The sequence below is a fragment of the Antechinus flavipes genome, chromosome 5 (assembly GCF_016432865.1).
Source record: "Antechinus flavipes isolate AdamAnt ecotype Samford, QLD, Australia chromosome 5, AdamAnt_v2, whole genome shotgun sequence".
Taxonomy (NCBI): Eukaryota; Metazoa; Chordata; class Mammalia; order Dasyuromorphia; family Dasyuridae; genus Antechinus; species Antechinus flavipes.
In genome coordinates, this window is record NC_067402.1 from 264151933 (window position 1) to 264296111 (window position 144179).

General features: G+C 33.6%; 1 protein-coding gene across 2 annotated transcripts; it reads right to left on the reverse strand.

The window, feature by feature from the left end:
* Positions 1-15741: 15741 nt before the first annotated feature.
* On the reverse strand, positions 15742-66067 carry DCN (decorin). Of its 2 annotated transcripts, none has more exons than XM_051962807.1 (8): positions 65654-66067; positions 56909-57156; positions 40503-40615; positions 31160-31373; positions 29304-29417; positions 26048-26141; positions 21812-21950; positions 15742-16610 (listed from the first exon to the last, which is right to left on the reverse strand). In XM_051962807.1, exons 2-8 carry the CDS (start codon positions 57120-57122, stop codon positions 16416-16418), a joined length of 1083 nt encoding a protein of 360 aa, XP_051818767.1. In that variant the 5' UTR covers positions 57123-57156; positions 65654-66067; the 3' UTR covers positions 15742-16415. The 2 variants fall into 2 exon arrangements, with proteins under 2 accessions (XP_051818767.1, XP_051818768.1); XM_051962808.1 differs by lacking the exon at positions 65654-66067 and adding an exon at positions 65334-65413.
* Positions 66068-144179: the final 78112 nt, after the last annotated feature.

Genomic DNA, 144179 nt, shown 5'->3' on the forward strand with positions numbered 1-144179 from the left:
CATTTCTCTGCTTAGGGAATTTCCTATGAGTGCTTTCTATGCACATATGCTGATCCTCATTATCTCTGTTTCTCTGTCTTTCTATGTCTCAACTAAAATCCCATTTCTATAGGAAGCTTTCTAAACTCTTTTAATCATACTTCTTTCTGTTAATTAGTAGCTATTTATTCTATTTTTAGGTTATTTGTACAAACTTATTTACACAAATTTATTTGCTTCTTGTCTCTCCCATTAGATTAAAATTAGGGAACTTTTAATTCCTTTGCACCTGCCATTTTAGCATAGTGTCTAACACAATATAGGGACTTACTGCTTTGGGGCTAACACAGTAGATAAAGCACTAGATCGGGGGTCAGGAAGGCTCATCTTTGTAAGTTCAAATTCAGCCTCAGATACTTCTTAGCTGTGTAATCTTGGGCAAATCACTTAGAACTGTTTGCCTCATGACTAAGATGACAGGAAAAGATCATGATGAATGTTGGAGAGGATGTGTAAAACATGCATTGTTGGTGGAACTGTAAATGGATCCAGCCTTTTTGGACAGCAATTTGGAACTATGTCCAAAGGACTATCAAACTATGTATACCCTTTGATCCAGCACGGTTTCTACTGGGCTTTTATCCCAAAGAGATCTTAAAGGAAGCAAAGGGACTCACATGTCCAAAAAGGTTTGTGACAACCCTTTTTGTTGTGGCAAGAAACTGGAAACTGAGTGGATACTCATCAATTGGAGAATGGCTGAATAAGTTATGGTATATGAATGTTATGGAATATTTCTATAAGAAACGATCAGCAGGATGATTTTAGAGAGGCTTGGAGAGACTTAAATGAAATGAGCAGAACCAGGAGACCATTATACACAGCAACTACAAGTCTATACAATGATCACTTCTGATGAACGTGACTCTTCTCAACAGTGAGATGATTCAGACAAGTTCCAATGATCTTGTAATGGAGAGAGCCATCTATACCCAGAGAGAGAACAGTGGGAACTGAGTGTGGATCACAACATAGCATTCTTACTTCTTTTGTTGTTATTTACTTGCATTTTCTTTTCTCATTTTTTTTATTTGATTTTTCCTGTGCAGCAAGATAATTGTATAAATATGGATGTAAATATTGGATTTAACAAATATTTTGACCATATTTAACCTATATTGGATTACTTGCCATTTAGAGGAGGGCATGGGGGGGAACAGAAGTAATTGGAACACAAGGTTTTTCAAGGGTTAATTTGAACAATTATTCATGTATATGTTTTGAAAACAAAAAGCTTCAATAAAAAAAATACACAAAGAAACCGAAAACCCACTGTTTGCCTCAGTTTCGTCATAAATAAAATGAGCTGGAAAAGGAGACAGAAACTATGCAAATATCTTTGCCAAGGAAACACCAAACAGGATCATGAAAAATTTCACACAACTGAAAAATGATTAAACATCAACAACAAAAAAAAGTGCTTATTGACTGAATGACTGGAACTTACTCTTTCCCAGAAACTGTAAATCTTTAGACAACCACAGAGCAACCCCTGGTGTCAAAGACCATATATTTTATTGGAAGGACCTAGGTTGTAGAAAAAGGGAATGTTAACTTGGTGAAAGAAAAACTTAGAAGAAAAATTATCACTGTCTTCAAACATTTGAAGGATGATCTTGTGAAAGAAAATCTAGACAGATTCTGCTGCCTCACTCTACTAAGCACACAGTTGGGAATAAAGGGTTGAAGTTAGGGCCCATTGCTTTTTCAGCTAGTTCTAATTGTCACAAAGTCCTTTTTGCAACAATTAGAACTAGCTGAAAAAGCAGTGGACATCTTTGGCAGACATTGAATGCCCTGTCACTGGGTGTCCAAGCATAGTCTAAATAATAATTTTCCACAAAATACTGTTGAAAAGATTTATAGTCTAGGTAAGAATTGAACAACATGTTTTCTACATCCCTTTACACTTTGAGATTCTATGATGGTATATCAGAGTATCAGAGGAAACTTAATTTATCCATTTGCTATCCCATAATTTAATTTAACTGATGGTTTCTAATTGAAGAGAGGCAATGAGGCAAAATAGATAAAGAGCTGGCCTCAGAGATAAGAAAATATGGGTTCAAGGCCAATTTTCAAATGTTACTTGCTATGTGATAAAAAAAGATACCTTACAGTCTCAATGCTTCTTAACTCCAATATAACTGTCCAACTAGCACAAAAGGTACTAACCTACATTAGTAGATAGTAGAAATTATTAATTATTGTGCTGCCTTCGTCACAGAGGTGTGAGAAAAGTACTTGAAAAACTTTAAATAACTGTATAATGTAAATTATCATTTATATTTGATGATATCATTAGAAGTTCCCTATACTAAGAAAATTAGAGTTTCAGCCAATTTTTTAAAATGAAAATATTTTAATATTTTATTCAGTCAGTTAAATGGCATTTGTTAAATATTTATTATGTGTCAAATACTGTGCTCTACACTGCAGATGAAAATATAAGAAAGGCAATTTTTGATCTGATGTAGTTATATCCTATTGGAAGAAGGTTAAAAAATAAAAAGGAGCTGAATTGTGGAGTAGAGAGAAGGACAGAGAAAGTACCCACTCCAGAGAATGGTAGCAAAATTCAGAGGTATGGAATCAAAGCTGAGAAAATAATGTAGGTACATACTTTCTCCTTTGAGAATTTTATAATTATAAACTGATGTGATCTTTTCTCTAGTATACCCCTTTGTACATGTAGGAACCACCTGACATTAGCCAAATGAGATAGTCAGGATATTTTATTGAGTAACATATTTTACTGAACCAATTTTGGCAGACACGTTTGGCAGCAACCCTGTGATTTCTAAGAGAAATAAGCTGTAAGTAATTACAAAGCCCCCACTGGTACTCCTCTCATCAAAGTTCTGTCAGCAATTCCAAAACAAAGTCTATGTGAAAATGTCTACTTAAAGAAGAAAAGGAGGAGGGAAAGGGAAAAAATAAAGGAAAGACAGAAGAGGAAGAAGAAGGATGAAAAGAAGGAGGAATAAGAGGAAGAAGAGAAGGAAAAGGAGAAAGAAAAAAAGAAGGCAGGAAGGAAGGAAGGAAGGAAGGAAGGAAGGAAGGAAGGAAGGAAGGAAGGAAGGAAGGAAGGAAAGAAGGAAGGAAGGAAGGAAGGAAGGAAAGAAGGAAGGAAGGAAGGAAGGAAGGAAGGAAGGAAGGAAGGAAGGAAGGAAGGAAGGAAGGAAGGAAGGAAGGAAGGACAAGGCAAAGGAAGTGGAGGAGGAGGAAAGCATATTACAATTCAGAAAATTGTTTTTTTCCTGTGTTTAAAGAAAAAGATAAACCATTAATTAATGTTGTTTTTTCAGTGGTTTATTCAGTGAACATAAAGGAAAATTATTTTTAATTCATTCATTTATTCAAAATATAGCTCTAAAGATGGCTTGATAATTGGTTGTCAATTAGTTGGTGATTCAATAGTTGCAAAAAGACAGTTCTGTATGGACAGAGTACAGAGCAACTAAAATAGTACCAATGACGTTTTGCTGAAAGATTTAAGCAGAACTCTTGGGGACATGACTGAAAAGATGGTCGGTCAAAAGAGCCCTAAATTGGACTCTAAATAATGTTCTAAGATGTTCATAGGCTTCACAAAACTGATAAAAGAGTCCAGAACCCACAAAAATGGTGAAAATCCCTATCTTTAGGCAAAGTCATAATGATAGTAAGAATCCAGACTTTATCCCATCTTAGTAAATTTAGTAAGCACTGCTCAGATTTTTTTTTTAGGGGGGAGCTGCTTCTTTTTCAGTGCACTTAAATTAATCAATCAATAAACATTTTAAACTTCTTTTATGTAATACTTTTGTAAATATTATCTCATTTAGTCCTTACAACACTCCTGAGGCAAGTGCTATTATCTTACAATTAAGGAACCTGAGATAGAGATTAAGTGACCTGACCACAATTGTAAGACTGAAGAGAGCCTGAAGCTGCATTTGAACTCAGGACTCCTGATTCCAGGACCAGCTTTGTATCTACTGAACCACCTTGACTGAGGCAACATAATAGAGTGCTCAAAGTATTGACCTTGGAGCTAGAAATGTCTTCAGATTTTATCTATGTGATTTTACCTAACTCTCCTTATCTGTAAAATGAGGAGATGATTATTTCTAAGCTCTTTTCCAGCTCTACGTCTGTGATCTTATGACTTGGAAAAGCCTCAATTTAAGTATGTTTTCTTCTTCAACTGGAGGGAATCAGGTAGACAGTCTCAAAGTATATGTCCCCAGAGTGTAATATATGAGATGTTCAGGGAGGACTAGAGCCTCTAGTGTATGAGCTTTTCAGGTTTTCTACTTTTCTACTTTTTCAGGACTAACTAACCCATCTTTGGTGTCCACTGTCATCCAACTCTCCCCTGTGGCTCCAAGGAGCTGTAACATGAATAGCAGTCGAAGTACAACCATCTTGGGAGGCAGGCTGAAGTATGCTTATAGTTTAGCTCAAAATCTCTATAACAGGACTTCTGAATGACCCTTTGATATGTCATAGAGTCCTTTGGACGCATGGTTACACTATAAATCCCTATTTAGAAACATGTAAACTCAATAAGTAAAATACAAAGCAGAGCCATTATTTTGAAATGTTGTCAACTATTTTAAAAAATAGGAGTTAAAAACTATTACTAAAATGTGTTGTTTAATAAGAGTAATATTCATCATGACTTAGCAGATAAAGTTTTGACTTAGAAACCAGAAAGTTCTGCATTCAAATGCCATCTGAAACATAATAGCTATGTGACCATAGGTAAAATCACTTAAGTCACCTTCCCAAGATAGAAAAGTATTCCCTTAATGAGTATTCTTGGATCACTGAGATCACAGGTCTAGTCTATATTTTTCAAAGGAGTAAAGAAGTGACTTAAGATGAGAAATCCATTTCCCCAGTCTCCTTTGGTCCACATAGTGTTCTTCAATTCTATATCCCCAAATGGAGGTTTTGATCAGGATGAAAGCTTCTCTGATGATGGAGGGTCTGTGTATGATCTTTTGGGCACTATGAGACAGTGCTTGCAAAATCACTAAGGAAAAAATACTACTTTACTCTATAAACACAAAACAAACCATGTATATCTCCTCTTAATTATCCCAATGTGCACATGTGTGAGAGATGATGGCTTTTGAACTTGAGAGGTTGCCTCTATAAAACTTTAAAAATGCACAAAAGGCAATATCTAAGAGAGCTTAGGGAGGAAATAAAAAGGAGAAGGAAAATACCACTAGAATTAATAAAAAAATGAAAATCATAATGTAAAAGAAATTTCCTGTGGCTGTCCCCAAATATGAGAAAACATCTGGAGTGCTACAAGTAATGAGACCATTCCTACACTTCAGAGGACAAAGCACTTTCTTGTACATCAGACAACATTAAATAAAAGGTTTATGCAGCCAGATGTTACTCTCTGCATTCAACCATTCTTCCCACATCCTGGTCTGAACAGGTGGAACTTTGTTTTCTTTGAGGATACTTGTCCAAAGTCCAGGAAGGGTCACTGATGAATAGACAGAGCTTTGTTTGTTGGAAGATACAATTGACTTGACAAAGAAAGACTTTTCTGACTGGGGAGCATTGAGAGAATTAATGCTGCAATCCCTAATCACAGTACTTACAATCAACCCTGAGAGTGGGGTGTCTACAAAGTAATAATTAAGACCATGTTTAAAGTCAAGTACTGGGTCCAACAGCACTCCTGTTGTCTCAAAAACAGCTAACACCCACTTCCTGCCTAATTCCTCAGAGGGGAAGTTTTATTTAAGAACTAGGTTGTGAACCTAGAAATCTAGAAAATAATAAGGACCCACTAAATTAAAGGTTCTTTTTAAAATTAATTTTTTTTCATTCACAAATAGTATTCTCTCTCATTTCCTCTTTCCCATTGAAAAATAGAAAAAAGACAGGAAGAAAAAGAAATCAAAATCCTTATAATAAAGACATATATATAGTCAAACAAAACAAGTTTTCAATTTGTCCAGGTTCAAAAATTATGTCCCAATCTATATGCATCTATATGCTGCACTATCTACCTACCTTTCAATAAAGAGATTTTGAACTCAGTCTAGGCATTTGTAAACCGAGTCCTTAAATCTTTTAAATGATGCTATTATTGTATAAATTGTTCCTCTGGTTCTGTTTATTTCACTGTGCCTAACTTCATAGGACCAAGCAAGAAATAATCTTTTTTTGTATTGTGGAACCCTCTGAAAGTTTAATAAAGCTTATGAAGTCTTTGTTTTTAAATGCATAAAAAACTTTGTATCACAAAGAAAATCAATCATATTGAAATACAATTTTCAGTTGTATACATCTATGTCTAATTATCTACCCATCATTATCTATCTATCCATCTACTTATGTGGGTCTATCTATTTATCTATCTATCTAAACTCTATTTCTCTATCTGTTGATCGATCTTGTCTATTTAGCTAGCTAGCTCTATCTATTTATTTATCTATATTTCTGAAAGTTCAGACTCTTAGTTCAAAAACTCTTGCTTTACATTCCCTCTTGGCTTTGATAGTACTTGCTTATTCCTGTAGCTCAAGTAATTGGCTAACTATTACTAGTCTCTGTTCTTTCGAGTAAGAATAAGATTCATCCTGACTTAGCAGATAAAGAACTGATTTAGAAACCAGAAAAATCTGCATTCAAATCCCACCTGAAACATAATGACCATGGGACCATAGGTAAGACACTGAAGTCACCTCCCTAAGAGTAGATAGAAAAGAATTCCCTTAATGGGTGTACTTGGACCACTGAAATCGCAGGTCTAGTCTCTAAATTTTTCAAAAGAATAAAAAGGTAACTAAAGGTGAGATAGCCATCCCCCCAGTCTCCTTTGGTCCACACAATGTTCTTCAATTCTATCTCCCCAAATAGTGGTTTGATCCCCATTTTATATGAGTCTTTCTTATACTTAGATATACAATAATGTTTATTTATTTTATTGTTATTTATTTTTATTATATTTATTTAAAATTTGTTTTTTTTAATTTCTAAAATAACTATCATATTACCATCATTTGTCCCTTTGCATGGCATGTTTGTGTGTCTCATTATCTATTCTGGTCAATCTCCACCTGTTCAAAACAGTCCCTGAAATGTGGCATAAACACAAAGCTCTGGTTTTGGTCTGACCAGGGCAGAAATTTGGAAAAAACATTGACATTGGAGTTAAAAGATTTAAGTTTAAATTCCACTCCTGATGGCACCTTGGCCAAGTCAATTAACCTTTGTGGGCCTCAACCACCTCCTTTGTAAAATGAAGAAGTTAAACTATAAAGTCTCTGAAGAACTTTTAATGAACTGAAATCTATGAATCTTTTCCTCCTTTTCTCCCCTTTTCCCTAAGCACTATGCCTCTTTTAATGAAGGCTATGATTTCATTAATGCAGATTTTCCCTAGAAACTTGCAAAGCATTAGGCATGGACCCACACTTAACACCATATACCAAGATAAGATCAAAATGGGTCTATGACCTAGGCATAAAGAACGAGATTATAAATAAATTAGAGGAACATAGAATAGTTCATCTCTCAGACTTGTGGAGGAGAAAGAAATTTGTGACCAAAGATGAACTAGAGACCATTACTGATCACAAAATAGAAAATTTCGATTACATCAAATTAAAAAGCCTTTGTACAAATAAAACTAATGCAAACAAGATTAGAAGGGAAGCAACAAACTGGGAAAACATTTTCACAGTTAAAGGTTCTGATAAAGGCCTCATTTCCAAAATATATAGAGAACTGACTCAAATTTATAAGAAATCAAGCCATTCTCCAATTGATAAATGGTCAAAGGATATGAACAGACAATTTTCAGAGGATGAAATTGAAACTATTACCACTCATATGAAAGAGTTCCAAATCATTATTGATCAGAGAAATGCAAATTAAGACAACGCTGAGATACCACTACACACCTGTCAGATTGGCTAAGATGACAGGAAAAAATAATGATGAATGTTGGAGGGGATGCGGGAAAACTGGGACACTATTGCATTGTTGGTGGAGTTGTGAACGAATCCAACCATTCTGGAGAGCAATCTGGAATTATGCCCAAAAAATTATCAAATTGTGCATACCCTTTGATCCAGCAGTGTTTCTATTGGGCTTATATCCCAAAGAAATACTAAAGAAGGGAAATGGACCTGTATGTGCCAAAATGTTTGTAGCAGCCCTGTTTGTAGTGGCTAGAAACTGGAAAATGAATGGATGCCCATCAATTGGAGAATGGCTGAGTAAATTGTGGTATATGAATGTTATGGAATATTATTATTCTGTAAGAAATGACCAGCAGGGTAAATACAGAGAGGCTTGGAGAGACTTACATGAACTGATGCTAAGTGAAATGAGCAGAACCAGGAGACCATTATACACTTCGACAACGATATTGTATGAGGACATATTTTGATGGATTTCTTTGACAAAGAGACCTGAGTTTCAATTGATAAATGACGGACAAAAGCAGCTACACCCAAAGAAAGAACACTGGGAAACGAATGTGAACTATCTGCATTTTTGTTTTTCTTCCCGGGTTATTTATACCCTCTGAATCCAATTCTCCCTATGCAACAAGAGAACTGTTCGGTTCTGCAAACATATATTGTATCTAGGATATACTGCAACATATCCAACATATAAAGGACTGCTTGCCATCTAGGGGAGGGGGTGGAGGGAGGGAGGGAAAAAAAATTGGAACAGAAACGAGTGTCAATATAAAGTAATTATTAAATAAAAATTTAAAAAAAAAAGAAAGAGAAAAAAAAAAAAAGAAACTTGCAAAGCACTGAATCCCCAAAATTTCTTCTATATGCTTTGCCGTCTGTGTATATATTCCATTGTTTGACACAAATTCAGTTGATTTATTTTTAAACCAACTGTAGAATTTTACATTTTATCCCTATTAATTTTTTCATTTCATCATGCTAACCTGAACAGCTTTTTAACACTGAATTTGCCTTTAACATATTATAGTTAGGACTTCCAAATTTGTGCCTCCTAATTAATTCACTTAAATTCAAAAATCTTGTCTCTAAATCTATATAATCCATTACTCCTACTTGAGGCTTGTGATTCTAGTTTATTTTTTTAGAAATCCCAATAACCTAGAAATGGACCTGTATGTGCCAAAATGTTTGTAGCAGCCCTGTTTGTAGTGGCTAGAAACTGGAAAATGAATGGATGCCCATCAATTGGAGAATGGCTGAGTAAATTGTGGTATATGAATGTTATGGAATATTATTATTCTGTAAGAAATGACCAGCAGGGTAAATACAGAGAGGCTTGGAGAGACTTACATGAACTGATGCTAAGTGAAATGAGCAGAACCAGGAGACCATTATACACTTCGACAACGATATTGTATGAGGACATATTTTGATGGATTTCTTTGACAAAGAGACCTGAGTTTCAATTGATAAATGACGGACAAAAGCAGCTACACCCAAAGAAAGAACACTGGGAAACGAATGTGAACTATCTGCATTTTTGTTTTTCTTCCCGGGTTATTTATACCCTCTGAATCCAATTCTCCCTATGCAACAAGAGAACTGTTCGGTTCTGCAAACATATATTGTATCTAGGATATACTGCAACATATCCAACATATAAAGGACTGCTTGCCATCTAGGGGAGGGGGTGGAGGGAGGGAGGGAAAAAAAATTGGAACAGAAACGAGTGTCAATATAAAGTAATTATTAAATAAAAATTTAAAAAAAAAAAAGAAAGAGAAAAAAAAAAAAAGAAACTTGCAAAGCACTGAATCCCCAAAATTTCTTCTATATGCTTTGCCGTCTGTGTATATATTCCATTGTTTGACACAAATTCAGTTGATTTATTTTTAAACCAACTGTAGAATTTTACATTTTATCCCTATTAATTTTTTCATTTCATCATGCTAACCTGAACAGCTTTTTAACACTGAATTTGCCTTTAACATATTATAGTTAGGACTTCCAAATTTGTGCCTCCTAATTAATTCACTTAAATTCAAAAATCTTGTCTCTAAATCTATATAATCCATTACTCCTACTTGAGGCTTGTGATTCTAGTTTATTTTTTTAGAAATCCCAATAACCTAGCACTGTACTTTTTATATAGTAGGCATTTAATAAATGTTCACTGAGTTGGGTAAACAAGTAACATGTAAATCAAAACAAAATTTAATAAGGAGCATGGCTAATAGGGACCTCTCCTTAGTGTATTCATAATAATCTCTGTCAACTGCCAATCTATGGGTGGCTTATTTCTGGAAATGTAAGGGCAAAGACCTTTCTCCTCCCTTATTAAGGCATCTGTAAGTATCTTCTGATTCCTGTTGATTCTCCAATGTTGGAAAGACATTTGTCTATTGAACTTTATAAAACTAAATATCAATATCTTTCTTTCCTATGGTGAAAAAAATTTTGCAAGGAAAAATTTTAGGAGGTCTACGCAGCTAATTCTTTTCTAGGCTGGTCTACTGATACATCCAGCTCCGCTTGGCGAGGGGACCACAAAACTCTTACTAGACCTTTCAATCAATATGTGAAGTCAGAAACCAAATTGAAAATTGAGAAATGAGTTGTAAAGGGATAGAAATGGTATCATAAAGAGGTGAAAATGACTGAAAACAATAAAAGAATTCTATAAGGAAATATGGGTAAGCAGGATAAAATAAACCTCTCCATTAAAAAAAAAAAACAACTTTACAAGATTTTATCATCTTTACCCTTTGAGAATGTTTACCACTCTTCACAAATTTTCAGAGTTCATCAATTGCTAGCTCAGCAACCATCTGGATGTTTATTAGTATAAAATGTAGTTTGTCTGGGTCTCATAATTTGAACTTATTGAGAGAAGTTAGTTACTCTTTTGCCATCTCATTTCATATTTTGGATTCTAGTAACTACCTTAATTATTCCTGTTCTAGTATCTTTCCATAATACCTAATGTGAACAGTAATTTCCCTTGGCTGTTATATATAAAACAAACCAAAAACTCCCCAACAATTTCCAGTCATAGATCATCTCTTTTTTCTTATATTCAAGTATTTATTTATAGGAATCAAGAAGAATCAGAATCCCTCATGCAAAGGCAGGAAACCTTTCTTTAAGTGAAAGAGTTGGTGTCCCTATTCTAATATCTTTCTATTAATGTCCTAATGTAAACAGTAATTTACTTTAGCTATTATATGTAAAACAAACAAACAAAAACAAGTTCTAGTCAGAGATCATCTCTTTTTGTATTATACAATTGTTTATTTATAGGAATCAAAAAGAATCAGAGTCCCTCAAGTTAAGGCAGGAAACCTTTCTTTACTCTTAGGTGTCCCTAAGATTCTCCAACTTAGATCAGAAGAAAAACATTTGAAGGTAGCGCTCTATTGAACAAACCCTTTGTTAAACCTGGAAAATCAAGGGATTGCAATATGTAGAGATATTTTGTAAATAATACTAGCAGTATGGATTCTTATACAGGACAATAACCCATGAATCTGGAAACTTGCATTTGAAACCTACCTCCATAATTTTCCAGCTGTGTGATTTGTTGGGATTCCGTGTTTTTCTCTGTGCTCTTCTTTCCTCATCTGTAACATACTGGGAGCTAAGTTCTCAGAGTCTAAACTTCCTTCTGGTTCTTAGAACTTATTCCTCTCTTGATCTATGCTCACATACTCTGTTTTTAGGACTCTGAAAACATTTGTCTGATACCATAAATGGTATGAGAAATTTTAGGTAGCCTAGGGTAACCTGGTGATGAATATTAAAGCAATCTACAGGAAGTTTCACCCTGGTTTGTAATTGTCTGCTTATTTAAGGGCTATACATAAACACACACACACATACATTCATACTAACATATATGAGATATGTATATATATATATATATATATATATATATACACACACACATACACAATACATAAACACATGTGTTGTTGTATAAGTGCATTTATGCATACATTTGATATATTTTAAGTGGGAAACTTTTCAGATGATAATTTTGTACTTTAGTAAGAAAGACATTTGGATAGTAGAAAGGTTACAAAAATACAAAAAAACAAAGAACCACGACTTGGAATAAAGACTTGAGTTAAAAATTCAGAATTTACCAGCAAGGTCCTCATTACTGTTGGTTTATTTAATAAGTGGAAGTAATGGAAAATTTCTGTGGAAAATTTCAAGAACTTTCTGGAAAACATGTGGGAGAAATGAATGGTTTTTCATAGTGCAAATGATTCACTTTGACAAAATGTAGGAGGAGGGGGAAGGAAGAAGGTTATAAATCATGGCCAAATCAGAATAATTTAAATATTTTAGACAAACTTTTTTCTAAAAATTCCATCCATCAAAGCAGAAAACTTGGGAGAAATTTTATATCCAATGGCTCTGATAAAGCCCTTTTCTTATATATATTCTAAAATATACAAGGCATTTTCCAATTGATAAATGGTCAAAGGATATGAACATACAATTTTCAGATGAAGAAATTAAAGTCATTTCTAGTTATATGAAAACATTCTCTAAATCACCATTGATTAAAGAAATGCAGACTAAGACAGCTCTGAGGTACCACTATACACCTCTCAGATTGGCTAAAGTGATAGAAAAAGATAATGATAAATATTGAAAAAGGTGTGGGAAAACTGGGACACTAATGCATTGCTGGTGGAGTTGTGAACTGATCCAACTATTCTGGAGAGTAATTTGAAACTATGCCCAAAGAACTATGAAACTGTGTATACCCTTTGATCCAGCAGTGTCTCTATCCCTTTATCCCAAAGAGATCATAAAAAAGGGAAAAGGACCCACATTTGCAAAAATATTTGTAACATCCTTTTTGTAATGGCAAAGAACTGGAAACTAAATGGATGCCCATCAGTTGGGGAATGATTGAATAAGTTATGGTATATGAAAGTTATGGAATATTATTGTTCTGTGAGAAATGACCAGCAGGAAGATTTCAGAAAGACCTGGAGAAGCTTACATGAACTGATGCTAAGGGAAGTGAGCAGAACCAGGGGAACATTGTACACAGCAACAAGAAGATTATGTGTTGATCAATTCTAATGGACTTGGCTCTTTTCACCAATGAGACGATTCAAGGCAGTTGCAATAGACTTGTGGTGGAGAGAGCCATTTGCATCCAGAAAAAATGAAAAAGTAGCAAAGTAATACTTTACAGGATTGAATGTAGATCACAACATAATATTTTTACCTTTAAAAAATTCATTCATATAAAATTTTCTTCTTTTTAAAAAGGCAATATCACAATACTTTTTTTAAAAAGATTACTTTGGCAAATACAAAGTTATTAGCATTTTTGTGTCATTTGTTAAAATTATAGAATTTATGACATTTCAGTCGATTGATAAACATTTATTAAGCCCCTAATGGATGTCTGGTACTGTGTTAAGCCCCAGAAATACAAAACAAAAAAGACAAACTACTCTCAAAAAACTTAGAATTTAATGGAAGAGATAATATTCAAACATATATAGACAGAGAGAGAGAAGAAAGACAAAGAGAGGGATACAGATAGACAAACAGATGTTTAGCTATATATAATATTTATAATAACATATATCAGCATACACATATTTATACAAAACACACATGTATACACATATATGCATACATATATGTGTCAAACACTGTGTGTGTGTGTGTGTGTTAACATATGGAAGGCAATGGAATTAAGAAGTGTTGGGAAACACTTTGTGTAGAAGTAGAATTTTAGTTTGACTTAAAGGACACCTAGGAAGTCAGTAGGTGTAATTGAATGGGGAGAGCATTCCAGGCATGGAGCCAGACATTTATTAATAAATACTCCAACAGTCCCTGAATATCAAGATATTCTCTCTGTGCAATTCATTTTATTTTATCTTGCTTCAGGGTTCAACTCAATTCAGATTTCATCTTCTCTGAAAAGCCTTACTGGATCATATCCTTCCTTCCTTCCTTCTTCCCTCTAGACCCCAATAAAAGTTACTTAATTCCATCCTCTCCTAAAATTGCCTTTATTTTCCTTCACTTCACATATTCAATCGAATCTACTTCCAACCCATTTTGGGGGATTTTTGCTCTACTCACATGGCCACAAGTGCGATAGTTCAGGGTCTCATCACCTCTTTCATTTGTATTATTGCAATATATTCCTTAATGATGTCTCTGCTTCTGGTTTACTTACTAAAAAGCAAAGTAAATCCCTTTTCCCCTTAAATTCTAAACTCTAACAAGAAAAAAAATTTATATGATTTTTCTAGGAATCTATTGTTCCTATGTTCTGATTCCAGTAAGTGCTTTATATCACAAACATGATACATTAATATCAAACAGCAGCAGCGATTAGAAGAGTGCATATACATTTACACTCTTAGTCCCAAAGTAAATTTGAGTAGCATGGTATTTGAGAAATAGTATCAGAGGATCAGGAGATCATAGATTTGGAGATTGGAGCGCTTTAGTAAGAAAGAAATTTGAAGTGTAGAGGGGCTAATATTGGAGAGGTTGCAATAATTTAAAAAAAAGTTAAAGTAGAATAAAGATTTGGGTTAAATCATTAATTAAAATTTTCATTAATTAATGATTCATTAAATCATTAATAGAAATTCACAATTTACCAGAAAGGTCATTTAGTCATTTTATAGTTGAGGACACTAAACAATTTATAGCAATAGACCAGGAATTTGAATCAAGGTAGCTTTTGGTACCCACGTGTATATCTCATTACCTTCGTCATTAGGTTTGAGCTCACCTGCTTGGTTACCATATATGTGTGCATGTATTTTTAAAGGAAAAGTATACCTTCTAATATGAGGAAATTGGATTACTTTGTAACTGCTGTTCTTACAATATGATGTAACACATATATGATGAACACATATAGACTACATAAATGAGGATGATAAGCTTGGAACTGAATGATAGAGACCAATAATTAGCAGGGGTCCTCAAACTTTTTAAATAGGGGGCCAGTGCACTGTCCCTCACACTGTTGGAGGGCGGACTATAGTAAAACAAAAACTTTGTTTTGTGGGCCTTTAAATAAAGAAACTTCATAGCCCTGGGTGAAGGGGATAAATGTCCTCAGCTGCTGCATATGGCCCTTGGGCCATAATCTGAGGACTCCTGAATTAAGGTATCAAATCCATCAAAAACACATTTAGATGCACAATATACTCTTGAGACTGTGCTAGGTGCTTGAATGAGCTATAAATATAAAAAATGAAGCAGTCCTTGCCCTCAAGGAGCCTATGGAGGTGCTAGATGGTGAATGGGAGGTGATGCAAAATGTTCTGTTCTTCAGGTGTTTTGCAGTCATGTTTGACAAATTTTTGACCCATTTTTGTTTGTTTATTTTTGGCAAATATACTAGAGTGGTTTGCCATTTCCTCTCCAATTATCTATGTGTATAGTTATAACCATGTGAAGCCATTTTGGAAGCTTGGGGGTCCAAGGGGCAAAGTATTCTAAGTATGGTAGACAGTCTATGCAATATCTGTTACTGGGGCAGTCAACCTACATCATAGAGTTGTTGATACTCTTGACACTTGGGTATGAAAGTATTATTTTTCCCATTGTACCAATTCTCTACATGGAACCAACCAATAATATGGATTCTATTGTACATTGTACCTTTAAAAAACCCTAATTCATCCATCAATTATATGTTACCCATCCATCCAAAGTATAAAGTAGAAGACACAGATTAAAATGCCTGGAACTTGAATTGATTTATTATTTTGGTAGCCAAAGTGAGTTGTGCTTTCTTTAAAAATTCTATTCAGGGAAGGTTTGTAAACCAACACTTTAAAAAATGTAAATATGAATACATTATGATTTTTTGTGTGCCAAAACAATAATGATAGCGCTTTTTACATAGCCTATGTAAATAGATACATTCACAATTATGCTTACAATATGATAGTGGATATTAATTAGTAAACCTCCAGGGTTTGAATCAAAGCCAAAGACAATGATTGCTTCAGAAGTTAGCAAAAATAGAAAAAAATAAAAACAAAAATTCCCTTTTAAACTCAATCCATTCTCAAGATTTCAAAAGTTTAAGTTTAATGATCAAATGTTAGACAAACGTCTAGTCCAAATCTCAATATACAACAATTTGTGGAAATTGGGAGGAACTCAAAAGATGTTTTAGAAATTAGATTGAACATTGCAGGCAAAATATTATTATTATTATTTTTAAATTGTGGTAGGCAATTATTTCAACTGCATATTTGGTCTAAATGCATAGTGAATTAATTGTAAAGGGAAAGTCCACTTGACAATTAGATTTCCACTGTCTAGCTTTATACTAACAGGCCTTTGCCACATTATTTTTAGCTGTTACACAATTGAACCCCCTCTTTCCTTACACTCTTTTTAGATCTATTTATAATTCCCCAGCTGGATGGCAGAGCGTTCATAGACACAACGGAAAGTGGAAGGCTGGATTTCCCAGTACCGTACTGGGTTGCTGAAGAGGCTTACGCCTGAGTAAGAAGCCTTTTTGGTGTTGTACCCAGGAGGGCAGAAGTCATTGGTTCCCACAGTGGAAATGTTGTTGTTGTGGAGGTAGACCACCTGTAACATAGAAATATGGGAAATGGGTAAAGGATCTCAAAATTCATTCAAAGTAACAAATTTGCTTTAAAACAACTTTCTTTTTAAAACTGTAAATCATTTTCTTTAAAAAGAAATTGATTTTACTCAATATATCCTTTTTACCTGGTTTTTCATTCATGTCACTTGAATAAGCTCTTATTTCACAAAGGAAGAGTCAAGGATTGTTTTAGAGAAGTCAGAATAAAGACAGTTTCTGTTTGTAACACCTCTACATTGACAGTGTTTTACACATAATAAAGCTCTAATAAGTGTCTTTTTTAATTCATTCAAAAAACAGGTAAGTAATGAAAGATAAGTTGGAACCACTTAAAGTTAAAGCAACTTTAATTGTCCAACAGAGGAATTTATATTTTATCCTATGGGCAACAGGGAACAATTGCAGCTTCTTGAGCAGTTGAGTGACTGCTTTTCCCATTACATAATATGTAGCTTAACTATGTGGAAACAATCATAAGTTCTGGTTTTTTAATATTTAAATACTGGATAAAGACCACAGATTACATTAATGTGAGTCAAAAACTCACATTATGTATGTATGTAAACTGCTGTTTAACATTTACATTAGTCATTATTGAATATTGTGCAATTTTTATTGGTAACAGTCACAGCCAATCATATGGTAGAAGGATGGGTGGTAAGGCATTATTATATAACAAAGAAAAAAAAGAAAATGTGCATAATATGAAGAATCACAAAGTCTTTCAATTCCTGAAAAAAAAATTGCTCTGAATTACAAGGTTGGGATAAATATCCCAAGAAAACGATGGAATTATCAAATGATATAGTGAAAGGAATGTACTACTTGTCGTCAAAAAGACCTGTGTTCAAATCCTGTCTCACATACTAGCTATGTAACTCTAGGCAAGTTCCATAATCTCCCTCAGCTTCTGTTTCCTTATAATGCTTTCATGGGAAGCAAAACAACAAAAAAAAATGTAATATGTTTTATATACAAAGCTAATAGATTATAATAAATATAAATAAAAATGTATATAATATAAGGATTTATATATACATACATATGCATATATATAAAAAATGTTTCGAACCTTAAGGCATGGAATTAGGTATTTGCTTTTATTATAACAATAAAGTTTCAATATATTACTAATGAAAAACTATAATAATACCACATTTATTTAGGGTTCTAAGATTTTCAAAGTACTTTAAAGATATTATCTCATTTCATCCTCCTGACAGCCCTGAGAGGAAGGTGCTATTATTCTCTAAACTTTATAGATGCGGAAATTGAGATTCTGAACCCAACTTTGAGACAGAGAAGTTGCACTTTTGGCTCTGAGATAGTTTATCTTAATGCAAAATATAAAACCATGCAATCTGTTTATTCTTTTTGGAACATTTCACTCTAAAGTTAGGTAATGTTTCACAAAGTGGTGTTTATTTTAGTTTCAGATTTCTTTCTTTTTTTCTTTGAAAATTCATGCTTTTATATCCTCCTCCCCTTATCTCTGGGGGAGAAAAAAAAAACAAACATAGTCATGTGAGATTGATCAATGATTATCATATATCTGTTAATGTAAATGATATTTTATGGAGTTTTGTGGTTAAACAAATAACTTTACACTCACTATCTCATGTCATTTTCTTGGTTAAAATGACCAAAAAAACAAAAAGAACTTTAAAAAATGTTGGTCTAACCAGGTGGACTTGTTTCAACTTTAATATGGAAACAAGTATGTCCAACCACACAGCTGTCTCTAGAGGAAGCATGGAACAATGATCAGAAAGATATGGATTCAAATCCTGCCTCAAATACTTTTTAGCTGCATGACTCTGGAAAAGTCACTTCATATTTTTGTGAATCAGTCCCTTCCATCTCTATACCTATGATGTTTTGCTCCATGTGATATGATTGTTTCTTGGACTCCACTGAATTTGCAAAGAATAGTTTTATAATAAGGTTTCAATTTTTAGGCAGTCTGAGGGCATAGATGCTAAGACAGAAATATTCTAATGATTGACTACTAAAATGAATTCATGCTACTTTAAAAGCTAAAATTAGACTTTATGATAATTTTGCATAATAGAGAAATTTTTTTTACTGGACCACTTATAAATCTCTGTGCACAGACCTTAGAAGAATAGATTAAGAGCTGAAAGAAACTTAAGAGATCATACAATCCAACTATGACATTTTACTTTTAATTATTCCATTCTGATTTTTTGAGAAGCATGGTTCCCAGTTAATGGTAGAAGGATGGGTGGTAAGGCATTATTATATAACAAAGAAAAAAAAGAAAATGTGCATAATATGAAGAATCACAAAGTCTTTCAATTCCTGAAAAAAAAATTGCTCTGAATTACAAGGTTGGGATAAATATCCCAAGAAAACGATGGAATTATCAAATGATATAGTGAAAGGAATGTACTACTTGTCGTCAAAAAGACCTGTGTTCAAATCCTGTCTCACATACTAGCTATGTAACTCTAGGCAAGTTCCGTAATCTCCCTCAGCTTCTGTTTCCTTATAATGCTTTCATGGGAAGCAAAACAACAACAAAAAATGTAATATGTTTTATATATAAAGCTAATAGATTATAATAAATATAAATAAAAATGTATATAATATAAGGATTTATATATACATACATATGCATATATATAAAAAATGTTTCGAACCTTAAGGCATGGAATTAGGTATTTGCTTTTATTATAACAATAAAGTTTCAATATATTACTAATGAAAAACTATAATAATACCACATTTATTTAGGGTTCTAAGATTTTCAAAGTACTTTAAAGATATTATCTCATTTCATCCTCCTGACAGCCCTGAGAGGAAGGTGCTATTATTCTCTAAACTTTATAGATGCGGAAATTGAGATTCTGAACCCAACTTTGAGACAGAGAAGTTGCACTTTTGGCTCTGAGATAGTTTATCTTAATGCAAAATATAAAACCATGCAATCTGTTTATTCTTTTTGGAACATTTCACTCTAAAGTTAGGTAATGTTTCACAAAGTGGTGTTTATTTTAGTTTCAGATTTCTTTCTTTTTTTCTTTGAAAATTCATGCTTTTATATCCTCCTCCCCTTATCTCTGGGGGAGAAAAAAAAAACAAACATAGTCATGTGAGATTGATCAATGATTATCATATATCTGTTAATGTAAATGATATTTTATGGAGTTTTGTGGTTAAACAAATAACTTTACACTCACTATCTCATGTAATTTTCTTGGTTAAAATGACCAAAAAAACAAAAAGAACTTTAAAAAATGTTGGTCCAACCAGATGGACTTGTTTCAACTTTAATATGGAAACAAGTATGTCCAACCACACAGCTGTCTCTAGAGGAAGCATGGAACAATGATCAGAAAGATATGGATTGAAATCCTGCCTCAAATACTTTTTAGCTGCATGACTCTGGAAAAGTCACTTCATATTTTTGTGAATCAGTCCCTTCCATCTCTATACCTATGATGTTTTGCTCCATGTGATATGATTGTTTCTTGGACTCCACTGAATTTGCAAAGAATAGTTTTATAATAAGGTTTCAATTTTTAGGCAGTCTGAGGGCATAGATGCTAAGACAGAAATATTCTAATGATTGACTACTAAATGAATTTATGCTACTTTAAAAGCTAAAATTAGACTTTATGATAATTTTGCATAATAGAGAAATTTTTTTACTGGACCACTTATAAATCTCTGTGCACAGACCTTAGAAGAATAGATTAAGAGCTGAAAGAAACTTAAGAGATCATACAATCCAACTTTGACATTTTACTTTTAATTATTCCATTCTGATTTTTTGAGAGGCATGGTTCCTAGTTAATGTTAGAATCATAGTGTTGAGAATAAACAGAACAAGACTGGTTTTCTAATCAGTTCTCCAGTTCCACTGTGATCATAGACTTAGAACTGAAACTTTGAGGTCATCTAGGCTAAATCCTTCATTTTACAATTGTGGAAATTGAGGCCCAAGGAAGGGAATTCAAGGTCATATGAATAATAAGTGACAGAACCATCATTGTCTACTAAATTCCTTAACTCCAAATCCAGTTTACATTTCACTCATTTTCTTACTCTGTTCCAATACCATTGAATCACTTAAATTGTGTCTTCCCATAATTTTTGACAAGTACAACTTGAATTTACAGTAACGAAGCTGGTTATGTTATTCTATTCATATTAGTCTCCTTCTAATTCAGCAATTTGCTTCATAGCTGTCAAATGCTGGAGAAATTAAAAGTATTCATTGATATTATGTTCCAAGGTTCATTTATGTCATTAGTGACCTGACTTTTCACTTAAAACTAACCTACAATTCATGAGCTTTCAGGGATATACTTAAAACCTACTCAAATTGGCTAATGGGAACCACTTGTTACTAGTCCCTTCTTCCCAGGCCTTTTGTGAAGATCAAATGAAATATTTGTAAAGTACTTAGCATAGTGACTCACCGCCCCAAAAAAATCTTAATAAATGCTTTTTTTAAAAAAGCATTATGAACACTTATACTCCTGAAAATGGCAAATGCTGCAAATCAAGGCTTGATTTATTGTTTTGTTGATGTCTATATACAAGAAGGTAATGGAAGAAATGTTAATAATGCTGATTAAATTTAAATTATGTCATGTAGTTTTTTCTCGTTATTACAACTTTTATAAGCCTCCCCTCTCCCAACTCCTCAACTTTAAGTCTCCAAGCAGGATTATGAGAGTAAATTTCATATTTAAGATTTATTACTTAGAAGATTTTTAATATACTTTTTGTTAATTGTGATATGTTTTATGTTATATGTATGTCTCTGTATGTAGACTGGCTCAGACCTACAAAACCAGTGATTTTATTAGTAGGGAGAAATCTCACTGATACTCACTGACAACTTTGGGGTAATTTATGACCTTAAAGGATTACCCAGAACATAAAATGTAATGAAACTTTCCCATTGTCACATAACAAAGATGTCTCAGAGTTAGGACTTGAATAAAGGTATGCTTTGATTCCAAAGTTAGCTCATTGTACACTATGATGATCTGTCTCTCAAATCTTTTTTTATTCCTCTTCAATATACCTTCTACCAAAAAAATATTGAATTAAATGCCTTTAACTATAAGGATTGTCCTATACAATCTTTCATAAGGATTTATCTGCAAGTACACTATACACCTGAATCCAGGTGTAATCACATTACCTGAATATATTTATGCTCTGCCAGGCCTCCAGGCACTTTGAGGAGCTTGTTATTGTCCAAGTGAAGCTCTCTCAGGCGGGGTGTATTGGCCAAAGATCCATTGTCCACTGCTGAGATGCTGTTGAAACTAAGACCCAATCTGCAAAAGAAAATGATAGTGAATGAATAATAAACGTCAGTGCTTTTCTCATAGTTATAGCTTGCTCAGTCAAATTTGTATGGATGAAAAGAATAGTTTTTTAAAGATATAATTCAATCGGTAAATAACTCAAGAAGCATCTCATTCTTTCATTGATTGCTTCTATCTCTGTAAATCAGCTTGATATATTTACTTTAGCATTATATCTAGAGGAGGAAAAATGAGAGCCAATGTTCTAATGTAGCAAGAGTTAGGAGAGTGAGCATACGTGTGCAAAGGACAATCTTCATGGAACTTCATCTATTTACAGACAGACAGCCTTTTACTTTTCTTTCCTAATGCTTTTTTTTCTTAATTATCTAGAACAAAGACCCTCCCCTCTTTTGATTCAACTTCCAATCTAGGAAGGAATTCTTAACCTATTGAGATTTTCTCTGAATAATATCTTTAAATGCATAAAATAAAGTACATAGGATTATAAAGGAAGCCTATTAAATTAGTCTAAAAAGGGATTTTTTTTCTCATCCAAATTCAAAGATCTTCTCAAATATTTTTGCAGACTCTGCTAGTATACATGGACCACAGATTAAGAAGCCCTAATGGGATATAATAGTGGGATAGTGGTAAAAACAAACAAAAAACAAAAAAAAAAAAACTGAATTTTTTAGCCCAGAAGATCTGAGATCAAATCCTAGCTCTGCTCTTTGGGTTGTATGATTTTAGACATATCACTCCCCTGCAATTTCCTCATCAGTAAAATATGAGTCCATTTCAACTCTGAACCTTATAATGTATGTCTCTGATTTTCCCTAAGAAAAGCATATCTCTTGCTTCTTCAACACATTGCTTATTTCTGCCATCCCTCATGCTTCACTTCAATGTAATCCAACTTTCCTCTTCCTTAGTTGCCTTTTCATTAAAAATAAATGTTTTGACTCTTCTAATTCTAGGGTTGTGAGATCCCTGTGCCTCAGTTTCTTTATTTAGAAACTTGGGGATTTGGAATAATGGAGACAGAGGTGTCAATTTCTCAATTTATATCCTCTCTGAGACTCTGTAAGATGAGAGAGTAATATGCTATCTGACATCTCTTTGAAGTTTAGAGCTATAAATTCTCCCTGCTTCTTCCTTATTTCTAAAGTATGGAGGCATGGTGGCTTAAATAGCTTCCAATGTCCCTTCTCTCTTTAAATGAAGAGTTCTTCATCTTTTTACATTCCAATACAGTACAATCTCCTTAAAAGTATCACTATCTTTTGCCTCCTTTTGTATCCCCAGTACTTGACACACTACCAGTTACAGTGGTTCCCAAAGTATGGTCTAGAGAATCCTGGGGACCCCTGAAACCCTTTTAGAGGTCTACAAATTCGAAAACAGTTTTTATTTCCAATATGATAAATGTCTATAAATATAACCCAGATAAACAAAAATGCTTTGGAGAGATCCTCAATAACTTTTAATAGGATAAAGATACTGAAAACAAAAGTTTGAGAACCACTGAGAACATAGTAGGTGATTAATAAATGTTAATTGACTTAACCTTTTGGCAGTGTAATGAAGCCTACAAAACCCTTCTCAGAAAGAAAAAAAAAAGGTTTTAAATGCACAAAATCAAATATTTAGGATCACAAAAGAAAACAATTCTATTGAAGTAGTTATAAATATATTATAGAATACACATGTGCATACATATATACATAAATGCAATATATATATGCATGTGAATCTATATATTCATGGATCACAGCTTAAGAACTCCTACTCTAGAGCTACTTGCATCCTTTATTTTACAAATTAGGAGCACCAAAATGTTGAATGCAGTTGCTCTGGACCACACAATTAGGGGCAGTATTATTACAATTCAGCAAATGGAATTCAAGTATCTAATTAGAGAACATGTAGGATCAAGGCATTTCTTTGAGCTCTTACCCTCCTCACTAATTTTATTTATCCATTTCTGGCTTATTTATTGAACATAATCAATACTCAAGAGTAAATCTTAAAAACAAATTAAAAAACCCTCTATATTAAGTAATTTGAGAGATAAGAAACATTTATTTCTTTTGTTATTATGAACTTAATATTTAACCAAAATCAATGTTAAAGTAACTACTTTTGAAGAAGCTATAGTCATGTCATGTATAATTTTACCCTGTTGGAAACTATGTAATTTATTATTATTTGTTCTCTTAAGGATAATTCTATGAAAACTAAATAGACTCGGCTCAACTGCCTGCTTTTTTCCACAGCTAGAGGGACCTAGTCAGCAAGGAAAAGTTAGCAAAACAGATTGGTTCTGAAAAATAATTTTTGTGTATACTCAGAATAGTACAAGAATAGGTTTGGAGAACCAGTGCCCCTAGTGGACAAGACCATCATCACAACATGTGATGAGGTATGGAGATCTATTCTCCATCAGCTACTGAGTCATTTGCTGTTGATTCTTGATAGCCAAGTAGCAGAAACTTCAGAGTTTACCCAGCTTATCTGAAGCATGTTCCTCGAAGATTGGCACATGCTTCAAAGCTCTTTAGCTCTCTTAAGATTTATATACTGAAGAGGAAGACAGAGCTAATTTCGTGTAATATACTTTTTTTTTCTCTTTGGAGAATTTTTAGTAGAATCCTTGAAGGATCAGAGGGTACTATTTGAATGCAATTCAAACAGGATTTTTTGTCATTTTCCCATAATTAGTTTATTTTTATCAGATTCCAATGTTATAAGAGCATTTGCCCCTCATGAAATGTCTATTGACATTTTAAATACCAGGAGCTTCCCCCCAAAGTCTTTATACTACTGTTTTTTTTGTTTTTTGTTTTTTTACTAATTTACTAAAATAATGCTATTTTTTCCCATTCTTGTTCCCTATGGATTCTCATTCTGATTTTTAAAAATCTATTTTTAAGACCTTCAATTTGGGTTCAGAATGCAATAAATATGTGAAATGCATTACCTCACTATCTTTTTCTATGCTCTACATATATTCACCACACTTTAGAGGTAGAAAAAGGCAATTAGATGGTGTGGTGGATAAAGTGCCAGGCTTAGAATCTGGAAGACTCATCTTTCTGATTTCAAAATCTGGTCTCATATACATCCTAGCTGTGTGAATCTGCGCAGATCACTAAACCCTTTTGCCTCAGTTTCCTCATCAGTAAAATGAGCAGTAGTAAAAAAATGTCAAACTGCTTCAGTGTCTTTGACATGAAAAACCCAAATGGGATCACAAAGAGTCAGATGTAACTGAACAAGTCACACAAAATCAGAGTTAGAAGGGAGCCATCAAATCAAACCCATGTATGGAAAAATAAATAAAAGGTATTCCCATGCAACATAATAAACAAATGCTTGAAGTGTTTTCTTTTTGAAATATTTTGAAGTTGTTTGTTTTAGTAAATTAGTAGTACATCAAAGGTTTATAGATTCATAGCTTCTTAGAGTTGGAAAAGACAAGAGGGATGATATAGTCTATTTTTACAGATGGGCAAAATGAGGCCTATGGAGAATAAATGACTTTTCTGAACTCACACAGATAGCAGACAATGCAAATCCTCTGAATCCTACTTGTGTACCCTTTCTCTACTTGGATACAAAATAGATTTACCCAAATGTTGATCTTTTTTTAGAAATTAATACATGCTTCGTTATATTCTTCCAATAAATAGTTTCCTCTTGTTTAGATTTTTTAAAAACGCAAAAAAGATTAGATACTTAGAATCATAGTTCTTGAACTAGAAAAGGCATTGGAGGTTTTTTAATTCAATCTTTTTATTTTACAGTTGAGATAACTGAGGCTCAAGAAAATTAAATGTTCATAGTTTAAGAGCTGTGATCTTAATCACGATCCTTTCACTCTGGGCTTTTACAATCTTCTACAATATTTTAAATACTTCAAAATGTTTTTTTGTAATTCACAAATTGATATATTTATATATACACATGTGTATATAATATATATGCATGTGTATGCATATGTTTATATGGGTTTGTACCTATATATATTCATGTGTATATATAATATACATGCATATAATATATATGTACATGTATATGTACACACATTGCACTTATAAGAAGTAAACAATAATTATTATTACTTAGTCAAGCTGTTGAGTCCTTTTAGACTAGCTGCTTCGACTTTTGTGATTTTGTTGCCATCAAGATGGAGTTCAGTGAGAGAGACTGGAAGACCTGAAAAATGAAAACAGAGGATACGAAAATAGCAGATAAACATTCTAATTATAAATGGACAGACATAATGAAGAGGTTTGCTGCCAATTTTCTGAAATGTATGGTTGTCTAGAATTTACATGGAAAATATTGTAATAGATGTGGGCTTTAATCTTCCCCTCTTCATTCTCCCCATCTCTAATTGAAGCTTTGCTGATTTGGAGCACAGCTTTTCTTCTCAGTACTTTCCCCTGGAATTGACTGTTAGTAAAATCAAGAACCTATGTTTATGGTGTCGTTGACTCTTGTCCTGGAAATTATTACAGAACTACACACACACAACAGAGACACAAGCCTGAATTGACTAATAGCCTGAGCCATGGTCGCTTGGCTCATTGAGGTTACTCTTTGGAAAAAGAAGAAAACCACTAAAAATGTTCAGCCATAGTGAGCCCATAGTTTAAGAATGATTTTTGAGGCAAATTATTGCTTTGCTGATGCGTTCACCAATTTTACAAAATGGAGAAGATTCATTGAGGAAAATAATTAATTACTAACAAGGATATATTTCACCAACGTTGACTTTGACTGTGTCTAAAAAGTGGAATATTTCTGAGATATGGACACATGGAAAGCAGTTCAACCAATAATTTTCCTAGGATATATTAAAACTTGCTGGGTACTGGGAACATAAATATGAAAATATTACATTGTAAGTTTGAGAGTTGCCATTGATTATGACATTCTTTGTATTTATTTATATAATCCAGAACCTAACACATAATAGACACTTAATGGAGCAGCTAGTTGGTGCAGTGGATAGAGCACCAGCCCCAAAGTCAGGAGAACCTGCATTCAAATCTGATCTCAGACACTTAACACTTCCTAACTGTGTGACTCTGGGTAAATCACTTAACCTCAATTTCTTCAGCAAAAAAAAAAAAAAAAAAAAAAAGATAATAGTTAATAATTGATTGTTGATTGATTGAGATATTCCTACCCTTCAGGGAGCTTATATCTTACTATAGTCTTGGGATATGCAAAGCTCAGTAGACATAGCTGAATATATATATTATATATATATATATATATATATATACACAAAGATAAGTGTATACAATATGATATATACCTATATATGTATACATAAATACATATCTTTTATATGTGTCTATATATATATGTTTATATATATATTTTTTAAACAGAAAATAATATCAGGATTATTATCAGGTTTATTATTAAAATCAAAATTAGGTCATGTGTAAGAGATTATATGAGAGTTGAGCTTTAAGTGTCACAGAAAATTGAAGTGGTAAAGGTAAATAGAAAATATCCCAAGTATGAGGGACAAAGACATTGAAGGTATTAAATGAAATGTTAAAGACCAATGATTAGGCCATTTTGGTTGAAACAAAAGATGTACAGGGAGCATCATACGTAATGAGTTTAATACATATCAGGAATGCTTACATTAATGAGAAATTTTCTTCTTAAAGAAAAATTTAGGGCCATTTATTTAAGTTACCTGCCATATGTAGCTCTCATGGGAAGGTTAATTTAAATATAACCAAGGATATGTTCACAAAAATAATACAAATTTGAAGGTTATTGCTTTTATTTTCTTTGCCCATCTGAAAGCACTGTTCTTTCATCCTCATATTGTTCCAGTTACTCTAATAACATCAGCTAGAAAGGAAATAGTTGGTAAGTTACACTACACAAGTAACACCCTGATTGGCTCAAGCTTTTGTTTAGCCACTGTCCATAAAAGTTCAAAATTGGAAAATTGCAAGATTGCTTTGGTCTGGAAACTTTATTAAATTGCATCAACTCCTGTCAATCTGTCTGTAGTCAATGTGACCACTTGGTACCAAGATGATTTCAGAGGTTTTTAGTTGCTTCTGGAAATTCTTAATTTGCATCTAATAATACCTTTTTGCTTGAGTTTGGCAACTTTTTGGATGACTTTTGAACCCCACCACTACTTTAATAGTTTTTTTTGGTTCATTCATAGGGATAAACATATGAAAGAGATGCTAGTACATACTTTGTTTCCTCCAATATACATTTTTTTTGGGGGGGGAACTCTACAATGCAAGTAGAGTTGATAATAATCACTACAAAGAAGGACCTTATCCCACATAGTGTCTCATTTTTTGAAGACATTTCCAAATTGACAAATGGGGACAAGAGATAGATAATGGATCTGTAAATAAGGAAATTCCTTTTCTCAGTACAGGTCAGCACTTTCTAAATTAGAATTAATTAAAACACTGATATATTAAATGACTTGCTTCAGGTCTCATAGATAGCATGTTCAGCTGGAAGGACTTTAATTTGGATCGTTATGTCTCTGAACATGTGATAGAGATATGTAAGTTCAGGGGCTATCTCAAGAGAAGGAACTGGGTTTTTTTTGTTTTTTTTTTTTTGGTCTTTGTTTCTAATACATAGCACAGAGTATGGCATGAAATAGACATAGAATGAATGTTGATTGATTGAGTTTGATAGTTTATAAGTGACCTTGAGCTGTCAATGTAGGTTTTATCACTGAATCAGCTACACCCAGCGAAAGAACTCTGGGAGATGACTAAGAACCATTATATTGAATTCCCAACCCCTATGTTTTTGCCTGCCTACATTTTTTATTTCCTTCACAGGCTAATTGTACAATATCTCAGAGTCCGATTCTTTTTGTACAACAAAATAATAGTTTGGTCAGGTAAACTTATTTTGTATTTAATTTATACTTTAATATATTTAACATGTATTGGTCATCCTGCCATCTAGGGGAGGGGGTGGGGGAAAGGAGGAGAAAAATTGGAACAAAAGGTTTGCAATTGTCAATGCTGTAAAATTACCCATGCATGTAACTTGTAAATAAAAAGCTATTTTAAAAAATGTAGGTTCTATCAAGCTGAAAAGACTTGGGTTGAGTGATGAACCTTCTATTTATAGGAATCAAACATTCCTGTCACCAAGTTTGCTCGTGGAGACCAGCCCCTAATTTATTATTGTTTATCTTTTTTTTTTTCCTTTAATTTATCAAGGGGTTGAGATCTTTATTACTTGAAGTAGGACCCAACCCACTGAACTTACATATCCTTCTATTATCAGAGATCTCATAAATTCTACAATTCTCAAAACATTCTAGTCAGTTATGTACTTTGAAATTCTTACCTCGAGGGATAGAAGTTATATTTGTATCTGAAATTCTGATATAGGAGAGTTTCTTCATTCCACCAAAGGTGCCAGGATCTATTCCTGTACTCTTGAGAGGATTGGTGCCCAGTTCTGTGAAAATAACACAGAAGATTTTGGTAGATGTTTTGTGGATATTAAATGGCAAAACTTCCTATATTTAAAAATCCCAAGGAGAATGAACTCAAAATTCCTCTCACCAATTTCTAGTTGACCAAAACAAATGAGAGACTTAGAAAGTTGCCAGTTATTTCTCCTCCTCCCTGGAGTAGTCAAATAAAACAACTGGAATTCTCTGCACTTGGCAATCCATGCTCATGGACCTCCCAGGAAATTCTCTAAGGCTTTGCCCACAGGAGGCAAGTGTTGTCCAAGCACACCTTATGGTACGGCCAAATTGAATTAACATTTGTATAATTTGGCAGCTTTCCCATGATGTTAGAGTTTACAATCTCATTAACAATTTGGGAAGTGAGTATCAAAGGCCATTAAAATAATATAAGGCTTCATAGAAATTGACTCAAAGATTAATCAGGGCTAGGAAAGGGGAGTTTGCTCAAAAAGCCCCCTACACCATAGCCAAGGAGGCTAGCTTTAAGCAAATATCTAACACAAGAATTTTATAGTGCACCAAATCAGCCCCATGTTAAACAAATAATGTCACCTCTGTATATGACTGAATTCCTTTCTTAGATGTTGCTAAAATACAGCCTTGACCTCAGAATTTCTCCAACTCAGATTCCCATGAAAACAGAAAAGAAAAAAGAAATTGTTGCCCTTTTCTTTCCCTGAGGACTGACTAATTTTTTGGAAGCCCACAGACCAATGGATCATAGCCCTTTTTCATGTTTCTAGCCTATGTTCAGAAGTAGCATAAAGGAGAGGATGGTGGCTACAGAATCACAGATTGGGTTTAAACCCTGTCTTTGTTGTTAATGACTTCTCGTATGAGAGCAACTCACTTCACATCACTGGAGTTGTTTTTCTCAGATGTAAAATGAGCCAATGAAATCAAATAATCCTTTTTCATCCTAGAGACATGATTGTCTCTTGCTCTTGCTCTCACTCTCTTTCTCTACTCTCTTGCTTTCGTTCTCCCTAGCTTTCTCTCTCTCTTTTTGTCTTCCCTTCTTTCTTTGTTTTTCTTTCTTTCTTTCTTTGCTTCTTTCTCTCTCTCTCTCTTTCTCTTCTCTTCTCTTCTCTTCTCTTCTCTTCTCTTCTCTTCTCTTCTCTCTCTCTCTCTCCTTTCTCTCCTTTCTCTCTGTCTCTGTTCCTTTCTTGTTCTAATTCTCTTTTCTTTTCTCTGTCTATCTCTGTGTGTGTTTTTCTCTGTCTGACTGTCTGTCTCTATCTCTTCTTTTTCTTTTTGTTTCCATCTCTGTCCCTGTCTGTCTCGCTGTCTCTATCATTATCTCTATGTCTCTCTTTTTTCTGTCTCTCTGTCTCTGTCTCTTTCTCTTCTTCCTATATAACACATCAGAGTTTACAAAGCATTTTCTTAAGCCTTTGAAGAAAACAATGCAAATATTATCCCTATTTTCCAGGTAAAGAATCCAAGACTGCTTGAGGAAGCAATTTGATTGCCACCATATAGCCAGAATAATTGTCAGAACCAGAATCTAAAACACAGATACTTTTATTCCAACCACCCAGTCTCTAGACAAAGACCCTAATGCATTTTCTCATGTTATGCTTATAGAGCTGAAAGAAGCCCAGTTCCACAGGATTCAGGGATCCTAGAAATCATATAGACCACTATTCACCATCCCAAATATTTCACAGATAAGGAGACTGAAGGGCGAAAGGATAGGTTATGGTGACTGTATCTCCAGTACCTATAACAATCATCTGGTTGAGCCCATTAAAGACAGCTGGCTTCAGTTTAGTGATCTCATTCTCATGGGCCCGCAGCTCCTGGAGACTCTTGGGCATGTTGATGGGCAGTTCCTTTAGCTGATTCTTGGACAGGTACAGTCTCTCCAGTTTTCCCAGAGGAGCAAAGGCTCCAGGGCTGATTTTGCTGATTTTGTTGTTAACCAGAATCAAAGCCTGTAAAAAAAAAAATCAATATCATCTCCAAGGTTATCCACACCCCCTTGAGCAGTAATGTAGTTTTATTTTGTTCAATTCCACAAGCATTTATCAAGTGCCCATTACCAATAAGTGCCAGGTAAGAGGTTATTGTTGTTGTTGAGTTGTTTCATTATGTCTAACTCTCCATGATTTGATTAAGGGTTTTCTTGGCAAAGTTTAGGTTACCATTGCTTTCTCCAATTCATTTTAAAGAAGAAAAAACAGGCAAAAAGAGCTAAGTGATTTGCTCTGGATCACACATCTAGTAAAGTATCTGAGGGTGGATTTGAACTCAAATTCTACTGACTTAGAGCCACAGTGCTCTATCTGCTGTGACAACAAGCTGCCTAGGCAAGAAGTAATGTCATATGAATGTAAAGAACTGATCCAGGACTAAGAAAAATTTAAGTTAAAGTCCTGCATTTCACACATACTGGTTCCATAATCCTGAGCAAGTGACCCTTTGAGACAATTCTCTAAAGTGACCGTGTGCCCAACAGATGCCAATAATTCTGGGAAGGAAGGAAGGAAAGAAAGAAGGAAGGGAGAGAGAAAAGGAGGGAGGGAGGGAGGGAGAGAGGAAGGAAGGAAGAAAGGAAGGAAGGAAGGAAGAAAGGAAGGAAGGAGGGAGGAAGGAAGGAAGGAAGGAAGGAAGGAAGGAAGGAAGGAAGGAAGGAAGGAAGGAAGGAAGGAAGAAGGAAGGAAGGAAGGAAGGAAGGAAGGAAGGAGGAAGGAAGGAAGGAAGGAGAGAAGGAAGGAAGGAAGGAAGGAAGGAAGGAAGGAAGGAAGGAAGGAAGGAAGGAAGGAAAGAAGAAAAGGAGGAAAGGAGGGAGGTAGGGAGGAAGAAAAAGAGAAAAAGAGGAAGGGAGGGAAGAAGGAGAGAGAAAGGAAGGGAACAAGGAAAAGGAAGGGAAGGAAGGAGGGAGTGGAGAGAGGCCACATAGTTAATAATATTCTGTGGCAAGTTTTGAAACCATGCTTTCTCACTTCACATACAGAGCACTATCCATTATAAATCCCTGCCTCAGATATCTCAGGTCCCCAAAAGAAAATGTAATTATTAAAGTTTCAACCCCTAGTTGCACAACTAGCAAGTGCCCAGTGCAAGGGCTCCAAATTTGACCCCATCCCTTCTCTGCCTGCCTTTAAGTCTGTATATCACAAGTCAAATCAAATGTCATCTTCATTTTTCTGTTGAAGAAATAGTCCCAGGGAAGATAAATAACTTATTCAAGATCAAGGTAGAAAGATTCAGAAATGAGATTTGAACTCAGGACTCCTGACTCCACTGCCACTCATACTCATTTTTAAAATTATTCATTATGGTCAAAATATTTTATTGTTTTGTTTTGGTTGGTTTCTTGTTTTTCCTCTTGACCCATTAAATCATCAGCAGCAGATCATACTATTTAGAGCTTCAAAGGAGCTAAATTTCTTCCACTACACACACAGATATATGCATATCTAATTTTACAGATGAGAAAATTGAGGCCCTGATTAAGTGACTTTCCCCAAATCCACACAGATGCTTGTAGGAGTTGGATTCAAATCCTAAACTTTCTTGAAAGCATTTTTTCTAGATATCTCCCTCTTTTTTTATCACACTCCTTGAATCATAATCTTGTTTTCACTACTTGTAATCTTAGACAAAGTTAATCTTTTTTGGACCTCATTCCTTTCACCTATAAAATGAGTAGGGCCTCTAGAATCCCTTTCAACTTTTAATTTTTGAATCTATAAAATTAATTCCTGTATACCACCTTCTTTAAATTAGATTTTAATCTCCTTGAGGGTAGGAAGTCTGCCTATTTCATCTCTACATAACTGAAAAAAAATATGCTATCTAAAAGATGCCTGAAAAATGCGGTTCTCTTGCCCAAACTATCTACAACTCCTCATTTTTAAGGTAAAATACTAACTCCTCACTTTGGCATCTGAACTCTCAAAAACCTAACTCTGCTGTACCTTCAGAGACTTAATGAACAGCATATGTCTTTAGGGATTCGTTTTTCAAGCCAAATTGATCTATTTATCCCTCAAAGTTTACGCTCAGTCACCCACTTCATAGAATATGATCTTTTCTCAACTATTATATAGTTATGCAGTTTTTTATAATTTTGAAGTTTTCATGTGTATTTTCCTAAAGGAAATTTTTCTTTATTATTATTATTTAATATTTTCCCTGGTTACATTCAAAACAAAAACATTTACATTTGTTTTCAAAATTTTTGAGTTCTAGGTTCTCTCCAATTTCCACACCCACAATTAAGAAAACACTTATGAAGTTATGCAAAACAAAGAAGTATTTCTTGATCATGTTAGCTGTTAGAATCTTATCTTTCCTATTGTGGGTATCATGTATATACTTAATTCTTTATATGCCAAATACTCATACTCACTAGAACCAGTGACTATTTCCCTTTGTCTTTATAGCTTCTTTACTTAGTACAGTTTCTTTAACTAAATAAATTTGAAATAAATTAATAAATAAAATAAAGTTTATTGAAATGGTTTCAATTGGATCGGATTGGTGATTTCAACATAAAACTACAAAGATGTCAAATGAACCTTTTAATGACTTATAAACTAGTCCCTTTACTACAAAGCTTCTTAAACTTTTTCCATTCACAGTCCCTTTAAGTTAAGAAATTTTTTATTTTACCTTGGGTATATAGGTATGTGCAATAGGTATAAGAACCAAACATTTACTAATAATAAATCATAATTTTATAATCTTGACTTTCAGTTATGTGACCATATGCGGTTTCAACACAATTTAAAAGGTTTTGCTTAACTAGAATATATATTACATTCATTAAATGATTTTTTAAACTAGGGTCCTCTTTTTTCTTTTTTGCATCTATTCAAATTGGGGTTTTTGCAGCTAAAACTATGGAACACATTTGTGTAGTCACTATGGCGGATGGGTCAATGAATGAAAGAGCTGCTACCCACTTTATGAATGGTTAAAAAACTTAACAATCCTCTTTTTTTTCTGATAGATACTTTGAAGTACCAAGAAAAAAGGCTAGATCACAGAGATGATAGCTGCTAAAAACAAACAAAAAAGCTATTTAAAAGCATGCTTGGAAATGAAAAGAACATGTCATTAGGGACTCCCACTTTAAAGAGAACAGCAAGCAAGTGGGATAACCCTCATATTATAAAATTGGATGTATGCAATTTAAACAAATTATTCAAATTATACTTAAACATAAAAACCTGGTATTAAGGAAAGAGCATTTTCCACCCATTAAAAAGTTGCTATAGCAAGAAACTTAGGGAAAATGTATCATGTTTTTCAGCATTTTGAGGTTGCTACATTTCACAGATTTAGGGACAAAGGAACCTCTAAGACCATCTAGTCCAATCTCCTCATTTTATAATAAAAAGGAAACTGAGGCACAAAATTGGCTAAAGTCTCTTAACTAAAGTCATAAGAATAGCAAATGACAGAATTCAAGGTCCTCTGATACCAAATCCAATGTTCTTTTTACTGCTCTATAAAGGGGATATTAGAATGAAAAAGGACCATTTTGCAATACATAAGTGGCAGAGGTAAAATGCAAAGTCAAGTAACTGACAAATAATCAGAGGATTTGAAAGTTGGAAGAAGCCTAAACAATCAAGTTCACCAAAAGGAATCCTCATTACATGTCTCAGATGTTATCTCACAATCTCCAAGGAAAGATATTCCCAGTCTCTCAAGGCAGGTCATTCATTGCAGAGAGTTCTAATTGTTAAGAAATCTTTCCTTCTTTTCTTTCTCTCCTTCTTTTTTTCCCTTTCTTTCTTTTATTCTTTCTCTCTCTATTTCTATCTCCTTCCTTCTTTCCTTCTCTCCTTTCTTTCTTTCTTGCTTGCTTGCATTCTTGTTTGCTTGCTTTCTTTTTTCTTTCTTGCTTTCCTTCTTTCTCTCATTGTCTTCTTTTTTTTCTCTATTCTTTCATTTTCTTCTTCTTCCTCCTCCTTTTGTTTTTCTTCCTCTTCTTCTTGTTCTCATTCTTCTTCTTGTTGTTGTTCTTCTTCCTCCTCCTCTTCTTGATCTTGTTCTTTCCCCCCCTCCTCCTCCAAATTGACTTTTTTTTAAATTTCCATTCACTCTGGATCTGCCATTTGAGGCCAAACCAAAAAAGTCTGATTCTTTGTCTATGTCAGCCTCTCAGACACTTGGAAAGAATTATTACAGCTCCTCTGAATCCTTTCTTCTCTGAGACACATGTAGTTTTTTCATTCATTCCTAATAGACTTAATGTCCCTCACCATCAGAAGGCAACATAGTATAGCTGGAAGCCAGAAAAAAACAAGCTTTGTCACAGATATTTGCTAGCTCTTTAACCTTGAATAAGTTATTTGATGTAAATGTAAAATTCCTCAAATGTAAAATGAAACATTTAGACAACCTTTAAAGTTCTTTCCAAGTATTGATTATCTTCCTGGATCCCCTCCTTTGGTCACATATTCATAACTCATTAAAAAGAAGTCTAGTGAGAATAGAATGAGTGGGACTTTCACTTCCTTATTCTTGTAAATGGTTCCTTTTTTAATGTAACCCATCCATTTGTTGGTATAGCTGTTGGTTTTGCTTGTCAGATCATATCATGTTAAGTTTGCAATCCACTAAAAACCCCAACTATTTCTCAGAACTGCTGTCCAACTGTACCTTCCTTGGCCTGGATTTGTGAAGTTCTTTTTTATCTACAGGACATAATGCACCCATCCTTATTAAGTGTCATCTTATTGGATTTATCCTAATTGCTCTTGTCTGCCAAGATTCCTTTTAGATCCTGATTCTGTCACCCAGGAAGTTCCCTCCTAGATCTGTGTAATCTGCAAGTTTGATGTCCATGTCATGCAATAGTTTTTCTGTTTTCTTATCAGAAACAGATAAGATGTTAAATAATCTAATTAAAGTCAATAGGGAGAAAGGCAAAGCAAGAACTCAACTGTATAGACTTATGAGACCATAAGAGTATAGATCTAGAACTAGAAGAGATTTCAGAGGGCATTTGGTGCAATTCGTTCATTTTAAACTGGGGGAAACGACTGTGCGAACTGAGTGTGAATCACAACATAGCATTTTCATCTTTTGTTGTTGTTATTTGATTGCTTGTTTTTTCTACTCATTTTTAATCTGATTTTTCTTGTGCAACATGATAAATGTAGAAATATGCTTAGAAGAAAAAAGAGATCAGAAGACCATAGATTTTAAACTAGAAGGGAGTTCAGAGACATTCTCATCCAGTCCTTTCATTTTATAAAGGACATAAAAGAGGCCCAGATAAGTTATATGTTTTGTCCAAGGTCACACAGAAAATGAGTATCAGAGGCGGGATTTAAACATAACTCCTCTGTTTGCAGCATCAAGTAGTCAATTCAGTTGGACATACTAAAACCACTGAACAACAGACTTGTTGCATTTTTTTGTATATGTTGGTATCAATAGGTGATATACTTAAAGTCATAATGACAGGTTCAAATTTTGACTTTGACATTTTCTAGGTATGTGACTCTTGTCAAGTTACTTTATCCTTTTGTGTCTTTCAATTTTCATCTGAAAAGAAGAAGTGGTCAATTTTTATGATCTTCAAAGTATCTTCCAGTTAAATCCAGAAAGTTAGAGAAACAGAGAGAGAGAGAAGAAGGAGAAGGAGAAAGAAGAGGAAGAGGAGAAAAAGGAGGAGAAGGAGGAGGAGGAGGAGGAGGAGGAGGAGGAGGAGGACGAGGAGGAGGAAGAGGAAGAAGAAGAGAAGGAGGAGGAGGAGGAGAGGAGGAGGAGGAGGAGGAGGAGGATTAAGAAGAGGAAAAGAGGAAAAGAAATGAGAGGAGAGGCGAGGACAAGAGAGAAATGGAGGAAGGAGGAAAGGGGAAAATAAGTAGAGACAGAAAAATAGGGAGAGATACATATTCAGAGAGAAAGTTTAGAAATTATTTCATTTTTTTTGTCTTTGTATTCCCAGTGCCTGACACATAGTTTTTGATTAGCAAATGCTTGTTCAACAATTAGATGGAAGATTATTGAAATGAAATGTGTCTATTCTTTAAGCAGACCACAAATTTCAAGTTCATAAGGTCATAAATATGGAAATGGAAAGGAAATTAGAATTCATTAAGCATAATTTCCCCTCCTAAAATATGACTGCCACAGAAACTAGTTAATTCTGATTTTTGTTAGAAATTTAGGTTAAAAGCAAAATGAGGCTGTTATTCAATTTTAGAATGAGGTATGGGATAATTGCCTATTGATTTAAATTATCCAGGCTCTTTGTTGTTCTTCCATTAGACAAATAAATAAGAATTATAGATCTCTGCAGAATGTCCAGGAAAGAACCCTATGGAGAACATAATTGGATCTTTCAAATGAGATATAAACATTCTGACATCCTTTTTAAAAAGATTACAAGATTAAAATCAACAAACGTTTACTGAACATCACTCTCAACATTTAAGCAGACTATTGAAAAATAGGAGAATTCCAAAACACAAGAAGTCTATAACTTATTTAGGGAGATAATTCAAAAAGAAAGGACAAGATAAATAAGGTTATAAGTGCTATTGGGTTTTGCTGGAAATTGGGGTGTGAGCTGGGATGGTTAGAAAAACCTTTGTAGATTATATGGAACTTCACCTTAACCTTGAAATTTAGCTAGGTTAAGTTTTTGATTTGAAAAAAGGTGAAGAAGGTGGGAATGATGCGAAAAAAAAAAGATATAGAAAAACATAAAATATGTTTTAGCACTAGAAATTAAGTCAAGATTGGAGAAAGATTAAACTTGAGGTATCATAGGAGATTAGACTGAAAATAGTAGGTTGAAAGGATGGGGATAGTTAGGACAGGAAGTCCTAAATCCAACTCAAATATGGCCTCAGATACTTCTTAGCTATGTGACTTTGGGCAAGTCATTTATCCCTGTTTGCCTCAGTTTCCAAAGCAAATAGTGAACCTTGTTTATTTTTTATTTATTTATTTATTTTTTTGCCAAGAAAACACCAAATGAGGTCACAAAGCTAAGACATGAAACAAATTAGGAACAACAACAATAACAATAATAGACTGTTGTGTGAATGGGGAAGGCCATTTAAATGAGAATAAGGAGTTTGGGCTTTATTTAGATAATAATTGTTGAGAGAAGCAAAATAGCAGTATGCATTGAGAACAGGCTTCAAATGTAATTAAAGACTTGGGTGCAAATCTCACTTCTGACACATACTGTGACCCTGAGAAGATCCCCTTAACTTCTCAGTGCCTTAGACAACTCTTTAAAATTAGAAGTTTCAAGAAAGAGACCAACCTGCATGAACTGAGGGATTTTGCTCACCCAAGAATTCCCTAGATTAATCAAATTATATGTCCAGGCCTATCCCTATAGGTATTTAGCAATTTAGGAAGGTATAGGGGAAAGAGACTTGAATTAAAAATCTCCATGTTCCAAAGAATTTATTGTTTCTTTCAAAACAGTTGTGATCCATTATGAAGAAGAGCATGTCAAAAACCAAATATGTAATAGCCACATTCACAGAAGAAAGAGTAGAAGAATCATTAAATTTTGTCATAAGATCATAGAGTTGGGGCTGAAAGGGAGTTTAAATACAATCTCATCCAACATTCTTTTTTACAGATAAGAAAACTCGGATCTAGAGAGAAATTCCTTGTCCAAGACCCTATTAGTATTATCACAGCTGAAAGTCAAGAGCCTGAGTCTTTTGGCTCTAATATCTCTTTATCTCACACCCCATTTTTCCTCTCCTAAATTCTTCCCAAAATTAAGGTGGTCAGCATGCGAAAATGAATCTGTGTTTCTTATCTTTCATTAAATGGCTGAATACCAGAGGAAACAAACTCACTTCCAAGACTATAAAAATGTCAGAAAGCTCTTCAACAAGCCATTATCCTTGGAAATATAAAGGCAAGACACATATAATGTATAATGAAGTTGACAGGTATTTTTACATCTTTGAAATTTTGTCATTATCCATGGCAACAGAAATGATGCAAAATGCAAGTTAATCTAATGGTTTCTAAACATTTTCCTTATTCGTTTTTTTTTTTTTTTTTTTTTTTTAAGGGAGAAAAAGAGATCTGTGTAGGTTAAGATCTCTCAGTTAGCATGCTGCTTATTTAATATGTATAGTCTAATTTTTAATTATCTGAAATGACTGAGAGGAAAAGGGAGCTGTCTAAGGTCATACTTCCAGAATGAGACAGAGGCAGGACTTAGATCCAGTACTTTCTGAATCCAAGACTGGGTTTGGTACCATATTTCCTGTTTCATGTGAAAAAAATGGGAAGTAATTATATTCATTATATGAGGGGGCAAGCAAAAATCTTGGAAGACTTTGACAGAGCAAAATTCTAAACTTGAATTATCAAGAGGTCAAAAAAATGACCTTCCCAAAGTGTGGAAGGTATTCTTATGGGTTAACAAATATGATATAGTGAAAGAGACAGATATACAAGAGAGATAGAAACAGATCCAAAGAAAGAGAGGCAAAGAAATAGTCCAAGACAAAGAGATGGAAGGAAAGAGAAAAATAAAAATACAGAGAGTTGGCAGAGAAAGTTGGAAGGACCAAAGCAGAAATAAGCAGAGACAGAGAGAAAGAGAGACAGAGACAAAGAGCAAGTTAGAAAGACCGAGAAATAAAAGAGACAGAGAAATTCAGAGGAAAAAAGATGAGATATATACAGAGAGAGACAGAGAGACAGAAACAGAGAGAGAGGAAAAGGAGGAAGAGCAGGAGTAATAAGAGGAGAAGAGAAGAAATGAGAAAACATGAAGAGAGGGAAAAAAGAGGAATGGAGGAAGGGGGAGGAAGGGAAAGAGACAGAAACAAAAATATAAACAGAGAAAAAATTTAGAGACAGAAATAGTAAGACACACAGAGACATAAAGATTCAGAGATAGAACTAGAGAGAGCAAAGGAATGAGAAAGAATGAAAGAGAGTAAGAGAAAATTTATTGGAGAAGGAAATAATTGAGTATTTTTATTTATTTATGCAGTAAAAGATTAAACCACAAAATATTCTTCATTTCATTTTGACTTTGAGGTCATCTTTGGGGCTAGTTCAATTGTATGTGTGTGGGGGGGATATTATTTACTTACATGAAGATCCCTCAGATTCTTGAAATCCCCATCTTTTATTTCAGTAATTTTGTTGTTTTGTAAATCCAGTAGGGTTGTGTCTGGAGGGAGATCTTTTGGCACTGATTCCAGACCTGTGAAAAAAAGATAAGTGATCAGTGGAAAAGACTTACCTAATTACAAATTGTGATTTAAAAAAAAATGTTTTTCATGTTACAATAATTTGCTTTCCCAGCAATTTCTCTTCTTCTTCAGGGATTTATTTGGAGAGTGGCTAAAAAAATATGTGCTTTATCTGTTCCCACTAAGGCTCAACATTCTTTTTCTTAACTTAATGATAAACAGCTAGATCTTTTGCCCCAAAAGTCTGATCTCCTGCAAGATGAACAAATCTATGTTTCCCTAGAGATTGCATACCAATCCCTGTACTCAGCAACACTTTTCCTCCTTCATTGTCTTTTTTTGTTTGTTTGTTTTAAATGATTTTCTTTAACAAAGCTGTCTGTAAGAGTTAAATGTCAAGATTTCTATTTCTTTCCTGGACAGTTCCATAAGAAAAATTTTAACAATATACACAGAATCAGTTTTAAAGATAAATAATTATTTTTCCTCTTTTTTTCCTGTGTTTTTCAAACACAGTTTTACCTCAAAGTAAAGGAAGTGAGCCATTCTATTTTTTGGGTTGTCTCACACACTTGACATTTTATCCAAGTTTTCTGGAAGAGAAATCTCTTCATTTTTGTTTCATGTGCCAAAGGAGCATTGGAAAGTTTCAACCTAAATCTCTCTTTGGGACCATTTTCTGAATAGTTATTATGGAACTAAAATGAAGTCATGGAAACAAAATGATGATACTAAGTTGTTGGATCATATTTATTGTTCTCATTTTTCTTTCTGGCCATTTGACTGGAGGGTAGGAAGGCTTGTGTATGGATTTTAGCCATGGATTATCAAAAGGTCTACAAAGGTCAGAAGGATTCATAATCAATCTACAGGATCAATAGGAATAAACCACATTTGGAATGACTGCATGGTGACATAAAGAAATTATTTTAAAAGAGAAGGAGCTATTAACCTCTCTTCCCTAGTTTTCTTTTAAATTTCTATTACCATATTTTTAGTCTAACACAAACCTGAAATACTAACATCAACTCCATTCAACAATTAATTTCAATTATATGTAAAATGAAAAACAGCATGGTGGGATGAATAGAAGAACTAGTCTTGTAGTCAGGAAGATATAATTTCACATGTACTTCTGATAAATACTATCTTCATGACCGTGGACAAATCACAAATTAATCCTTCATGCAACTTTCTAAGACAATCAAAAAACAATGAATTGAAAATTTGCATCATCATAGAACCAAAGCTCAATGAGGTCAGAGACTGTATCCCTAGCAGTCAGCCCATAGTGAATACTTAATAAGTGTTTAATAGATGTAGCACCCTGCACACTGATAAAATCACAGTCCACTTTTCAAAGAACAAAGAAATGCCTTATCTCCTTTATCTTAAATGAATTTCATCATTCATTCATTCATTCATTCATTCATTCATTCATTCATACTTGCATGTATTCAGCTCTGAATTCACTCATTCATTCAATAAATGTATTTTGAAGAGAAGGGATGGGGAATCTCATTATAATAATAGCATTTCTTTCTCTTTCTTTCAACAAGAACTTATTATGTGCTAAAGGTATCATTTTAGTCCTTTAGTCTTAGACTAATTTAAAACATTTAATTTGAATGTACTTTAAGTGTTTAATAAAAGTGGTCACTCAATGGTAACTGGTTATTACTATACATCAAAAGACTGTGGAAATTATCTCTCTAACCCTATATAACCAAGATTGCTTTCTAAGAAAAAGGCTTAAGTTAAAGAACATTTCCCTCCCCTGCCCCAACCCTATGATGACTGACTTCTCAGTTTTTTCTAGGCTTTGTTTACATTTCTTTACTAATCTCATCATTTCACTCAAGGTCACTCTTTATCCCCAGTCAATAGCCAACTGCCTTTCTTATTTTGGAAATATATTAAAAAAGAAAAAGTGTAGGAGGAGCTAGAAACAGGATAATTTTCCCTTAGGCTGAGTTACAGAAATTATCCATAGGGAAATAATGAGTGAAACATTTTCAACAACTGGTAGAAAACCAGCAAAGTAGTCACTCTTGCAAGAATAAATTCAACTGAGGTTTGAGATGGCATGGTTGCCATTTTAGGAAATGATAATTTACTAATTGCATGCCATTTGGGAAGGGGAAATTTCTGCCAAATTTCTGTTAATTAGATACTTGAACAGAAAGCACAAAGAGATAGTAATAAGCCTCTGCTTGAGAGAGGGAATTTAAGCAAATGTTTTCATGTCTTTTTTTTTTCTCATAGTGTATTTTCAATATCTTCATTTTTACTACTTCCCCACCCTGCCCATATGTTTGACTCAACTTTGGGTCCTGACCAAACTGAAAAAATAAAATTCCAGGTGGGACATGAAGTGAGAAGGATGTCAAAACATAGTACATCTGGCTATGTGACAAGGATGATTATGGTAATATCCCTGAACTTGCTTTTAGCAGAAAACTGCTTGGGGTGAAATTCATGCAGTTCTGTATCTCAAAGTTTAGGGAAAAAATCGCCTATTCAGTGTGAAACCATAGAACAGACTGCATTTAGAACTTAGATGAGGGAGTTATATTCAGATAGTAAAACCATTAACCCTAGCTTAACCCCTCTTTACTTTGGTAAGCCTCATGGTAAATCTAGGGTACTGACTGGTACTTTATCAAGATGAATACTGACAGAGACCTTGTCTTCTTTAGCAGTCCTGGAAGCAGTTATCTCTGAAGTTTTGTTGGCAAGAATTCCTTGTGATATATCATATAATCCTAGGACTAGTAAAGACATTGAAAGATTTTATCACTCATCCATCTAGTATGGTAGAAGGAGTACCTTTATACTATAAACATGAAAGGGACCTTAGAAACCATCTAACACATATCCTCATTGGATAGATCAGCAAAATGGGACCCAAATTGCTGAAGTTTTTTTTTTTTTTTACTCATACAATTGATTAGGATACATAGACACAAATTTGCAACTGTTTTATTCAAACATCTTCAGTGGCTCCCTATTGCTTATAGCCAGTTTGCTATTGATTGCGGACAAAGAGTGACCTTGAGTGAAATGATCAGAGTAGTAAAGATATGTAAAGAAAGCCCAGAAACAACTGAGAAGTCAGTCATGGCAGAGGGGAAAATAAATAAAAAGCAATAAAATATATTTTATTTAAGCCCCTTCCTTGTCTGGTTTCAAGATATTTTCCTACCTAGGTTTATTTCCCACCACTCCCCCTATTATAATCAACAAGCATTTCTAAGACCTACAGTGTTCCAAAAATGGTGTTAGATACTGGGGATACTAAGACAGAAAAAAAATCACCCTGCTTTCAAGGAGGTTATAGTCTGTAAAGGGATTTAATATGTACATTATATGTACCTATGCATACATAGGTACCTATGCATATTACCTATGCACATACACACTAATATAAATATATATGTATACTTATACAGTGTGTGTATGTATATCATTTATGCATACATATATGTTTCTGTTTTTGAAAGCATCTGTGTATGTGTATATGTAAAATGTGTGTGTTGTTCTCTCATGAATAACTCTTCATGACTCTTTTCATGATTCCCAATATTCAGAGACAGAATATTTCATGGGCTTTTCTTGGCAAAGATTGTTTGTAGTTTGCCATTTCCTTCTCCAGCTCATTTTGCAGATGAAAAAACTGAGACAAACAGAGCAAAGAGAAGTGACTTACTCAGGGTCACACAGCTAGTATCTTAAGGCTGCATTTGAACTCAGGTCTTCTTACCTCCTAGTGTTCTATCCACCATGTTATCTAGTTGAGATACGTGTGTGTGTATGAGTGGGTGGGTGTATATATTTGTATTTCTATATGCACAAATGTATATATACATACTTTAAAAAGATATTTTGGGGGGCACTGGATAAGGAACATGCAAAAGCTAGATCTTAAACAGAGATTTTTATTTAATTTATTTTATTTTTTTGCTGAGGCAATTGGGATTAAGTGACTTGGCCAGGGTCCCACAGCTAGGAAGTGTTAAGTGTCTGAGGTCAGATTTGAACTCGGGTCCTCTTGATTTCAGGACTGGTGCTCTATCCACTGCACCACCTAGCTACCCTTTTAAGCAGAGATTTGAAGGGAATCGGTGTTTCTGGGTGGCCAGTTTCTTCCAATCCTCTCCTGCATCTCTTAGTTTGTTCTTCATACCTAGATCTGCTTCCCACACATTTGCATCTGCTAGGTTAAAATAACAAACATTCTGTGCTTACTAATCTGCTTCTACCCCTATGGCATCTCTCATATATGAGAGATCTATTCTCCCTTAGCCACCCCCCAGGTTCTCATCATCTCTGGTCCAGATTAGAACTAAAGCCTCCTAACTTCTCTGCTTTTCTCACTTCTCTCTCCCACTTCAGTCCATCCTCCAGGTAGACTCCTTCCCTTTAGGGAACATCTGTGTTGCTCTCCTTGTCCACCTATCTCTGTGCCTCTTTATTACTCTCAGGAGAAAATATACCGTACTATTTAGCTTTTAAAATCCACCATAACCTCTCTCCCAACTATCTCTGTATCATTATAATTATATATACCCTCTACTCCTAACTTTTACCTCATAGATTATCTATGTTTCTTTAAGATGAAACTTTGTTACCATTTTCTGAGGAAGCCTTTCACAAACTTTCCTTAATGAAATGGTATTGCCCTTTCTCTCAAATCTTCTTGTTAATTGCTTGCTACTGATTTATATTCATTATCTTAATTTTTCTTCTGAATATACTTTTGGATGCACCTTTTGTCTTCCCAGGAAACTATAAGGTCTTTGAGAAGAAGAATTGCTTGGTTCATTATACAAGGATCCTCAGTGGCTAGCAGGGTAACTGACATAAAGGTGATATTTAATAAATATTTAATGATTGGTGGATAAGTGCAAGACACAGAGATCTCCATATCTAAGAGCTTTGTAAATATCTCATCATCATTCAGACATCAAGTGAACAACCATACTTAAGATTTTGTCTTAAGAAAGTTATTTTGAAGCTATGATGGGAAAAGCTAGGGGGAAAAAATGACTGAAACATAGGAGATCAATTATGAATCCATTTCAACAATGCCTGGCTACAGTAGACACTTAATAATTAAAACTGAAGAAATCAATTATGAATCCATTTCAATAATACCTGGCTACAGTAGGTACTTAATAGTTATTTATTGGATTGGATTGAAAGAAAGAACTAGGTTTAAGGATATATGGAGTGAGGAAATGGGGGTGAGTGCAAGAGGGTTGGTTTGTTTTTAGGTAGAATTGACAAGACTTAACTGATTATTATGGGGATGAAGGAAGGAAAAGGAAAAATCAAGACTAAGACTTTAAAATTGGGTAAGTGAAAGACTGTTGATGTCATTCAGAAAGATGTGGAAGTTTGGAGTAGAACTTGGTTTAAAGGAAAAGAAAATTAGTTTGATTTTGGATATGCTGAGGTTGAAAACAGAGAGACAAAAACAGGGAGAGGGAAAAAAGGGAAGAACAGAAAGGACAGAATGTAGAGGAAGGGAAATAGAAAGAAGAAAATAAACACTGAAATGGTAAAATTTCAAAGAAACATGAAGAAAGGACACAAAAGAGAAGCATGTTTTGCTTGGCTTCTTATTCATTGATTTTCTTGTTCCCAACCAAATATTGCCATGTAAGATTTTTCTCCTTATTTTATAAATGTATTAAGATATTGTGTAAATTAATAAGTTTATGGGTTTCTTAGTGGGTGAATTCTCTTGGATGATTCAGAAGAGGTTACAGATAGGCATCTAACAGGTTGGGAAATCACAGGGAGAGGAAAAGGGATGTAATTGATCACTATCTGCATCGTTTGAGGAGAAATCCACATTAATAAGATCAAAGATTCTTTGAAGTCTCAAATTATTAAGTTCATATTAAAATTAAGAAGAAAAAAGGAGAACTAGAACAAAAGTAAGTCCCAGACCAAAGTTCATTTCACTGTTCCTAAATGGTTTCCCACTTAAATTATGGAGAAGAGTCAATGTGGAGGAGTGGAAAACTCTTAATATTTAGAGAGGGTTGGGTTCATATCTAGTCTCTGCTATATTCTATTTGTGTGGTCTTAGATGAATCACTTCATTTCTCTTGTTCCAAATATAAAACGAGAGGGGGTTGTACTAGACGACCTTTAAATTCCCAACTCTAAACCCATGATTTGTGTAGATCAGTATTATGCTTATTTTTTCTGAAAATGTGAACATTATTATCCCCACTGTTACTGTTTGAACTATACCCATTGTTTGAATTGCTTTATTCTCCTTCCCTGTTTTCATTGGCTCATATCCTGATCATCCATCAAAGTTCATTTAAATTCCTTCTCTCTCTAAAAAGTCTCCCAGGATCATCACTATCCCAAGTGACCCTCTTTCTTCTGAACATCTCCTAAACTTATCAGTTTTAGAATGAAATATATACTAGTATATATACAACATATTGCATATATACTAATGAGGCAATCTGGATAGAGATATATACACACATATGTGTTGTGTATATATGTATATATCTAAATATATATGTATGTATAAGTATATGTATGGACATATGTATATTTACTTATTTGTTTGTTTGTTTATTTAAAGAGAGAGCGAGAAGAGTAGAATTCTAGTATCCCTTTACTGCAATGGTATATTTTGTTACACTCATCCTTTCTCATTCAGTGATGGATGACATTTTACTTTAATCTTCTCTTTTAACTAATAGAGAAACTGTCCTGGAAGATTGATTATTTACTCGGTGATTAATGATTCAATTATGGAGAAAACTTTGTTTAGTTGGAATTTCAAATTACGTACATTCACTTTCTAAATAGTTAATTTTCTGTGTAATCTATTTTTTTTTACAATTTGAAAAAGTTATTAAAGAAATACAAACTTTAAAAAAATCTGCTAGTAACTATAAATCCTTAAGACGTTTATATTGAAGGTAATGAATTTTATAGTTATTCTTAAAATGTGACTGGAAAGTAGTTTTGTCCATTAAATTAGATAGCAATTAAAAAAGCCTACAATTTTCTTGAAGAGAATTTCAAAAACAACACAGGAATATAATCTAATGACCTCAAAATTATTCTAAGTGGATTGTTTTGTGTGACAAGTAAAATGAATTTAAAATAAATGTATATGCAAATTTAATTGCTTATTAAGTTGGTTTTTTAATGACTAACTTATATATACAAACATATATATAATTCTACAATTATTTATTTTTAAACCTGCAAATGTGTGTTTATTTATATCTGTGTGTAAAACATAGATAGATGATAGATAGTGTGTGTGTGTGTGTGTGTGTGTGTGTGTGTGCATTTTTCTAAAGCAACCTGAGGTTTTTTATGCATCTGCAGTTCTTTTTAAAAAAAGATCTATTTTTTTAAATCTGTCACCAAAAAAAGTATTTTCCAAAAGGAAGAATAATAACTACTTTTCCTCATGGCTGCCCCAATGATAAATAGCTTTGTTTTTCTAGCAACTGTATGAAATCTGGTGAACATCAGGATGGAGAAAAGTAAGATCATCCCAAAATTTCATACATTTTTCAATGGTATGTTTTCAAACTCCAAGATTTATATAAGGGCTTTGTTCCCAATTTTATTTTGTTAAATTGCATCTGGGATTTCAACTAAGAATATTATGTTGATACTTCTTGAGTTTATATTGTTATGTGTTTATATGTTATTCAACATGCAAAGAATTGCCTTTATGGTCAAGTGCAGGGATAATCAAAGTCCATTTAGCACCTTGGATTGACACATATTTTGGAGAAATTCAAAGTCCTTGCACTATAATTCCTTTGAATTTCTCAAAATAATGCATACCATGTATCTCATTGATCCAAAACCTTGTTTATTTGAGATTGTTTATTCTTGTATTTTCTCCATATTACTGAGTAAATTGTTTATTCTTGTATTTTCTTCATATTACTGAGTAACTATGGAGATGAGCTGTTTTTTCCTTTCAAAATTCAAAGTGAGAAAATTAGCTTAAAATTATTTGAACAGTTCATCCAATATTGATCAAGAACTGGTTGTCTTTTACTTCTGTATCTCCAGGACCTGAAAAAATATGTGGCAAACAATAGGCACTAATAAATGCTTTTTGATTGACATACCACTGACCTAATGAAACTTGATATACCGTATTAGGCACATTTTTGTTTCTGTTTTTGTTGACCTATAAATTTTCCAAAGTTCTTGTTTCTTTCAATCTGGAAAAGGTTAGGAAAGGTGAGTTTCCAAAATCTTTCTTTATGTGAACTCCAAAGATATCTGTGAATGTTTGGATTAATAAATGGTAATTAAATAAGTAAGGCTAAACTTACAAATGGAATCTTGTCTCATATCACTCAAAATTTTATTAAGCACCTACTACTAGGAATTTTGCTGAGTGCAGGGATATAAAAAGGGGAGGAAAAAAGTCCTTGACTTGAAGGATTTTACACTGTCATAGTATAGATCCTCATAAATGCAATACTTCCTCCAGTGGTAGAGATTGCAACCCCCTCCACCTTCTTTTTATATACAATTTTTGTCCACAACTTTATAAGAATCCTGCATAAAGGATATAAGTTTGCAATATAGCTATCAAGCTATCCACTACACTATCTCATTCTAACAAACATTTATAAACACCTATGTAGTAAACATTGGGGTAAATACAAAAATGAAACAGTAGCGATTCTCAAAGAGGTTATAACTTCCAAGGAAGAAATGGTCTGTTCAAAAATTTCTAGATTAAGAATATGTAAGTAATAAATTTGTACATGTAAAAGCTTAGTATGATGGAGCGGCACTAAGAACAGAAGAAATCATGAAACATATATAAGAAGTAATGCTTGAGTGGAATCTTGAACAGACTGTTCTCAACCTCAATTTCTTCATCTGTAAAATGGAGATAATAGCATCTCCCTTACAGGGCTGTTGTGGGGATCAAATGAAATAATATATGTAAAGCAACATGTAAACATTAAGGCACTGTAGAAATATTGAGTATTATTACTGAATAAGTTACAAAATATAAATAATTTAATGATGCTTAACTTTAATTGTCTTTTCTACAGTCAGAGAAAAAGTGGTGTCCCTAAAATTCATGAAGTATAAGCTCATCATCTCTTCCCTTGGTCTCATTCTTCCTCATCTCTTCTAAATTCCCCAAGACTCTAAATGTATAATATTATGGTCACTTTCTCTAAGATAATGTTTTTTCTTCATCATTGGTTCTTTCTTATCTGCCCTTAAACATACTCAGGTCTCCCCAATCTCAACATAAAAAGGGATGTGCTGGTAAATGATTAACAATTAGCTCTGCAAATATGTGTGTGTATGTATATATATATATATATATATATATTATCTACATGTATATATGATAGTTTTAAGTTCAATCTGTATTTATATCTTATACATCACTTTTAGGAGTCTAGACTATCAACAAAATAATAGCAATCAGCTCTCAAGAGCACTAGGAGCTAGTTCCAGCCCTTCCTTGCCATAATCCAATAAAATCATGACTTTGACTCTTCTGCCCCTCCAATTGCCATCCTATATGTCTTCTTCCTTTCCTTACTAAATTTCTTAGGAAAAGTTATATTTGATGCTTCTACTTTTTTTTAACTCAACACTTTATGGTAAGAACTTATTCATGGCAATGACCTCCAGATTGCTAACTCTATTAGCCACTTCTCAATCTTTAATCTTTTTTACCTCTGAATTTTTTGACATTATTAATTACTTCCTTGTACTGGAAACTCCCCTTGGTTTCAAAGATAACATATTCTTGATATTCTGCCTACCTTCTTAATGACTTCTCCATCTCCTGTCCATAGATCTCTCAACTTTCCTTTCAATACTCTCTCCATTACTAATCTCATTGGTTAATTTATCTTCAACTCTCATCTAGAATAATAACTCTCTAAATAACATTGCTATTCAATATTTCTCCTCTGTACTTCAGACATGCATTTATACTTATCTTCAAAATCCCCAATTAGTCATATCACTAATACCTCAAATTCAATGTATTCAAATCTAGGCTTCTTACCTTTTCTCTTAAATCTACTCTTCCTTTTACTTCAGTGTCTATATTCAGTCTCTTATCAGTTTCTATCAATTTCGCTCTCCAACATTTTTTTAACCTTTCCCTTCCTTTCTTTTCCCACTGCCATTGTTCTAATACAGATTTTTATTTTCACTTTCCTTGAAAATTGTAATTCTTTCTTAACACATCATAGGAAGGAATTTAGATTGGGAAGTTTCTTTAAAGATTATTTGATCCAATCCCCTCATTATATATCTGAATATGTGCCTCCTAAATTCATTCATTCTCTGTCTCTATCTCCCTCTCTCTCTCCTTCCTTCTCTCCTTCCTTCCCTGCCTCTCTCTCCTTCTCTCTCTGTCTCTATCTTTGTCTCTGTATCTCTCCAAAAGTTTTATTTATTACCAATTTCTTCTCTATATGTCCAACTTCTCTGTTTGCCATTGCCAGGTTCCCTTAAAATCTAGAGTCTCCTTCTCCTTCTAGCTGTATTTTAATTATTGTTTTATTCATTCTATGGGATAAAGGGATGGTTACTAGATCTGTATTTTCACTGGTATTGTAAAACACCTATTTGAGAAGAGACTTTCTGCCAATGCAGGTCTCTAAGACTTAAAATCTTAAGAGAATTATGAGAGTTTAGCTAATCTAGCCATTGTGTGTCAGAGCTGGGACTTAAACTACAATCTTATTATTTTTAAGGCTTCCTCTCTATCATTGCCCCAGCAATGACCTGACAGTTTAAAATCCCAGAGTTATGTGGAGGAATCACAACTTGATCTCATTTATCATTCAGGACTTTTAAGATTCCATCTGGAAGAATTGAATTTAATTCAGCCCATATTTATTAAGCACTTAACTTTGGGCTAAGTACTGAGGCAGTTACAAAGTTTAGCCAGGATGCATTCCTACCCTAATAGAACTGAGCCATGAAAACATTTTAAAAGAACTTTAATAAAAAGAAGGAAACATGTCACATCCTGCTAACACACCATGCAAATGGTTCATAGTGAAAATAAAGGCATTTCTTATGTCTCTTGGAAATCTCATTCATTTATTGATGCAGGCTTTGATGTACTTTCTCTAAAGTCCATCCTGAGATATTATCATTATAAAATAAATTACTGAAGATTAGACCTAGAAACCTCTGGCACAGTTCTCAAAGTGGCCTTTCTAAGCATTATATCAGTCTTTTTAGATACATTTTTGGGGGGAAGAAGGAAAAAGATGGAATCTAGACCTAGAAGTTCCTCTGACTGGGACCTCTCTCTATCCATGTTATTTTGAAATCTTTCTGTAATTCAGAGTTTTGAGGAATTGGTTAGGTCATTAAAGTTAAAAGACTTGTCCATTCTCTTTCTCTCTCTCTCTCTTTCTTTCTCTCTCTCTCTTCTCTCTCTCTCTCTCTTCTCTCTCTCTCTCTTTATATATATATAATATATAATATGTAAATATATAATATGTACATATGTAAATATGTAAATAAATATGTAAAATATGAGATTCATTGATATGTGAAACTCCTCTCTTAGGAAAATCCTCCAGTCAATGTGGATTGACTATTTTATAACTTATAGTTTTCTTCCCTCAGAGGTTAATTTTCTCACCATGATTCCTGATCACTTCTAAGATATATTTACTAATACTTAGACGTTTGAGAGTTAATTGGACGTTCTAAGAAATTCAGCGACTTATCTAGAAACACAAGACAGAATTTATTAGAGGTTAAAACTGAAGGCAGTTCATCCTTACCCTGAGATAAGGTCCCCTACCCAATCCTTTGTACTGCCTATCTATTGAAGCAAAATTGCAGTGGCATCTTCTCCTTCCCTATTGTTGCAGGAATATGATACTGAATTTGTTTTCAGCCACCTAAACTATTAATATGTGCTTAAGTTTAAAATATAATCTTTTTATTTATAGTTTAGACTATATTTCAAAAGTCAGTACTTTTGACACACATGAGATTTAAAATGTCCATATATTATAATCATGCTGCCAGAACAGCTCCTTTTGAAATACATATAATGAACATAATATTCTCCAGTTTCATTATATTATGCCTCAGCCTATGATAAGCTCACGTCTCTGTTATACTGTCTTGTCTTTCTATTTTGCTCTTTCCTATTCATAATTACATCTTTTTTTTCAAATCTCTCTTTTCTATTTATATTCTATTCATTTTTGGTGATCTATTTATTTCCTCAAATTCAGTTTTGTTCTATACATGGCTTAATATTGTAATTTTCTTTCTTTTCCAATGTCTTTTTTAGGTTTCATTTCTCCTAGAAGTCAATTTATTTCGAAAATCTTTTCAATTCCTGATGGATCTTCTCATCCCAACCAAGAGATGCATTTAATGGCTCAACTGAAGCAACATATGGAATACTATGGGTAGATAATTAATTATCTTTATTACCAAAAACAAATAATTCAAAGCTAGTAATAGTAAGTCAATTATATCTTCTTCATAAGATTAGGGACAGGAATTGGACTTGTCATTTCATTGATACAAAGAACTCCTGAGTTAGGAAATCTCCTCTAATAATGCAAATTCAGGGTATTTTCTTTAACTTATGTTCAAATATTAAAATAGTGAGAAGTGATTAGTCTGGAATTATAGAAAAAATATGTCAGAACATGACATGAACCTTGGTCTTCCAGGATCAAGGGTGGGACTCTTATCATTTTATCACACTGCCTCTCTATCATTTGTTCGTAGGAAAACTGTTTTCTTATTTTCTCTGGATATATAGATAAATGAAAGAGGTACATAGATAAATAAACAGATAAATAGACAGACAAATAGGTAGGTAGGTAGGTAGGTAGATAGATAGATAGTCTCTGTGTCCTATATGGTATAGATTACATCTTCATATTTTCATACTGTCTCTTCAAACAATATTTTTTGTTGGAAAGGGAATAATTTTAAAGATTTCTTAAGAATATACAAAAAAGGCACCATATAGAATGGCTTTTCTTTGGGGAAATATATGAATATATTAGCCAAAAATATAATAAAAATAAAAAATAAAATATATATGAGGGAGTTAATGGAGAAGGCTCCTATCTTCTTAAAAATGTGATTGTGCTTGTGATATTTGTAATTTAATATCTAAGGAGAGGTAGTCTGGTAACATGACTGATGTTTATGAGGTTTGCTATTTTAATAAGTATTATTCATTTAGACAACCATTATAGAATAAATAAAGTCAAATTATGAGGTCTTGGTGAAGATTGTTGATCAGACTTCAATTTTAGAAATTCAATATGATTTCTTAAGAATAGCTAGTCATCATGGGGCAGCTAGATAGTGCAATGGATAGAGTACCAGCCCTGAAGTCAGGGGCCCCTGGGTTCAAATCCAATGTCAGACAATTAACACTGTGAGGAGTCCCTGGGCAAGTCATTTAATCCTAATTGCCTTCTAAGCCAAAACAAATAGCTAGTCATTTCTTGAATGGCTATTGTCATGACTATTGACATGGTCAATAGACCATGTGACAGAAAGCTAATTTTAGAATCAAGAAAAGTTGGGTACAAATCTCATCTGACATACAGTGTAGTTGTGGAGGTTTTAATCTTTTAGTGTCTAAGACGATTCTTAAATTGAGAGAACTTGCCTATCTGCAATGGAAGGGAAAGTTTCCAGAGTTCCCTATTCTGATGAAATCTTTGGCATGGTTTAAAACTAAAAAATGCTATCTCTAGCTATGGGGGAAAAGAGGAAGAGAGAGAGAGAGAGAGAGAGAGAGAGAGAGAGAGAGAGAGAGAAGAGAGAGAGAGAGAGAGAGAGAAGAGAGAGAGAGAGAGAGAGAGAGAGAGAGGGAGAGAGGGAGAGACAGAGAGAGAGACAGAGACAGAAAGACAGAGACAGAGAGACAGAAACAGAGAGAGACAGAGAGACAGAGACAGAGAGAGATGAGAGACAGAGAGAGACAGAGACAGAGAGACAGAGAGACAGAGACAGACAGACAGACAGACAGACACAGAGAGAGGTGGGGGGGGAAAGAGGGGAAGAGAGAGAAAGAGAGAGAGAGGGAGAGAGGGAGAGAGAGAGAGAGAGACAGAAAGAGTGGCAGACAGGGGCAGCGACACAGGGAATCTTTTCAATTTCTATTTCCAAGTAAGAAACAGAGTAATAAAGCAGATAGAGGCAAATAAACTTGGGTTCAAGCTCCACCTCTAACATGTCAATTAACAAGCATTTATTAATTTTCTCCTATGCCAAGCACTACGCTAATGATCTTGGGACCACACATTGCAAGTGATTATTATTGAGGGGTCATCCCCTCCTCCATGAGATTCTCCCATCAAACTGTCTCCCTTTCTTATACCCAAAGCAAAATAAATTTAAAAACTTTTTTTTTCTTTTAATCAGACTTCTGGAGAACAGATGAAATGTGGGAAAATAACTCATCTTTATAAACATAGTCGTGGCTTTCCCAAATCCTTGAACTGTATGCCATCCTACATTTTTATTATGTGTTTCTGTGAATGACTCGGTGTTTTTAATGATGTGGAATTGGAAGGCCATCCCAAAATGCTTTTATCAGGCACTGAGTTTTAAAAATATGTGTCATGTAAATAGTCAGACTCAGTTCAGGGCATTTCCCCCCTGAAGTTCACAAATGACTGGCCAGATATCTTGACGCCAGTATATGGGGTCATGGAAATAGTTCATGTCTTAATACCTTTTATTTTGAGCCTTAGGAGAAAATAGGCCATTAGTTTTGAGGAAAAATTGAGAATACTGTTGGAATATTGAACATTTATTACCAGAGTTCACTCTAAAGTTATTAACATTCAGAACGAGTCATGGAGATTCAAATGCAAGGATCACTAGTGGCAATGAGCTTTAGAAGGAGAAGACATTAATTTAAAGCTGGTTTTGCCACTCCTTTTTGGGTCTGAATTTTCTTTTTTGTAAAATTGAAAGACTTGGACTAGCAGGTCTCTAAAATACACCACAACTTTACACATATGATCCTATGACTGGGTTTGACTGACATACCTATGTCACCTCGGGAAAAAGTCACAACTTTGTTGTCTCTTTTTTTCAGTAAAACAAATATTTTCTTATGTATTAGTGATATCATTGTAGATTACAAGATAAAATTATATGACTGTTATAGGGAATTACATTCTGTTAATCCTGGAACTGGCCATTGAAGCATCAACATTCCTTTTCCCTATGAATCATGGTCACTATTCTACTGAGACCTTTCCTTTCTCCCACATTTCCTTATTTTCTAGAATACTGTTGACCAAAACAAGAGATATTTGATTTCCAATGAAAACTTCTATTGAAGTGGCAGGTAAAACATCTTTATTGATAAATCCTGCAGTCAGTACCCTAAAAGCCTATTGACAAAGTGGCTATGATTAATGGACACCCCTCAATCAATTATAGAGTTTTCCCTACTTCCGTTGTTAAACAATCATGAAATTGTACAATCTCATTCTATTTTTTATTGCTTTCCCAAATATATAAAAGTAGCATCCAAGGGGAGGGGTTCCTGATCAGGAGAAAGATCTTGAACCCAATTGATTATGGATCCTCAGACTCCCTAAAAACTTGATCAATCATGAAAAAATGCCTATTGACTTGTCTTACTTTATTTCAGTCTTAGTTTTTTCATCTTTAAAAAGGCAATTACAATAGCAACTACCTCATAGGATCATTGTGAACAAATAAATATCTTTTCATATTTATAGATTTATAAACCTTAAAACACTATATAAAAATTAGGTATAAATATGAGGTATTTATGCACCTCAACCTAAGCCCTTCATATTACAAATGAGGAAACTGAGGTCAGATGAGCATCAGAATCGGGATTTGAATCAATCATGATAAAGTGGATAATGTCCTAGGCTTGGAATCAAGGAGATTCACTGCCCTGAGTTCAAATCTGACCTCAAACTCTTACTAGCTAACTGTGTGACACTGAGCAAGTCACTGTTTGCCAGAGTTTCTTTAAATGTAAAATGATCTGGAGAAAAAAAATGACAAACCAATATTATATCTTTCTCAAGAAAATCTCAAATGAGGTCATGAGGAGACAGACATGACTGGAATAACCAAACAAATTACGGTTCCAGAGCTCACCCAATTATCATCACCTCACATCTGTTTCTTTCTAGGTCATAATCTATTTGACTAATGTTGAATTTCTATAATGGGATACTGAAAGCTTAAGATAGTGTTTAAAATAGAAGTATTTTGGATAAACTTACCCAAATCAGAGCATTGAACAACTCGCAGATGGCACTGGCAACGAAAGGGGCAGACCGGACCTAGTGGTTCTAGGTCATATCTGCGGTCAAAACTACTGTCGGTGGGACCTACCCCAGAGGCCTCATCCTCCAACATAAAGTCAAATAATCCTGTTTGAAATGGTTTGGCCCAGCAAACTGGTACAAGAAGGAGGAAGATGATAGTAGATTTCATGATTTATTTCATCGATTTTTCAGGCACAGAGAACCTAGGGACAAATTGAAAGGGTTAGAACAAAACAATATGACAGCATTACAGAATGGTTTTATCTGCAAAATTACAATGTAGATGCCAAATATCAAATAGCAAGAAAAATGTCTATTTTGTATTAGCTAATAGAATATTAAAATTTTTGTTCCTGGATCAATGAAAATTTATTAAATTCCTCATGTAGCAGGCATGGAACTATGGACTGTGGCTATAAATGTAATAGATTTAAATTTTATTTGCAAAAAAATTACATTTAAAACAAAAGGGAAATTAAAAGCATATTTTCATAGCATGTAATTAGAAGGGGGCAAGGAATGGAAATATGATATAAGATCATATAGCTTCCATATCTCCTGACCCAGAGGTCCCATTACAAGACAAAGGGGACTGAAAGAAGTTTCATGCATACCAAAATAAGTAGTAACAATTTTTGCTAGCAAAATATAATCTAGTCATGGATTACTCCATGGGGATCTCTCTTACCCCATTAGCATATATGCTGGCAGGTCTAAGATTCTCAGAGGAAGGAATATCTCTCAGTCCTAATCCTCATGTTGGGTGATATTTTTCTACTGCTTGCCACTGTAGTAACTAAGGCTCCACTGACATGTTCACGATTTATACATCAGTCATCATGATACCATTAACTCAAACATAAAAGACATATTAAATAATAAGACAAAAATAATGTCATATTTATTCAATAGAAGAGCAAAGAAAGGCTAATTATATAATTTATTCAATTGAATAACAGGACATAAATATTATTAATTATTGTATTCTATAAAATTAGGTCATACTCTTTCATCAATGCAGATAGTACTCTATAGAAGCTTAGCAGAGAAGTACATAAATAAAGAAACCCATGAATCTGGGACAGGCTGTAATGCCTTTAGTTCCTTCAGGAACAATTTTCCCTATTTAAAGTCATTTCTGTAATAGCTGTTCCCTTTCTGGTCCTTACCAGTTTCTTACTAAGCAAAGTCATTCTTCTGTTCACAAGATAACAAATCAGTAACAAACTCTATCCTCTCACTGTTATCCTTAACAAGATAATAAGAAAACCAAAGTTATACTCTTTCAGTGACATAATCCTCCCATCTAATAATCATAGATGACTCTGCTTTGGTCAATCAGCTCCAATTCTCTTTTCACAGAAAAGCTCAGCTCACAACAAAATAAATGAAAAGTCTCTCCCTTTTCAACAAGAGAGGTTAGTAGAAGGCAAAAAAGGTGTCTGCAAAAAGTTTCGCTTCTCTTAACTCTGGGATAGCAATAAACCCCAATGGATCTTCTTAGGACAAGAATATTCAATTCTCTTTCAATAAGTTTGCAGTAGCTGCTCAAGTATTTCTCCTGTCAAACAAAGTGACAATTTTTTTTCAACCATTGGAAGAGTTATTTGCTTCATCTGGAAATTTTCAATATCTTTTGTAGTCCTAAAATCAGCTTACTCCCCTAATCCGATAGTTTTCTTCTTGTTGTTCTTCTCCTTGTTCTTTCTTCCTTCTTCTATTTCTTTATCTTCTTCTTTATTCCTTCTCCTTTTTCTTCCTCCTTCTTCTATTTCTTTGTCTTCTATTTCTTCTTCTTTTCCTCCTCCTCCTCCTCCTTCTTCCTTCTTCTTTGTCTTTTTCTATTTCTATTTCTTTGTCTTTTTCTATTTCTTCTTCTTTTACTCCTCTTCCTCCTTCTTTCTTCTTTTTCTCTTCTTCTTCATCATCATCATCATCATCATCATCATCATCATTTCTTCTTCTGTTTCTTCATCATCTTCTTCCTCTTCCTCTGCTTTTCTCTTTTCTTCCTTCATTTTTAAATTTCTAAAAAATTCTCCTTAATTGTCTTATGCAAAAGAAATTCATATAAAGAGTAGACAATGGATTGTTTTTTTTTCATCTTATAATCTCCTTTTCATTTGGATAAATAAAGGATTTTACCAGGCAGAAAAGTTTTAATATACTTGCCATTCTGCTGGTATTATTAGCAGTCCTTTTGATTTTTAATAATAATTATAGCTTTTCTGCTTCAACTTGAACTTATTAAGAAAAACAAATACTTCTATGCAGGTCTCACAAAGGTTTGAGAACTGATTTGGGATAAATGACTTCTCTTCAATAAGAGGTTCCAAAAGTTTTATTAACTTTAGAAAAATAAAATTATACTAGCTAGCTGTTAATTGCAAAATTCCTATAAAATAAAATGTTTAAACTAGTCAACACTTGATAATAGACTACTCGAAAATTAAATAAAACCCAGCATCTTGCAACATTTATTTATTTTTTTCTTGAAATACAATTTATCTTCAAATGGCATAATGCTGCTGCAGGATTAATGGATATTTAACAACATTCTACAACTTGGAATATATATTCTCTATTACTATTAAGGATTGAGGTTTGTGCCTAAAAATCCAATAAAAACACTTTTCCAGCTTTCCTTTGACTCATGTTTGCATTCAAAGTTCCTACTCAACTCTAATCTTTTTATTGGGAATGCTTAAAAGTCTTCTACTCCACTAAGATTTATGACTTTTGGGGGCTTATTTCATTTTTCTCCTGTAGGATTGTGTTCAGATTTCAAGCTACTTTATTTATGGTTGTTATCCAAAATCTGTTGCTTTTTGGGATATTTAATTCCAAACTCTCTTTTCAATATTATAAAAGCTTCCAGCTCTTGTGCAATCCTAATTATTGTGTCTACTTGGTGGGAGAGAGAGAGAAAGAGAAAGAGAGAAAGAGAGAGAGAGAAAGGAGAGGGGGAGGGGAAGGGAAAGAAGGAGGGAGGGAGGGAGTAATAGTACTACATGCTAGTAATAGCATGATCTATCTTTGCATTATACTCAGAATCCATAATCAGCACTTATGATTGTATGATTGCATAGTTGACTCTGTTTCATCTCATTTTAAGACATCTTTGTCCCTGCACTGATCTCCACTTCCTAATGTTTGTCCCCAAACTCTGAATCTTAAAGAGTCACTCCACTTGACCTTTAGGGTTCTCGATGACATCTCAAAATGAAATGCCAGGGACTCTGGATCCCAAAGGGCTGAGATAGCTTAATCAGAGTGCTGCTGTTAGCAAAGACACACCATGCTGGTTGCTGGTGCCCAGCTTATTGCATCGTCCTGGTTACTCTGGAGCTTTCTTGGGATTGCCTGAGTCCTATCTATGTTTCTGCCCCATTTCTGGAAACACTAGAAAATATTAAGGGGTTCTTTGATTGTACCTGTTGGGAGTAGGCTACTGAATGATTTTTTTCCTTATTCTTTACTATCCCATGATAAAAGAAATCACTGACTAAAGTGTCTCATTGAATCCTTTGACTGTTATTTGCTTTAAGGAGGTTTTTTTTTTTTTTAATTTGCTGATGTGTGGCCTTTATCTGCTCAGTTCTATTCAAGTTGCCAGGTTGGCCAGAAATCCTTCTGCAAAGTTCTTAATAACTTTTAATGCTTCAAATCAGAAACTGCTAATAGTCAGTTACTCAGCTTTATTACATAAAAGAAAGATCAAGAAATGCATCTTTCTGTGGAGTGTGAACTTGGCAATCTTTATATGATCTTCCCATGCTTCCCAAACAATTGCTTGAGTCATAATTTTGTCAATTAAAAACTAAAATTCTAACATAGTTATATATAAATGATTGCCCATAATTTCCTTTGGACACTATTGCTGCAGTTTGTTGTATCTTCAAATAGATTTTCTCAGTACATTCATCTAAGAGGAAGTTCTCTATATAGTCTTTGGGACCTGTAACTCAACTCCACATTTGCCTGAGAATGAACGGATGTTATCAGTTTTAAATGCAGAAATGTTCATTTTCTGCCATTTTCAAGTTGGTCACATGTGAAAGATACAATATCATATAAAAGAAATGGAAACAAAATAGTTGGCTACGGATTGGACAATGGAACAAATTTGTAATATATGAAGATCATGGGATATGTGCAAAATGATAACCATAATGAATTTAGAAAATCATGGGAAGATTTATATAAACTGATGCAGTGATAAGAAAGCAAACTCAGGAAAAAATATGCACAATAAATTTCACCGTCAGAATAAAAACAATGACAAAAAATAACTAAGGACTGTGTAATTATAATTGCCAAAACTGGTCCCAAAGAAGAATTCAGAAAATGAACCTCCTTTCCATCTTTGCAAAAGTAGAACATCACATAGACTGTCATACCTAGTTAATGTTGCAGAAATGTTTTGTTTCCTTCTTTGATAGAGACTTTGTTCTCTTGGAAGGCAATAGTTTAAATAACATTCAGAAGTGAAAGAAATAATTTTAAAATATCATTAAGATATGAAAAAGCTTAAATCATATAATGGATGGAGAGAGTTCTGATAGATAATTCATACCGAAGTCATAGAATCACAAAAAAAGTGAAATGGAAATAAATCTGAAAACTGGAAATTTCTTCAGAAGTAATATAGTCTAATATGCTCATTTTTGTTACACAGAAGCAAAGTAATACTAGGGAAGGCTAAGTAACTTACATAAAAATCATGTAGTGAGTAAGAATTGGAGCCAGGATTTGAATCTATGTGCTTTGATTCCAAATTCAACATTCTTTTACCTAACCCTCATGATGCAGAGAATCAGAGTTTTGTGTGACTTACAAACAATAGATTCAGCCTTATATTCAAGAAATCCAAGATTCCATTCACTTGTTATTTTACTATTTCAATTCAGTTGACCATGACTTAAATTTAAAAGCTAATGCTTAGTAACTGATGAAATATTAGATTAGATACATTCATTGACTGATAAATTAATTATATTGATTATTAGATTGATAGCCTATATACATAAATATAGATAGGACAGAATACATAGAATCAATAGATGATAAATAATGAAGAGGGGAAATAGAAAAATAGGCTAGAGAGAGACAGAGAGACAAAGACAAAGAGACACAGAGACACAGACAGATAGTCAAAGACAGAAAGACAGGTGACAGGGATCATAAATAGATCTATAAATTGTATTAAGCTATTTTATATCCACTGAAAACAAATCTACAAGATGATCAGAGTAGAAAAGTGGTAGTGTTCAAAAAATAGTGGATTTCAAGTTAGAGAATCCAAGTTTTCATGCTGTATCTGCTACCTATGACCTTGTGCACAGTTCTTGGTGGTTCATTTTCCTCATCCATACAATGAAGTGAGTCTCTAAGATCTTTATTATAGCCCTTTCATTTGCTTCTTTTCTCAAAATTTAATTTCCAAAGGAAGTATATTTTTTCATAAAATAAAAATATATTTATTTTACTGAGTCTTTTCCTCCTTTTTGTCTTTTTAAATAAACCAATCCATTGCCTGATAAGTTAATTAAGTGATTGGTTTTGCATATGAACGATGTCTGTACTAAATATATAACTTAATTATTGTATTATTAACTTGTTGTCTTAACTATTGTAAAAATGGAAGAGATGAAACACAGATGATTTTTTTTTCCCAAATGTAATTGATCTTAGTTAAATGGCTTGATTAAACTATTTATTGACTTAGCCAATTTTGTAATATAAATTTATAACTTAAACAGTACTTATTTTTAAAGTTTAAGCTTTCAAATAGAACAATTGAAACCCCCCCACAAATGTTCTAAGAACTGGTGACAGTTATTAGAAAACAGTTGTTTGTCTCATCTATTTTTTAGTTTACATTGTAAGGTTTTCCCTGAAGATTGAAAATCGTTACCTTGAGCTAAAAAGTTACATTGAATGGATTATTCAGTGACTTTCTTTCTATGCTAAATCTATTGATTTCCTAATATTCTTTGGTCATCTAGAAATCTTTACCTTAAAGTCAATGGAAAAGGGCACAAGTCTGTCTTAATTTCTTGTACTGATTATTTGTTTAAATTGATTATTATATTTCAAATGTAATATACAAACAATAAATATCCATTACTATTCTTTGTCAAACTACAAATTCAGATGCTTGTTTAATCTATTATTAAGAATTCCATATTCATATACGTCCTTTTTAAGGCCTTTCTCCCCTCTTTAATTATAATATTGCCTTTAAAAATCTACTCCATTGTTTGGCAGCCTTCTCTAGGACAAAATTATAGGGAGGGATTTTCAGTCTGATGCACATTAGAACTCAGAGCTTTAGGTTTACCACAAGTTTGCTGGGTTTGCATATTTTAATTCCTCATAACTTTGGAAGGAAATTTAAAATAAGAACATGCAGTTTTAATAAACTACATTTGTAGCTGGGATACATATCATCTAACAATATTTATTTTTAAATTACACAGACAATAAATATTATGATAAATATTAGATAGTATATGATAAATTTTATGTATTCTATTCATTTGTTTCAGAGATAGATATTAGGAAGTATTTACCTTCCTCAAAAGCAATATGGAGCAGTGGATACAACAAGAGATTTGGAGTTGGAGGACCTCAGTGTTGACTCCAATTTACTACTTCTGATACCTTGGACAAGTCATTGAATCTCTCCTACCTCCTTAAATTTGATCACATGTAAAACGGGGGTGTTGGAATGGAGCACCCTAGAGTTCCTTTCCAACTGTGATCTTATGATCAAAGCTTATGGAACCAAGACAAGGGATTTTTTTGGTACTCTAATGTATTTTTGTGCCCATTTCCCCATAATTTAATATTTCATCATCATTTTTGTTTTTTATGTACCTCCTATAGATCAATTATTTACTTACTTCAGTGCCTCAAATGGTCCCTTCTAAATAGTTTACATTTGTGCCTAGCATATAGCTTCATAAAGGCTTGTTGAATTTAAACTACTATGAATTCAAGGTACAGTGTGTGGGTTGAAATAGAGATCTTAGAATTACTAGAAATGGCATCAAATTCCTAACTAAAATTATCTTTCCTTTACTAGTGGTATTTGATTACTTATACGAACAGCATCTTGGAACAATAAATCATCATGCCGTTAGATATTATAGATTCCCCATCACTACTTAATCTGTTAAGAATCCCATATGCTATATGGGTCTTGGATGGTATAATTGAGATTAAAAATACAATTAGGAAAAAATCATAGCCTATGTGTTTATATTTCATTCACATAGACTTACCACTAATATGAAAGTAATAAAGGCACTATGAGCATCTTCATTTATTCTTGATGCATTTAAGAAGAGCCATGTCTATTTAAGCATCCTGAAAATATTCTAAGAAGTATTTTGAAATGATTTATCTAGTCTTGTACCTCTTCTTTGACCTGTCAATTAAACAGGCAATGGCCATAGAAATAGAAAATATTTAGCAGTATTTTTCTTTTTCATTGATTTTCAGTGAATTTACTTTTCAGTTAGAATTCAGTTAAATTAGGAATAACTCCTTGTTGTCACAAGGTACTCCAGAAATGCTGTTCTATCTGAGAAGGTTTCTGTGATGTCATTTATGCCTATGGTATCAATATCAAAGTGGGCTTGGCCAGAGAACTTAATACTCAGAAGAAGATAAGTGAAACAATAAACACATGGAGAGAAGGGGGGGGGGGGTTTGGGGAAGGGAAACAAAATCCTTCAGACGCAGACCAATTTACAGGATCAGAAATAAAGTAAAACAATCAAAACAAAAACAGTTATCCATAAGTAGTTTAACTATAGAAGTCTCTTGGCTATGATTTAGCTCAAAATAGTTATCCACAGGCATCCATAGCCCTGGGATCTCACTTTGCTGGGGGTAATCATGTTACCGTTTCCAAAAAATGATGGGGAAAAAATAAAATACACACTTTGATTTCATACTGAATTTGTCTTATAAAATAGTCACATTCCCCATTTAAACTATCTAGTATCATTGCGTATCTTGTCCCTAGAATCCCATTTCCAGCCGTGTAAATTGCAGATATTAAAAAGTCCAAAGGCATATTCTGTGAACATTTCCATCTTTCCCCAAAGAACCAATCTCCTTTACTAATGATCTGCCCTTTGTTTACAGGGTTTCCGATCTATACATTAAATCTTTACAAATACACTCCCTCCCCTCCCAGGCAACTTTATTCCAAGGTTTAAGAAGTGCTAACAGTCGGATAGAATTCAAGAGAAAAAGAAATAAACAACAATCAAAAGAACCCTGAATTCATAATCCTCCTAGACTTGGCATAATTCAGAAACATTTCCCTGAAAACATGAATGAAAGAGTCAAAACGTTTCATTACCAATATTCATGCAGAAAAGCAGATATTCATTGTAAGAAAAAAAGTCATCTCTGTTTAGAAACATCCATTCCAGAAGCAAAATTAAAAAAAAAAAAAAAAAAGTAAAACACATACAAATAACAAGACAAAGTATTCAAGCTCTTAAAAATGTCTTCCCCAACTTCTGTTCTCAAACAAGTAAGAAAATGTAGCTTTAAACCTGGTTCCAACTTTCCTGCTTCTAATTCCCTATCCCTCCCCCAGCTCATCCCTTTAGCTCCCGACCGACCGAAGGTTTATTAGTCTGCAACAGCGTGCGGGACAATTACTGAAAACCATACCTTTTCATCCAGGGCTTTGCCACAGGAGCCCTCAAAAGCTGAGATGTAATTACACTAAATATTCAACCCAGGCAAGGGAAAAAAAAAGTTTGCAGGTGTGGAGAGGAGGAGGAAAAGAAGGAGGAGGGGGGCAGGTTACTGCTCTGTGACTGTCACTTGGTGGAAAACCTTCTTGCTTCTTTCTACTCCATAGCCCAGTTAGGAGGGGGGAAAAAAAGGTTTCGCTCAATGAACACAATCCAGGCTGACACCCACATTAGATCATATGGTAATGATATGTCTCCTGTATTGTAGCCAGAAACTTTATCGGGCTTTTCTTTCTTTCTTTCTTTTTTTTTTTTTTTTCATTTGCTTTATTTCTTTTTCATCTGTTTAGCATCCCGAACTGCTTGTGCTGAAAAGCTGAGCAACTTGAGTTGTGATTCATCTTACTTAGTAGATTCATTTCCTTTAAAAAAAAAAAGATTTTAAATGAAGGATTTGCTATCCTCCCCCCACCTCTTTTCCTTCTATCCTGGTTTATAAGTAACATTTATCAGTCTGAAAGGACTCCCCCCACACACCTTATTCACAATAACTGGAAGCTGAGCAACCAGTCCAACATTCATCTTGTAGTTATCCTAAATGTGTTCTGCATCAAATATGTGAGTAACCTTCAGTTTAAAAAATACTCAATTTTCTCTTGCCTTACTTTGCCATTTTTAAATTGATTTTGTTTTGTTTTTTTAACAGAAACTCAAGTACCATGTTTTGAATGCTATGGGGACATTTTTATATATTTTGAAAAGTTACCTAAAGGATCTTGGAAGAAAGCCAGAGTTTTATATGAAAAGCCTGTCACTTATTATTTTCATTCCTCAAATTATTCTGACATTTATGACCAGAAATGTTTCCTTTAAACCAACACAGCATCCCCCTTCTTCCCCCTAGCCCTTGCCTCCCCAATGTAAAAAAAACACAATAGATCTAACGTCATCGTTATTAAAAAAAAAAAAAATCCTCTAACTGTGAACACCAGGATTGTTACAGAACATACATATCCTAGAAGTTGATCACATGTTACTCAGTGCCTGGGGAGGTTGGTTTGAGGAGAATGTAACTATTATTTTTTTAAATGAATCCAGAACTTTGCTCAGACTTAGATACGGATATCCAGGCACTTTACAAACATCAGAAAGGGAAGAAAAGAATCCAAATCTCCAAGAAGATATTTACTTAGCCCTGAAAAGATCTAAAAACATTAGTAACAACACCCTGGTTCCAAATGCTTTGAGTTTTCTCTTTAAAGTTTGAAAAGTTCATGTCTCTCTGTTTTGACTTGCATCTTTCTGCCTGCCCCTAGGCTGTGACCAGGTGCAAACCTGAAGTAAATTTCTTTGAAACATGAGAGAATACATCCCTCTTTTCCTCTATGACATTCTCCACCACCACCATGAAAGAGACAGAGACAGAGATAAAGATGGAGACAGGGAGATAGAGAAAGACAAAGGGGAGGGGCTCTATAATCTCCAATACTGCTAGAACATAGTATAATTGAACTCTTTTAGGGTAAGATGGGGTGAGGGTGGTATGTTTTCTAACATTTTATATTTATATTTCCTCCCCCTAACTTTCTGTGTAAATCCCACACTGACACCCAAAACAAAGTAGCAGAACATTTCTACTCTTAACTCTTCTCGAATTATTTTCTGCACCCTTCTGTGTATTTGGATTACTGATGTGAAAGTTTTTCCTGTGATCAACATATTCTATAAGGGCCTAGAAAGGAACAGACTTTCATTGATCTGAGGCAGAATTAAAGACTGAGTGAAAATTTTAGCATCTCAACTCTAGAGTTATATGCCCATCCCTGAACCCCCACATTTCCTTCTTTTGCAACGTATAACTAAAAGCTTTCTAACTAACAAAAAATGGATTCAGAAAAGGAAAGAAAATTAGCAACAATATATGATAAACCAGTGAAAGATCTTGGAGACCATATAGACAAAAATCTTCATTGTAAAAAGGAAAAAAAAAAAACTTTAAGACAATGGAGGCCAAACACACAGCAAATAATGGAATTAGAATCCTAACATTAGGCAATCTCAGTCCAAATCCAGCCATCAGAGAAAGTATGACTGGGAGGGGAAGGGTGGAGTAAATCAAATGGGTTTGTCACAAGCAAGAATAAACATTTGGTATACATTTGATGTCCATGTGATTTCCAGAAAATATGAGTAAGGCCCCCAAGCACTTTGGGTGGACCCCCTTTTGTGGATCTTCAAGGAGATATGGAGAGCTCTCACAGGATGGTCATGTGTGCAAGGAATACCCAACTCTATAGGTGTACTGAAAGATGTTTCTATAGATAAAACAGCATTATAAAGATAATAGTAATGATAAGGATAATAATGATAATAATAATTATAAATAATTAACAATTATTAAGTTCTTGCTTTTTATCAGGCACCATACTAAGTGCCAGGGATACCCCAAAAATTTGATTAAAAATTTAATTTAATTCAATTTAATAGGAAAGGCAAGTTTCAAACAAACATAAGCAAAGGAAAGTCTACATAAATAAATAAAATGTAATTAACAGAAAGAAGGTACTGGAATAAAAAGGAATGAAGAAAACTTTCTTGTAGAAGGTGGGATTATAGTTAAGCCTTAAAGGAAGTCAGAAAGGTCAGTAATCCAAGAAGAGGGGGACAAAATTTCTAGGTATCTTGTTGGCCAGAGCTAGTATTTTAAGGTTTGTAAAGTGTTTTACAAAGATTATTTTATTTGAAAACTGGGGAATTGTTGATATCTCTGAAACTGAACCAGCCATTTGTTGCTAGATATTTGCCATCTATGTCCATGAGTAAAGCTAGTTCTGGAGAATCAAATATTTTGTAATTTAGAATGTTGCAATAAGAGGCATGTGTAGTTCCATAGCCCTTCTCAACATATTTTCTTAGATGGTTCCCTGAAATATCAGGAGATTAAGTCCAGAATCACACAAGCAGTGAGCATTAAAGATGAAGATTGAACACAGATCTTTCTGGATCCACAGACAACTCTAACAGCCATAAAAAATTAGAAGGTTCAAATTATGTAGTTATTTATCTATTTACTTATTTTTTTCACCAATCTATAGTTGTCTCTCTATTTCTATTTCTGTCTATCTCTGTGTCTCATCTATTATCTTATTCTCTATTCATCTTTATCTACCTAAGTCTATTGATCAATCTATTATCTATCTACCTTTCTATCCATTCATCTATTTATTCATCATTCAGTCAATCTGACTATAGCTCTATAGCTATCTACATGTCTCTATCTCTATCTCTGTCTCTGCTGTCCCTCTCTTCCTCTCTCCTTCTCCCTCTCCTCCTTTTCCTTCTTCTTCTGTCTCTCCTTCCTTTCCTCTCCCTGCCTTCCTCCCTCTTTGTCTCTGTCTCTCTGTCTGTCTCTGTCTCTATCTTTCCCTCCTCTTTCTCTCCCTTCTTTTCTCCTCTCTTACCTATCTTTCACAAGGAGAACTAGCCAGGGATGATGTCCATTTCCAGTCATTCTAATCATCGGGATGCTGATTCTGGTTAACTTTTGAGCTCAAGCATTCTGACGTGCAGTGAGATCAGCTGATAGGGTATCCATATGAGTTTTGCAACAATATAATGACTCCCCAAGGTCAAAGAATCATCATGTTCCCTAAGAAAATGTGAAGTACAACAATGAGATTATTGATGCCAGTTCCAATGATTTTGTGATGAAAAGAGTCATCTACAGCCAGAGAGAGGACTATGGGAACTGATTGTGGATCACAACATAGCATTTTCACTTTTTGTTGTTCTTTGCTTGCATTTTATTTTCTTTCTCATTTTTTCTTTTTGATTTGATTTTTCTTGTCCAGCAGGATAATTATATAAATATGTATGCATATATTGTATTTAACATATATATTTTACTATGTTTAGCATATATTGGATTGCTTGCAGTCTAGAGGAAGGGGTAGGAGAAGGGGGAAAATTGGAACATAAGGTTTTGCAAGGGGCAGTGTTGAAAAATTGTCTGTGAATATCTTTGGGGAAAAAAAAGCTTTAATTAAAAAAATAAAATAAAATGAAGACAGAAACAAAAAGAAAAGAAAAGAAAATCAGCCAACGTCAGAAATAAAGCAGATGAAAGCTGCCATATGGATGAATAGTGGAATGGGTTTCATATATAGCTCTCATACTCTCAGGCTGGAGAGAGGAAAAAACACTGTCAAATATTTATTAAATAATAAGAATACTATATTTAAAACCACATTTAGGTTCTTGACATTTATCAATTAGAATTAACGATTGATAGATAAGCATACAGACACACAGGTAGATAGATAGAGAACTAGACACACAGATAGATACATAGAATATTAGAGAGCTAGAGAGAGAGATAAATATATAGACACAAGGATATATAGACACACAGGAAGATAGACAAATAAACAGACATAAATAGATAGATAAACAGATATAGATATATGTTGGTCATCACTTGTGTATACAAAGAACTTTTCTAAAATCTCAAAATTGTTATTTATTATTATTTACATTACTATATTTCAATTTTGCAATATCTATGTGACTTAAGAAAGTAGGGACATTTATGTAGTGACACCCGTTTTGTGGCTGCTGTGAGGTTATTAAGGTGCCGGTGACTAAGTTACTTGTTCAAGTCTTATAAATTGAACATGAAGTTGGAATCCAAATCCAGGCCTCCAAAAGATTAGTATGACAGTGAATAATTTGGAAACTCAAGGTCTTTTAGGCTAATCCTATATCCAAATCATTCAAACTAATCCTACTCTGGAATGTCAGAGAAGTCTTCCCAGAAATGTTAGCTGCCATATAGAAATGTGAAACATTTAAATTCAAATCACATACCCTATCCACTATTAAAAAATGTCTGCACTGTAATTTCAATTGACAACTCATCAGTTAGCAGGATAACTGGATTCTGTGTCTTGTCAGAGTTCATTTCAAGGCTACCCATTTTCATTAGCTAAGCAATTGATTTAAGTGACAATTGCTTATTAGCAGAATGAAAAATGCCAGAACTTGAAAAGGATTCTTCTGTTTCCTGAGAGGCCAAGTGGTTTTCTTCACTAAGTTGATGTGACATTTGAAGATCAGAATTCTATGTCCAGATCTGGTAAATGTCCACCAACTATATTTGTTGTGCTGCTTCTGTTATTGCCGCTGTTGTTTCCTTTGCCATAACCAAATGGCTTTTCAGGCACAGAAGTACCCTAGGATGGGCCTGATAAAGTCAAGGCCAAATTCTAATGAATGAAAAAGAAATTCCTTTTCTTTGCCATCTCCTCCCTTTCTAGCTCTCATTTCTATCCCAACAAAGTCCTCAGGGACTGAATTCTTTATAAGATTATAATCTTCCTTGACCCTCTAAACTCATTTACTTTGTTAGCAAAAGTTAATTTTCCTTTATTTTATTTTCTCAAGGGTTTGTCTGGATAATTTGGTAATCTAATTTAAACGAAAGTTTGATGGGTCACCCGTTCCAGAAGTTTTTTTTTGAACAGGGCCTACCTGATAGTGATTGTATCTAAAGATCAAATAAGTAAATCTCGAAGGACAGAATTCCAGACACCACATTTACAGTTGTATTAAAAACTATGCTTCAGATGTGTTAAATTACATGTTTGTGGTTATGGTCACACAGTAGAATGATCTTAGAATGACAGCTACAAAGTTCATTATGAAGTCTGGTTTGGAGATTGAGATTATTAAGAATGATCGTCTAAATTTAAAGAAGTTTTTGTTTTCATTTATGTTGAATCATTTTCCTTTTAAACTGCTTTGTCCCCAAATGTTTTCCAAAACCAAAAATAAATAAATGCAGATTATTCTGGATTTGAATAGTTAAACAAAACAAATCAATACATGTGCTATGTTCAAAAATATAGTTCATTTATCACCTTGAAACTATTACTCTGCTGTAGCTTGGGTGCTTTGAAATCATGGATGGTCATTACATTGATCAGAGTTCTTACATCTTTCAAAATTATTTTATTCTTTATAATATTGTTGTGTAAATTCCTTTCCCAATTCTAATATGCTGCAATTCACGCAATTCTTCCCAGGCTTCATTGAAATCCTAAATTTCTTAAAGCACAGTAATAATCTATTACATTTTATAAACCATAATTTAATCAGCCTTTCTATTTTTAAAGGGAAGTTAGTAGGTTCAGTGGGCTTGGAATCATAGAGACTCATCCTCCTGATTTCATGTTTGGCTTCAGACACTTACTAATTTTATGATCCTGGGTAAGTGACTTAACCCTGTTTGGGTCAGTTTCTCATCTATAAATGACCTGAAGAAGGAAATGGCAAACCACTCCAGTATCTTCCAAGAAAGACCAAAACAGGATCACAAAGAGTGACTGAAACCAACTGAAACAACTTCATATCTATTAAATTATACTCTTCATTCCTTGTACAAGAGATCATTAAAAATAGATTTCCAAGTCTGTATTGATCTAGAAGCATTCCCAAAGGTCCACATACTTTAAATTACTCATATATTATACTTCTTCCTGTCTCAATCAAAAATTGTCTCTTTATTCAGTGGAAGTTGGCCAACCCAACAACCTAATACCCACTGGCTTTAAAAGATCTGATTACTGGCTAGGACAGGGGAATCATTACTTGCATCAAATATTTCATACAGCAAAGTTCTTACTGTTATCTTTAGTGGTTTTCTTTTTTTTTTTTTGTAAATTAACAATCATTTGTTTTTCTCTTTTCCACTTCCTTGAGAAAAAAGAAAACCCTTGTTTTAAAAAAAATATATATATGTCTGTATGTATGCATGGTTAAGCAAAGGAAATCCCCACATTGGACATGTCTCAAAATGTATCTCATTCTTTATTTCAAGTTAGGATTCTTTGACAAAGTATCTAGTTTTTGATAATATGAAGAAGAATGAAATTATAAAGAATGTAATTATAGAGAGTATAATGTGAGAGAGAGAGAAAGAGCAAGAAAGAAAAAGAGAGAGAGATTGAAAGATAATCCAGAGAGATTTATTCTCTGCCTTTTAACATTTTAATTTAATTTAATAAATAGTAATGAAGCACTTTCTATCTATGAAGTATTCAAGGTTTTACAAGCATTAACTTTTCAATAACATTTAATTGTGATAAGATATAAACATAGAAATAATGATGTTTTCAAAGAAGTTAATGCAGCTAAAATATGCAAGCAAAGGATTAGATGAAGATTTTCCACAAGTAAAATATGAAAACAGAATTTCTTCTTGTTGTGTTTCTGAAGAAACAACAGTTAGGACTTTATGACAGCACCAAGGCTGTGGGGGTTGGATGCCCCTAGATATCTTCCCCGTTGCTGCTGCTGAATTGCTGGACTTCTTGAGCACTAAAGACATCAAGAGAATTTGGGCATAATGACACAAGCTCAGCAAAGGCTGAAATATTGTGAGTATCTTTTGAACTCTTCACTCTCCCAAAAGTTAGAGGTCAAAAAATCCTGACAGTAGGCTGATATCAGAAAAATCTGGAAAGACCTACATGAAGGATGCTTAGTGAAATGAGCAGAATCAAGAGAACATTATACACAGTAACAACAAAATTATGGGATGACCAACTGTGATGGACTTGGATATTATCAAGAATTCATTAATTCAAGACAATTCCAATACATTTGGGATGGAAAATGCCATCCACATCCATAGAAGAGAACTATAGAAACTGAATGTGGATGGAAGCATAGTGTTTTTCACCCTTTTTTGTTTGTTTGTTTACTTGCTTTTCCTTTCTTGAATTTTCCCCTTTTGTTCTGACTTTTCTTGTATAACATGACAACTGTGAAAATATGTTAAAAAGTATTGTACATGTTTTACCCCAAAAAAAGAAAAATCATGATAGACTGATGTCAAACCACTCTAAAAATAATCAATAGAAGTGATCTCAAATTCAAATTCTATATTTGTGTGAGGTTTATTTAGATCACTAATTTTATGGTACTACATCAAATCTGTTTTACTTTTTAAAAAATCCCGAAAGGGGGTGGGGTAGAGCAAAGATAGCAAAGTAAAAGCAGGAACTCACCCAACCTCTCCCCCAAACCGCTCCAAATTCCTTTAAATAGTGACTCTAAACAAATTTTAGATCCGGAACACCTAAAAAGACAGAATAAAACGTTTTCCAGCTGATGGCAACTTAGAAGGTCAGCAGAAAAGGTCTGGGATACCAGGGTGGGAGTCCAGCATGCAGTCCCAGTGCAGGGTGCACCAGCACAGCCCTGGACCCAGCCCCAACCCTGTTCTGAGATCTGGCCCCAGCCAGTTCTCTGAATCAGCGGCAGTACTAGTGACTCCCAGATCTCTCAACACAGCAACACCAAAGCAGACTTGGAATGTCAGCAGAAAAGGTCTGTGGAACCAGGGTGAAAGCCTAGCACATAATCCCAGTGCAGGCTGCATCAGTGAAGTCCATCCCCAGCCCCAACCCTGACTCCAGTGTCAGTGAGGCAGGATCTCTGAATCAGCACTAGTGTTTAAGACTTCTGGACTTCTCAGCCCCAGGACACCAAGAGGACTAGGAAGAGCAGTATCTCCATCATTTTACACTACAATGGGGCAGGAACTCACCTACCAGCTTCAAGGCAGAAAAGAATGCTTGTGGTCAAGGATCTTTGAAAACAGCTGCACAAAACTCTTGAAACTTGGTAAAATGCACCTTTTATTCTAGAAACAGAGCGCTAACAAAGAGGCTGAACTATAGGCTCGGAAAATGAGCAGACAACAGAAAAAGTTTCTGACCATTGAAATTTATTATAGTGACAAGGAGGATCAAAATACATACTCAGAAGATGATAAGAAAGTCAAAGGTCTTACATCCAAAGCCTCCAAGAAAAAATTGAGCTCAGGCCATGGATAAGCTCAAACGTGACTTTGAAAACCAAGTAGGAACTAAGGAAATGGAATGTAAATCAAACACAAGCTATGTTCACTTTTTTTTTTCTATTTTTGTATCTCTCCCATGTTTTTTCTCTTTTGCTCTGATTTTTCTTTCCCAATATGATTCATAAAGCAATGTGTGTTAAAAATAAATTTAAAAATAAAACCAAGTAAGAGAGATAAAGGGAAAATTAGGAAAAGAATTGAGAGTGGTACAAAAGGAAATATAAAAATCTAATGAGAAAAAGAATTCCTTAAAAAGAAAATTTGACCAATTGGGAAAGGAGGTACACAAGCATAGTGCGTAAAATAATTCCCTAAAAATTAGAATTGAACAAATGGAAGCTCATGACTTTATGAGAAATCAAGCTACAATAAAGCAAATAAAAATAGAAAAAAATGTGAAATATCTCATTAGAAAAGCAACTGGCCTGGAAAATAGATCCAGAAGAGATAAATTAAAAATTATTGGTCTACTTGAAAGTCATGATCAAAAAAAAAAAAAAAAAAAAAAAAAAAAAAAAAAAAAAAAAAAAAGGACTTGGGCTGATGCCCAAAAATTATCCAAGAAAACTGTCTAGAACTAGAAGATGAAATAAAAATTCAAAGAAACCACCAATCGCCTCCTGAAAGAGATCCCCAAATGAAAACTCCCAGAAATATTATACCCAAATTCTAGAAATTTCAGGTCAAGGAGAAAATATTGCAAGCATACAGAAAGAAGCAATTCAAGTATAGTGGAACAACAGTCAAGATGACACAAGATTTAGCAGCTTCTATGTTAAAGAATTAGAGGGCTTATAATATAATATTTCTGAGAGCAATGGAGCTAGGATTGCAGCCAAGAATCACCTAGGTACCTTCAGAGGAAATGGTGGTCATTCAATGAAACAGAGGATTTTCAACCATTAATAATAAAAAGACCAGAGCTGAATGGAAAATCTGATGTTTAAATACAGGACTTTGGAGAAGCATAAGGAGGTAATCAGAAAAGTGTTATCATAAGAAATTTAATAAGGTTTATTTACATTCCTACATGGGAGGATGATACTTGTAACTTATTAGAACTTTTTCATTATTATGTCAATTAGAAGGAATATATATGGACAGAGGGCATGGGTGTGAGTTGAATATGAAGGGATAATAATTTTTTTTTAAAATGATGAAATTAAGGGGTGAGAGAGAGAAATGTACTGGGAGAAAGGGAAAGGGAAAAGTGGAATGGTGCAAATTATCTGCCATAAAAAAGAGGCAAGAAAAAGCTCTTACAATGGAAGGAAAGAGGAGGAAAGAGTGAGAAAGTGAATTACTTTCCTCAGAATTGAATCAAATAGGAATTAACATACATACTCAATAGAGGTATAGAAACATATTTTATCCTGAAAGAAAATAGAAGGGGAATGGGATGTGGGAAGTGGGCAGTGGTGATAAAAGAGAGAGCATATTGGAGGAAGGAATAGTAAGTATAAAAACATTTTTGAGGAGGGACAGGATGAAAGGAGAGAGGATAAATGGAGGGAAATATAATTAACAATAGTAATTGTAAAAAGAATTTTGAAGCAAATTTCTCTGATAAGGCCTCATTTGTCAAACAGAGGAAACTGAGTCAAATTTATAAAAATGAGAGCCATGCTCCAGTTGATAAATGATCAAAAGATCTGACCTGTGCCCAAAGGGGTATGCATGTCCTTTGATCCAACAACATCACTACTTGAATGAATAACATTCTTTACTAGCATGAATAACAAAAGGGTTTTGAAAAAAAAGGAAAATCACTTATATGTACACAAAGTATATATGACAACTTTTTTATCAGAACAAAAAAAAATGGAAATTGAGGAGATGCCCATTAATTGGAGAATAGCTCAATAAACTGTGGTGTGTGTTTATGATGGAATATTATTGTTCTATGAGAAATGATGAGCAGGTTGCTCTCAGGAAAATAACAAACCTGGAAAGTCTTCTATGAACTCAAGCAAAGTGAAATGTATATAAATTAGAAGTAATGTTGTAGAATGACTAGCTATAAATGATTTTTCTATTCTCAGTACTACCATCATCTAGGACTACTCTGAAGGACTTATGATGTAAAATCCTGTCCATACCCAAAGAAGGAACTGATTTTGTCCAAATACACATTGACACATTCTCTCTCTCTCTTTCTCTCTCTCTCTCTCTCTCTCTCTCTCTCTCTCTCTCTCTCTCTCTCTCTCTCTCTCTCTCTTTCTCTGTCTAACAATTTTTCTTGAGGGTTTTTATTTTCATTAGCATGGGAAATCTATATTTTTTTTCACAACTAGACTTTTATGGAAATGTTTTGCATAACTTCACAAATGATTTCATAATTGTGGGTGGGGATAAGGGAAAGAATCTAAACTTAAAACATTTAAAAAGAAATGTTAAAAATGTTTTGAATGTAACTGGGGGCAAATATTAAATAAACAGATAGATAAATAACTTTGAAAAGAAAAAATAAATTAAATCGGCCATTTAATAGGGAAGTTCTATATCATTTTCAGTTTTAATACAACAGAAACAATGTAATTATCAATAGGGGCATTTTGTGGATTTCATCAATTAGAAAATATTTTTACAAATTCTTTACACTGGCTGTCTCCAATGGAAATGAAAGATAATTGTCTCTGGTTACAAGGATGCTTGTATTAATCAATCTATTGATAAACATACATTTGTGAAACACTACTAAGAGCAATTCATAGTATTGTATTGCCCTTTAAGTCCTTTTTAAAGAGCTATGTACATGTTATTCCATTAAATCATTACAATAACTCTCTAAGAGTTATTTCTCCATTTTACAAATGAGTAAACTGAGGTTAGATGACTTTCCCCTGGTCAAAGTAGTTGGTTAGAGGCAAGATTAGAAGCCAGTTTTCAAGATTTTAAGCATTAATGTTACTTATGTTACTGTACAAGAGCAGTATATAAATTGGGGGAGGAGAGGATAACAGATACCTTGAGACCACCTGTCCTTAAAAAATTGGCATTCCATTTAGTGTAGAATCATAACATATGCATTTTGTTTAAATTAGGGATTTTTAAAATCCCTTTTTTAAAAGGGATAGTCAAGAAAGTATCTACAGTAGAGCAGGTAGGTGACACAGTGGATAGAGCACTGGGCTTAGAGTCAGAAAGACTCATCTTCTTGAGTTCAAATCCAGCTTCCCACACTTACTAGCTGGGTGACCTTGGGCAACTCACTTAACCTTACTTGCTTCAGTTTCTCATCTGTAAAATGAGCTGGCAAAGAGAGTCTTTGACCCCCCCCCAAAAAAAAAACCAAAGGGTGTCTTAAAGAGTCAAGCACTACTTAAAAATGACTCAGGGACCACAATTTCAGCAGGACCTTTCCAAACCTGCCCAATATATATGGCCATCGAATATAGATTCATTTATGTATGGATCACAGTTCAATGCCAAAGTATTGATATTACCCTTTCCTAATTCTAGTCACCTTGTAAAGAGAAACTCTCCTTTAAATATTATACAAGAAATAGAAAACAATAACCTTTATAATGTAATATATTTAGAGAAATATGCATATCTCCCAAAAGAATGAAGGTCAGGGGAAAGCAGGGACTCATATACAGAAACAGATTGATGCAGGGACTAAGTCTGAAGGGAGGGATGAAGGAAGAGAAGGATAAAGTTGAAGGAGCAGGTAGACAGAAATAGATGAATAATGAATTGAGAAGGTGAAATAAGGGGCATAGATTTAGTCTCCATTAAATTTCTGATGTCTAAGACATTCCAGACCAGCTTCTTCATTTACTGGAACCAGATTTATTGTCTTTCAGTAAGGAATTACGTCTTAGACAATATATATCTTAGTAAGGAAAAGCTGCAGCATAAATAGACACTGTCAAACTCTCAGAATTAGGGAGTTCAAAGTTTAAATCCATCTTCTGACACATACTGAATGTGTGTCTCAGAGCAACTCTCTAAGAGAGTCAGAAGATCTGAGTTCAAATCTACTTTTGGGTACTTACTAGATCTGTGACCTGGGCATGCATTTAACTTTTACCTGCCTCAGTTTTTTATTGGTAAAATTGTGATAATAATAGTACAGACACCAAAGGTATATAAGAATAAACAAGACAATACTTGCAAAGAACAAACAATTAAAACAACAACAACCTTGGAAGAACTGAAAAGTTTCAGGTTCTTGAATTATCTCTGAAAACAATTGCATACAACCCATAAAGTTTAGGACAATGCATCTTTTGCCTCAGAAGCAGAGCCCTATTTTGACAAAAAAAAAAGTTAAAAGTCAGGAAATAGATTTGAAAAAAATGATCAAGCAACAGAAAAAAAAAATCTGACCATAGAAAGTTACTATGGTGACAAAGAAAATCAAAACACATACTAAGAAGAAAATAACAAAGTCAGAATTTTTCCATCCAAAGCTTCCAAAAATATTATGAATTGGTCTCAAATTATTGATGGACTTGAAAAGTATTTTGAAAATCAAATAAGAGAGGAAAAGAGGAAGAGAAATGAGGATGATACAAAACAACAATAATAATCATGAAAAATGAATTCACAGGTTGGTAACAGAGACATAAAGATATATTGAAGACAATTATACCCCCCAAAATAGACCAGATAAAAGAAATACAGATAGCCAAAGAAGAGAAGAATGCCTTAAAAAGCATAAATGACCAAATAGAAAAAGAGACACAAATTCACTGGAAAAAATAATTCTTTAAAAACTAGAATTGATGAAACAGAAAAGGAAATACAAAAGTTCATTGAAGAAAATAATTCTTTACAAATTAGAATTGAACAAATTGAAGTTAATAACTATGAGAAATCAAGAAATAATAAAACAAAATTAAAAGAATGAAAAAATAGAAATGTTAAATATCTGATTGGAAATATCTTGCTGAACTGAAAAATAGATCTTATAGCGGTAATTTAAAATTTATTGGCCATGATCGTGAGGAAAAGACAGAGACAGAGAGAGAGAGAGAGAGAGAGAGAAAGCCCAAACAATATTTTTCAAAAACTTATCAAAAACTGCCCTGATATTCTAGAATAAAATAGTCATTGAAAGAGTCTACTTATCACCTCCTGAAAGACATCCCCAAATAAAAACTGCAAGGAAGATTATAGTCAAAATCTAGAATTATTAGGTAAAGAGAAAATATTGCAATTGGTCAGAAAGAAACAATTCAAGCATTATAGAGCCACAGTTGGGATAATACAAAATTTGGCAAGTACTACATCATAGGACTGGAGTTTTTGGAACTTACCCACACAGTAAAATTGAGTATAATCCTTCAGGGGGGAGATGGTTATTTAATGAAGTAAAAGACTTTCAAGCAATCTTGATGAAAAAAAACAGAATTGAATAGAAAATTAGACTTTCAAATATGAAACTGAAAGGAAGCATATAAAGAAAAACAGGAAAGGGAAATAATAATTAACTTAATACAGTTAAACTATTAACATTCTTACATGGGAAGAGAATTTTTGTAATTCATAAAAACTTATTACTGGGGCAGTTAAAAGGAGAATATATAGACAGAGGGCACAGGTATGAATTGAGTAGGAAGGGATGATATCTAAAAACAGAGGGGAAGAAAGAGGAATGCACTGGAAGAAAGGGAAAAGGACAGGTAGAATGGGATAAATTATCTCACATAAAAAATTCAAGAAAAAAGCTTTCACAGTGAAGGGAAAGAGTGAAGGAAGGGAGTGAGTGAATCTTGCTCTCATCAGAATTGCCTCAAAGAGGAAATAATATACACACCCAATTGCAGATAGAAAGCTATTTTATCCTATAGGAAAGTAGAAAAGGGAGAATATAAGAAAAAAAGTGAGGCATAAAGGAGGGCAGGTTGAAGGAGGGAGTAGTAAGAAGCAAAACATTTTGAGTTTGGACAGAATATAAAGAAAGAGAGAATAAAACAAACAGAAGGGAAAATAGGCTGGAGAGATTTTTTTAAAAAGGAAAAGAACCTATGTGTACAAAGATATTTATAACAGCTTTTTCCTAGAAATAAAGAATTGCAAACTGAGGGGATGCCCATCAATTGATGATTGGCTAAAAAAAGTAGCAAATAATTATGATGGAATACTGTTGTGCTATAATAAATGATGACCAAGTGAATTTTAGAAAAAATTGGAGACTTTCATGAACTGATGCAAAGTGAAATATATATGTACAAAATAATAGCAATGATGTAAGATGATAAGTTGTAAATGACTTGGCTATTCTCAGCAATATAAGGATCTAAGACATTTCTGAAGATTTATGATGAAAAATGCTAACTATCCCCAAAGAAGGAACTAATGGGATCTAAATACAGAGTGAAGCATTTTTTTAACTTTATTTTTCTTGAGAGGTTTTTTTGGGGGGAGACTATGTTTTTTTTCCACAATATGACTAATATAGATATGTTTTGCATGACTACACATGTATAAACTATGTCAAATTGCCTTCTAAATGAGGGGGAAGAAAATTTGGAGGGAAGAAAGAAGAGAATTTGGAATTCAAGGTTAAAAAATGAATGTTAAAAATTGTTTTTATATGCAATTGGGTAACACAAAATACCAAATATAAATAAATAAATGATAAACCAATGCATGTTTGAAGAGAAGGAAGAGGAAGGAGAAGGGAAGAGAGATAGAAAAAGAAACACAGAGAGACAGAGATGAGTGCAAATATAGATATAAATATGGATAGATATACAGACACAGATTGGTTATACATATAGATAGGGTATGTATATGTATATAGAGAAATAAAAAGACAGAGAAGGTTTTGTTTCACTTCATCTAATTCCCCACCTTTGTCATTCCTAGAGAAACTATTAAGGACTTTGATTAAGATTCTGAAAAAAGGATATCTGCAAGACCTTCAAAGGAAATGATGGTCTAGATTTATTTTTCAACATCTTCAAGAAAATGTCATACTTTTACATTTGAAGTAAATAACAATGGGTACGTTCTTTGAGCTTTTTTTCCCTGCAAAGGTCTTTATTTGCAATGGTGTGGTCACATGGCTATTGTATGATACTAATTATATTCTATAAATATCAAAATGTATTTTTAAATATTTAAATGTATTTTTAAAAAAGGCCAAGAGATCAGTATATCCAAGGCTCAAGAACCATTTTATAACATGAAAAAATCTATATATTTGAGGGGAACAAAAGACAACATTGAAATTAAAATACAGTAGGCTATGTCCAATTAGCATCACTTTGTATAAGAATTTTCTTTTTCAAAAGTTATTGAATAATTGAACCAGCTTGTAGCTCTGCATAGTTTATTAAGATTACTTCAAAGCATCTCTTTTTTTTTTCTTTCTGTTATATATAAAGTAAATTATCCAAGTGTTTGGGATTATGGAAGAAATGGAAGAATAGGAGAAAAATAATTTTCACTTTGAACTATTTATTTTTATATGATCTTTCCTAGAGAAAATTATCATCATTCTATATAGATTAATTAATCTCACAAGCAAATGTGACTATAATTTTTTCTAGTGTCTTAAGAGAGAGACAGTTGAATACTGATACCTTTCCATTATTTAAAAAAAAAAAAGCACCATGGGGAAAATGTTTCCTAAACAAAGAGCTTATTTTTTTTCTGATGCCTATGCAATTGACTATGTGCCTTATTTTGCCTGAGTTATTATGTGAGTGGATTAGACTACATGTTTTCAAATTTTCCTTCAACTCTTTCAAATATTGCCAAGTTTCTTGATCACTGTCACAATGTACAAGATGTGGGAGGTCTTTGAAATGAGCAATCCAATAGACAAAACTCAAGCACAAATTAACAAACCATTTGGCAATACTGAAGTTTTAGCATTTTTGAAAGATGAAAACCCTATGACTGGTTCTAGGTGAAGTTCTAGTTGATTCCCCCTTAGCTAATTATTTTTCCTTCTATTTTTTCATTTTCCCCCCTAAGTCCATACACTTGGGTAACTTACTTTATATACAAGAAAAAGAAAAGAAAAGAGATTTTGAAGTCATCTTATTTAATTTATCCAGTTTACTTATTGGATTATTTAGAACTCTATACAAGTTCAATTATCTAAAAAGTAATAGAATAATTATTTAATCTATTAATCAATAACCATTTATAGGGTACCAGTTTAGCCAGGCATGCTATTAGGGGCCATGGATACAAAAACAAACATGAAATTCTTCTTGACTTAAGGAGGAGTTTATAATCTAGGGGAGGTAGAAAAGAAAGACATCAATCATTAAGTATTTATGGATTACATACTTTGGGCTGAAGATTTTTTGTTCAGTTGATTCTTCATAACCTCATTTGGCATTTTCTTGACAAAGATCTTGGAGTGGTTTGTCATTTTCTTCTCTAGCTCATTTTTCAGATATGGAAATTAAGGTAAACAAGGTTAATTTACTTGTCCATGATCACATAATTAGGTAAGTATCTAAAGCCAGATATGAACTTAGATCCTCCTAATTACAGGCCTCAGGTCCTCTCCATTGCATCATTAAGCTACCCTGTATTAAGACTAGAGATACAAAACTAAACAACAAAATATGAAACTTTTCCCTAATGGGGTTTATGTTCTATTGAAAATCATGGGAATTAACAATAAGAATATACAGAAAAACACAAAATATGGACAATAAAGTTAAAAATAAAATAGGGAGAGAGACTCCTCAAAGTTGAAAAACTTCTGCAGAAGGTGGTACTTGAGATGAGGATTGAAGGAAAGAGAGGGCCCTGTGAGAAGTTCCCTCATTGGTGGAGATGATGAGGGAGAACATATCAGGTTTGGTGAGGGCCAGTTCGAAGACATAAACATTGGATTATAGGGTACAAGAAAAGTAAAAATACCAGTTTGATTGGAATACACTGTACATGAATGTGAAATGAGGATGAAAAGATAGGTTAAGGCTCTATTATAAAAAGGATTAACATGCTAAACAAAGAATTTTTTTTAAATTTCAATCCATAAGCAATAGCAAGCCACTGAGGTTGACTGAGTAGTAGTTGAGTAACATAATCAGACATATGCTTTAGGAAAATCACTTTTATCATCTGAATGAAGAATTGGTAGGAGAAAAAAACCACAAGCCCAAAAAACTATTAGGAGACTTCAGTAATTGTCTAGGAAAGAGGTGATAGGAGACTTAATTATTGGGATGTCCATGTGAGAAGAGAAGAGAATGGACTGGAACAACATAACAGAAATACTGCCCACCACTTCCAGAAATCATTTTTGCCACTTTTAGTCTCTACAAAGTAGGATTACCTCTGAGCCAGTGTAAAAACAAATAAAAATACTTAAATGGGCTGTTAATTACTGAGAATAAATATATAGTACAAGAGGAAGATGTGATTAAATAAGTATTAATAGTAGGGGAGGAGTCACTGAGATTATAATTTCCTTCAACAATAATGCCCTCTCTCTCCCCCACCTTAAATCAACCAATAGCTCTAAATAGATGGGGGAGGGGGTAGGGACTAATTTGTTCCTCTATTTTCCATGGAGGCCTGCCATTTTGTTTATACTGTTGTCTGAAAATTCTGGGCTGTTTAATTTGGAGTATTCAAGATGCAGGTCATGTCTGCACAGTGTGTACTTACTCTGAAAGCAAACGTCTATTTAGTCTGCAAAGGTTCAGCTTTGCATTTGGTCCCAAGCCGAGAAAAAGTAATTCATAAGACCCAGAAGCTTGTTTGTATCGTTCACCATCTGAGTTCTGCTGTTGAAAAGCAAGGACTAGGCCATTGGGAGGCTGGATCTCTCTTCTGCCCATGTATGATGAATGATGGTCGTGGAGTCACAAGAACCAGACTGAAAGGCGTTGTCAGCTATTCTCTGAGCAGCTTCTGCAGAGGGCTCAATTATTTCAGGAATTGGTGATAACAGTATGATAGCTATAGATTTAATTTTCATGGATGCTATATTTTATAATGATAAATAATACATTCTCATATATATGTATACATGCATATATATATATATTATAGTTTACATTTATATATGTATATGGAGCTTAGTGCAATCAATACAAAGTGATCTGCAAAAAAAACCTTCTGAAGCACCATCAAACATATGTATGAAGAGAGAGAGTCTGACAAAAAGAGAGACAAAGACAGAGAGAGAGAAAGAAACAGAGACAAGAAACAGACAAAGAAATAGAGAGAGACACAGAGTGAAACAGAGAAAGGGAGACAGAGAGAAAGAAAGAAATGGGAACCGAGACAGAGGGAGACAGAGAGAGACAAAGAAAGAGACAGAGAGAGACAGAAAGACAGAAAGACAGAAAGATGCACACAGAGAGAGAATCCCAAAGTCTTGGTGTAGTCACTGTCTCAATCTGTCTTCGTCTCTGTCTGTCTGTCTCTGTCATACATATTTATACATATGGGGATAACTAAGTGGTGCAATAGATAGAATGCCAGTCTTAGAGTAAGGAAGACCTGAGTTCAAATGTGACCTCAGACACTTACAAAAAATAATGACTAGGAAGGTCATTTAAACCTGCTTGCCTCAGTTTTCTCATCTGTAAAATGAGATGGAAAAGCAAAAGGCAAACTATTCCAGTATCATTGCCAAGAAAACCCAAAATGAGGTTTAAAAAAAAAGCCATAACTAAAAAATGACTCAACAACAACAACAACAAAATATACATGTGATAATTTAGTTTACATTTGTAGAAATATAATAATATAAATTCAAATTATATACATTAAATGTTATTATGATTTATGAGAAAAATAACTGATTAAATAGATTAGTAAACATGCAATATATTCATTAATAAAATTATCATATATCAGATATAATTTATCTTTGCTGGATTTTAAAATGTAGATTATTGATTTGTAAAGTGAAACATTTTGCAGAATTGATCTAGTATTTATATGAATGATAAATAAATGAAAGCACAAATGAGAATCAAATTGAAGATAGAAACAGTGGTTGGGTGTTGGAAATGGAATGAGAAAAAAACTGGGGCTTTTTTGTGGGTCCTTTGGTATTTATTAAATGTGTGATTTTAGGTGGACCACTCAACCTATCTGAGCTGCAGTTTTCCCACTTGTGAAACTTATCAATCTTGTTGTGGAATGTGAAAATCCTTTATTATTTTTATTATTAAAAAATAATACTAATATTCATTTCTACAACCTTGATAAAAACAGAGAAAGACAGATTTATATACAATGTGAGAGATGGGGCAAATTTGTACATATGCGTATAAAAATTTTCAGAATTTAGACACATATGTCTATGCCGGTATAGATGTATGTATTGTTCGTCCTTCATTCTCAAAAAGGCTCATGACATCAAGGAGGTGATACCATAACATGCAAGTGAACTAGATTTCAGTGACTGAGGGCTCTGCAAGATCACCTGCCTCATCTTTCCTTCCAGAACCAGCTGGGTTCAAGGAGCAGATATAGATCAAAACAACTAGAGCTGGATACAATGGGAAACCTCTGTCTTTTTAAGCTAAAAGTCTTCAACAGGTCTCAATTTGACTGAAGCTGCACCCATTCAGTGATTAAGGGGAGGTAACTACTGAAGCAAAGAATCTCTTTCACTTAGTCCAAACAAATCTAACTAAATAAATAAATCTGGGAGAAGATCCTCAGGGTTTCTGGCCAAAGCAGAAATGACTATTATTTACATTCAATCTGAATCAATCAGAACCAAATATAATCTACACATCTAGATATTTTACTTAGGATATCCCAAAGTCTTGATGTAATTTTCTGTTGTTAAAGAATTGCCTGCCTTTTGGTATACTCAGTATACTTTAGTAGTATTATGTTTATATATAGACAGAGACCAATACAAAGATAAAGTCAATGAGACATACAGAGAGAGATCTGCCCTTTGGGTGGTGAATATCTCCCTCATTATCAAAAAAGACTGAGGAAGTCTTTCTGAAGATCCAAACAAAGATGGCACCAACATGAGTACATAGAAAGCTTGAGATATGAGACATAGTGTGGAGATAGAAATGGCAAGGAAAGCAGTGAAGCACTATGGTTCTTGTCATCCCTTGCTCTTACCAAGTGATCAGCCCCTCTCCTATCACCCTGTCTGTGTCTATCGTTGTCTGTCTGTCTCTGTCTGTCTATCTCTGTCTCTTTCTCTCTGTCTCTGTCTCTCAGTCTCTCTGAGCTTGTCTGTCTCTCTCTGTCTCTCTCTCTGTGTCTCTCCCTCTCCTTCTATCACTCTTTTTTTCTTCCATTGTCTATTTATCTATCTCCTCTGTCTCTTTCTGTCCCTGTTTGTCTATATGAATCTCTTGCTCTGACTTCTTTCCTCCCTCTAATCACCTTCACTTCCCCTTCCTCTACTTCTCATTCCCCCCTTTTCTCAAATTTTCCTTTCTATCCTTTCTCCCCCCTCTTTTTTTCTATTACCTACACATTTCACATATAATCACCATTCTCTCTAAAAATAATCTTTACATAAACTTAAAGGCATCCTATTTGCAAACCTCATGTGGTCATCTTGACAGAAAACTTTTGTTGATTGCCTCAAACTCCAAAAATACTCTAGAAACTCCTGAAAGATATCAATAATCAGTCAAAGGAATGTGCCTTAATATTCATACAAGCAAGGCCAAGTGGATGAAGAACATCTGTTGTCCAGATCCCATCTGAATATAGACAAACTCCCTCTTTAGTTTGCCATACACTACAAATATCTCGAATAAACAATACAAAGGAGGGCAATTAGTTGAAGCAATAGTTGGAAAGAAAGAGCAGACTGCTTGCTTGTAGGAAATTGAAAACTCCTTTGTTGACCCTAAGTTCCCCATGAAAACAAAGGACAATTTCAAATGTATACATGCATACATGTGTGTGTGTGTATACATATATATGCACATATAAACATATAGTACTTTATATATATAACTTTTTAAAAATGTATATATATTACTTCTAAAATAGTTCAATGGACACACATATTATCTCTATGAGAGAGAGAAAGAGACAGAGACAAATGGTACATATCTTATAAATTGTATTTTCCATATATATAATATCTATTATACATTATATATACACAGAAACACATGCATAAATTTGAAGAGAGATAAGATTGTCAATGAAATAAATAGATAATAGATAGAAAATAGATAAACCACATGCACATCAAAAATCTGAGATTTTGTTATCACAAGGAAATTTAGATGTGAGTATTCTCTCTTCCAAACAACAAAGAAAATAAATCCATGATTCAGTAAATAAATGGCAGGGTTTTTTCCTAAGCATACAGAGGTTGAATGATTTGCTAGGATTGTACAATGAGTAAACATCAGAGATGAAATGTGAACCCAATTCTTCTTGTTTCTAAGCCAGAATTTTACCACTTGGTCAAGCCATTTTTCATCCAGGTGAATTCCCTCACCTTTTTCTTCCTCTCTTTCTCCTTCTCCCTCTTCTTCTTTTCCTTTTTTTTTTTTCTCACATCCCTTACACCCTCTATTCTTTTCCTTCTCTTCTTATAACTTCCTCCTTGGCTCTCTAGAGTCAATGTCTCCATCTCTCTGTCTCTGTCTTTGAATATATCTTTGTGTCTTTGTGTCTTTCTCTATCCCCCCTCTTCCACCCACCTCATTTAAAAGACCCCCATTTCAAATATCTAAGGATATTATATTTTGAAAGAAATATGTGGCCATTTTATGTTATAGTATATATTTAGATATTTTATAAAAAATCTTGAATCACTGCTAAAAAAAGTTTGCTTTATAATTAAGACATATTTAAAAAAGTAAAAATAAAAAGGAGCCTTTGGGGCTAATAGATGAAGATTAGGTAGTTGTGGCATTTTGTGTTCACAGTTTAAATCTCTCTAGGGTATCCCTCATCAAAAGACCAGCTTTTCATAAAAGTTCTTGGTTCCCGGAGGCTGCTTTCAATCCATCCCAGGTGTTTTTATTGGGTTGATTCTTTGAAGCAGTAAAAATTACAAGAGACAAAGTCCTTAATTCTCCATAAAGGCTGGGCTTTTGTTCAAACAATCAACTTGGCCAATCTTCTGGGAAGAATATTGGAGAATAGTCCAATACTATATTGTATTATCATTGCTTTCCAAAGGGGGGCAGAGAATGGAGTGGGTGCCATCCAGAGATGACAAGATCTATTGTGGAATGTGTTTAATTCCCTGTAATTGAAAAAAATTGAATGTTCCCAGCTGGCAATTACAAGGCAGGCACTGACATGAGGCTAACAAGCGCTTACTGAGGTCATCTTAGGACTGACCTGCAGCTTCAGAAGCTTTCCACAATTTTCTTCTTCCTTCCCACTTAAATAGGAGTGGGATAGGAGAGGGAAGCTGTCATAGCTAGATACACTTTTACTTCAAGATAGAACCTTCTCAGTTTTTCCAAAAGAGAGTTGGAATTGGTCAACAAATCCACAAAATTTCTTCACTGATGCCATAACTATGCCAAAGATGTCAAATCATAGGATCAGAGATTTAACACAGTAATGGATCACTGAGTCTTTTCATTTTACAGATTAAGAAAATGAGACCAGAAGAAGTAAATGTATTGCAAAAGTCACCAAGAGAGTTCTATCCAAAGTTTTAGAAATAACTATTTTCATTACGAATATAAAGTAGAACTCTACTAAATTTGACTACTGCATAATAGATTTAAAACTAAAAGGGAATTTATAAGCCATTAAATTCAAATCCTTTTTCAAATTTATGTAATAAAACAAGCCCTTCATAAGATGGTACAGTGGTACAATTTTAAAAAAAAAAGAAAAGAAAGAAAGATAATTGCGCAATAAAATGCAAATAACTGTGCACAACATACTATTCTCTTCAAAAATATAACAGAATTATCCTGCAAGTTTCTTTTTTTCCCTATTCTTCAACCTAGCAATGGCCACTATTAAAAACAAATGATATGTGTGTATGTATATTGTGTGTCTGTATTTATATATTATGCATATGTATATTTGCAATACATATGTAAAATTATTCAATATCTACTTCTATTTGTCAGTTCTTTCTCTGGATGCAGAATCTTTCTTCATTTATCCTTTATAGTTAATTTGAGCATTTTATAATAGTCAAAATAACTTATTCACTCAGTTGTTCTTAAAAATATTGCTGTTACTATATACAAGGTTCTCTTGATTCTGCTTATTTAGCTCTTCATTATTTTGTGCAAGTCTTTCCATGTCTTTCTAAAATCATTGAGCTCATCATTCCTTATAGCTGAGTAATATACCATCATAAACATATACCAGTTGTTCATCCATTCCTCAATTGATAGACATCCCTACAATTTCCGGTTCTCTGCCACCACAAAGAAATCATTGGATCATTAGAACACACAGGGTTTTTTCCCCTCTTTTCCCCCTAATTATCTTCGGAAATAGACTAAGTAGTTATATTGCTGGGTCAAATGTTATAGATAGCTTAATATCTCTTGGGACATAATTCCAGATTGCGCTCCAAAATGAATGGATCGGTCTACAACTCCACCAAAAAATGAGCTAGGGTCTCAAATGTTTCTCCTTCCCTCCAACACCTACAACTTTTCCCCTCTGTCATTTTTTGGTCACTCTGGTAGATATAAAGTGATATCTCAAGGTTGTTTTAATTTTCATTTTTCTAATCAATAAAATGCAGAACATTCTTTCGTGTGACTAAAAACTGTTTTAATTTTTTCATTTTTTCATCTGAAAACTGCCTGTTCAAATCCTTTGACAATTTAATTGGAGAATAAGGAAACTGAGACACAAAAGGATTAAATGACTTTCTCAAGATGCCTTTTGTAGTAAGTAACTGAGGTAGAATTATGAGTCCAGATATTCCTAACACTAAATTCAGCATTCTATTCTCTACTCCAAGCAGTTTCATGCAGTTTCCATAGCATTGCTGCCCTAAAACCTTGTGTCTGGCAAGAGTCCACAAAGTTTAAATGAGATTAAATTTTGTTGCTAGTCTGCGAATGAACCTTTGATAATGTCCTGTTATACTGCTCTTAGTAAGTATTTGCAAAAAGACCACCAGGTAAATAATTTTGTCTTACAAATGTGCTAACCACAGTTAGTTGAATTTTGTATTTCTTCTGAGTAATTCTATATGCAGGGTGGAGCTCACAGCCTGAAAAAGAACTGAAGCAGACTATGTATACGTAATAAAGAACAAATTTTGTTGAGGTGAAGAGTGATGATTGAAGCAGCTCCACCTAAGGGTTTTATCCTTTCTCTTTCTCTCTGCCTTTCATCTTCTTGGGAGACCAAAAATAATTTGAAAGTTAAAAAAGAAGGATTGGGCTGAATTAGGAGTGGAAGTTGGGTACAAATTGTCAAAAACTGAATTTCTTTTAGTGAGTCGGTAGATTTCCAAACTTGGATGGGGGAAAAATATTTATACTAACTTCCACTTGAAAGTTAACATTTACTTATAAATAAAATTAAAAACAATTCTGAGAAGGGTCAATAAATTTCACCAGATTTTCAAAGGGATCCCTGACACTATACAAATTAAGAACACCTCTTCTGAAATGATGCAGGCTGAATGTGGTCTAGCATTGAATTGTTAAGAAAGGAGTTACAATTAGATAGCAATGGACTCCCTGTTTATGCACACCTGGAGAACATATGTCCCAACCATGAATGCCATTCTATACATATGCCCTGAATATGTTTCCTAGGCATACTCCCTTGAAAGAAAAGATTTGTTTTATATTTCTTTTGCATATATTTTATGTAAGATTATTTACATATGTGTATATTTTCTCCTTGATTAGACTAAAAGTTCCTTAAGGGTATTAATTTTTTTCTTTCATTTTATTTGCATCTCCAGCACCTGGCACAATTTTTTGCACATATTAGATGATTAATAATCACTAATATAAGTAATATCCATCATGGAGACAATGTAATTCTGATGAAGTTGAGAGATTATTCTCACTATTTATATAAAGAGAAAATATTAAAGATTTTTGGGGAAATTCAAGTATCATTATATCCCCCAAAAAGGAATGAGAATATTATCTATCTATCTATCTATCTATCTAGTCTGATCAATTTACACAATCATTGAAAACATTCTTGATAAGCATATTAAAAGGGAACAAATAGGTTTCTTATAGTAATATCCCACATTAGACTATCTCTTTACCATTATAGAATTGACTGAGAGATAGTAAAAATATAAGATCCCATTAGGTTTATTGTTTGTTGACTATTTAAAAAATTAATTGAGGGCATTGAGTTGAGGTCAATATAAAAGATCTTACAGGATCCCAATGCTTCTATAAACACCCCAACAAAGATTTTGAAAAGTCACTAGGCAGAGTAATTATCAAGAAGACTGCAGAACTGTCCTGGTTAGTTTCCATACACAGTTTAGGACTTTACAAGAGGAAAGCCTGAAGTCTATAGGTGTTCAGGAAGTGGTCATACAAGGTGAGATACAAGGTGTATTAAATAGAAGTAGAGGCTCAGAGGAAAAAAAATTGGTTTGGAGATATAAAGTAGAAGAAGGGCTGGAAGTACCATTACATAGTACAATCAGTAAAGGGCACTTGGATAATTAAAATTATTCAAATTTAAATAGAGACTAAATGTAATACTCATGAATATGTGGATCAGGAAAATTCCTAATATACATTTGGTCAAAGAATAAACATTATTCAAAAGATATGCAAATCAATGGCAACTATATGAAGTTAAAGTGTGGGTCTTATAACTTCCATAAAACAGTGTTTCAGGAGAGTGTGACACCATTCAGGAAAATGGAGCCATAGAGCAAAGCATAGTTGAGGAGGAAGATATAGCCTAAGAGTAGGGAGTGAAATAAGAGCAATGAATTTAGACCCAGAAGATTCAATCTGAATCCACATTCTGAAAGACATTAACTTTCTAACCCTGGGCAAGTCATAATATGCTTTTTCTATAAAATGGGAATAATAAAATTTGTACTTCCTAAGGGTTCAAAGGGTTAGGAAGATGGAGCATGTATAAACTCGATAGTATTGCATAATAGCCCATAAAGAGTTTATAATAAAAATATTTCTCTCTGTGTGTGTAATAAACACATGCATATATTTACATACATATATGTCTAGATACATATCACATATGATTGTGTTGTTTTCATATATTAAAACATAAATCCAGCTTGGGGGAGGTGCAGAGGTACAATATATCCCCAAAGCTTTTTTTGCTAGTATTTATTTGTTCATTGGCTGGTTTTGTTCGTTCATTCATTCATTCATTCATTTATTTTTAGAAACCATGTTTACATATATACACATACACACACAATATATATATATATACATATGTACATGTGTGCATACATGTATATATAGAGTCATGCATATACATACAGACATGTATGCAGTTATGTGATATATACATACACATTATAAATATACATATTAAATATAAATGATTGCTGTACATCCTTCTCTGATTTAATCAATTATTATTTTAAAATCATCTTGAGATCATATATTTAAAGTTGTAAGGAACTTTGTGGAAAATTAATTTCAATTTCCTAAATCTGAGAAGGGAAAAACTTTTTTTTGGTTTGCTTATTTGTCAATTTTTTAAAATTTTATAGTCACATCAGTCTTTTTTTTTTTTTTTTTGATATAATAGTGCTTGTTCTTAGAAATATATTTTTTCCCTTTTTTTCTCCTTTCCTTTCCCTCTCTCCTTAAAGGGTATGTTTAAAGTTCTTCTGTCATTCATTATATGTAAACTCTTGGACAAGTCCTTTAATCTCCTGCATGCCATTTGAACTGGATGACTGTTATAGACTTCCAGTTTTAAATCTATGAGCCCGGAAAATGGATTCAGAAAATTTGAAATGTAATCTCTTCAGAAGACCTCAGGTCAAGTTTCATCTCAGACACACATTTACTGTTACCCTGGGTTTAACTTCTGATCCCCTCAGTTTCCTCATCTGTCAAATGGGAATAAAAATGGTACCTACCTCCCAGGGTTATTATAAAGAGCAACTGATATATTTGTAAACTGCTTAGCAAAGTGCCTGCACATTGTAGGCATCATATGTGGTAGAAACCACCATCTCCATTATTTTCTTTAACTATTGTTTGACTGTGAGGTAAGCCACTCACTATTAAGGATGTTGATATATATGTGTGTGTGTGTGGTGTGTGTGTGTGTGTGTGTGGTGTGTGTGTGTATAAATCACAAATTCATATCAGATGATTTTCAGCTCATATGAATAGATACATTTTTGTCTGAAATGGTTATACTGCTTTGATAGCCAGGATAAAAGCATTATTATTCAAGATAGTTCTGACAATGAACAACCTTGTTATTTTTTTTAACTTGTGGTTTAAAGCTTTAGTGAATACTTTTGACTAATATCAGAAACTAATTTAACTATGAATTACAAATTTTTGTATTTGGTCAGATTAGACCAGGAGCTAGAGGGCACAGTGGGTAGATTGTAAGATTTAGAGTAAGGTAGACTTGAATTCAAATTCTTCTTTGGGTACTTATTAGATGTGAGACTCTGGCAAAATCTGTAGTAAATACAGACTTGCCCAAGATCACACAGTTCTCCATTCAGTGTGCCTCCTCTTGTAATGTTCTGGTTTGCTTTCTGGAGGTCTCTGGACCAGCCTTCTTTTCCAGCAGAATAATCGCCACAAGTATAGCCAGATGATAAAGTCTTCTTCACAATCTGTCTCCTTGCATGGGTCCTCTGGAATGTGTCTTGGTTTCTGAGGAAGAAGAAGGAGAAAGATGCCATCTAGTCCAACCATCATTTTACTGATAAATAAAATGAGGTCAGGATGACTAAGTTGTATGCCCAAAGTCGCCCAATTGGTGAGCATTAGAAGTAGGATTTGTAGAATCACATACTTAGAAGGGGAAGGAATTTTGGAGGCTATATAATTGAACCCTCATTTTGCTGATAAACTGAGGTCGGTGCTTAAGTTGTATGCCCAAAGTCACACAAGTGGTTAGCATCAGAAGTAGGATTTAATCCAGGTTCTTTGAATCCAGTGCCAGCACTCTTACTACTGTAACATGAATATGAATTAATATGTAACAAATAACTAATTAATATATTATGCATAATACATTAATAATAATTATAATCCATGGCTATATATCATGTATTATAAAAACCCAATGATAAAAGTATTCTGCTAAAAAAAAAACTTTCTCAAATATTCATACTCATGGAGAAACAGACCACAAACTTAAAAGTATATTAGTGAGCCATCTGTGGGAGGGGGTGGGCAGGAGGAGGGGAAAAATTGGAACAAAAGGTTTGGCAATTGTCAATGCTGTTAAATTGCCCATGCATATAACTTGTAAATAAAAAGCTATAAAAATGTATATTAGTGAAGAATGCTTGTTAAAAGATGTAGCAAAAAAAAAATCTCACAATACCTGAACTTGGAAGTCTTTGTTCCATTCATGAAGTTCCCATTAGCTCTCTTCTACACCAGTTGCCCAAACTGCTAAATGTCTACCTTTCTTTTTTTAATAACTCTTTATTGACAGAATGTCTACCTTTCTAAAACATATAACAAGTACTTTTCTCTTCCACAAAAGCTCATAATCCCTCAAGCTGCTCATATTCTTGGATTAACTGTCTTTCTATATCCATTGCAGGCTCTTCCATTATCTATCATTCACTCCAGAAAACAAACCTATCATTTCCAATGGATGCATGCACTGCTACCTTTAGGATATGATTTTGATGGGACCTCTGATAGAATCTCTCAAACCCAGTGGTTGTCTAGATATTCCCCTCCTTCAATCTTACACAATAAGAAATTTTAAGAATAGAAACAGAGCTGGCCAAGTATTCATTGCTATCATGTTCAGGTGGCAAAAAGGGCAACTTTCATCTCCTTTCATTTACTTGGCTATCAAAATTGCATGTCAAAATATACATGACTCCTGTAAAGCTGAAAAGAGAAGACAAAATAGAAGCAGATCTCTTGAGCATACCCATTCAGTTTCATCTTAGTCATTCTGGTGTTTTTTTTTTTTTAAGTCAATGAGAAAACTTTTCATCATTACCCAGTAATAAAACCTCAGGAGGTATAGTTGGAAAAATGCCTACTTCAAACTTTCTACTGAGACTAGGTAAAGGATATCTCTGTATATTATAAGAACTGATCCCCTTCACTCTTCCATAGCCCAGACAAACCATGCTAGACTAAGACAATAGATTAAGGGCTAGAAAAATACTTAGAGGTCATAAAATTCAACTCCTCCATTTGACAGAGAAGGAAACAGAGAGACTAGATGACTTGTCCAATATGTCACATAGAGTAAATATCTAAGATAAGATTTTTTCCAGTTCTTCTTGAATCCAAGACTGAAGACTTTTTCACAATATCAAATATGAACACAGGCTCCATCTAATCATTCCAATAACACAAACAAAATTTTACAAATTCAAAATATAAGAGTAGAGAACAAATGAAAATGATATTGTAAGGCTTTCATCATTTAGGTACACTTTTATCTAAATGCTTTAAATTCTTTGAAATTTAGCCAGTCAAATCCATATGGATACCATTTGCAAAAAGCTAAAAAGGAAATATTGCTAAGTAGAAGACAGGTGCAAAATACATTAGAATTTTATGTCATTTTGTTTTAAAATATTTATGGGAGCCAAAACTTGTACTCTAAAGGTCTAGCTTGTGGAAGAAATGACTTTCAAGATCAAGTTTTAAAAAAATTGTTGTCATGAAAACAGTTGATTTCTTCTCTATTTATAATGGGCATGTCAACATTAAAACTGCTCTTTTTCATATAATTATATCTGCAGAGAAATTCTAGTGGTGATGAGAGAATATTGAAAAACTGCTTTTTCATGTTCAAATATAAGATGACAAAGCTGATGAAACTTAAAGATGATTACCTTGATAGTTGAATCAAAATGTTGCTTTTTCAACTGTCAACTGCCCATGTCTATTGGTGAAAATAAAATAACTTTTATTCTCTAAAAACCAAAAATAAATTCAAGCCAGAAGGGACAGTGGAAATGATCTCAATTAATTCACCCATTTTGTGAAAGAGAAGGCTGAGAAACATAAAGCAATTTTCCTAAATTTGCACAGTTGACTCCTCTGTGCACCTAGAAACCAAGTTCCTTGAATCCAGTCAGTTGTTCATTGTTCTACATTTTGCCTTGCCCATTTACTTTGTAAATGTTGACTTTTCCACCTTCATCTTTTCTAAATTCAAAAAGCAAAATGAACACTCTAATTTTCTATTTTAATTTCTTCTTGAGACCAAGCTCTTATCTTAAGAAAAGGTTAAAGCAATTTGCTTAAAAGCTGTTTTGATGACTTCTAGAGATGAATGAACCCTGGGGCTTTCAAAAAAATTAACAGATGCTGCATTTTAAGTTTTTATTTGGGAAAAATAGGAAAGTCGGAACATGTCCTTTACCAATCAAAAGAGGGACTACTTCAATAATGAATTACGAAAAATTTAAAGGGATGAAAGGAACAACTGCATGGCAGCTTCTCCTATCTCTGCTTTCAGATTAAAGTTCTACTTTCAGAGTCCTCTAGCTTGATTCAGTAAGTTAGGAAATGAAGTTTGGTCCGCATTGTTCCCTTTTGACCCTGTCAACCTGACCTAGTGGGAATGGGAATCACAAAGAAAACCCTGGGGTTGGAAACCCTATACTTATACTATTTCCCCCCTTCCTTTAATATAATCTTCATTCTCAGAATTTTTAGTTGAAAGTATAAACAATCACTGAAATGATCCAGGGTACAGTTGTTATGGTGTTATGCCTCATCTAGGTTTATCTAATTGAAAACAGACCACAGTATTTGTTTGTTCATTCTTTGGGGGAGAAAGTCACTTCAGTTTACAAATTAATTACTACTAGAAACATATTTCTTTCAAGAGGCAGTTTGATATTGTGAAAAAGTTATTAAATTGTGAAGCAACATAATTGGTGTTTCTAGTTCTGTTCTTTAGTCCTGTCCTGATGAAATATGACATTCAGGAGATCTCACTTCTTTAGGAGTTTCAATTTACTCATTTAAGGCAGTTAGTGGTCCAAGGCAAAGGGTCCCAATTGAGGAATCAGGAAGACTTGATTTCAAATCCTGAGTTGAACACTTACTAGATGTGTGACCCTAGGTAAGCCACATAACCTCCACTGGTGAGTCTCTGGTAGCACCTCAAATTTCTCCCAACTACAATCCTCCTTCTACTTAGCCACCAAAGTGATTTTGCTTAAATACAAGAGAAGAGAAGGAAATGTATTTGAGAGGTGTCAGGTAAAATCAATAGGCTGTGGGAAGAGATTGATTATGGGGGTGAGATGACAAAGGTGACATTAGGATGCAAGTTTGAAAAACTGGGAAGATGGTGTTTCTCTTGATAATAATATGGAAGGTAAGAGACTGGAAGGGTTTAGGAAGAAAGATAATGAGTTCTATTTTGGAAATTTTAAGTCTACTATTCAGTTTGAAATGTTTGAAAGGCAAATGGAGATAACAAGATAGGAAATTAGCACAGAGATTGCCATATAAAAGTAGATTTGAAAACTGTCGGCATAGAAATGGAAATTAAATTCATGTGAACTGATAAGTGGTAGTGTAAAGGAAAAAGAAAAGGCCCATGTCATAACCCTAGGGAATACAGGTTACAAGATGTGATCTTGAAGAGAATTCAGCAAAGGAGAATGATAGGGAACAATCATACAGGTAGGAGGAGAGCCAGGAGACAGTGGTAAACCAAAAACCCACAAAGAAGAGAGTATTAAAAAGGAGAAGGGGATCAGCAGTGTAAAAGGCTGTAGAGAGGCAAGGAGAATGAGGATTGAGGAAAGGTCACTAAATTTGGCCACTAGAAGATCATTAATAACTCCACAGTTTTGGTGGAATTATAAAGTGATATAAAATCAGATTGTAAGGGATTAAGAGTAGGGGAGAGAAAACAGAGGCACATATTGCAGACAACTTTTCCAAGGATTTAACAACAAAAGTCAAAAGATATTTATGAGTATAAAGGGGATAGAAGGAGCCAGTGAGGGCTTTTTTTCAAGATTAGGGAGACACAGGCATCTTCATAGACAAAAGGGAATGAGTCAATAGGAAGATATTGAAATTAAGTGATGGAGTAGGGATAACAGGGACAATTTGTCACTGGAAATGGAATAGCATGAGATCACTTAAACTGATACAGGGGTTGGCCTTGGTAAGTTGTAAGGGTATTTTCATTATGGGAGATAGGGATGAAGGAGGAGACAGAGGCAGAAGGGATATGAATGATATGAGGAAGGAGTGGAAAAATCTCATGGTGAATACCCTCAATTTTATCAATAAAATTTGAGGCAAGAATGAGAGATAAGCTGAGGGAGTCAAGGGGAGAAAAACAGAGTGTTGCTACTGCAAGAGAAATGGCCTGGGAGAGAAATGAAAGTCTGAGAGATTCAGTTCAGAATGTTTTGTAAGGGAAGGCATAGGATAAAGTGGAAAGCCAATAAATTATGGTTAGATAAGGAAATTTTAGAATTCTTGAACACACATATAAGCACACACACATAAACACATAAGCACATGTGAAAATGCAAACACACATATCTATCCATCCATCTACCCATCTACCCATTCATCAATCAATCAATCTATCTAACTACCTATCTATATATCTATCCATCCATCTCCCTTCTTAAGAAACATAGAAACCTAGAAACATAACCAGATGCTTTCAACACCCCAAGAGAAACATACATATTTACCAAAATGCACATATAAACATAAATATAAACACCAAAATATACATGTATATCTATCTCTAATCTATGTAATCTTTCTAATCTCTCTATCTAGTGGTTCCTTTGCTATCTACAAACATAATCAAGTGCTTCCCCCATCTCAATACAAATACACTCAACCCAGTGCTTCCCTGTACATCTCAGCAGTTCTTTCCTCAATCTTTTTTGACATAATAACACTCTCTGAATACTCCTTTCCTTTAGCTTTTCTGAGACTTCTGTTCTGGTTGCCCACCTCTCTGACAATTTTTTCTTAATTTTTTCTTCTGGGTTGTCACTCATTTCCCTTTCCTTAACCTTGAATGTCTATCAAAGTTCTGTTTTGACCCTCTTGGATCTCTTCTCTTTTTCTCATGAAAAAAAAAAAAGAAATTGAATGGACAGATAATTGAGACAGAGACACCAATTAGAATTCTATCACAATAGTCCAGTCCAGAATGTGATAAGGAAATAAAATAGGGAAGTTACTATATAAGTAGAGAGATGGAAATATACATGAGAAATGTTGTGAAGATAAAGGTGATAGTATGTAGCAAATGACTCTGTGGAAGGGATGAAGGAAAGGGAAAAGTTAAGGATGATCCTCAAGGTTGTAAATCTGCTCATTGGAAGAATGTTGGTATTCTGAAATTCAGTAGTAAAATTAGGGAGAGAAGTGGGTTTGGACAGAAATGCAAAGAATTACATTGCATTTTTTGGAAATTCTAAGTTTGATATGGTAATGGAGAATTTTACTAGAAATGTCTAATAACCAATTGGCAATATGGAATTGAAACTTAGGAGAGAGGTTATTGAATATCCAAGAAATCTCATACATCTGTTCCTTCCTTTTAACTTACACAGCTCTTCCCTTACTCAAGATCCTTGTCACTCACTGCAATCGACTCCCAATTGGTGTGTTTATTCAGTCTCCAAATAGGCTTCCACATTGTTAGTAAACAATTTTAAAGCACAATTTTAGACCCATTACTTCCTTGCTTAAAAGTTTCAATGTAATCCTGCTTCCTTTAGTTTAAAAATTTTTTCATTTACTACATAAAATGTAGAATCCATTGTACTAAACCTACAGAAGGTCTAGTCTACTTTCTCTGGCTTATTTCTTATTCTTCCTTTTCTAATACTCTACATTTCAACCAAATGCCATATCTTTGCTCTGACTATCCTCCCCATTCTAGGAGTGCATTCTTCTTCCTCACCTTTACCTCTTTGAATACCTAGTTCTCTTCAAGGCTCACTTTGGATACCTGCTGCATCCTCTCATACCTCTTAGCTTTTAGTGTTTTCTCACTCCTCAAAAAACTATATGGATAGATAGATAGAAAGACAGACATCTATTAGATAAAAATGAGAAAGAGAGGTGGGCAACCGAAACAGAAGTCTCAGACAGATAAATAGATAAATGGATAGACAAGTAGATAAATAGGTAAGTAGATGGTCAGATTACAGTTAGACAAGTAGTTGAATAAATGGATAAGTAGGTAGATAGATGACAGACAGATAGAAAAATGAATGACAGGAAAATATTTAAATAGATATAGATTTACATAAACAGACATGTGTTTATGTACATATAAAATTATCTTTCCAATGGGAATATAAGTTCCTTGCGAGCAAGAACCATTTTCCATTTTGCCTTTGCATCCCTAAAACCTAGCAAGAGTGCCTTGCATTTAGTAGATGCCTAATAATTTGCTTGTTGAACTGAACAAAATTGAGACTTTGGGGATAATAATAAGTCTTGTTGTATTAATAAACTATATTAGTGAGTTATTTATCATGCTTTTAAAGGTGAATGCATTTGCTAATTAAAAAAAAAAAGATTGAAGCACATTTCAAAAACCTATATGGTCTAGATAGGATGGAGATTGGCTCATTCCCCAGGAGTCAGGAATGGAAATAACATAGCCACGTCAAGTAATACAATCCAGCTGGATTTCTGTGGTTAGCAGAGGCCCTGGTATGCAAACAGGGGTTTATGCACGGCATTTCTTTGGCCTGACTGTTTAGCAAAGATACCATATGTGCAGAAGTTACCAAAAGTCATCTCCAAGTAGATTTCAACATTAAAAAGAGGAATTTGTACAAGTTAGGGAATACTCAAACCTGGTAAGAAGAGAAATCAAGATATCATAAGACGTCAGCCAAACAAACAAACCAGGCTAATCTCTAAAATCTTGTAAGGTTTGTTTGACTTTCTCCTTTTTCCCCCTCCCACCAAAATTCATGTAAGTTCTATTTCCTATGTGAAGAAATAAAATGTTTAACAGTCTAACACACATTTCCTTTTTGTAACAGGCAATTAATAAATATTGAGATGTCTTTCACAAGTGTATACATATGTTAGAAGGCTAGAATTTGATCACTCTCAGACACTCCTTGGTTGCTTCACCCCCATAAGTCATTTAATTCTGTTTGTGTCAGTTTCCTCACCTATAAAATGACCTGGAGAATAAAATGGCAAGCCACTTCAATATTTTTCTTAAGAAAAACGCAAATGGGGACACAAAAAGTCAAGCACAACTGGAAATGACTAAAGAGCAAACAAAAAATAAATATTTATATTTGATCTCCTAGCAATAAAATCCTACTTTGACTCTATTCATTGTTTAAGATCACTGAAATTTCTTCTTGTTTTAACACCGAAATTAATTATAAATATTTTACTTATTGTGGAATTCTCTCCACAAAGACTACTTTGGGGACATGAAAGTTCTACAAAATCCAATTCAAGGAGCATTCATAAAATGCCTGTGGGTCAGAAGTTATCTGTGGACAGACACATAGAGACAAAAATTAAACAATGTCTGCCCTAAAAGAATGTGATTCATATTTCAGCATTAAAGGAATTCAAGAGAGAGAGAGTAATTGAATTGTAGTGGACAAGGAGCTGACCTTAGAGTTGGGAAAAATAGAGATTAAAGTCCAGCCTCTGATAAACATGCTAGGACAAATCATTTAACCTCTTTGTGCCCCAGGGAACTTCTTATGATATAAATTCCTGATGAATTGCCATTCAGATGAATCTGATCAGTGGAGGGAATTTTAACCCATAATAGAAACTGAGTCTGTATGAAGTATGACTATGGTTCTATATATCTACACAAAGATATGTATATAGAGAGATATATATACATGTATATTTATATTTATAATTTTGTGTGTACATGTATATGTTGGGTGAGTATGAACAACTAAATGATCATTATAACTTGATTAACAAATTTTTGCTGATGTATGTATATATACATCAGCTAAAATTTGTATATATATATATATACATGTGCAATATTTGTCCCACTTGTTATCTCTAATTTATATATCTTGTTTTTACATAGTTTTGGGTATTTTATCTTCTTCCTTTGACTGTGAGTCTAAAAGTAGGGACTGTTTTTTATTTGTTTGCTTAATTTTCTTTGTATTTCTAGTACTTAACATCTGTTTGATATGTAATAGATGCTTAATAAATGCTTGTTGTCCATTTGGATTTTTAAAGATAATTATCTTAGTTTGTATATTTTAATTGTATATAAGCAAAACCCTTTGCTGGGAGCAATATTTAATTCATTCTTTCTAAATAGAAAGAGTTGTTTTGGGATAAAACCATGTAAGTAAAAACCACGTAAGTAAGTAAATGTTAAAGTTCATTAAGATTAGTAAATCAATCTCAGGCTTTCCTACAGAATGTTTATATTGAACTGAAGTCTTAATAGCATCTTTCTATCTCACTTGGGGCTCTATTCATTCTTGAAAATATGGGACCAAGAAACTTGCTTTCTCTCCCTGATTCTATTTATTGTTTATAAACTGGAAACTTTTTTAAGCTCTTAGGGCATTACAGAGCATCTTAAATGTGGCCAATAATCACTCAAGAGATCTTGTTCTAACTATTTACAGAGGAAAACTTAAGTGAATGAAAATGCCCATTGTACAGACCCTGATATACAGCTTTATACTCAACCCATAGACCTAGCCAATTAGTATACACTTTGACCAGACATTATAATTGGATAATGAACTAGTCTTAGATTCAAACTGGAGGGGTATAATAAGATCATTTACCTTCAAGAAATTGTGCTGCATTTAAACTGACTTCAAGTTTCACAGTGATCCATAGATGCACTTTTTAAATAGTAATATTTTTGTGGAGATACCATAAAACTACAAATCATGGAAATAACCAATGAATAACTAGGAGAATGAATAGCAAAATAAATTCATAAATGAATAAATAATGAACATATACATATATAAATAAATAAGTGAACAAATGAATGAATGAAATGATAGGCAAATAATTGCTTAGGAGCTCATTAGAAATGGGAGGAGGAGGACTTGTAGTTCTGAAAACTTTCAGCAGGAATAGGTTAAGTAGGCAGCCCTACATATATACCATGAAAGATACAGCACTCTCCAAATATAGGCTGGAAAAATACATGATATCTTGAACTCTATCAAGTGGGAAAGATAAATGAATAAAACCAAAAAGTATTGGTCCAACTCATAGTAATATGCCAGACAATAAATTGGAGAATTATATCTTGATTTCTTTGCTAAGTTCTAGGGATACAAATAGTAAGGAAACAATCCCTGTTCTCAAAGTGCTTATATTCTTAAAAGGGAGAAAATGAATTAATAGATAAAAATATGTATATATAAGCATATATATATATACATATATACACATACACAGTTATATTAATGTAAGCATAATTATTTACATATAGACATATGTACAGATGCAAAAAAGAAAGACATGGTATATATGTAACATATACATGTATATTTATATGCACATATATGTATGCAAAAAGCTATGTGCCTATATATGTATATATATATATATATAACATAAAAATATAGATGTAATTATATACAGAATGTAAAGAGAATAAATACACATAAAAATATAGTTTTGGGGAATAGAAGGCATTTGGAAGAATCAGAAAAGACTTATATGAAAGATACTGCTTTAATTGAATCCTGAAGAAAAAGAAAAATATCTTATGAATTTTATTGGAGGAGGCAGTGTATAACAGACACAGAACATGGTCAATTCAAAAAGCATGACTACAGGAAATGGAGCACCACAGATGAGAAACAGAGAGACAAAGTCAGTTTGCCTGGATCCATAAAGTGTGAGATGGGCAAGAAGGCACAATAAGGCTGGAAAGACGGGTTAAAAAAAATTAAGAAAGAACTTTAAAAACTGAGAGCCAATTAAGTGCCACTAGCTTCTGAGGAGGAGACTGAACTTTGATTAAAGAAAATCATTATGTCAGCAGTGTGGGATGATATGAAAGGGATGGATAGACTGAATTCTCCATTGTTATCAATATAATTTTTTAAAACACACACACACACACACACACACACCATTCCCCTCCCCCCCATACACATACACATATCTCTCCCATGACTTCTGACTCTTTGCTTTAATTCTACTCCTTAACTTGCCTTGCCCATAGATCCTTCCCTTGGCTTTTTCTCCCACCCTTTACTTCCTCATCTGCCCATCCTTCTTCCCTTATTTCTTTATAGATTTTGGAGAGTGCTAAACCTTTCATGGTATATATGTAGTGCTGCCCACTTAACCTATTCCTGCTGTGAGTAAGTTTTCAGAACTACGAGTCTTCCTCCCACTTCTAATGCAAAAAAGGGAGGATCAAATGTTCTAGACACAGAGATTAGAATGAAGAAGAGTATGAAATAGAAAAAAAAAGTTGTCCTGTGATCGGGAAAGAAAATAATCTTGTCTAAGTAGATGGAGGGATAAACTATGCAAAAAGACTGGAAAAATAAAATAAAGTTTCTGAATTGTGGAGAGCCTTGAATGTCAACCATATAAGCTTAAATTTTGCTCAGAAGGCAAAAAGTAGTCGCTGAAAATTTTTAAAAAGAGACATTAAGAAAACTTTCAAAATAAGTCTCAACTAGAGTTTGGTATATGGTTACCCATCCTAAAACATCATAGCAGTCTACAAGAAAATTTATGCAAGAGAAGTAGACCAACTTGGCCTTTGATTTATGTAGTCCTAAAAATCTGTAATGTTAATTATAGAATCTTATGTTAATTACAGAACCTCACGATGCATAAAAAATAGCTATTGTCAATTCTCATGACTTGCAATCTCTCCAAGATTTTAATGGGATATTAATTGGATTCATTAGCATATAAAATACCACTCTATTCCCCAAGGCATGCTTTGGAATGGTTAGTGCATTCTACTTTGATTATTCTTGAATCAGTGTGTGTATTTTCCTATTTGGTTCCATATTTTGTTTCTGTGGATTGAATAGAACAAAGCGAGAATTATTTATTATCCATTTAGGGCCTACTTGTTGATTCTTTTCAGATAACTATACCACTTGGACTTCAGCATAGCTTTAAATACAGCCTCACATAACATTCTTGGATCCAAGATGGAGGATTTAGGATCAACAGTATCAAGTCTAAGAGATTTCATCATTGATTCAATGATGAAACTCAAGTTACTCTCAACTTTAAGGAAGGTTTCTACCAAAGAATATCAAGGATTTATGTGTCCTGCTTCTATTCAACATACTTACGGTTGAATGAAAGAAAAGACAGTAATCTTAACAAATTTGAGAATGACAGAAAGTTTCTAAGGTTAGCTAAGAGGCACAGATTTAGATCTACAAAGACCTCAACAAGATAGAACATTGGGTTAAATCTAATAAAAGTAAATTTAATAAATATAATTATAAATTTCTACCACTGGGTTCAAAAAATCAGTGGCAAAGATAAAAGGTGGAAGGGTAACAATTACAGCTCATGTAACAGAGAGTTTCATGAATTATAAGTGCATTATAACTCAACTTAAGGATATTTAAATAAAGTCAAGACATTGTGTTCAGAATGTACTAAATATTAGTCTAGCTGGAATCATCCTTACTCAGACCAAATCTGGAATGTAGCATATATTTCAAGGTGCTTCTTTTTAGAAATGATACTGATCAGTTGGAGTGCCTTTAACACTGGTGGATCAAAATGGTGATGATCTTGAAGATTACGAGACTTATATGTCAATTGGAAGAATTGAGGACATTTTTTTTTCCTGAAAGACACAGTAGATTTCAAGTATTTGAGAGAAGGTTTTATGGGAAGAAGATAAAATGTATTCTTCCTAACCCTAGACTAAATATGACATAAAGTATTTATATTTTTTAAAGCTGATTTAGATGGATAAAGCATTTATTAAGTACATATTATGTTCCAGGCACTGAGATATAGATTCAGCATCAGGCCAAACTTAATAAAAAACCCAACAATTTGAACCAACACTCTGGTTGAGATAATAATACAAGATAATTCCAAAGAACTCATGATGAAAAATGATATTCATCTTCAGAAAGAGAATTGATGAACTCTGAATGCAGATTGGAAAATATTTATTTTTCTCTACTTTCTTTACTTTTCTTAGATTTTTTTGGCTGTTTTCTTTCACAACAAGATTAACATGGAAATATATTTTGTAATAATTTCACATGTCTAATATATATGAGATTGTTTGCCTTCTCAAGGAAGGAAGAGAGAGGATGAAGAGAGAGAATTTGGAAATCAATTTTTCTTAAAATGATTATATTTATATGTAATTGGGAAATATTTAATAAAATAACTAAAATATACTTAAGGGATAAACAATTTGAATTTACACAGTGGATTGTATTGAGTTCTTCAAAAAGAGATTAGATGACTATTTATTAGGGGTGTTTTAAAGAGTTTGGTTTGTTCACACATACTTTCTTTTAAGAATCTATGATTTGAAATTTCTCTCAATCAGCGGTTCTCAACTGTGGTCCAAAGAATCCTGAAGGTCTCTGAAGCACTTTCAAAGGATCTACAAATTCAAAATTATGTTTTATTTCTAATGAGGTAAATATCTATAAATATAACCCACATAAAACAAAAAAAAACCTTTGGACCGATCCTCAATAATTTTTACTTGTAGAAAAATTTTGAGAACAAAAGTTTGAGAACCATTACTCTAACCTATGCAACCATATCCCTCTTCTCCAACTTTTCTCATGCATTATCTTCTCCATTAGAATACTGAGGTCAAGGACTTTTTTGCTTATTATTTATATTATAAGTTTTTAGCACATTGCTTGATATATAATGAGCATTTAATAAATATATGCTATGAATGACTTTTTCACAATTCCTATCATTTGCTCCATTGACTTTCATTGACAATTAGATTCATTTACCTTAGACTTCTTTGCCACAGTCCTTTTCTTTCTATGACCCTAATATTTTATTATCTTCATAATCTTTGGGGCTACTAAAAGACCTGAAACCTTGAAATCCTGAAAATTCCAAATGTCTCCTCTTACTTTACTTGTACTTTAGTATTTAGCTGATGCCAAACCTGGACCTGATGGTAGGAACTCTGACCTTCTGGATAATATCAGTAATTGAGATATGAAAGATGCTAAAGAGCTGTTTAGATTAATTCACTCATTTTATAATTGAGGAAATTGAGACCTTAAGACATAATCCAAAATCACAAAGTGGTATGTGTTATAGGTAAGATTTGAAGTAAGGTTCTCAGGCTCTAAGTCCAGTGTTTCTTTTCACTTAATCAAAATGCCTTCTCTATGTCTCTGAAAAAGTCTTATTCTCTTTAGGCCTCTATCTTTTCATTGCCAAAATAAGAGTGCTAAACTAGGGAACCTTTAAAAATTCCCCCAGATTTAAAACAACAGTTTATGAGATTATAAATTGCTAAGCTTCTATGATTCTGCATTTATCTTCTCTGCCATGGCTCACTGCCAATTATGTTCCCTCCACTATTGTAGAGGTGAAGAACCAAGCCAGTAAGTAGAAATGGACCCAGACAGTGTGTAGTGGAAATAATTGTATATGAAATTCATTGAGTGAATTCAACGCGATATTATATTTAAAAATATAAAATAAAATATAAATTTTATTTACATTATTTTTATATATTTATATATATGCATATATAATATAAAATAAAAAAATAATGTGTCATCATCTGTTATTCTCCTAATCTTATTATACTAAGTGGTGGTATTTTCCTAAATCTTTCTCCATCCATATTTAAAAGAAAAGATTTTTGTTTCTTTATATGCTTGTTGGAAAAAGTTTTCTTGTACAAATGATATGGGATTCTCTTCTGGGTAGGAATCTTTCCAGAAAGCCCTGAATTGGTTCAAAACAGTCACTTGTGGATTACTATGTTTCTGAACTTTTGCTTCAGTCACTAAATATTCCACATCTTAAAATGATAGATCTGTAACATGAAAAGACTACTCATTTACACTCATTTAATTAAATAAACAGCCCTCTTAACTACTAATAGCAGAAATATCAAAACATGAGTATCTGAAAAATACATACAAAACCATATATGTCATTTTTTTTCTTTTGGTCAAAACTGATGACTTCAACAGTATAGACTCTTATATGTGGAAATTGTCACATTTTCACCAAATATATCCCCAGATAAGAATTTCATAGGGTTCTCCTGGGGAAATGAGAGTTAAGTGATTTGACTATTGGAACATAGTAATTGTGAAAGACAAAACTTTAATCTAGAACTTCCCATCTCTCAAAGCAAAGATCTGTCCCATACACAATGCTGCTTTCTTAGTCAGGCTATCTCAAAAGTCTTAGTGCAACTTTAAATCGCACTAAGACTTTTGGGAATACTTTGTATCTAAGACATCGATACATACATACAAGCAAGAACATCTCCAGTTATTTTGATCAATAGCTTGATGTTGGACCCAGATATGGCTCTGGAGGAGAGAGTGGGGGTTTGCATAGCTCTCCCTCACTTAAATCCAGTTCACTTGCCAGTCATGACATAGAGAACAAAGAACAATTAATTATACATTTATGCATGCATTCATTCATATATACATACATGCAACAATCTTATCATCTTACACAGCTATTAAATTTTTAAACTGACCTAAAACTTTGGATACATAATGGATAGATAAATATATAGAAAATTTATATAGATAGATATAAATATAGACAGAAAGAGTGCTATGTGTGTATGTATATGTATATATATATATGTATATAACAATACTTAGATATGCATTCTCATGTGCCATGTGTTTTACATGCATATATCCATATACACATTTATGTTGTACATGTGCCCACATTTTATATATCATAGATGTACATGCATATGCATAGACACATTTCAGATTTGTGGGTTACTCTGTGTGTATGTGCATTTGTTGGTATGTATATATGCATGCATGCATTCTTATAAACATATTCACAAATCCACATATATTTACATATATATATATGTATGTATATCAGTCCATTTGTCTTTCTGCCTTACTTTCTGACTTTCACTTATTTATAAAATGTTTTAAGTCAATTTTAAATTTCAATAGCTGTGTAAAGTAATAAAATAACATAGCTGTATGTATGTACATTCATGAACAGGCGATCTTCTTTTCCACACAACGTAAGTATAAAATGATATTTTACTATTAGTGCCCCAAATACTGATTCTCCAATATTATTTTCATTTTTTTAATGCTGCATTTTAGTTTGGATCAACAAACTGTAATCCAATTTCTTCATCATGAAATAATCCTGGGTCTGCAAAGACCTCCTGGTGTTGTGGCTGCAGATGGTTGGAAAAGAAATATGAGCCTGCCTGGCCAATTGCTGTCCTAAGATAAAGGACATCTGCAGATCTTTTTAGTCTCAAGTGTCTCGTGACAGGAGGGCTGGACTAGTTTCCCCTAACTTCTACAGCTGTCTGCATAGCATATTGTAATTCATGACAATTTTTTTTTCTGCTTCTATACTCTAAACATTATTTTTTCAAGTGTATGTCCTAAAAATATATACAATTTCTATATACACATGCATGCATGTGCACATTCAAAATAAACACATAAAACACATGCATACATGCATACATTTTCATATATATTTATATATGTAGGTATACACACACATTGCATATATAAATACACTGGGAATCCCAAATGCTTCAAGGCTATTTTAATCTATTAAACTATTAAAGCTTAAAACTTCCTTGAGAATTTTGAGACAGTCTGGTTATGTATATTTCATATCTAAGTATTAGACACAGCTATATGTTTAAGGATAGTGTCCAATGGCAAATCTTGAGCCCCCAGGGAGCAAAGCCAGAACATAGAAAGGGAGAAAAAATTTAAGATTAAATTAAACATACCCAGAAAATTATGTTAGAAAAGGATGGATATATTCCATAATGTTAGAAAAACAATGTTTTCATAAACTAGTTAATATATATAATTATTAAGACAACTTACAATAGTAGATAATGTTGGGCTTAGAAACCAGGGTTCAAACTTAGCCTCTGATATTTATCAGACATTGATTCTAGCCAAGGCACTTAATTTTTAAGTATATTAGGAAACTTCCTAGAACTTAGCTACTAATTCACAACTGAGTTGTATGACTTCTGATGGTAGAGGGAGTTCCCACTGTGAAAGTCCCTCCATATTGAGGCAATCTTGTATTCTTCCTATATCATAGTATGTGCTATGTGTGTACGTATGTATGTATATGTATATGATTACTTATTTATATTAATACATTTATGTTTATATGTGTTATATATACATATAAGTGTATATATAGAGATTGATATAGAAAAACATAATAGTTTTATAAAATAACATATTCCTCTTTAAATCCAGACAGAAAATTTCTCCTAAAAAGCCAGTCTCTTCCATTATAACAGTAGATTTAATACATAAACACAGATAACCATATATATGGACAGACATGAGAAATAAAGAAGATTGAAAAGCTCAAGATCATCCCAAAGGGCAATTAATGAAGCTAAATCTAGGCTCCTTTTCCCATCCCAGCATTCTTTTCTTATACATTAAATACTAAGGCCCAAAGCCATCATGCTGACTATATCTTTTCTAGATGAGTGAATTTTAAGAATCTGTATTTTCTTAATATTATTCTTTATTTTTCCAACTTTTTGTCTCTGTTTCCACCCTCTATTTTCCCTTCCTCCCTTTTGCCATTTCTCCTCTTCCCTTTTCTCTAATTGTCTGGTTATAAGCAAATCACATAGCAGCTCTGAATAGCATCTATCTCCTAAGATTGTTGGAAAAAGATAATTCAATAATGAAGGAGATAACAAATTTTAAGAGCTAGATGTCAGCTTTCTTATTGTTCCTCCTCTTCTTAATGTTTTTTCTAACCTTTCCTCAACATTTTTCTTACAAACTTTTATGTCCTTATCAGCCCATCCACACTTCAACTCCCATCAGAAGGTAGTTTTAGACTAGATAAATGTCATGTAGGGTTCTAGGTACAGGGTCAACATTAGGGTTTTGATTTTTTTTATTTTGTTAGTGCTGTGTTAATTTCAATTTTTTGTATTCTTTTGCTTTTAAAAAGTAAGGGTTTGTTTTTGTTTTGTTTTTATTCTTAATTTAGCAAATGCTAAAGAAATAAATACTTATATAGATGGATGGATGGACTGAAACAGACAAAGAAAGACAGGAGATGGATGGATAGATTGAAAGAGACAAGAAAGAGACAAGCAAAACAGAAGGGAGTAGGAGAGGAAGAAAGAAAAATGGAGAGAAGAAAGAAAGAGTGAGAGAGAGAAGAATGAGAGACAGACAAAGAGAGAGAGACAGAAACAGACAGAGACAGAGAGAAAGAGGCAGACCAAGAGACAAAGAGAGATATTTTTATCTCACTTTCTTAGTGCTGCAGTTATTTATTACCTAGTAGGTCAAATATTAATGAATCTAGTTTAAAAACAAGCAGTCATGACCTTCTCTGCTACATTCCCTGACCAAATGCTACTTGATCTTTCCCTTTGCAATGAAATGAATAAGTCTTCTTTATGTATTTTTTCTCTAGTTAAAATGCAATATTCTTTGGAGAGGAAACTAAGTTTTCAAGTCCTTAGATCTAAGTACTAGGTTTATACATTAGTAAGTATTTAATAGGATTTTTTTTATTTCCCACATAAAGTGAAAGGTTCAAGTATGCCTCCAATTAAAAATTCCAGGATCATAAGATTGAGAACTGAGAGATTCTCTAACTCTCCACTCTCAATGTCTCACAACTCTTTGACCTCTTCATACTTTTTTCTCATTTTGGCATGGCTTATATTTATTTTAATAAATGGTTCATTTCCCCTACTGAATCGTAAATTTCTTCAAAAAAATGACATCATATTTTTTTCATCTGTGTATCCTTGCACGTTGTATAGGGATTTGCACATATTAATGCCTAATAAATATAGGATTCAATTAAACAAAATTCCAGGAACCAGCCAAAGTTCTAAATTTATTTTTTCTTCCACAAAAGAGTAACTAGTGAATTAAATTATGTAAAAATTGTGTAGTCAGTCAGTCAATAAATATTTATTAAATCCTTATTATGTGTCAGGCATTGTGCCATGAGCAAAGAATAGAGAAAGAAGAGAGAGACAGACAGACAGAGAGACAGAGACAGAGAGAGAGACAGGAAAGAGGAGGAGCACAATGAATATCTGCAACCATGATAAAATGCTGTCCTGGCACCACTTCTTAAATGACAAATTAAAGAAGAGCATTCTAATACCTATGATCTAACCCCTCCTATCAGAGGGAAGGAAGGCTTACTAAAGAGATAGGAGTTTTAAGGTTGATTCAGAGTTATTAGTGACAATGATAGAGATCATCTGACTGAAAAGCATAAAACACTGAAAATGCTAAGTCTGGGTGCTGGTCTGATTGTTGCTGTTACATACTTATGATTTTGATGTGGGATAATCCCAGTATGGAGATTCCATCCATTAGTATTGATTGTCAACTCATCTTATTTCAGGATCATGACTCTAGAACTAAAACTATCTAGTCCAGTCTTCCTTTTTGAAGCTAAGAAAGTTTACTAAGATACTGAGAATATGAGTTAATTTGTCCATGACTCAAAGATACTGGACTCAAATCCCATTGATTATATTTATCACCTATTTGGCCTTAGTCAAGTCACTTTACTTCGACTCCCTCAACTGAAAATAAAGCAGTTTGTCTTCAAAGACCTTCACCAGATTGGAGTTTCAATCCTATGATTATCTCATGACCCAGCTAATAGATAGCATAGGTATCTATCTAGCTCTTCTTCACTGAAAGGTTAGCCCCCTCCAATGCAGCATGCCATTATAATAATTTGCTAATTGTTGCTGGTATGATGATGATGACAATCATTGAAATGGATTTATGATATCAATGGTTTAGGAAACTTTTAGTGAAAAAATGCCCTCTGCCAAAAAAGTAGATTGTCACCATCTCCATATCTTATAATGTCATAGAAAATTATTTGAAACTATGAGAAATTGTGAATTATGAGGATTGTGATCCTGTCCAGGATCATGTAGCCAGTATGTATCATATTAGTATGTATCATAAATAACACCAGGACACCAAAACTCAAATCATTTTGTTGATTTAGATTACTTCCAGATAAGAAACTCCTTATACCAATGCTGAGTAGATCCTTCTCAGAAGTTTATAATGTTAGAGATTTATCCGGACCACTAAGAGACTATCACACTGCCAAGGCTATATTTACTTTGCCATCCTGATTCTTTTTTTTTTAATAATATTTTATTTTTCCAAATACTGTGTAAAGACAGTTTTCAATATTTATTTTTATGTTGCAAATTTTTCTCCCTCCCTATCTTACCTCTCCTCTTTGCAAGACAGTAAGCAATTTGCTATAGAATGATATAGCATGTGCAATCCTTTTAAACATTTCCACACTTGATATATTGTGCAAGAAACAGCAGACCAAAAAGGGGAAAAAGAACTACAAGAAAGACAAATCAAACAAGCAATCAAACAAACAAAAAGGTGAAAATACTAGGTTTTGATCCATATTTAGTCCCCATAGTTCTCTATCTCTTTGGATGTGGATGGCACTTTCTATTTCAAGTCTATTAGAACTGTCTCGAATCACCACATTGCTGAGAAGAGCTAAGTTCATCACAGTTGATCATCACATAATTTTGCTATCCTGGTCCTGCTTATTTCACTGAGCAACAGTTCATGTAAGTCCTTCTAGGTTTTTCTGAAATCAGCCTGCTCATCATTTCTTGTAGAATGATGATAATCCATTATGCCATCTTTATTCTTACTGTTTGCATTACAGTTTATGAGATATGTCCTTACCTGGTAGATAAAGTTGTTTTATTGTATTGATCTCTCTAATTTCTTGTCTATTTGTGAAAAATGAATGACAATGTTTCTAAGTCAATCTGTGTCCATTCCTATTATCAATAGGATACATTGCTTTTTATTATTGAACCTTTATTTTTTTGTGTGCTAAAACCATTTAGCTACACAAAATACCAATTGATGTGGAGTCATCAATTGCTCATGACTTCCTACTGTTGCAATGCTCTCTAATTCAATCTGTCTTTCTGTGGGAGCCAATTCTCATCATGGATGATTTGAGGAAGTTGGCTCTGCTAATACAAAAGTTCCCATAAACCCCCTAATTTGACTGAGCATAGGTTTCACAATACAATGTTGATTCCAGTGCGTCAGTCCTGTTCTTGTCTAATAATTAAGACTTTAATCTAGTCATAGAGTAACAACTTGTTCAAATGACCCATGAAAGGTGGATTGACAAAAACCTTCAATAAATAATCATCTGATCCAGAGACAAGTTGGGACCTTAGATATCATGGAGTGCTACTCATTTTGCAGCCAGGAAACTGAGGGCTGAGAAGGTTTAGTGAAGAAGCTGAGGGACAGGGAGTTAAGTACAAGGGCACACAAACCATTGCCTCATATTTGAATTTGTAGTCAACAAGACTGTGAAAATCCTACATATTTTAGCTATGCTTGTGCTCATATTTGAGCTGATCAATTTTGAACCAATCACAAAACTTTACATTTGTCCTCATTAAATCCCTTTTATGAGATTTCACCTCTCATTTTAGTCTGCTGACATTTTTTAAAGTAACCAGTTCTGTCCTCCAGTATTCAACTTTCCTTTCCAGCTCTTTGTCATATGAAAATTTGATTAATTAAAACTATCTCGGCCTTTGTCTAAATCATTGAAAAGAATATTGATAGCATGGAAAGAAGGAAAAATCACAGTCAGTCAATCAATAAGCATTCACTAAGTGCTTACTATATGCTAGAAGCCAGGTTTTGTGCTAGATATAAAGGCAAAATGTGGGTTCTATTAATGATTACTCATTAAGCTGACCATGAATTGCCTTACAAGTCATATTTCTCCATCTTATAACCAACAACAGATGATATTGATGAGTTTTAGTTACTCTTTCTTTATCCATATTTCCTGGTCTGCCAATTAAGTATTCTTCAAATAAAAGGAAATGAGTTCATTCTGGTATCACCAGTGCCAGACTATATTGCTCCACTATGTGGATGCTGTTTTTCTCTTGTGAATAGGCTGGAGTTTTCCCCCAATTGCCACTAAGAGCAGTTGCTATTTACACAATCCATTTCCTTATTAGTGTTGCCCAACAGCACTGTATCCATTCCCAGGGTGACAATTTTAGCTCATTTTATTCCATTAATGGTGTGGGAATATAGGTTAAGCCTTTTCATACTTAGTGTGATAAAGGTATCCAGCAGAAAAACTGGATGAGGAATTTGACCTGCTTATAAGCTGACAAAATTAATTACATACTAAGAAGGGATGCCAAATTACAAACATATACACAAACACACGCACGCACGAAATATACATAGATAGATGTATATATGTGATTTAAAAATTTATTTGTTAAAAATTTTCACTATTATTACATAAGGGAATCCATTGCTTTTTTCTTGAGGAAAATACCTGGAAAATACTAGGGAATCATCAGATAAATTTTGAGGGGATGTGGGAAAACTGGAACACTAATACATAGTTGGTGGGGTTGTGAACTGATCCAAGCATTCTGAAGAGCAATTTAGAACTGTGTCCAAAGGGCTTTCAAACTGTATATACCCTTTCCATCATAAAGCTTACAGCATTATCTTGGATCATTTTATTGCTGAGAAGAGCTATACCTCTCATAGCTGATTATTGTAAAATGTTGCTGTTATGTAATGTTCTGGTTCTTCTCACTTCATTCAGCATCAGTTAATGGAAGTCTTTCCATGTTTTTTTTTTCTGAAATCTGCTTATCATTTCTTATAGAACAATAATATACCACAACTTGTTGAGTATACTATTCCCCAATTGATGGCCATCCCCAAAATTTCCAGTTTTTTGCCACGACTAGACCAAGTTCTTAACAATTTTTCATCTTTCCTATTCTTAGTAGAGTCCCTTGCATTGCATGTAGTTAAGTACTTACTACATACTTGATGAATTTGTCTACTTGTGCATAATTTTATGAATATCTGTTGCCAAAGAAAATGTATTTTGAGCATGCCTAATCCCCTGCATTTTTTTGGTAAGTATTTTAATGAAGTCCAAATGTCAAATGGAAATAAACAATGCATTATACTCCCTATTTATGCAAATTGTCAACATTTAAATACCTCAGGCTTATACTTGGATTGTGTGACTCACCATGGTTGAAGTTCAAGTTGACTGTAAGAACATTACAACATATAGTTTATAATAACACTAAGAAAGGAAATATCAAGCTTTTTGTTTTAAATTATTCATTTTACTAATTTATTTTAAGAAATAATTCATTTTAATTTTTATTAAAACTATATATTTTCAAATAAATACGTGTATATGTTTGCATTTATATATATCTATATCTATCTATATCTATATATCTATATATATATATATAAATATGTATGTGCATGTAACGTACAAGCATATTCCCCCATAGATGACTGTCTTATCAAGATGGAGAGAGTTTTGTAGCTCAGTGAAACCAGGATCTCTAGCTCACCCTAGTTGGACGGGTTATAATGGAGAGTTCTGAGTAAAGATGATTCACTGGAGAAGGAAATGGCAAACCATTCCCTACCTTTGCCAAGAAATCCCCATGGATAGTATTGACATCATTGAATAACTGAACAACAAAAGGATAGATAGATAGAGATAGAGAGATAGATAAAACTATATGAATGAGTGTATGTATGTATATATATATATATATTATATATATGTAAACATATGTCATATATGTTACAGATGATTTGCTGATCTTTATTGGCAGAGGGAATTTTTCAATAGAAATTCCCTGAAATAATAAAATCAGAAATCTAAAGTTTTCTCTCTTCCTTTCTCTCATGGATAGAAAGGTAGATAGATAGACAGACAAAGCTATGCGAATGTATATATATACACATATATATATATATAATATGTGTGTACATATAATATAGAATTTATGTACACATAGATTTTTATGATATTTTATTGAACATATAATACATGTGTGCACATTTTATGTTTGTGTCTATAAATTATGTAGAGCGATAATTTTATTAAAAATTTTAAAAAATAATGGTTTCATGAAATAAATTAATAAATATATGCGTACACAACTATATATTTATATAATATATGTGATTATACACACACACATACACACAAAAACACTTTGCGAACTGATATAAATGGTCAGGGTTCTGCCAATAGCTTCCATGATTAGTGACCCAATGACTTTCAGATTTTGGGTAGTTTTGGTTAGAGGTCTTGAGAAACTCTTGATTTTCATAGGTGAATGGGGCAAAGACTCCTCTGCTTCAGGATTTCTTAGCTCAGAACTGAGTATCACATAAAAATGGAAAAGTAGGTGATGAGCAAACTAGCTCTGTAACTATAGAAAACTGCTGAGGTAAGTTGAATTTTGCTGGGGTGTGGACTTCCTTTCCAACATGTCAGGCCTTATGCCAAGTTTTGGTTTACAGGATTTAGAACTAGAAGGAACTTTAGAGATAATCTTCTTCAATTTCCTCTCTTTAAAGAATAGTAAACTGAGGAATAGAGACATCATATGATTTGCCTACAATCATATAGCTAGTAAATGGCAATCTTGGAATTTGAACTCGGTTTTTCCTGATGCCAAAGAAAATGTCTTTTCTCTTGACCATTTTCCTTCTCTTTCACTACATTTCCCTATCTCATCCCTTACCATCTTCCAAACTGCACCCAACTTTTTCCCAATGAATTGAAACCCAGAATAAGGTTGCTCTTCTAAAACCTGTGTCTTATATGCCTTGTGGGCAATCTCTCACCTTCATTTTTGGGGGGGAAGGAGGAATGGGCTATATTATCTTTACTCCTTCAAAACCCTCCTCAACTCTGATTAATGAAGTAAGTGTTTCACAAACCAGATGGTTTGGATAAAGTTTTCTCTGTCTCCATTTGATAGTTACATATAAATGTCAAAAGAAAAAGAAAAAAAATCTTAAAGTTATAAAAGATCAGAGGGACAAGTTAAAATTAAATGTAAGATCCTTTGTAGCCCTGTTTGTGAAGTGTTTAAAAGTGAGATCAATGAACTTACAAAGCTCATGCACCCACTCTTGTACTTGAACATTATCAGGCACATTTTTATGTGACTACATGCAAAGAAATGGGCAAACACATATATACAGATGTGAATGTGTAGCTCTATTATATTATATCTATAAATAGTGAGGAAAAGAGATCTAAACCCAGTTCATTTTATCATTTGTATTACAATTGTCTTCATTATTAAAAACAACCTATGTGAGGCAGCTCCTGACATTTGGTAGACTACTTTACTCTGATCATATCCTTACAGTCACCTGATCTGTGTAATCCATTTTAGTTGTCAGAATAATCACAAGTAGCATCTTTCCATTAAGGAGCATTTTAGAATATTCCATCCATCTTCTGAGGTTAGATACCACAGACCCATGTGCCATTTTATGTCCATTGAAATGCCATCTTTGAAGATTAGATTGTTTTACTTTCAAAATACTCTGATGATGGGTTATGGGCAACTTGGTGTTGATTTCCTACATCATGTCAATACAGACACAAAACCAAGACTTTTTCTTCTTTTCACGTCAGCAGTATTTAAACATGCTCGTGGCTACATAGCTGTGGCCTAAAATTTTAAGTTATTCTTTTGCAAGTTCTATTTCTTCACAAAAATTATAATTTTGGCATTATGATAGAGGTGGATTCTATGACAATGCCTTTTGAGATAGATTTTATTGGTGTCTCAGCAGCTAGTCAGTGGATTACAGTGAGAAGAGATGCCAGAAATTTGTCTTAAAAACATACAATTTTAAGCTGGATGGAGACCTAACAAATCAAATATTCCAAGCTTATATATACATGCATTATATATACATATATATACTCACATATAGATAATATACACACATACACTATTTTTAATACAGATGAGGAAACTGAGAACCAGAGAAATGATTTTCTTAAGTTAACATACTTAATTGGTGACAAAATCAGTACCAGAACTGGTCTCTTTATCCAGAGACCCTCCTCTTATACCACACTAGAAATTCAACAAACTAACAAATAAATGATTAATTTATTTAATCACAATTGGTGTCTATTACAGACAAAAATTTCTATAGTAACTCAAGGGGTTTTCTAGAATTTAACAACACTGTATTCAGTTTATTTCTGAGAAGATTTTTTTTAATTGACAATATTTTAAGGACTTTGCATATCTATTGTACCAAGAAAAAAAGACATATAGTGTGTGTATACATATATATATGTATGTGTGTATCTGTGTCTACAATATATGTCTCTCTATATATGTATATATACACACACATATATATTTATGTATGTATCTGTGATACATACATATATATTTATGTTACATATATGATATATTATATATTAAACATATATATTTATGTATGAATCTGTGATATGTGTATGATTGTATAATATCTCTATGTATATAACATGTGTGTATATATGTACTTATGTGTGTATATATACATACTTTAAATTTAAACCTTTAAAAGCTTGTCTGTCCTGATTAATATACTTCGTATTGGATGATATGAACAAAATACTTATTGTACTTGATATAAGCAGTATCATGATGTAATGCTATATAAATTTATAATTTGTTGGACTTATATTTTTGCCCATTGTCCCAGCAATACCAGTTGTTAGTTTTTTCAGTACCTTTGAAATTTAATTAATATGAACCAAAAGACTTAAATTCACCAAAGATAAGAATATGCTCTCAGTGATCTTGGATATTAATTCCCTTAGTCATTTTTGGAGGAGAGGTTTTAAGGGTAGCACAATAGATAGAACAGTGAATCTGGCCTCGGAAAGACCTCATTTTAAATTCAGTCTCAGACATTAGCTATGTCTGAGCATAGTTGCTGAACTTTTGTCTACCTCAATTTTCCCGTCTCTAAAATGGGAATAATATCAATTTCCTAGAATGGTTGTGAGGATAAAAATTAATATCCATCAAGAGTTTTGCTAAAGTGAAAGTACTGTATAAATTATTATTATTATTATTTGTCATGCTCTTCCCAGGTCAAATATATTTCTCTTTGGTAGAAAAAAAATAATTATAACAATAGCTAACGTATAAAGTGCTTACTATGTGCCAGGTACTTTTAAATTGTTATCTTAATTGATTGGAGGTAGGTGCTGTTATTATCTTCATTTTACAGATGAGAAAATGTGATAAACCAAAGTTTACTAGCATGAAGTTAGGATATAAGAATTCAGCAGTATGCTTGCCTGTTTTCTTCATTTATCATCATCTAACCTAGCCTGAGGCTTGTCTCTATGTGTTCTTAATCCTGCTCTTTGCTCCCATGGAACTAGAAATTTTCCTCAACTCTCTGAACCAGCCTCAGTTCATTCTAAGCTTCATTATCCCTAACTCTGTGTTTATAGGATGGTGCCATTTCTTCCTTTGCCTTCCCTTTCTTCCATTATCTGTCTTTCCTTCCAATTTCTACAGACCTTTTGAAATCTTACAGTTAAAGGAGAAAATTAGAAAAAGCCCTAATTATCTTTAAGATAGAACTTTCCATAAAAGGATGTCCATCAATTGGAGAATGGTTGAGTAAATTGTGGCATATGAATGTTATGGAATATTATTGTTCTGTAAGGAATGACCAGCAGGATGAATACAGAGAGAACTGGTGAGACTTATTTGAATTGATGCTAAGTGAAATGAACAGAACCAGGAGATCATTATATACCTCAACAACGATACTGTTTGAGGATGTATTCTGATGGAAGTGGATCTCTTTGATAAAGAGAGCTTTAATTGATCAAAGATGGACAGAAGCAGCTACACCCAGAGAAAGAACACTGGGAAATGAATATAAACTGTTTGCATTTTTGTTTTTCTTCCCGGGTTATTTATACCTTCTGAATTCAATTCTCCCTGTGCAACAAGAAAACTGTTCAGTTCTGCACACACATATTGTATCTAGGATATACTGTAACCTATTCAACATGTAAAGGACTGCTTGCCATCTTGGGGAAGGGGTGGAGGGAGGGAGGGGAAAAATCGGAACAGAAGTGAATGCAAGGGATAATGCTGTAAAAATTACCCTGGCATGCATTCTCTTAATAAAAAGTTATTAAAAAAAAAAAAGATAGAGCTTTCCAAACTCTTTGAAACCAAGATAAGGATGCTCTATATAAGGAACCTAATGTTTCATGAAACTGTAATTCCATCTATGAACAGCATGACTTCCAGTTAAACATAGCTTTCTAGATTTCTTTAAAAAAAAATTCTCTCTGGGTTTAACTACTGGATCCATATTTGACATCTCACTTAGCCTTTGACATCTCATCACAATCTAAGAATACTTCCAAAATCCTTGTAATTGCCCAGAGCTTTGTAGACATGTTGTATGTTCCCAAATCCTCAGAATGGGCAATCATGAACTCTTGACATTGACACAAAACCAGCCAAGTTTCCTCAAGACCCCTCTGAATGGGACACAGCTGAAGCTATTATTCTGTAATTACTTGAGATCAGATCCATTCCATTTCTTCACATCCTTAGTATACAAGAAGATTGCACCCACTTTCTCAATTCTCTCCTTTTTTTTTAACAAAGAGATTTATTTTGCTGTAGCAGAAAATAAAATATTCAAAAATGATTGTTATTGAGAATACCTTGAATTGAATCCCCCAATCAAAATTCCCTTGCCTCAAGTACCCTCTGTATTCTACCAGCCATATATCAGAAAATTCCTGAAGTTCGTTCCATCTGCTTTTTACTTGAAGTTGAGACTAAGAAGTCAACAGTTTGAACTACTTCCCTAAAACAGCAAAATCTCAAGAAAGTCTTTAATACCCTTTGAAGAAAAACTAGCCTAACTTAGGAGAAGGTAGGATATTGCTTCTCCCATAGTTCTGGTACTTATGAATCAATTTCCTTTTCCCAATAACAGCAAACACCATCCATTTTAAATTTACATTTTACTTATTTTGCATATAGTTTATAGAAGCTTATAAATGCAGATCTTGCCTTGTCTCAAAAATAAAAGCTCCTTGATAGCAAGGTTTATTTTACTTTTGTGTTCTTCTGTGACTAGCACAGTATCTAGTAGATAAGTGCTAAATAAATATTTATTGATTGATGGACTCCTATTAGTTGCTTATATTTTCCTTATGTTGCAATTAATACATATCTTGGCGCTTTCAGATTAACTCTTGGCTCCAGGCAGTCAAATTTATAAAATATCTTCTAGATGCCAGACACTATTAAGTACAATGACGCAAGAAAAACAAAGGACCATTCCCTACTCTCAAGGAGCTTATACTCAAATGGAAGAGAGAACATGTAAACAACTTACAAGAAAACTGTATAGAAAATAAAGAGGAAATAAAAGAAGGAATGCATTATAATTTTAAAAATTGTGAAATGCTTCTTGTAGAAAGGAATTTTAGCTCAATTTTTTTTCCAATTTAAAATTTATTATGGCATAATATGGTATGATTTATTGTAGTATAAAATGTGTAACTAAACTTTCTTTTCTACAGAATGTTTTCATTATTTCATATCAGTTTGTATCAAGTAAAAAAAAAGTTCTTTTGATGGTAGTTTACATTTCAGGTTTATAGAACTCTATACAGCATATGTTTTTCTGGGTCTTGTTTTTTATGAACCTATTTTATTCTATTGCTTTTTAATTTTTTTTAAATTTTATTTATTTATTATTTCCCCCATTACATTCAAAATATTTTTTATATTTGTTTTTAATTTTTTTCAGTTCTAGGTTCTCTTCTTTATTCCTACCCAAAATTAGGAAACCATATGTGAAGTTATGCAAAAGATTCCATAAAAGTCAAGTTGTCAAAGAAAATAGATCTCCCACCCTAATGAAAATAAAACCTTCAAGAAAAATTAAGTTCAAAAGAGAGAGAAAGAGAGAATACTTCAACATGTATTCAGACACAATCAGTTGCTTCTATGAGTATAGATAGGATTTTACCTTGATAAGTCCTTTAGAGTAGACCTGGATGATTGTACTACTGAGAATAGAAAAATCATTTGCAGCTTATTCTAGAACATCACTGTTATTTTCTATACAGTATATTTCATGTTGCTTGAGTTCATGGAGAACTTTCCAGGTATTTTTCTCCTCTGAGAGCATCCTGCTCATCATTTCCCATAGAACAATAATATTCCATTACAAACACATAACAGTTTGTTAAGCTATTCTCCAGTTGATGTGTATCCCTTAATTTCCATTTTTCTGACCTAAGAAAAGAGCTGCTATGAATATTTTTGTACATATAGGATAATTTCCTCTTTTTTTTGAAATTTCTTTTGATATTCATACCTAGTAGTGTTGTTGTTAGGTCAAAGGATATGCATGAATTTATAACCCTTTGAGCACAATTCATATCTTGTAATTTATCTATTGGAGCATGGCTTAATAAACTTGACTCATTTCCCTCTGTGTTTGAGAAATGAGGCTTTTTCAGAGAAATTTGCTTCAAAATTCTATTTACAGTTATTATTGCTAACTGTATTTTCCCTCATTTATTCTCTCACTTTTCACCCTGACCTTTCTCAAAACTGTTTTGTTACTGAGCACTCCCTCCTCCAATATATCCTTTTTTTAAATCAACTTACCCCTCCTTTCTATGTCCCATTCCCCTTCTATTTTCCTGTAGAGTAAGACAGATTTCAATACCTATATTGAGTATGTATGTTATTTCTTCTTTGAGCAAATTCTGATGAGAATAAAGTTCACTCACTCTTCCTCTCCTCTCCTTCTTCCCCTCCACTGTAAAAGCTTTTTCTTCCATCATTTTCATGGTAACTAATTTATATAATTCCTCTCTCATTCCTTAATTTCATAAGCAAAAAAGATATTATCCCTTCATATTCAATTCATACCTGTTCCCTCGGTATATATACATATATATGCCTTTTAACTATCATAATAATGAGAAAGTTCTAATTAATCACAAGTATCATCCTCCCATGTATGAATATAAACCTTATTAAATCCCTTATGATATCACTTTCCTGATTACATTTTCATGATTCCCCAGAGTCCTATATTTGAAACTCAAATTGTCCATTCAGTTCTGGTTTTTTCATCACTAATGTTTGAAAATCCTCTGTTTCATTGAATGACTACCTTTTTCTCTGAAGGATTATACTCACTTTTGCTAGATAGGTGATTTATAGTTGTTATTCTCACTCCATTGTTCTCTGGAAATCATATTCCAAATCCTCTGGTTCTTTAACATTGGAGCTGTGAAATCTTGTTATCCTGATTGTGGCTCTCCACTATGCTTAAATTGTTTCTTTCTGGATGTTTGCAATATTTTCTCCATGACCTAGTAGTTCCATAATTTAGTTATAATATTCCCTGGAGTTTTCATTTTGGGATCTCTTTCCAGAGGTGATTGGTGGATTCTTTCAATTTCTATTTTATCCTCTGGTTCTAGAATATCAGGACAGTATTCCTTGATAATTTCTTGAAAGATGATGTCCAGACTTTTTTTGATCATGATTTTCAGGTAGATCATTAATTTTTAAATTATCTCTTCTGGATCTATTTTCAGGTTAGTTGTTTTTTTCCAATGAGATAGCTCACATGTTTCCCTTTTCTTTCTTTCTTTTTTTTTTTTTTGGTTTTGCTTTATTGTGTCTTGATTCCTCATAGTCATTAGCTTTCATTTGCTCAATTCTATTTTTTAAGAAATTATCTTCCTTAGTGAGTTTTTGTACCTCCTTTCCCAATTGGCCAATTTTGCTTTTTAAGGTGTTCTTATCTTTTTGTTATTTCCTTTTGTACCACTTTCAATTCTTTCCCTAAGTTTTCCTCTATCTCTCTTACTTAGTTTTCAGAATTCCTTTTGAACTCTTTCATAGCCTGAGTCTAATTCTGATTTTTCTTGGAGACTTTGAATGTAGAAGCTTTGACTTTGTTACTATCTTCTGAGTGTGTGTTTTGATCTTCTTTGTCATGATAATAACATTCAATGGCCAGAAACTTTTTCTGTTGTCTGCTCATTTTCCTAGCCTATTGCTCTGCCTTTTACTCTTTGTTAAAGTAGGGCTCTGTTTCCAGGGTGGAGGGTGCACTATCCCAAGCTTCACGGATTTTGTGCAGCAATTTTCAGAGATTTTTTTCGAATCTAACCACAAGCACTCTTTTCTGCTCTGGAGCTGTTAGAAGTGTTTCTACTCTATTTAGCTATAATATCTGGTATGTTAAAGCAACAGAGTACTGCTTTACTGGTGTTGGGGCCCATGCTCAGATTATGTGCTAGGCTCTCACACTTGTTCCACTAACCTTTTTCGCTGACCTTCTAAGTTTCTTTTGGCTGGAAGATATTCTACTCAATCTTCATGGGTGTTCTGATGCCCTAAAATTTGTTTAGAGTCATTATTTAAAGGAATTTTGAATGATTTGGGGAAGAAGTTGGGTGAGTTCCTGGTTTTACTCCATCATCTTGGCTCTACTCTTTCCCTTCCTCAAATTTTTTTTAATTAAAGTTTTTTATTTTCAAAACATACACATAGATAGTTTTCAACATTTACCCCTGCATGTTTAGGGGTATTAATAGAAGATTTTTCTGCCATAGCAAAAAACGTAGAAACTAGTGTGTGTCTGTCAATTGAGGAAAAGAGCTAATCATTTATAAAGCACCTATTATGTGCATGTTGTGCTAAAGTATTTTGTAACAGATATTTTCTTATTTGATCTTCACAATAATTTTGGAAGATAGAAACATTTACTATCCCCATTTTATAGATAAGGAAACTGAGGCAAAAAAAATTAAGTAACTTGCCCATGGGTCAGCTGGTAAGAATCTGAGGCTGAATTTGAACTAAGCTCTTCCTGATTCCTAGCTCTGTGCACTATAGTGCCATTTAGCTTACTTGAACAAATCATATTATAAGAGTGAAATGACATACTACTCTGCTTATAAGGTATCATGCAAGAGGTGGTTTCAGAGGAACCTACGAAGCCTTGTGGGAACTGAGTGGAATGAGAAAAAGTAGGTGAACAATTTATATGATAATAGTAACACTAAAATAAGCAACTTGAAAGATTTAAGAAATCTGATTAATATAATGACTGATGGCAAGTATGAATAGTCTCAGGATGTGAAATGAGGTACATTTTTTGGAAGGAAACTTTTTTTGTTTGGTTATACATTTTTTTTTTTACCAATGTATTGTATTGCTGCTGTTTGTTTGTTCATTGTTGTTGTTTTTTTCCTTATTTAGGCATGAAGGGAAGGAAGAGAAGAAGAAAAAATTGATTTTCATTCATTGAAAAAATGAAATTGTAAAAAAAAAAAAAAGGAATTCAATATAAAAAGAAATAAAATGCACTAATAAATTTCCTAATAAAATGAACAACCCTGAAGACAGAGTTATGTACTTTCCACAGGATGATTTCTCAAAGTTTCAAGGTCTCCTTTTCTTGACTTGATGAGATTTCAAGGAGTCAGTTTGCTGAGAAGTTTGGGGTTTGGTTTAATTTTTGAGGTAAGTCATATTTATTTAGGTGAATCAATTAGGCTTTCTCTTTTTTTTTTCCATTCAGTTTACTACTATAGATTTTATGGATATTTGATTTTCATCTGGGACAACAATCACACATCTGGGATTGTGAGTATAATTTCTGATGAATACTGCTGAGTAGAATTCCAAGAGCCAGTGTGTCTCATTAGAACTATCACAGAACAGCACGTAAGACATGTCCCCACCCCATATATTACACAGTAGTGATTTTTGCTTGTAACTTGACTGATTTTACAGAACTCAGTGCCTTTCATGGACAATTCATTACTAAATATATATGTAATTGTCAAATTTCAATCTGACATTCTTTTCAGTACTCATCCTGAGTATTCACAGACCCTTTCCATGACAGTAGATAAAGGTGCAAATTAATTCTCTGTCTCATAGAAATAGCTGGAGATGCACAAATATCTCCCCAAAGCAAACTCACGAAAGTCCTTCAGAAAATTGTCTAATGATTTCCCAATATTATACTTGTCTTTCTTGCCTACTGATAAGTGAGAAGTGACTTATGATCTCCTGATATAGAAACTTAATTCCATGCATCAAGCATGAGTGAAAGATCTCCAAAAGATCCCCCCTCTTTATGAAAGACAATAGAGGATAGACGCCAGAGTCAGAAAACCCAGGATCTATTAATTCTACCTCAGATGTTTACTACTTATGTATGCTGTAACAATTGTCATCAATTGTGAATTATAAAGCCAATTGACTTCATTGCTCCTTGGGTCTCCACTTCTTCATCTGTGTAATGAGGGGGTTAAACTAGCTTGGTCTGCCCAACTCTAGTCCTATGTTTCTATGTCTAAGCAATCTTGTACAATCCACTGCATTTTCCTGGGACTCTGTTTTTCCTTTTATAAACAGAGAGAAAGGGTGGTATTAGACAGTCTTGGAGGTCCCTTAAGCAACCAATAGCACAATAGGTAAGCTCCAAGCCTGAATTTAAATCCAGCCTCAGATATGTACTAACTGGATGATCCTGGGTAAATCAATTAACCCATTTTCTTCAGTTTCCTTAATTGAAATATGGTGATGATAACAATATCTATCTAACATGGCTGTTGAAATGATCAAAGGAGATAATATTCGTAAATTGTTTAGCACATGCTTACCATGCTAAAAAAATATTTATTCCCTTCCAATTCCCTTTCTCCTTCTTTCCCCCTTCCCTTTCTCTTCCTCCTCCTTATTTTCCCATTCTCTTCTCCTTTCCCCTTTTCACTTCCCCTTCTTTTTTCCCTTCCTATTGTCTCATCCCCTTTCTTCTATTCCTTATCTCTTTCCCTTTCTATTGCCTCCTTGAAGTTGAAAATCTATGGCTTAATTGTATGAAAAACTTGGTAATTAGGCAAGATTTTAGAATAATTTCTCCTGGCTTCTAACCTCCTAATATTTCAGTCATCCAATATGAGAGCTCATTTCCCATTTTCCTATTTGGGCTCATAAGATTCATACACTATTATAAATGTTAGAAAGGACACTGGAAACTCAGCCCTTATCTGGAGCATGAATGTCCTCCCCTATCTTCCTAGTCTTTCATTACATTAAGTTATTACAGTATTCAAAGACAAATAAATATTACTGCACAACCACATTCAGTTTTCTGTATCTAATTTGCTTCATCAAATATAAACTCTTCAAATTGGCACATAAAGTTTTTTTTTTTTAATTTTTTATTTAATAATTACATTATATTGACACTCATTTCTGTTCCGATTTTTTTTTTCCCCTCCCTCCCTCCACCCCCTCCCCTAGATGGCAAGCAGTCCTTTATATGTTGGATATGTTGCAGTATATCCTAGATACAATATATGTTTGCAGAACCGAACAGTTCTCTTGTTGCGTAGGGAGAATTGGATTCAGAAGGTATAAATAATCCGGGAAGAAAAACAAAAATGCAGATAGTTCACATTCGTTTCCCAGTGTTCTTTCTTTGGGTGTAGCTGCTTTTGTCCGTCATTTATCAATTGAAACTCAGGTCTCTTTGTCAAAGAAATCCACTTCCATCAAAATATGTCCTCATACAATATCGTTGTCGAAGTGTATAATGATCTCCTGGTTCTGCTCATTTCACTTAGCATCAGTTCATGTAGGTCTCTCCAAGCCTCTCTGTATTCATCCTGCTGGTCATTTCTTACAGAACAATAATATTCCATAACATTCATATACCACAATTTACCCAGCCATTCTCCAATTGATGGGCATCCATTCATTTTCCAGTTTCTAGCCACTACAAACAGGGCTGCTACAAACATTTTGGCACATACAGGTCCCTTTCCCTTCTTTAGTATTTCTTTGGGATATAAGCCCAATAGAAACACTGCTGGATCAAAGGATATGCACATTTTGATAATTTTTTGGGCATAATTCCAGATTGCTCTCCAGAATGGTTGGATTCGTTCACAACTCCACCAACAATGCATTAGTGTCCCAGTTTTCCCGCATCCCCTCCAACATTCATCATTATTTTTTCCTGTCATCTTAGCCAATCTGACAGGTGTGTAGTGGTATCTCAGAGTTGTCTTAATTTGCATTTCTCTGATCAATAATGATTTGGAACACTCTTTCATATGAGTGGTAATAGTTTCAATCTCATCCTCTGAAAATTGTCTGTTCATATCCTTTGACCATTTATCAATTGGAGAATGGCTTGATTTCTTATAAATTTGAGTCAGTTCTCTATATATTTTGGAAATGAGGCCTTTATCAGAACCTTTAACTGTGAAAATGTTTTCCCAGTTTGTTGCTTCCCTTCTAATCTTGTTTGCATTAGTTTTATTTGTACAAAAGCTTTTTAATTTGATGTAATCGAAATTTTCTATTCTGTGATCAGTAATGGTCTCTAGTTCATCTTTGGTCACAAATTTCTTTCTCCTCCACAAGTCTGAGAGATAAACTATTCTATGTTCCTCTAATTTATTTATAGTCTCGTTCTTTATGCCTAGGTCATAGACCCATTTTGATCTTATCTTGGTATATGGTGTTAAGTGTGGGTCCATGCCTAATTTCTGCCATACTAATTTCCAATTATCCCAGCAGTTTTTATCAAATAATGAATTCTTTTCCCAGAAGTTAGGGGCTTTGGGTTTGTCAAACACTAGATTGCTATAATTGACTATTCTGTCTTGTGAGCCTAGCCTTTTCCACTGATCCACTAATCTATTTCTTAGCCAATACCAAATGGTTTTGGTGACTGCTGCTTTATAATATAATTTTAGATCAGGTACAGCTAGGCCACCTTCATTTGATTTTTTTTTCATTAATTCCCTTGAGATTCTCGACTTTTTATTGTTCCATATGAATTTTGTTGTTATTTTTTCTAGATCAATAAAATATTTTCTTGGAAGTCTGATTGGTATAGCACTAAATAAATAGATTAGTTTAGGGAGTATTGTCATCTTTATTATGTTCGCTCGGCCGATCCAAGAGCACTTAATATTTTTCCAATTATTTAAGTCTGACTTTATTTGTGTGGAGACTTTTTTATAATTTTGCTCATATAATTCCTGACTTTCCTTTGGTAGATAGATTCCCAAATATTTTATGGTATCAACAGTTATTCTGAATGGAATTTCTCTTTGTATCTCTTGCTGTTGGGTTTTGTTGGTGATGTATAAAAATGCTGAGGATTTATGGGGATTTATTTTGTAGCCAGCTACTTTGCTAAAATTATGAATTATTTCCAATAGCTTTTTGGTAGAATCTCTGGGGTTCTCTAGGTATACCATCATATCATCTGCAAAGAGTGATAGTTTGGTTTCCTCATTGCCTACTCTAATTCCTTTTATATCTTTCTCGACTCTTATTGCCGAGGCTAGTGTTTCTAATACGATATTAAATAATAATGGTGATAGTGGGCAACCTTGCTTCACTCCAGATCTTACTGGGAAAGGTTCCAGTTTTTCCCCATTGCATATGATGCTTACTGATGGTTTTAAATATATGCTCCTGACTATTTTAAGGAAAAGTCCATTTATTCCTATGCTCTCAAGTGTTTTTATTAGGAATGGATGTTGGATTTTATCAAATGCTTTTTCTGCATCTATTGAGATGATCATGTGGTTTTTGTTTGTTTGGTTATTGATATAGTCAATTATGCTAATAGTTTTCCTAATATTGAACCAGCCCTGCATTCCTGGTATAAATCCTACTTGGTCATAGTGTATTATCCTGGTGACAATTTTCTGTAATCTTTTTGCTAATATTTTATTTAAGATTTTAGCATCAATATTCATTAGGGAGATTGGTCTATAATTTTCTTTCTCTGTTTTCAGCCTACCTGGTTTAGGTATCAGTACCATATCTGTGTCATAAAAGGAGTTTGGTAGGACTCCTTCAATCCCTATTTTTTCAAATAGTTTATATAACATTGGAGTTAATTGTTCTTTAAATGTTTGGTAGAATTCACATGTAAATCCATCTGGTCCTGGGGATTTTTTCTTAGGGAGTTGATTGATAGTTTGTTCTATTTCTTTTTCTGAGATGGGACTGTTTAGGATATTTACTTCTTCCTCTGTTAGTTTGGGCAAGCTGTATTTTTGGAGGTATTTTTCTATTTCATTTAAGTTGTCGAATTTATTGGCATAAAGTTGGGCAAAGTAACTCCTAATTATTGCTCTAATTTCCTCTTCGTTAGTGGTGAGTTCTCCCTTTTCATTTTTAAGACTAACAATTTGATTTTCCTCTTTCCTTTTTTTAATCAGATTTACTAAGGGTTTGTCTATTTTGTTGGTTTTTTCATAGAACCAACTCTTAGTTTTATTAATCAATTCAATAGTTTTTTTACTTTCAATTTTATTGATCTCACCTTTTACTTTTAGAATTTCAAGTTTAGTGTTTGACTGGGGGTTTTTAATTTGTTCCTTTTCTAGCATTTTTAATTGCAAACCCAATTCATTGACCTTCTCTTTCTCTATTTTATACAAATAGGCCTCTAGAGATATGAAATTTCCCCTTATTACCGCTTTGGCTGCATCCCATACATTTTGGTATGATGTCTCATTATTATCGTTTTCTTGGGTGAAGTTATTAATTATGTCTATGATTTGCTGTTTTACCCAATCATTCTTTAGTATGAGATTATTTAGTTTCCAATTATTTTTTGGTCTACTTCCCCCTGCTTTTTTGTTGAATGTAATTTTCATTGCATCGTGGTCTGAAAAGGATGCATTTACTATTTCTGCCTTACTACATTTGAGTTTGAGGTTTTTATGTCCTAATATATGGTCAATTTTTGTATAGGTTCCATGAACTGCTGAAAAGAAAGTGTATTCCTTTCTGTCTCCATTACATTTTCTCCAGAGATCTATCATATCTAGCTTTTCTAGTATTCTGTTTACCTCTTTGACTTCTTTCTTATTTATTTTCTGGTTTGATTTATCTAATTCTGAGAGTGCAAGGTTAAGATCTCCCACTATTATAGTTTTACTGTCTATTTCTTCTTGCAGCTCTCTTAGTTTCTCTTTTAAGAATTTAGATGCTACCCCACTTGGTGCATATATGTTTAATATAGATAGTGCTTCATTATCCATGCTACCCTTTAGCAAGATATAGTGTCCTTCCTTATCTCTTTTAATTAGGTCAATTTTTGCTTTAGCTTGATCTGAGATCAGGATGGCTACCCCTGCTTTTTTGACTTCACCTGAAGCATAGTAGATTTTGCTCCAACCTTTTACCTTTAACCTGCATGTATCTCCCCGCTTCAGGTGTGTTTCCTGTAAACAACATATTGTTGGATTCTGGCTTTTAATCCATTCTGCTAACCGCTTCCTCTTTATGGGGGAGTTTACCCCGTTCACGTTTATGGTTAGAATGACCAATTCTGTATTACTTGCCATCTTGTTAACCCCGGTTTATGCTTTCCTCCCTTCTTTCCCCTTTCCCCCCTTCCAAGTATTAAGCTTGTGAGCACCCCTTGCTTCTCACAGCCCTCCCTTTTTAGTGTCCCTCCCCCCACCTTAGAGTTCCTCCCCCTATCTTACCCCTTTCCCTCCCAGTTCCCGTATTCCCTTCCGCTTAGCTTATTCCTTCCCTTTCCACTTTTCCCTTCTCACTTTTCAATGAGATGGGAGAAGTTTCACCATAGATTGAATATGTCTTAAGATTTTTCACTTAAAGCCAATTCTGAAGGCAGTAAGATACCCACTATATTCATCCCCCTCCATTCTTTCTCTCAGATATAATAGGTTTCCTATGCCTCTTCATGAGATGTACTACCCCCACTTTACCCTTTTTCTGGTACAATGTCCTTTCCACATCAATTTCTAGAACAAGGTATACATGTATTCTTTATACATCTATATAGTCAAAATATAGTTCCCAAGATTAATCTTTACCTTTTTAGATTTCTCTTGAGTTCTATATTTGTAGATCAAACTTTTTGTTAAGTTCTGGTTTTTTCATCAGAAATAGATGAAATTCGCTTACTTCGTTGAATGTCCATCTTCTTCCCTGGAAAAAGATGCTCATTCTCGCTGGGTAAGTTATTTTTGGTTGCATACCAAGTTCCTTAGCCTTTCGGAATATCATATTCCAGGCCCTTCGATCTTTTAATGTGGATGCTGCCAGATCCTGGGTGATCCTTATTGTGGCTCCTTGATACTTGAATTGGGTTTTTCTAGCCACTTGCAATATTTTTTCTTTCATCTGAGGGTTCTGGCATTTGGCCACTATATTCCTTGGTGTTTTGATTTTAGGATCCCTTTCAGTGGGTGATCGATGAATCCTTTCAATGTTTATTTTTTCCTCTGTTCCTATGACTTCTGGGCAGTTCTCTTTGACAATTTCCTGGAAGACAGTGTCCAGGCTCTTTTTTTCATCATGTTTTTCTGGGAGTCCAATGATTCTCAGATTGTCTCTCCTGGATCTGTTTTCCAGGTCTGTTGTCTTCCCCAGAAGGTATTTCACATTTTTCTCCATTGTTTGATTTTTTTGGATTTGCTTGACTGATTCTTCTTGTCTCCTCGAGTCATTCAATTCCACTTGTTCAATTCTGATTTTCAGTGAAGTATTCTCTTCACTCACTTTTTTAAAATCTTTCTCTAATTGTCCCATTGAGTTCTTTTGTTCTGTGGAATTTTTTTCCATTTCGCCAATTTTGTTTTTTAGAGAGCTGTTTTCTGTTTCCAGTTCACTAATCCTATTTTTCAAGGATTTTACTTCTTTATCCACTCTCTCTTTAACTTTCTCCAGGCTCTTTTGCCAAGCCTCCCTCTCCTTTTCCCAAGCCTCCCTCTCCTTTTCCCAAGCCTCACTCTGCTTTCCCCATTTTTCTTCTAGCTCCCTTGTGAGAGCCTTTTTAATCACTTCTATGAGGTTCATCTGTGCTGAGGAACAGACAATCTCCTCCTTTGGGGAATCACCTGGGGACTGCCTGTTTTTAGTCTCCTCAGGATTTAGAGTCTGCTCTCTATCTGTGTAGAAGCTGTCAAGGGTTAAAGTCCTCTTCAGCTTCTTGCTCATTCTGTCTATTAATCAGAGACAAACTACCAAAGAAAAACAGAAAAAACTGGAGTCTTTCTTTGGGGGGGGCTGGGTGTGTTATCGAGCTTCCTCTACAGACTGCAGGGGGCAGCAGTGAGGCACTAGCAGGACTGTGCTGCGCCTGCGCTCTGAGATCCCAGAGCGTGCTGAATCACTGAGGGGGGGGAAGGGGGGGCGGTCAGGTCCTGAGAGACTCCAGCTGTTTGGGGTTGTGTTCTTCAGCCCCGGTGTTTTTAGCTTCTCTGCTGGGCTGTTGATTTGCTGCTGGAGGAAAGTATCCAAACCTGTAGCGAAGCTCTCCCCGCAGAAACGGCTACGATCACTCTCCACCCCCTCTCCAGTCTGCTCCCGTGCTCTCACTGCCGCTGCCCTCAGCCTGCGCCCGATCTAAAACCGCCCCAGCCCTCCAGTAAAGACAGACCTTTCTTGGCGGATCTCAAGGATGGCTTCTCTTGGTAACTATTTGTGGGTTTTTTTCAGTCAAGCATTGATTCAGAGGCTTGTAATGAAGTGGATAGTGAGAGAAAGCGCGGAGCTTATGCAACTGTGAGCCTCCTCTCCGCCATCTTAACCGGAAGACCACATAAAGTTATTTACAACATGGTTTATCTCCATCTTTTCAGTCTTCTGACCCATTATTCTCCTCCACATTTTAGAGGGAGCAGTCTTATTGGCCTATTTCTTCTTCCTCACCCACAATGTTCAATTTCCCATCTCCAAGATATTGTCCTGGTTACCCCCATACCTGGAATATTCAGCCTCCTCAATGCTCAATTTTCTTCAAAATTCACATGGAATGTCACCTTCCAAAGGTGACCCCCCCTCCCCCGAATTTAGTGCATTCTTATCTATTGTATATTTATTTGTTTATTATTTATTTCATCTAATAGTCATATTTAAATACATGTTGTCCCTTCCTTTAGAATATAATCTCCTTGAAGACAAGAATATTTTTTTCTTCTTCTTTGTATTCTAAGCAATTAGCATAGTACCTGATACATAGTAAGCATTTAATAAGTACCTATTGGTTCATTTGTACTAGTAGTGAACCTCAAGGCCAATCTGAGTCTTGAAGTAGATTCTTCCAAGATTATTTGATTACTTTTTTAAACTGGGGTTTGGAGACAATTAAAGATTATAGGAAGCCATTTTCCCATTAAGAGAAGACTGCTCTCTACTTCCCACACTTAAAAAAAATTCTGTTGTCAATTGGTTCCTACTACCCTAATATCTTATGGTTCTGTATCATGTCTCCATATCATATCAATTTATGCTGTGAGAAATAAATTGGATATAAGAAGGATTAAGCTTCAAATGTGTCTCACTATCGGCGTATTAGAAGTATTTCGGTAAATGTTAAAATTCCATTAAATTCACCCACAGACAATTCAATCTTGTAAATTCTACTAAGTCACTGTTATGTGACTCATGGTTTTAATGTGGTAAGTTCTGGGAATGGGCAAAGTCTGGTAAACTTCAGGGAAATTGAACTTCAGAGAAATGTATTTGTTGAATTCCATTATTCTGCCTTAAAAGACATTTAGAATTCTCTTACAGCTATATGCATGTCTTATTAAGGAAAAAAAAAATTTTATTGTCATCCTAGGTTGTTCGACCTAAATAATTTCAATATGAGGAACTCAAGCTTCTCACCATTGTATTTTCCTGATTTTTTTTTTTTTGCTTAACTATTTTTGTCATCATCTATTGGTCATGTCTTTTGGAATAAGAACTTACTATTTAACAAAAATTTCTGGAAAAAATGGAAATTAGTATGACAGAAACTAGGCATTTACCCACACCTAATACCCTATACCAAGATAAGGTTGAAATGTCCTCATGATTTAGACATAGTGGGTGATATTATAAGCAAATTAGAGGAACAAAGGATAGTTTACCTCTCAGATCTTTGGAGAAGGAAAGAATTTGTTGCCAAACAAGAACTGGAATACATTATTGAATGCAAAATGGATAATTTTTATTGTATTAAGTTAAAAAGTTTTTGTACAAACAAAACCAATGCAGACAAGATTAGGAGGGAAGCAAGATTAGAAATGTGGGGAAAAGATAGACTGGACCTCTGATAAAGGCCTCGTTTTTAAGATATATAGATAATTGATTCAAATTTATAAGAATTCAAGCCATTCTCTAATTGACAAATTGTCAAAGGGTATGAAAAGACAATTTTCAGATGAAGAAATTGAAACCATTTCTAGTCATATGAAGAGGTGCCCTAAATCACTATTGATCAGAGAAATGCAAATTAAGACAACTCTGAGATACCACTGCATACCTCTCAGATTGACAAAGATGACAGGAAAAGATAATGATGAATGTTAGAGGGAGTGTGGGAAAATTGGGACACTAATACATTTTTGGTGAACTGATCCAACCAATCTGGAGAGTAATTTGGGTCTATGCCCAAAGAGCTATCAAACTGTGCTTACTCTTTTATCCAGCAATATTTCTACTGGGCTAATATCCCAAAGAGATCATAAAGGAGTGAAAGGGACCCACATGTGCAAAAATAATTGTAGCAGCCCTTTTTGTAGCAGCAAGAAACTGGAAACTGATCCTGCTGATCATTTCTTATAGAACAATAATATTCTATAACATTCATATTCATATTCTATAACATTCATATATCATATTATGATATATGAATGTTATAGAATATTATTGTTCTATAAGAAATGATCAGCAGGATGATTTCAGAGAGAACAGGAGAGACTTTACATGAACTGATGCTAAGAGAAGTGAATAGAACCAGAGAATCATTGTACATGGCAACAACAAAATTATACAATGATCAATTCTGATGGGCGTGGCTCTTTTCAACAAGGAGTTTATTCAGGCCAGTTCCAATGAACTTGTGATGGAGAGAGCCAACTACATCCAGAGAGAGGAATGTTGGAACTGAGTTGGAGCTTAACCTAGTATTTTCACATTTTGTGGTATTCTTTGTTTTCATCTTGTTTTCTTTCTCATTTTTTTTCCTTTTTGTTCTGATTTTTCTTGTGCACTATGATTATTGTGGAAATGTGTTTAGAAGAATTGCATATGTTTAACATGTACATTAGATTGCTTGCTATCTAGGGAAAAGGTTAGAGGGAAGGGAGGGAAAACATTTGGAACACAAGGTTTTGCAAGGGTGAATGTTGAATCTACATATATGTTTTAAAAATAAAAAGCTTTGACAAAAATAAATATTTTTAATAAGAAAAAAAAGACATTTAAGTAGTTCTTACAGTTATGTCTTTATTACTGCCCTATATTCATATCTATCCTTATTCACCCAGATTACATTTTCTCCCTGGTGTTTCTTCTTTGTATATTTACAAAGGAAGAATAGACCACAAAATGGAAAAAAGGAAAATGGAATCCCTTGAACTAATAATAAAAGGCTAATCCATGAGCCTACATTGAAATACTCACTATTCCCAAAGACACAAAAGGAATGTTTTCCTAAAACCTAAAAAAAAGCCCATTCCATTAGTGTAAGATTGTAAATCTTATATAGCTACCCAATACATATTTGATAATAATTAATATGCTTCATGGTAAGTTCTTAGACTTTGGGTTGCTTAGATTTGAGAGAAGAAAATGCTGATTTTATTATTTATTTTTATTTTGTTTCTTGCAAACAAAGCTCATGAAGAAATGTGGTAGCTTTTGAGAAGGAGAATTTTACCACAAATAAGTATGGGAAGAAAATCAACTATTATTTGACTTGTAAATCTGTACAAGCCTGCTAATATATCCCAATTTTTGTAAACACATTTAGAAGATTATCTGAAATCTCTTAAGAAGCTATTACAATTCTCCAGACATATGGCAATTATGGTTTGATTTAGGAGGATGATAGTGAGAATGAATAGGAGAGGATGAATTGAAGAGACATTGTTAATAGAGCTTAGTAACTGATTAAATGTTGAAAGTTAGGAAGCATTGTATAATGGCAATGGTGCAGAATTTGTAGACAGAAGAGATCTGAGTTCAAAATGAGTCTTTGACTGTTATTAACTGTTGACCATTGGTTTGTTATGTAGTATATCTATACCTCCGAGTTCTCATCTGTCAAATAAGCATCTGTCACAAGAAAGATTTGAGGACCAAATGATATAATATGTGTAAAGCAATGAAGCACTATATAAGTGCCAAGAATAATGACTATTTGATCATAAGCTAGTAACTTAACTTGTCTGACATTTGGTTTTCTCTTTTATGTAATGGGCATAATAATGCCTATAAAGTCTATATCACAATACTGTTGGAAGGATTGAATAATAACATAAATTTGAAAAGACTATTAAACTTTAGGGTAATAAACAAATGTCAGGTTTTTTTTAATTATTAAAAAGGGAAGAAGAAACAAATACATGAAATGATATAGAGACTTCTAGCAGAGCTCATTTGACAGTTAAGATAGAGGAGTAAAGCCAGGATGCTACTCAGGCTCTCCCAGTTTCCCTAGATAACTACATAAAACCAAGCTTCTAAACAGAGTCTGATGGAATAAAACCATTCTTCGGCTCAAGATAGATGGGAAAAACTTAAAAAGAGGTCAGTCTCCCTGAGATGAAAAGGGTTTTCAGCCCAGTTCAGATAGACTCTGTGAAAGCTGTCCCAGTATAAGAGGTTCTTAACAGCAAATCAGCAGTTAAGACCCTCAGTCCTGGATCAGTAGAGCAGCAGATTAGTGGGGCAGCATTCAGTTCCAGCTCAAAAGGCAAAACCCAGGAAATCAGACTGTTTACTGAAAAGAATAGGCAAAGTTACCCCCTGCAAATACAAGCAAAGCCAAGATTTAGTGATGCCCAGGAATCTTGGGACAGTCCCATTTATCCCAGGAGCAGAATTAAACCATAAAAGAAAAAATAAAGGAAATACCAAAAAAAGAAAGAAAGAAAGAAAGAAAGAAAATGAGCAAGAAACAGAAATGAATCTTGACTATAAAAAACTGCTATGGTGACAGGAAAGACCATAAATTAACTACCCAGAAAGATTCAGCATCATCTTACAGGTAAGGCAATGGATCTTCAATGACATATGAGACTTTCAATAAAGATTTTTCTATTAAAAAAACAGAATTAAACTGAAATTTTAAAATACAGAGGACTCAAGAGAAGCATAGAAAGGTATACAGGGTAAAAATATATATTATTTAAAGGTTAAACTATTTATATCCCTATAAAAGAAAAATATACCTGTAACTCTTAAGAACTGTATCTCTTACTGAGGCAGAAAGGGCATCACATGGACAGAGTGTGACAGTGTGTGGTTGTGAATGGTCCCTGATGTGATGACATTAAAGAAAAATACATTAATAAGTAGAAAAAGGTCTAGAAAAAGAGTAAAGGGGAGATATAAGGAGACAAATTTCATCACAGAAAGAGGCAAAAAAGACCTACTACAATCTAGGGAAAGAAGAGAGAGGGATGAACACTGTCTGAAGCTTTATTTCATCAGTTTTGGCTTTAAGAGGAAATAATTTAATCATTCATTTGGGTACAAAAATTTATCTAACCCTATAAAGAAATAGGAGGAAAAAGAGGAAAGAATAAAGCGGGGCAGGATAGAAGGAAGGGTAAAAACACTAGAAAAAAAAAGAAAAAAAAAGGGAAAGAGTGATGACAGGTAAGGTAGTGGAATGGGTTTAAAAAAAACATTATTAAGGACAGGGTGAAAAGAGAGGACAAAATATATATACAGGAAGAAATTAGGATGGAGGGAAATACAAAGATGGTCATCACAACTGTGAATGTGAATAGGATGAACTCTCCTAGAAACTGGAAGTGAATAGCAGAGTGGATTAAAAAACAGAATCCTACTATATTTTGTCTACAAGAAATATATTTGATAGAGAGAGACACATACAGAGTAAAGTTAAAAGGTTGTAACCGAATTTTATTATTCTTCAGCTGAAGTTTAAAAAAGTAGCAATTCTGATGTCAGATAAAGCAAAAGTAAAAATAGATCTTATGAAAAGAGATAAGGAAGGAAAGTACATTTTGATAAAGGGTACCACTAACAGTGAAATTAGAATGGATATGTATCAAGTGATAGAGCAACTAAATCCTGGAGAAGCTTACAAGTCAGTTATAGGAAGAAATAGACAGCAAAACTATACAAGTTAGGGACCTCAACCTTGCCCTTTCAGAATCAGACAAATCTAATAACAAAATAAACAAGAAAGAAACTAGGGAGGTTAATAGAATCCTAGAAAACCTAGACGTCTGGAGAAAATTGAATAGGAACAGAAAGGAATACACCTTTTTCTCAGCGGTACGTGGAATAAAAACTAACCATGTATTAGAGCATAAAAATTTCACAATCAAATACAAAAAAGGCAAAAATTTAAAAATGATTCTTTTCAGACCACAGTGCAACAAAAATTATATTCAATAAAGCTGCATGGAAAGATAGGTTAAAAACTAACTGGAAATTAAATAATCTAATTCTAAAAGATGAGTGGATAAAACAACAAATCACAGAAATGATTGATAATTTGATCCAAGAGAATGACAAAATGAGACAACATACCAAAACCTATGGGATGCAGCCAAGCAGTTCTTAGGGAAAATTTTCTATCTCTAAATAGCTACATAAATAAAGTGAAGATCAATGAATTGGGCATGCAATTAAAAAAGCTAAAAAAAGAACAAATTTTAAAACTCCAATTAAATACTAAATTAGAAATTGTGAAAAGGATAGATTAATAAAATTGAAACTAAGAAAACTATTAAAGTAATAAATAATACTGAGTTAATTTTATGAAGAAAAACAACAAAATAGATAACCTTTTGGCTAATTTGATTAGAAAAAAAGAAAGAAAAATCCAAATCACCAGGATCAAAAATGAAAAGGATGAACTTATTACCAAGGGAAAAAAATTAAAACAATAACTGGGAGCCATTTTGCTTAACTATATGGCAGCAAATCTGACAATCTAACAAATGGATGGATAGTTACAAAAATATAAATTGCCCAGAGTAGCAGAAGTGGCTTTATTTTATATCCTGTGACTCTATTAAACCTGTGAATTATTTCAAATAGGGTTTTTCAGCAAATAGATGATTCTCTAGGATTCTGTAAGTATATCATTATATCGTCTGCAAAGAACAATAATTTCATTTCCAAATTATCTATTTTAATTCCTTTAAATTCTTTTTTCTTTTCTTATTGCTAAAGCCAACATTTCTAGCACAATATTGAATAATAGTGGTGATAATGGGCATTCTTGTTTCACACCTGACCTTATTGGGAATGAATCCAGTTTCTCTCCATTACAAATAATGCTTGCTATTACTTTTAGATAGATACTGCTTATTATTTTAAGGAAAGCTCCCTGTATTCCTATGTTCTCTAGTGTTTTTAATAGGAATGGGTACTGTTTTTTTGTCAAAACTTTTTTCTGCATCTATTGAGATTATCATATGTTTTTGTTGGTTTTGTTATTGATATGGTCAATTATTGTAATAGGTTTCCTGATATTGAACCAGCCCTGCATTCCTGGAATAAATCTCACTTAGTCATAGTGTAGAAGATTGGTCTGTAATTTTCTTTTTGTGTTTTGGCTCTTCCTGGTTTAGGTTATCAATAGCATATTTGCATCATAGGAAGAATCTGGCAGGACTCCTTTACTTATTTTCCCAAAAATTTACATAATATTGGAATTAATTGTTTTTTAAATGTTTGAAGAATTTACTTTGGGACCTTAAGATTTTTTCTTAGGAAATGCTGATAAAGCCATAGAAATCATCAGCATTTCTTTTATTACTGACAAAGCCCATCAGCAAGAGATAAAAGAGAAATTCCATTTGAAAAAATTGTAGACAAAACAAAATATTGGGGGGAGGGACCTACCTGCTAGGACAAACCCAAGAACTATATGAATATAATTACAAAGTATCTCACACAAATATAATATAATGAAAATGACAATTCTGACTAAATTGATCCACTTGTTCAGTGACATACCAATCAAACTGCCAAAAATTTATTTTATAGATCTAGAAAAAAAGTAATAAGAAAATTCATCTGAAAGAACAAAAAGTCAAGAATATCAAAAGCATTAATTAAAAACTATAGAAAGGATGGCAGCTTAGTAAAACTAAACCTAAAACTATATTATAAAGTAGCAGTCATCAAAACCATTTGCTACTGGCTAAGAAATAGAGTCACGGATCAGTGAAACAAATTATTAACACATAATACAATCAATGCCTATAATAATGTAGTATTTGATAAACCCCAAATACCAGTTTCTGCAATAAGAACTCTCTATTTAACAAAAACTTCTAGGAAAACTGGAAAATTATATATCAGAAACTCAGCATAGACTTACATCTCATACCCGTATCGGGACCAAGATATGGTCCAAATGGGTACATGATTTGGACATAAAGGATGATATCATAAACAAATTAAGAAAACAAAGGACAATTTACCTCTCAGATCTTTGGAGAAGATAGGAATTTATGACCAAAGAACAAAAGAATATTATGAAAGGCAAAATGGACAACTTTGATTACATTAAATTAAAAAGGTTTTGCATAAACAAAACCAACAGAAATTAGATTATAAGGGAAGTAGAAAGTTGGGGAAAGTGTTTACAACTAATGTTTCTGATAAAGGTATCATTTCTAAAATATATAAATAACTGTGTCAAAGTTACAGGAATATAAGTCATTCCCCAATTGATAAATTATCAAAGGATATGAACAGACAATTTTCAGATAATGAAATTAAAGCCATCTATAGTCATATAGAAAAAAATGCTCTACATTACTATTTCCAAGAGAAATGCAGATTAAAACAACTCTGAGATATCACCTCACAACTCTCAGATTAGCTAAAGAGAGGCCCTTCTGCAACATTTAATATTGTGGATCACTCTTCCTTTATATTCTCTTACTTCTAGATTTTCAGGACACTATTCTCTCCTGGTTCTCCTTCTACCTTTCTGACCATTCCTTCTCCATCTTCTTTGCCAGATCCTTCTCTAGGTCAAGACTTCTTAAACTTGTTATGCTCATGACTCCTTTTTACATGAAAAATTTTTGTGTGACCCCAGGTACATAAGTATATAAAATAGTATTATAATCCAAACATTCACTGGTAATAAATCATAATTTTGTGACTCCCACATTCAATTAAGAGACTTCATATTGGATCCTGACCCCCCAGTTCAAGAAGCTGGGCTCTAGGTCACGCTTTCTAATCATAAATGTTCTGTTCCTGAGTCTTACTTTCTCCCTGTATATTATTCCACTTGGTGATCTCACCAGATCCCATAGACTTAATTACCATTCTATATGTTAATAATTGTCCAACCTACTTC

Bases quoted from the DNA above. Each gene is read 5' to 3' on its own strand.
- DCN (XM_051962807.1), bottom strand. From the start codon at position 57,122: ATGAAATCTACTATCATCTTCCTCCTTCTTGTACCAGTTTGCTGGGCC. The intron at 40,616-56,908 runs GTAAGTTTATCC...TTTTTTTCACAG, and splicing joins TGTTCAATGCTCTGATTTGG to GTCTGGAATCAGTGCCAAAA. The intron at 26,142-29,303 runs GTAAGAATTTCA...TTCATTTTTCAG, and splicing joins TATAACTTCTATCCCTCGAG to GTCTTCCAGTCTCTCTCACT.